The following is a 144,179-nucleotide window of genomic DNA, read 5'->3' on the forward strand; positions in this document are numbered from 1 at the left end:
CCTTTTTCAGCTTTGATGTACAAGTTGTTGTTGTAAAAGGTCAAACAACAAAAAGAGGACTACTAATACCTTTCAGACAAATCCTTGGTATGATGAGTGAGTGTAAGGAAGTAAAGAGATCTATGAAAGGGAAAGAAACTAACAAAGAGATCAAGAAATGGTATAGCAAACTTATTCATATCAAAAGAGTAGAGAATGTTACTACAAGAAGGCAACTGCTAATATCCTTGGGAAGGCATGACCTCGAGAAGTTTTGGAAAGAATTACATTCAGAGAGAAAATAAATAAATAACAATATTACGGATGCACAATGACTCAAGTATGAAAAGTCGCTATACGAGTATCCAAAAGAGGAAAAAAATCCCCCTAAGGTGAATACTTTGAAGGAAATCTTTGTGGTTGATGATATCAAAATAGGGATAAAGAAATTGGCAAGTGGTAAAGCGAGGGACATTGATTGGATGCAAGTTGAATTTATAAAATGGGGAGTGGAAATCCTTGTGCCTCATACAAAGGATATTTTCAATCACTTTGCTTATGAGGGTTTCCCATTAGACTAGGCTACTAGTGTGGTTATCCCACTCTTCAAGAGAGGGGATATCAATAATCCATCAAACTACCACACTATAATTGTTAACTTACTTCTCATAAATTTTTTTGGGAGTATGATAGAATGTAGAATCAACAAATCATGGGCAAAAAGTTGAAGTTAAAGAGCAAGACAACAGATAAGTTTTAGATCCAAACACTTTGCCATTGATCTTTGCATCACTCTTTGGCACATAGTAGAGATTGTATGGGACAATTTGGGGGTAGAAATATATTGTTGTTTTGTTGACTTCAAGAAAGCCTTTGATACAGTGCCTGAAGAGAAGTTATGGAACATAATGAAAGAATTAGGCATCATAGATGAATATAGAGCAACAGTGCACATATTATATAACAAAGTTAGAGCCAAAATTAGAACTAGTGATTGTATGTCCAAGTGTTTTGGGAGCAACATTGGTTTTAAGAAAGGATGCCCTTTTTATCATCCCCTAACTTTTTTGGCCTGTACATTGATAAACTAGAAAATTGGTTAGATAACACAATGGGGGAGGGTATTCAATTGGCAGGGTATGTGATGAAACTTCTTTTGTATGTTGATGACCTTAATAAAGACAACAAAAACAACTTAGGGATTAAGAGATCATTTAGGGTCCTTAGAGAAATTTTGACAGGAAGTTGGGATGTAGGTGAATATTTCCAAAACCAAAGTCATGTTTTTCTCTTCAAGAAGAAAAGAAAAGTGTAGTACATTCCTTTTCAAAGGCAACCCATTGGAATTCATGAAAGAGTACAAGTACCTTGGGATTGATTTTCATTATAAACTCATCTAGGAGACTTGTATACAAAAAAAGGTTTCAAGGGGGTTGGAAAGCTTCATCTTTACTTTAGAATAGATGCAGGACATTGGAACTATGAGACTAGAAAACTAAGAAGACTCTCTTTGCTTTGTTGGTCATGCCAGTGGTTCTTTATGGCTACAAAGTGTGTGTGTGTGGTGGGGGGCAACATGTCAAAATGTGGATGGAGGAAAATAGAGATAATTCAAAAATAATTAATCACAAGCAATCTCAAAGTCAAATATTTCGTTCCCTACGAAATTCTTTTGTTTCCGTTAGGGGCTTCAACGATAATTTAGTTACTTAGCTAATTAAAGAAGATGAAAAAAAAGCACGAACATAGCTGGCAAAAAATTGTGAAAGAAGAAGCTCTTAACCATAGGAAGAAAACATGGATGAAACAAAATAGTAAATGGATGGATAAATAGACTATCAAGGTGCAAGACTGTTCAAACAATAATGCGAGCATAAAAAAGTTTGTTAGAGAGAAGTTTCAAAGTGCCATGTGGAATAATAACATTGGCAGAAAAAAGGCTTATTATAATAAAGAATTCAACCCAACCAGAGATCATGGTGAGAAAACATAATTTGGGGCCGCTATTAAAGGTAAGGCAATGGTATTATTGGCACAACTGAGGATGAGATCCCATCACCTCAGGTGCGAGCTGAGTAGGTGGAAGAGGCCCAAAGAGGCTTGGGAGGAGAGGATATGCATATTTTGTAGGGCAGGAGCTATTGAAACAATATGACATTTTATCTTTGAGTGCAAAGCTTACAACAAAATCCAAACTTACTATGATGTCATCCAAAAGGCAGACAACATGCATAGCTTATTTGAAGTTGACAAGATCAAGCAAACAATTGATTTCTTGGTTAATATCCAGATCAGAAGATTGTAAATGGAAAGAAATATGGAAATTGCTTAGTGTTGAGTTCTTTTGGTCCCATAAACTTTTATGGTCTTGTGAATGTCACTAAAATTGTTCATTCATTTAATCCCAAACCTGAACATCACGAAACCTATTTTGCAAAGCATAAAGAGCATGTTTGGTTGCTAAAATATGAATTGAGAATTGGCATTCAAAATCCTTGATTTGGGATTTTGGAACTTGAAATCCAAACTATGGTTTTCATAATTTATTTTGGGATCATTTGGTTCATACCCAAAAATAATCTTGATATTCATAATTTGTTATTCCAAGATTGTTTCGTTTAAAATGTGAATATGTGATTCAGAAGAAAGTTACAGCGAGACAAGCTTGTTGCATTAAGACCAAGTTAAGTTTGTAGAGGTTGTAGCTCATGGCTATTCTTACCAAATACTTGCTATGGGTGTCCCCATTGCCTCTTCCTTGTATTTCTCCAAATATATTTTTAGCATTGTTAGATAAGTTATGTGTCATTTCGATACTTATTTCTTTAGTAGAATCATCTAATACAATAGAAAGCCTTGCATATAATTGGGGTGAATAAAGATTTGGTAATTGATGCATAGCATCTTAATAATCAACCAATTAGTGGGATAAATTTTGATCCCTTCAAAATCTATGAAATAATTTCATTATATAGAGGCATCTTGCGAGGCAAAACAAAACATGTTTTAATACAAAAACATCAACCCTTCTCCATTTAAATATCCTGATTCCATTATTCATAACTTTGGTTCTAAATGTCTTCTTGCAAAACCCTTTGGTGGAATTATTCCAAATTAGACCTATTAAAAAATATCTAAGTTTGAGTACAATATAATGTACAAATTCCAAATTATGTTGTCTGCACCAAGACCCATTATCTCTATCATAAACTAGACGTAAAACATGTAACCTTGCCTAGGGCATCAAATATCTTTCACAAAAAAAATTCAACTAACCCCAAACCAATTACAAATTATCCATTTATGAGTCTAGTTTCCAAATCTACAAGCCAATAATTTTTCCAATACATAAATCATTATATAATCACAAATCTTTTCCCGCAACACCATTGAAGGCATTTAAAACTAGTTTTCACTCAAATCTTCATAACTTTTACAATTCAACATAAAAACATCTCCAAAAAAAATGGAAGGTAATTAACATATATTTCCAATTAATACATTTAGAGTTCTTGAACCATCCACATGTGTCCTTACCAAGTGCTGCAACATGACAGTTTGCAAGAGTTCTCAAATATGAAAACAACAACTTTCAACAAAATGATCATAACTTCCTGAAAATTGAATGAAATTACTCCAAACCAAAGGGAGAAGAAAGCTAATTCACAACACTATCAAAATATGTAGATTATACAGAGTTATAGGCTATACATGATCGTACAAGGCCTAGAACCAACATGAATCCAAAATAAATCAATCAAAATAACAATAGTTGAAAACACCAAAATTCTCCAAAATGATTCTTTCTTCTCCTTATTCTCATTAATTGATTTGGAATGATCATTACAACGATTTTATAGGATTTTTGATAGTTGAAAACTTCCCAACCAACTTGTTACATTCTCTAACCCTTTTTTGCACTTTTTGCAAAGTTTTAAAGTTGCAACACTTAAACAACTTTTACATTTTAGAATTTTTGAACTCACAACTTTGTTCCAACCTCACAAATATGTCATAATAGAATATTAATCACCATTTATAATAATTTTACCCTTCCCTAGGTTTACAAACAAATTTTGACCTCTTGACCAATTCATGACCTTACTAGGACAACTAGGGCAAATTGACAACATTTACAATTTATGACAAAATGGCTTCATAGCCTTTACATCTTGACCCAAATACAACATAAATGACTCAAATGGATTTAAATATTTCATATAAGGAATCTTAACCTTCTCATATTCTTGTACTTTAGGTGCTCTTGCAACATACTCCCATCCTTTAAAAGTTTCCAAGTTTCTTGTAAACATGGAACCAATAACCTGAAAAAATAAATTAGACCAAAAATCTTCACATTTTTCTTCAATCAACTTATTTTTCTCTGTATACCTCTATCACCATCATATCTTCCTTTAAGGACATAGGATTTCCCTTAACATCACCTTCTCAAATATTTATATCAGTGGAGCATTAATGGCTGCAAATTCCATAGTGCTTTATCAGTTAGAGATCCACCTTTACCATGCTACTTCAAACTCACCAAAACCAATTCTCCATGTGCCTCACCTAGGAGTCCTCCTCTTTGTCTCTCTCCCTAGTCTCTTGGCATCCACCAGATCTTCCCATGGCCCTTGACAGAACTTCCATATCTTTCAATACAACAACACAACATCTTCCTTTTGCAGCAAGATGGATAAGCACTTGCAACCAAAAACTCATGAACAAATCAAAACCAAATCTTCAAGTTCCTAGTGTGGATTGTCTCCTTCGACGCTTTACCCACACTCAAGATCTTCAAGCTCTAATACCAATCCGATGTAGAGCATCTTAATAATCAACCAATTAGTAGGATAAATTTTGATCCCTTCAAAATCTATGAAATAATTTCATTATATAGAGGCATCTTGCAAGGCAAAACAAAACATGTTTTAATACAAAAACATCAACCCTTCTCCATTTAAATATCCCGATTTCTATATTTGATTCCATTTTTCATAACTTCTGTTCTAAATGTCTTCTTGCAAAACCGTTTGGTGGAATTGTTCCAAATTAGACCCATTAAAACATACCCAAGTCTGAGTACAATATAATGTACCCATTACAAATTATGCTGTCTGCACTAAGACTCATTGTCTCTGTCATAAACTAGAAGTAAAACATGTAATCCTACCTAGGGCATCAAATATCTTTCACAGAAAAAATTCAAAACAAATTCCAAATTATCCACTTGTGAGTCTAGTTTCCAAATCTATAAGCCATTAATTTTTGCAATACATAAATCATTATATAATCACAAATATTTGCCTGAAGCACCATTGAAGGCATTTAAAAACTAGTTTTCACTCAAATCTTCATAACTTTTACAATTCTACACAAAAAATGTCTCCAACAAAAGGAAAGTGGAAGGTAATTCACATATCTTTCCAACTAATACATTTAGACTTCTTGAACTATCCATATGTGTCCATACCAAATGCTACAACATGACTGTTTGCAAGAGTTCTCAAATGTGAAAACAACAACTTTCATGAAAATCATCATAACTTCCTCAAAACTAAATGCAATTACTCCAAACCAAAGAGAGAAGAGATCTAATTCACAACACTATCAAAATATATAAATTACACAAAGTTTTCAGGTCATACATGACCGTACAAAGCCTAAAACTAACATAAATCCAAAAAAAAAAACCAACCAAAATAGCAATAGTTGAGAACACCAAAATTCTCCAAAATGATTCTTTCTTCTTCTTATTCTCATTAATTGATTTGGAATGACCATTACAATGCTTTTATAGGATTTTTAATAGTTGAGAACTTCTCAACCAACTTTTGAACCAACTTGTTACATTCTTTAACCCTTTTTTGCACTTTTTGCAAAGTTTTAAAGTCGCAACATTTTAAGCAACTTTTACATTTTAAAAAATTTGACCTCACCACTTTGTTCCATCCTTATAAACATGTCATAATAGAATATTAATCACCATTTACCATAATTTTTCCCTTCCTTGGGTTTACGAACAAATTTTGACCTCTTGACCAATTCATGACCTTACTAGGACAAGTAGGGCAAATTGACAACATTTACAATTTATGACAAAATGGCTTCATAACCTTTACATCTTGACCCAAATACAACATAAATGACTCAATTAGATTTAAATATTTCATATAAGGAATCTTAACCTTCTCATATTCTTGTACTTTAGGTGCTCCTGTTCCAGTAATGCTACTTCGACTACAACTTTCCTCTAGGAGAAGTTCTACCTTGTTAATAGCGCTCTCATTGGCTTTCCACATATCCAAAGGCTCTTCCCCTTGCAAGCACAACCACTCAACAATTAGAGCAAATGACTTTTAATAGTACCTCCATATTGCACATTGATTTCTCCTTCACCAATACCTCACATGCTTGTGACACTATCACAAAATCTTGCCATTTACATAATGTTTGACAAAACCCATATGAATTTGTTGACTAGAACTACTAATATATGAAGTAGTTGGAGCACATGCAATAGCTCATGCAATCTGAGAAATGTTACAATTCGTTTCAAGGGCATGCCAAGATAAAAGTTTGATGTCATCCATTGATTTTGGAGATCACAAATGTAAAGTATTTTTGATAGGACATGCATTTCTTGCAAATAAGAAGCGATGAATACCATCTCTAGCATTTCTCCTTCGCCAATACCTCGCATGCTTGTGACACTATCACAAAATCTTGCCATTTAAATAATGTTTGACAAAACCCATATGAATTTGTTGACTAGAACTACTAATATACGAAGCAGTTGGAGCACATGCAATAGCTCATGCAATCTGAGAAATGTTACGATTCTTTTCGAGGGCATGCCAAGATAAAAGTTTGATGTTCATCCATTGATTTTGGAGATCACAAATGTAAACTATTTTTGATAGGGCATGCATTTCTTGTGAATAAGAAGTGATGAATACCATCTCTAGGAGATGATAACCCATTGCATTAGGTTGCTAACGATTATTGATAAAACTAGCGGGCCCTGTTTATGGACTTGGACCTATTCATGGTGGTTCGTATAAATTAATCATATGAATGTAAAACCCAATTGAATTTCACTTTATTTGGAATCCTCATTTTCAAAAATTAGGATTTAAAATGTAGATTCTAAATAACAAGTATTTTGATGAGAGATAGAATCTTTGTTTTGGAGGTCAAATAGGGATAGCAAATGTACATTTTCCCTAATTCCAATTCCTATTTTACAGACCCAAATAGTGATTTAGAAATTTTTGAAAATTCTAAATTCTGCTCAAATCTACGAGCCCAACTGATCTAAAGTGAGCTCCAACCTCCCAAAATCCTTTTCTTATAGTCTAAGGGCCCGTTTGTTTGCTAGAATTAACCTGGAATAGGGAAACGAGAATAGGAAAATTGGAATAAATCTATTCCAATTTTGGCCCAAAATGAGAATAAATCGAATTTCAAGTATTTTTTAGAATTAGATTTATTCTTGCATTGGACCAAAATTGGAATAGATTTATTCCAATTTTCCTATTCCCATTTCCCTATTCCAGGTTAATTCTAGCGATTAATTCCAGCAAACAAACAGAATGTAATTGTTAAGATTCATAGGTTGGATTTGGATGTGGAAAAGAATCATTAAAATCGTTCATCCATTCATTAACCTCCCAAACATAGAAACCCGCTAATAAAACCAAACAATTTATGAATCAAATTGCCGCCGCAAGAGTGTGGCGGAGGGAAATCTGAAATTCTTTTCATTCTGAGAGACATTTCGGTATTCGGCTGTGGGTGTAGGTATCGTTGAAACTGAGAACTCGTACGTGAATGGCTTCTTTTCCAGCGACTCCTCTTCCCACGTCGTTCAGCCCCTACTCTCACTCTCAAACCAAGTCCAAGCGTACAAAAGATGCATCGAATTCCCCTGCTAACGATAATGAGAAGCAGAGGCGAAAGCAAACCTCTCCTTCTTCGATGGAATTGCCGTCAAAGGAACAGTTCGTCCAGCTTGTAGGCGTCTTGGCAGTTGCAGCTCTAGTCGCCACTGCCACCAATCACATAATCAACTGGTATTTCAAACCATTCTGCGACTCAGATGCCGAGTTGCAGGCCTTATCAGGTTAGGGCTTTAATTTATTTCAATCTACAGATAAAGTTCGGGATCTTTAATTATTATGTTTTTTTTTTTCGATTTTCAAGTGCGTATTGAGCTATCAATCCATGCCATTTGTTCCTTTGTGGTTTGGAATTTCAATTTTTTTGTTCAATTTGTTAATTCTCTTTGGGGTTTCCTTTGGCGTAGATGCAGTTCTTTCGTAAATTCACCCGGACTTATCTGTCTTGGCTATTGTGGTAATCAGCATGTAAACTTGGACTTGGTAGTTTAGCCGATTGAAAATGTTTTCGTCTGATGTAAGTTTGTCACACTTAGGACGTGAGATGCATCACCCGAATCCGATTACACCACACCCAGATTTTGGTTGCGTTGGTATATATTCATAAAAATCTGGGTATGTTAAATTTCATTAACATATGGGTATGTGATACCAATAACTAGATGTTGAGCTAACTAAATTAAACATCTGGATACGCTACAACAGAATTCAATGTGTTATTCAACATTTTCATATTTGCACATATAATATGTCTTGTGGTTATTTGATCACAGATTTCCATTTAGAGACCCTATGATTTACCATAAGCATGCCTGTGGATGAAACATCTAGTGATACCTTAGCCATTAAACTGTGTATCATGGAGTATCAGGGATGGGGATGTATTTCGACTAGGGGTATGGTTTGGGGTCAATTTTTAGGGGATAGCTTAAAAAAAAAACAAGGGAATTTTCTTTATATAGAGAGAAATTTCAAATACGATATCATTACAATGTTAAAGAATTCATCATAGACATTTAGAATCTCAATACATAGCATTAGACTTGAATTTAGATTTGACAGGTGAATTGATAAGCAAAATTAACAAAACTCAAATGCTTTCATTGTCAATACATGACATACATATAGAAAAAATGCCAAAAGGTTCCAAATTTCAACTATGAAATGACACAAAATATTAAAATATAAATATTATAGCTAATCTACTATACAGTATATATAGAAGTCTGTAATAATATATAGCCATCCATAATTAGCAGATTGTAGGTATAAGAGTTTAAATCAAGTAGATTTGATGCCCTGATCTCCTCTTTCAACTGAGTTCACCCCATGAACAGCAGCTCCTTCTCTTGCTGCTCTTCTACTTTGTGACTGTGAAAATTAATTTCTTTTTCTTCTTTTTGGTTGTTTTATTCTTAGATTATTTTTTGGTATTGTCAAATGTGATTTGGGTGTCTTTGTGGGCCAGCTAGCCTTTTTTTCAAATTAAAAAATGTGTTATTGTTTGACACCGGCCATCCAAATATGGCATGGGCCATAGGGGATGGCCAAAAGTCCTCGGAATGAGTAGGGAACTTCTAGTTATCGTTTACATACCCAACCACTTTCAGAGCCGTTTCAAGGACCATTTCCGAATTTTGCAGAAAAGCATATCAGAAGGGGTACTGGAAAATGACATCCTCACGTCCTTGTATCATATTGGGGACGGTATTGGGTTAAAAAGCCCAAGGGTTGTGTCCCAATGGAACATAGCCATTAAAGCAACTACAAGTTCTCTTTGAAAAGAAATTTATCTATGTTAAATTTCTTCTTACATTATTTATTTGAATTACCAAGTGAGATTTGTGAGGTCTTGATCTTTTTGAATTCTAAAACGACTGAATTAATAATTTTATCAAAGAAGTAAACAAAATTTTTTGAAATTGAGTTAGTGAAACTTATATAAGTTTGTTTATAAAAAAAGTTAATTGTGTAAAAGCTAAAACTGGAAATAACTAGGAAATTAAACAACTAACATGTATTTGGAACTTTTTGACTCCAATATTACACCTAAATCATGGAACACAAGATAAACATCATCGAATTACAGGTTTGGTTCCACTATATGATTCTAATTTCTTCTACGAGATAATGTTTTTTTAGTATGACATGTTATAAAGCTACAACATCCATGGAGGTTGTTTACCAATGACGCCATACATTTTCTTTGACGGTGTACATATAGCTTTGAGGGGTTGCAAAGTGAACCGTCGTGACGATAACTAGCCACCCCTCGACCAGACTAATGACTGAGACCAATGACATAGTCAACAATCTAATAACATGTTCACGAGACAATGTAACTATTTCTAACAACATCACCCCCCTCCCCCAAAAAAAAAAACGAAAAACAAGAAAAAAAGTTCTCTCGACGACACAACAAAAACGAGATAACCAAATATAATGACAAATCATGAAGGAGGAGTGGGTAGAGGAAGCATCCCTAAAGAGAGAGAATTTGGCAACTACACCCTCAACCAATACACTTGCTCTGTCTAAAACTTTAGGTTGCTCTCTGCCATCATCGAGCGCTTGCAGGCTGACTTCACCATCATAGTGGTCTTGAAGATCTTCTTATCCTTCTTTTCTATTAATTTCGTAGTATTCACCAAGCAAGTCTCCATCATGCCTTGCTGCAACTGTTCCTCTTCCAATAGAACCATAGTCGGTGTCATCGCACTCCTCTCTTGGGCTAATTGGGCCTCTAACTTGGTCAACTTATTGTGGTGATGGGATAACTCACCCTCCTCCTGTGCCAGTCTCCCTTCTATCTCCTCGAGTTGAGTAGCCATCCACTCTTTTGCCTCAATCATTGCCAACCTCTAAGCCTCAATCTCGTTTGCCAAATACTGAGTCCTCCAGGTCTCATAATATCCATCTTTGAAGATTCACTCAATCCGCCCTAGCATAGCCTGAGTGGGGCGATCCTATGGTCTATTAAGGAGGCTCTAGTCATCAAACATCTGGAGTGTTTGGGTGATAGGCCATCCCTAGCTCGAAAACATAGAGCAAACTCTGTAGCACGCCCACTAATGACAAAAGGCAAGAACTGCTTGATCTGCTCATCCACTCCCTCACAAGCACAAGATTGTATCGATGCTGCTACTCGTCGGGCGTTAGCAATTGCATCGACCAAGTACTCCTCCAACTCTGAATCAAGAGTCTTTCTATGCATCGCCTCCTCTTGAGGCCTTGCTAGCTGCTACAAAGGTGGCTCTAGGGATGGCTGCTCTCTGCCCTTGTGTGTCTCCACCTATCCAACCATGATGATGTCCTCCTAAGGCGCCTGTGGCATCAACTGTGGCACTATCTCCCCCTTTGATGTATGCTCAGCCACTGAATCTATGATGGCCTCAATTGGCAGCATTGCCTCTGTGGTGAAAAAGCTATAGGTGTCACTAGGACAAGTTGCGCGAGCTGAAATTGGTTAAGCCAAATATCCATTGTAGTCTTTGACATGGTGCACACACTAGCTATCATCTCTACTACACTGTCTCCCATAGACTCTTCCACACTAGGTTGTCTAGTCTTGTCTACCCTAGTTGTACTGCTCTCCCTACCAAGGGTTATTCGTGTTACTATCCCCTCTATCTGGTTGGACTCCATCACTAGAACGAGTCGCACTGATGGGACAGTAGGCTCCCTCGTCTCTCCAAATCTTGGTATCCCTGTCAAGTTTGGTTGGACCTCGAACTGGCAAGAAGGGCGGCACAAAGTCATTTGGTGTGGTGGTACTTGTCGTGCAAGTTTCCACAGCAACCTCTATCTGGTTAGCAACATCCGCCATTAAGTGTTTCTCTCCCCTGCCCTCTAGGGCTTGCGATCTGTCCTTTGACTCCTGAATTCTATCGTCCCCTCTTCACCCTCTGTCTCATCCTCATTTTTGAATACTATCACCTTCTTCCGCTTCTTAGCTGATTGAACTTCCCATTGAGGACCTATCATATCTAAATGCAACCAATAGAAGATAGGTGGCTGGTTGGGATGCACTTGCCCATGTGGTACTAGGCTCTAAAAATGAGGTGACACCTGCGTGTGCACAACCTCTGCAAACAACTTGATGGCACGACGAGGAATGCAAAATGTTCTGTGCTGAAGTGTCATGAACTCCTCCATCCTATAAGCCAAAGTAGTTGCCCAGTCATATACTGTGCTATTTTGAAGTCCATTCATTAGGGCAATCTAAGCAGTAACAATATTGGAAGTGTGGCTTGCCCTTATTAGGTGACTCTTCCAAACATCAAGAAGGCATCACCACTCACCTTTTTGGAGGTATGACATCTTCACACCCCTCCCCTTTCATGAACCAATCTTTCTCGCTTTGCGGATGTGAGGTCGTCTCAACACATCAACTAGAGAAGTGTGTCTCGCATATCCGGTTCTATCTTCTGTGCCCTATTAATCTTTTCCCTTGCTTTCGCAGAATACCAAATACTTCAGTGAATTCTCCTACCCCAAATGATATAGTAATCTCATGATGTTGATAAACAAACATCAACTACCGCCAAAACTTGCCATAGGCACTAATCATAGCACACAGAACCCCCCCCCCCCCCCCCAAAGTCTTGTATGCAAAAGATGGGCATTTGATAGGCCCAACAAACTTGCATGCACCTCAGGTTCTCCTTAATGGGGTCGTTGTGGGGTGTCTCTGTCCAACATTTCATGCATTCTACTCTATTCAGCCCTTCAACTGTGATGGTATCCACGTTGATATCTTTCTTCATTGTTTGAGCTTGCATCTTTTGTCTAATTTTAACCTTCTTTCCTTTACTCCTTCCGCTGTCCATTTTTTTTGCAATTCTTACACCTGATGACGGTATAGTGACGACTTTGTTAGTGGAAGAAGAAGCACTAGATAATTGTCTTAACTGTTTTCTCCAATCTTGTTTCTTTGTCTCCATCTACTGTCATTTGTGCAAGCACAATAAATGAAGACAAAAATGGTAAGAGTCGGTCTTTGCACGTTGTGTTTCCCTTCTTTCTTCCTTTAGGTATATAGAGAGAGTCATTCTTGTATGCAAATGTGTTCGCTTCTAGCATGTCGTTGCTTGTTCATTTTGTCATCACAAAAGGGAGGCAACACAACAAAACTTTTCCAATTTTCATATTTCTCTAAGGTAACTTACTATTTGATTGGCAAAGATTGATCAATCAATCATTCCCTATCCATATATTGATTCTTTTTACTGAAGCTTTTCATCGAGTCCTTTTTGTTTTTCTTGTTTGTGAACCTTTACTTGATTTTTAAGACCTTCAAAGTCCTTTTTTGTGTTTTTAAGTGTTGTTTAGATTGTTTTAGTCTTCTTGTTTCCTTCAATCTCTTCCTTTCGATCATACCTTCGATTCGAGATATCTTGGGGCTTAAACAGAGTTGTTAGTCAAAAGATATCAAAGATTAGGTGCCCTAAAAGTGGGTTTATCAAGTTCAATTGCATATTTAAAATATTGGCCTTATTTACTAATGTTAAGTTGTGCTTTTTGAAAAATATAACTTAAAATGACTTTATGTTATGTTTTAAAGTTACTTTATCACTTAAGTGATTAAAGTTATTATAGTGCACTTTATGTTATAATTTGATGTTGAGTTGCTTTTTAATATAACACTTAAGTGACTTTATCACTTTATATTCTAATTTGATGTTGAGATTTACTTTAATGTTTTAATTTAGAACATTTAAGTGAAATATCACTTTTTGAACATATTTACACATAATATGTAAAATATATAGTGTAAATGTGTATTTGACCCTTTAAATGAGATTTTCTTAAGAAAATTAAAAAGACGTGCTAAATAGAAAACTTAAGTGATGCAAGTCCATCACATGTTATTTTTGTTTGAAATACATGTAATTGCTCCTCCAAACCAGGTTTTTGGCTTGCAAACCACTAGTTTCTCAACAATACAACTTGCTAGGTGGTTTCACTTGCATTTTAAAACATGTAAATGTATCCCCTGACCTCGACTTTCCTCTTTACATGTAAATGCATCACATGTAATGGCCGATTTGCCAAAGGATTTCATTTGCATCTAAATGCAAGTCATGAAAACATGCAATGACCCTTTCTAAGTCTGCTTTTTGCTTGGGCATCTAAATGCATTGCATATTTAAAACATTAAATCACTTCCTCTAACCCCAATTTTCCAAAGGAATGAAATTTTGGTCAAATGCAATGCAAAACATCATATGCAATGGGCTTTCCTAAACCCAACTTTGACTTACATGTGTTTTCATTACACATGTTAACTATGTGATCTCCTGTAGAAAATCCAACTTTGGTTTTCAAGTGATTTACTTGCATCTATATTGCATATATAAGACATGAGTTTGAGTCTAGAGACCCTGCTTTTGTTCTTTCAATGAAAAATGTGGCATGCAAAGGCTCTTTCTAAACCTGATTTTGACTTGGACATTGTTGTCCGGCAAAATGGGTAGTTAGACAGTTACCGGTGCGGACATGGTTGTGTTGTTTCATTGGCACCGTATCAGACATTATAAATGTCGTGAACACTTATGTATTTTGGCATCATTATCATTGTATGAAATATCGTTGTTGTGTACGGAAAGCATTTGGTAAATGAATATTATTTTGCATTGATTATATGTTTCTTTCCTATTCACCTACGGGCTGAACATTTGGCGTCATTGCCAGTTCGAATTCGGAGTAGTATGGAAGGACGAACATAAATGGAAAGAATAGTACAAGACAACTGGAAGATGAATGAGGACGGCGAAACATAAATTTTTGATGGAGAGCACAAGGCAGCGCAAAACTTTCACATTCTGTATGCATAGGCCTTGAAACGTTTGTACGGAGAGAAGCTGCGGAGAATGGGGTTATGCTAGACAATGTGTGGGATGCTATGCATGCAAGCCCAACGATGAACAAGTTTTTAGATCAACTCCCCCGTTTGATCGCACAAGCCTACGTGGCACAGAAGAGATGCAGGGAGGAAGTAAAATGCAAGGAATGCCGCCAGGAGACCCTCAAGAATTTCTATGAGGAGAGAGATGCATGACGTCGCAAAACAGAACCATGAGCTTTTGAGCCGTGGAACCAAGAACACTTGAGTCTGTAACTGTCACTTGAGTCGATGCATGATGTATACAACTTAAATAAATAAAAGAGTGTTTTGTTTTGTTTTGTTTTATAGTGTTATATGTCAAATGTCCAATCTTTTAAATAAGAATAGGAATTTGAGAGAAGAAATTGATGAATTACAAACGTGCGTGGGGAAGCCGGACGATGGCGGAGAATAAGACAGCTTGTTGGGGAACGGAGTGAGGGCAGCCAGAGGAATCACCTAGTGTGGTGGTCGTAGCGGGGTTCACAGGAACCAACGAAGGGTGCCATAGTTCGCCGGAATGGTGGGGACGGAGCAACGAAGAGTTGCTTGAGGAAACACGACATAGATTAGTAGTATTTGAGGAGACAAAGGAGCAATTTTTACATTCATCCTGTACACCACTACGAGAGGGAACTTGTGAAGAAGTAGGAGAGGAGGTGAGGCCAACAAAGACACTGGGGCATAAGGAAGTGTCGGAGGGACACTACACGGTGGTCAGAGTAACTCGCCGGGACCAACTTCTAAGAGTTTAGCAGCACGATCTAGTGGTAATCAAAGTGCAAGAAGCACAATGTCTCAAAAGAAAAAACTCCCGAAGTTCACAGGCGATGGGAAGGAAGACCCTGTACAGCATTGCCATACATGTGAAATGATATGGACCACCAACTCAATCACTGATGCGGATGAATGGTTGAACCAATTTCTAGCCAGCCTATGGGGAGTGGCGGTGGATTGGTTCTCTGACACGGAGAAGGCAAAAATCTCTACATGGATGATCTAAAGAAAGAATTCCAAGCAGAATTCCAACTACTATGGGACGACAACAAGGTTGTGGCAGAAATCTACAATTGTAAACAAGGGAAGAAAGACACTGTTCGAGCCTACAATCGAAGGCTCAAAGATCTTCTTAGCCGGATGGGTACTCAACCCACGGATGAACTAAAGAAATGTTGGTTTGTGGAAGGCCTTTGTGGGGCATTGAGAAGGAAAATGAAGATAGTTCCGCCCACATCCTACATAGATGCCTATGACTGGGCCCTAAATCTAGAAAGTGAGAGCAAAACAACAAAGAAAAAGAAGAAGAAGAGAAGCAAATCCGTATCCTCCTCTGAGAGTGATGAATCCTCTAACGAGGGAAGCAGTGTAGACAGCGAGGAGGAGCCTAGTAAGAAAGTACAAGCCCTCTAAAAGGACTTGGAGCAAATGAGGAAGGAATTCAAGTTCATGAAGGGAACTGGCTGCATGGAGGAAGGAGAAATTTGGTGTACTGAGTGCAAAGAGAAAGGTCATTCAAAGGGAGCATGCCCTAAAAGGCAATGTGTGATATTTGTCAGGTCTTGGGTCATTCTACAAAGGAGTGTTCGTTCAACATGAAGACTAGAAGCCAATAGATACTATTCACACCAGAACAAATATCCACTTTTGGCACTAACAATGAGACCTAGGGTAACAATAATGCCACATCCCGTGGCTATCGAAACAACTGTCGAGGAGGACGGGGTGGGAATGACAACATGAATCGGATACAATATAATTCTAAAGGAAGGCCCATAATCCAATGCTGGGCATGTAAACAATGGGGCCACTTTGCCAGAGAGCGTCCAAAGAATGACACTCCTCAAAAATTATGTCAATAGTGTGGTCTAGGGGACCATGAAGATGCTAACTGCCCGAAACAAGTAAACCTCCTATACATTGACAAGGAGAAAGTGCTTGTTGTCACCTAAAACTAGGCTAAGCAGGCCACTTGTCCTGACCCCATACAGAGAAGCAAAGACTGAGGGAGGCACGGGAAGATGTAGAAAGGGCAATGAAGGCTACGAAAGATATGAAAGATACTGTTCTTGGACGATTGGAGGGAGAGAACAACTTGGTCAATCAGATGCTACAAATGGAGGTGCCTGTTAGATTTCAAGACCTATTGCAAATGGTACCACAACTAAGGACGACATTATTGAATGCCCACACAAACCCGTTGGAGATGAAGGAACAACCAACAGTACAAGGAGGATCGGCCATAGATCCCATGTTGCCGACAGTAAGCAACGATCGTCATCTGGTGGTGGTCGAGATGGGAATCCTTGGAACTATCTTGACAGACACCATTGTGGATGGTGGGTCAGGGGTGAATGTTCTTCCCGAGGAGATGTGGAAGAAATTGGGCAAGCTTATCTTGTGGCCGCCCACATTCAACTTGCTTGGCGTTGACCAACAAGGGATAAAGCCCCTAGGGACCTTGGTGGTTCAACAAGTAACCATCGGGACGTAGCCATTTGTGCTAGATTTCTTAGTGATTCCCTTGAAGAAAAAGGGATATGACACCATTCTTGGAATAGGATGGCTGATGGCCGCGAAAGTAAATCACAACTAGAAGAAGAATATCTTGTTAATGGATAGCAGAGGGCAAAAGTTTGCCATTGATCTCTGAACTCAAATGGTAAGTGAAGAAATGACATCATCATTAGAGTCTGAGTCAGATGGAGAGCATCAGAGAAATGAGGGAAGATTGGATCCGAATGACGAAGGCATTTTAGAATTGGAGTGTTCAAGAGATGAGACCAGTTCGCTGAATGGGCTTTTCCATTGGCAGATGGAAGACTATGAACTCTTCCATACGTACATGCTTGGTGTCGAGAAACTCGAAGATGATGAGGTATTCCCACCACAGTTCGTGGAATACAGAGAAGGAAATGTGGAGATCAATGAGAGTCTCGCCCATTGCTTTGAGGGAAAAGAGATAAGAGACGAAGAGCTGCCAGTAGGGGCTACCAATCTTGGTGACGCGAAGAATCCCAAGAACATACTTAGTGGAGACGACTGGAACCCATACATATATAAATCATGTGGCGTGGAACAGGCAAACTGGAGGAAAAGTTGCCTTCGGCGTTGTGGGCCTACCATACCACATTTAAAGTCACAATTGGACAGACACTGTTGTAGTTGATGTTTGGCCAAGAAGCCTTAGTACCAACCGAATTTATGGTCTCAAGTCTGCGGATTGCAATTGACAATAGACTCAGAGATAGGGAGAGTTTACGTGAACGCCTATCTCAATTGAACAAATTGGATGAACACAGATTAATAGTGCAATGGGCGACAGAGGTGGCACAAACCTGTTAAAAGGCGTGCCATGACAAACATTTGAAAAGAACAAGGTTTCAGCCAGGCCAACTCGTGCTTTGGTGTAGCGGCCGCAATGAGATAAAACTAGGGAAATTCAAGGTTAAATGGCTCGGACCGTACAAAGTGAGAGAAGTCGGCAACAATGGATCCACAAAACTATGGACTCTCGACGAGTGAGAAATTCCTGACGCCATCAATGGGTCTAAGTTAAAAATTTATCATGGACACCATGAAGGGGTGGTCGAGGGTGTTAATGGCTAAAATTAAACTTTGAAAAAAAAAAACGTGGACAGCGGTCCTGTGGACAAATGGCTGTGGACATGCTATCCCGCGAACACATGGCCGTAGACATGTGTGTACTGCAAACACATGGCCGCGGACATGGTGTCCCGTTGGCCCCTTGCCGTGGACAAGCGGGTAAGTCACGAGCCCTTGCGGTGAATAAGACCAACTGCAACGAAGGAAAAACTAACACCTGCAATAGAGGAGAGCAGGGCCACGGGAAAGAAGAAAGGGGTGTCTACGGAGAGGGTGTCGTGCCCCCTTGTGGAGGAAAAGATAAAGGAGCGTTGCGAGAAATTAAGAAAGTAACCAAAAACAATAGCCTCCGTAGAAAAGAGAGAACAACGGCTTCTGCGAATAAGTGTCCACGGGGAGGGAAGAAGGGTTGCTGAAAACCAAAAATAGCACCACGGGCAAGTAGAGAAGAAAGACCCCACTGAAAGAGAAAAGAAAGAAGCCACGTTCCGTGGGAAAGGAAACAAATCTCAAAGCATAGCGTCCACGTGAAACAAAAGAATATCCACATAGAAGTAAAAGACAAAGGCATTTAGTGTGAGAACCATTGCCGCCAGAGAAACAGTGCCACAGAAGACAAAAGAGAGCAAACCCTAACCGTTTCTTGTAGTTACATTAAAAGACAAAACAAGCGATCGTTATTATGGAGTTCGTAGGGAAAAGAGAATAGTGGAAAAATTAGTTGAAGGCAAATATGGAAAAGAATGTGAGTGTTGTCTTCTGGAGTCTGAGTTGTAGGGCCAACAGCTTCCAGTAGCAAGAAACAGAAAGTGAAGGTCGACCTATCACATCTCATAGTTCAGTTTGAAGGGTTGAATGGCAGTGAGTGTCGGAGATGGTGGCAAGAGACGACGGATATAGACCTAATCAAGCAAATTCTGATCCGTGCGCAAGTACATTGCGCAATACAACTTCCAGTGTTCTCCATTCGGCTATTTGAGTCGATCCTAAGAACTATGATAGAAACATACAACAAGAACAACAGAACAAGTACATTTTTGTACAAGAAGCACCATATGACAATCTCTTTCAAATCGCGAGATTTCAGTAGGGTTTTGGGCATTCCTGGCCAAGAAGGTCGCTAAGTGGGGACCAAGAATCACAAGTTGCCGCAAGAACGCAAGGAGTATTGGGTAAAATTAGTGGGCCGCGATCTCACACCCGAGGAAATGGAGTTTGTGGTGAAAGGTGCCAAGAGCTGAGGACTACGAAGAGATTTCATTTGAAAGGGCCATTGGAGATGTATTATGGATGTAATTAAAAGTAGGTTGACCGGAGCAAGTAGGGCCTCAGATATCGCCCTGCCTCAGATTACATTCATGAACGACATCATGAGTGATATCGTGTATGATTGGGCCACAGTCCTCGTAGATAGGATGGAGGAGTTTATGACATTACAACATCGGACATTTTCCATGCCACATCATGCCATCGACTTGTTTCTAGAAGCAACCCTTCATCAAGTTCTAGTAGATGACTTTGAAGTTCCACCAAGGGGAATTTAGTGCCAGCAGAACCTCCAGTATTCTACTGGAGGCATTTAGATACGGGTGGAATTGCGGCCGGTCAAAAGAGGGTATTGCAGGGGTTGGATGCATATAGGGACACGAACAACGGAAGGGAGGAAACCACAGAGAGCAGTGGAGCTGATTCCGAGGAAGAGAGTACCTCGACAAAAGTTGGGAGCGACGTGGCGGTCGGAGAGTCCACATTTTTCACACCTCCCCAGTTGCCAACTTTGGCACGCTTGACAGCTACTACCTTGCTTATTCCTCCATTTGTCCAGAGGCATGCGCCAGTTATCATGACTCCACCGACGACCATGACAGATGTTATGACTCCACAAAATGCTTCACCAGATCAATTGCACGAGTAGAAAAGTTAGTAGAGATGCACATGCCAGAGCCTGAACTTCAGTTTTGACTAGATGTGATCAGCTTTGACGCTGTGGTCACCATATCTTCATCTCTGTTGGCTGAGGCCCAGCCAGCCCAGACAGCACAACTAGCATAGCCAGTCGAGAACGTTGAGACGTCATAGGCAACACAACCCGAGAAGGTTGAGGTGATGGACAGAGCCAATTTATTTTTGAGACAACACTTCAGACTCATTCCTGCAAAGGTCGGTCCCTTCATTCAGTCCCTGAGGCATGGAGAGGTATTCCTAGGAGTAGCTGCCATATTAGAGCCACAGGAGGTGGGAGTACCATAGTGTGAGGATGTGCCTAAAGAGTAGGCGATGGTACCGGATGTGGACGTGGCTACTGCAGGAGAGGCAGAGATGGATACCGATAGGGAGTGGGTTATCGACGATGTGAGAAAAGAGGGTTATGGGTCGGATGAGGATTGATGCAAGGCATACATTAGAGCTATAAGGTTGTGATGGAGAGAGGATGCATTGTTGCATATCGGGCTTTGACTCGTAGGAAGGAATTACATTTGATCCGAGCCTATATTTTGGGGGTTTGTCTTGAGCGTTTTCACGCTTGCTTTGAGGCTAGAGGATGACCAGTAGTGGAAACACTAGAGATGTTAGCTGATTGGGCTATAGAGCCTAAGTTGGGACCATGCAACACGGCTATGGAGAAGTTGGCATACGAGATGGTGGGGGCATATAAAGGCATCTACTATGCTCATAGGCATGCAGAGGCGGATAGGGAAGTAGAGAGGATTGCAATAGTGCGATCTACAACAGTCGAGATAGAAGCTCGAGAGAAGTTAGCTTCTGAATTGGTTAGTAGGCAACATGGACAGTTGAGTGGGCAACACTTTTGCAAGATAAGGAGAAGGCCGAACAAAGATTACAAGTAGTCGACCAAGGATTGCAGACAGCTCAGGCCCAGGCCATGGAGGCAACACTTCTCTTGAAGGAGGTAGTGGAAGTTAATACACGAACGCAAAAGGACTTATGCATCCGCACTAATCAAGTTTATGAGTTACGCCGATAATAGAACACTTCAGGGACGCAACCTCCTCCCTAGTCTAACTTGTTTCTATGTTTGTATGTCTCCTAATTTTGTTAGTTCTTGAGCTGCCAAGAGATGATTTTTCTTTCTTGAGGGGATAATGTTGTTCGGCAAAATGGGTAGTTAGAAAGTTACCGGTGCGGATATGGTTGTGTCGTTTCATTGGCACCATATCGGATATTATAAATGTCGTAAACATTTATGTATTTTGGCATCATTATCATTGTATGAAATATCATTGTTGTGTATGGAAAGCATTTGATAAATGAATACTATTTTGCATTGATTATATGTTTATTTCCTGTTCACCTATGGGCTGAACAGACATTGGAAAGAGAAAATCTTACAAATGCATTTACATAAAAAGCGCTGCATGTAATACATCTTAAAAAACCTGATTTTGACATGGGAACGAGTTATATGCATCGTCATTGCATGTTTAAAACATATGTTTGACTTTGGAGAACCCGATTTTGCTCTTCCAAGGCAAAAACGTCCATGCAATAGGGCATCCAAACCATGTTTTTCCAAGCAACTTGAGAGGAAAGGTATTTACAACAAGTTTTTTGGCATCAAATACATGCACATGTAATCACAATTTGCATTGAAGAGGAATATTTCAAACATGCAAATCACTCCAAGAAGTGTGATCTGCACTTAAGAATGCATTTACAACAACACTTAAGAATGCATTTACAACAACATTGGCAGCATCTTGCACCTGCATTTGCATCTCTAGACCACGATTTGAAGCTAAGGTTTCCAAAGGCATTTGATCATTACATGCAAACACAATTGTTGAACCTGATATTGGAGAAAACTAGTTCATTCCAACTTTTTAATTTTGCTCTTTGCTCACCAAGTAAGTGTAAGAGTCCAATTTTGTTTGCATTTCTTCAGCACTTTGTGCTATTTTGTTGCATTCTTTGGCTCTTTATCATCCATTTGTTCAAATGTAGCCCTATTTTTTTTGCTTCAAGTTATTTAACAAAGTTTGAAACTTTCATTCTTTGGAAATGTAAAAGGTCTTTCATTGCTAAAACGAAATTGCATGCAAACTGAAGTTTTGAAGTTTATCAAGTTTAAGTCAAAGCAAGAGGTATGCTTTTTCTTTTTGTTTTAAGTTTTTTCTATATATTTTGTTGCTTGTTTTGGTTTGTTTTCAGAGAAAAGTTGGAGATCTTTTCTCAAGAATGCAAGTACATTTCCATGCTTTCACCTTCCATTTTCATCCATAATCCAAATATATCCAAACTCCATATTCCTAAACATGTAATCTCAATTCCAAAACCCAATTACATATTTTCATCAAGTAAGATGATGAGTTTTTACCACACGTAATTAGATCTCCTAAACTTGATTTTGATCAAAACTCAATTTGTTAACATAAAAACTCATCCTACACGCATCCATATGCTTCCCACTTGCTATTCAAAGCAAAAGTCCCATTTTGACTACATGTAATCCACCATTCAAACCCTGATTTTGGTAATTCTTGCCCAAAATACAAGCTGTTCTATTTATTTCCAGCCTTCAAAAGCGTTCAATAAGTTTCTATCCAATCATGTTAGATGATGTTTTCATTATTTGGAATCTTCATGTTGCAGCGAATTCTTCAAGTCAAGATATGTTTGAATTTCTTCAAAGAATTGAGACTCTTGTCAAGAAGAAATGCTTTGAATCAAAAGAAGCAATATTCATTTTGTCTCCACTTTCTGAATGGCGGCCCTAGAACTTGAGTTCGTGTGGGAATATGCCAGAGCACTTATATATATATATATATATATATATAGAGAGAGAGAGAGAGAGAGAGAGAGAGAGAGAGAGAGAGAGAGAGAGAGAGAGAGATCAATTGAAGATGCTGATGGGAAAGTTGTTTCGAGTTTACATCTGGACATCATTAAGAATGTTTTCAAAGTGTTAGAAACTCCATAATGTGCGAATTTGACAAAGAAGAATTAACAACACCTATGGAATGAGAAAAACTTAATTACATTAAGCTTTCAAATGACAAGTGGCAATTCATCAGAGAGAATTAGAGGCTATCAAAATATGTGACACTACAATTATCAAGGTGAACGGAGTGATGCGAAATACAGGAACTCCCCGATCTTGTGATCATTTGCGATTGCATCATCAAGTACAAGGCCTTTGCGAACAATCTACAAGATTGATTCATCTAGAATCAACAGTTTCAACTTTTTCTTCAAGTGTATTTTCACCTTTATAGTTTCAGAAGATAGATTGCATGTAATCGATGTGCATGTAATTCAATTACATAGTCTTTCAATCATGTAACCCCATAAATCTTCTTTCCTAGTTTGACTTAGTCAAGGCGGTTGAGTTTCTCCCACCTTTTTCTCTTTTTTCTCACTTCTCTACCTATATAAAGGAGTGCCCTCCCATTGTAAAAATTATCTTTTATTATATGCAAGAGAGCTCTGCCAAACTTGTGTAAGCATAACTTTGATTGTGTAGTGCAAATTTGAAAGAAAAGTGAATAGAAAGAAGTAATTGGATTCGAGGTTTTGACTAGAAATAATTGTGATAGAACAAATTGTAAGCTGTGACTGTGATTTGTTTTTATTATCTGTCATTCATGTTAGTATTGTATGTTTGCTAGAGCATAGTGAGTACAAGAAAGAATTGGAGTCGAAGCTTTGACTGTAGCTTATACTACTGTCTCATACTCACGCAAATAGTTAGAATTAAGTTATAGCTTAGAAATCCTCTACTTCTGGAAGTCTATGCACCACAATGGTAGAGATTTTTGTTTTAAGTTAGGGAAACTAGACATAGATCTAAGCCAATACGCTCTCAATCAGCCTTTGAGTTGGTATTTGGTATTGGTATCACTATTTCCAACTATTAGATAAAAGTGTAGGTATAGAGATTAAATCTTGCCCATTACTCGCTCCACGAGTAAGTGAATTCTTTCTTGAAATAAGAAGAAAGAATATTAATAACACCCCTTTACAATATCTCTTACTTTCTTGCTTACCTTGAGAAGGGGGAGCCTTGCCTTTAAGGTAGGAGAGATTTTGTCTCACACATTGTGGCTGGTCAGCCTATTTTGGGACTAAATTTGCATAAATTGTTGGTTCCAAAATATCTACCGAACATAGCATATGGTAGAGACTTTGTTTTGTTTTCTTCCAAACTCTAGGTGTGTGGTCATGTGGTCCTATCTGTGTGCCAAGGGAAAGAGGTTTTCGTTTCCTATGCTCTTACCAAATGCAAGATGTCATTCCAATGGTAAGATTTGCGTTTCACTACAAGGCTTTGTTGGCTGCCTTTGGAGTCTTTGGTCCCTTAATTACTTTCTATACATTTTGGGATGAAGCTTATAAGGTTCTGATGTTGTATGGTTTCTAAGAGAAAAGAAGATGGTACTTCTCTGTGTGTGTTCTAGACACTACATGATGAATATACTTGGCATTGTTTTATGTAGTCTATCTATGGCACGTTGTTATTCTGACTGTGTGAGCCTTACGCATTGGCTGTTTTCGTCGGTCTTCCTTTCGTCCTGGTGGTGTTTAGTTTACTCGTATGCCATCAATGCACAAAACGATTTTATTTCTCCTATGCGATGTATATGGTTTTTGGTGTTTTCTTCTGCACACATGTATACTCTTGCTTGGCATCGTACAATTTAAATATATGTCGTTGACCTTTCATCCTAATTGCCATGCATCAATGGTCTTGAGTACCACTGTGCGATTTTGGTCATCTTGACCAACAATATTCATTGCTTGTGAACTTATGACACTTGGTGGCACCAACAACCTCAAATTCTTGCCCCACTAGTTGTTTGGCGACCACCACGATCAACTGTACGACTCACCACTGGATGGTGGTGTCCGTATGGTGACAATCCTTGTTTTTTTTCCTTTTAATTTTTTTTTAATACTTTTCTCCCTTAATATACCTAATCTAAGTTACCTCTGGGGCACCGGTTGGTTGGGGCCGTGCTTCCTTTCGTCCCTCCGTTGCCTCTCAAAGTATGGTTTCAACTTCGACCCATTGACGACGTTGGGAACTTACCTTCCACTTATTGTCCACAGTTTAATGGTCCTATTCTTTGAAACCTCTTGCACCTTGTACATTCAAGCCATCTCACCTTAAATTTCCTTGGATTTATCTCCTTTCACCTGTTGTATTTTAGTACAAGCTGCCTCGGTGTGAACCTCATCCACTTGAGGTGTTTCTTTTGCCACACCTTCGTTGTTGGGCTGTATGGGTTGCCAATTGTGCCATCATTGGTCGTTCCTCCAACTTATTGAGAGCCTACAACCTCGTTATATCCCCTAGCCTGTTTTCTATTGCCATTCGCAAACTTGGCACCGTGAATTCAATAGGTTCTAAAGCCTCTTGCTCATACAATAATTGAAGGGATTTTGACCCGTGGTTACTTTGTATGTTCGGTAGGCTCACAACACTAATAGTAGCCTTTCTTCCCAATCCTCTTCGACTTCATAAGATCTATAAATTACAGATACCAATATCCTATTAGTTGCCTTCACTTGACCCTTCGCTTTGGGGTGGTAGAGGCTCGAAAATGAGTGGAAAATTTTGAACTCGGTGGGGAGCAACGTAATGACGCGATTCACAAAGTGTCCACCTCAGTCGTTGGTTATTTGAATGGGGATACCATACCTTGTGATTATCTGCTCTTAGATGAACCTCGTCATGTTTGAGGCCAAGTTGTCAGGTAGGGTTCGTGCCTCCACCCATTTGGTTAAATATTTTGTCGCTACAACAATGTACCTACACCTTTGTGCTCTACTTGCCTTGAGTGGCTTGAGAAAGTTTAGTCCCCATCTTTTAAACAATTCTTGTGTGTAAGAGGGTTTTAATGGCATAAAGTCCCTCTTCAACGATCATTTGGCTCTCTGGCAAGTGGCATAGCCTACCACCTATCCTCGTCGATCATTGTACGACGTCAACCATCATAACCTTGCAAGTAGGACTTCTTGTGCGGTCACGTCCGACCCCATGTGCCCTCAGATGGGACCCTTGTGAGCCTCCCTCAAAACACTTGGGACCTCCTCTATCACATGTTGTCATAGCACTTGGTTTGGTCCAATTTTGTATAGTAAGCCATTGATGAGTTGGAAGGTTCTACTTCTTAGGACAAGTTTCCTTCTCTCGCCCAATGATATCCCTCTTCGAAATAGGGTTGTGGAAAGGTATTCCTTGATGCTCATTACCAAGCCCACATAACTATGATTTGGAAAAGATGGGCATCGAAGAAGTCACTGTTTACTTCTGGTGGTTCCCTAAATTTAATTCAGAAAAGGTGATCTTCACTTATGTGGCTTATCTTGAGCCGTACCATGATGGTAAATGTGAAATCTTGTAGCAAAAGTAATCATCTACTTCCTCTTCCTTGGATGATCGACTTATTCACCAAGTGCATTAGGGCCTGATGATCTGCATGAAAACTAAACAGAGTAGCCAACAAGTAGTGTTAGAATTTCTGTACAACATACACCATTCCCAAGGCTTCCATTTCTGTCGTGCTATAGTCCTTCTTTGCCTTTGACATAAGTCTGTTGGCAAAGTATATCCGGTGGTCTAACCCGTGGTCACCCACCCATGCGAATGTAGCTTTGATTGCAAAATTGGATGTGTTGACGTACACATGGAACTCTTTATCCCAATTGGGGTATGCCAAAATAGGTGCACCTACTAAGCTTGTCTTTAGTTCTATAAATGCCTCTCTTCGTTTAATTCCCCAAGTGTAGGGCTCCCCCTTCCAAGTCAATTTATCCATTAGATGGGACACATGAGAAAACTTTTTAATGAACCTTATATAATATCCAATGTGTCTAAGAAATTACTCAACTCTTGTAACATCCGTTGGTGGCTCCATCTTGATGATCACCCTTACTTTGTCAGCTTCCCCTGAGGTACCATGAACATGCACTTCTTTGGGTTGAGTGCAAGTCTTGCCAGACTGCTTCTCTCCATGTAGTTTTAATGAGCTATTAGATGTGTGTCCTTTGTGCTAAAAATTGACCAATCATCCAAGAAAGCCTTAAAATTCCCAATGGACATTTTGTCGAAGATATGCAAAATTATGCTCTGGAATGTTGCAGGAGCATTACAGAGTTTGAATGACATTTGATTGTAGGCATACACCTCATGCTCCACTACAAAAGTTGTCTTCAGTTTGTCCTTCTCGACGATGGTTATTTGGTTGTACCTAGGGAATCCATCCATGAAGGAGTAGATTTCATGTCTGGTGACGTCCTCGAAGATGTTATCTGTGAATGGTATTGGGAATGGGTCTTTTGTGGTGACTGTATTCAAGCACCTAAAGTCCATGCATATATGAATTTGGTTTGCCTCTTTCTTCAATGAGATGACAATGGGAGTCACCCATTTGCTTTTGTACTCGGAATATAATCCCCTCATCCAACATGCATTTGATTTCCTCATTAACTTGTGTGGTGTAATTCTTGTTCATCCCGTACGGTCGCTTTCATACAAATATTGTTCCTGGTACCAATTGGATCCGATGGACATATAACTCTGGTAGAACCCCTTTCAACTCTTTATATATCTAAGCAAGTACATCCTTATATTCCATGAAAATTTTGAATGTTGCCGCCTTTAGGATATGGTTCCAATTGTCTCCCACGAGGATGTTTTTGGGGTTAGCCTCGTCTCCTAAGTTTGTGATCTTTAGGGAGGACTCCTTATATCTTATTGGTTTTTCCTTGTCGAACTTGTGTGCTGGGGTTTCGCTCACCCGAGCCTCCCCATCCTTGTACTCTCTATACTCAGGTGAAAATGAATCCTTTTCTGCCTCCTCGTGCACCTGGAGTATGTTGCACTATAACAACTTATAATCTTCCATCTACCAATGGAATAGTTCGTTCATCGAATTTAAGTCATCTTCCGAGCATCCTTCCAATTCAAGAACTCCTTCCTTATTGGGCTCCATTTATCGCCTCCCTTCATCCACTTCTTCCTCCACTTTTGACTATGATGAAAATGCCAAGTCCCCACTCATCATTTGGTTCTTTAGGTCGATTGTAAATTTCTTGTTGCTCCTCTTCATGGATAGGGCATTCCTCTTCCAATCATGGTTTACTTTTTCTTGCATTAGCCAATCCCTACCGAGAATGGCGTCACACCCCTTCCTCTTCAGCTAGATTATCACAAAATCCATCATGAAGGGTTGGGTGTCGTTCATTATACTCTGTGCCATTAGCGTATTGATAGGTTTGATTCCATGGTGATCTGTGCCTACGAGATGGAAAGTTGGTGATCATAGTGTAGGTTGCCCTAGCCTCTTCCATGTCTCCTTGGGTGGGACATTGACATTCGATCCTCTATAAATGATGGTGTATGTGAAGATGGTGCCAAGGATGCCCATCTCACTGGGACATTGACATCCGATCCTTCGTAAATAATGGTGTCCATGAAGATGGTGTCAAGGATGTCCATCTTGACCATTGCCAGATGTTTACCCATGTTAATTGCCAACAACTTCATGTTCTTTGAGGGTCCGACAAGATTTATAGTATCATCCACATGGTTTGGCACCTTCGAAGATGGTACTGTGTTCAATAAAGTTGTCTCTACTTGTAGCATGGTTTCAAGGAGGTCTTTTATTTTTATTGGAATTTCTGTCTGCATCATTTGCCTCAGTATGTTTTATTTTGCTTGACTTCTCAGTGAAATACTTGTTGTGTTGTGTGTTTCCCTCCTTTTGACCGTCATCTCCATGTCGATATCTGACTACGCTTTACCTACCCTTTGCTTCTTTGTCAACCTACCCTCTGGTTCTCTGTTGCGGGATTCAAATAGGTCGTTGCCTTTTCTTGCCCTCGGGTGATTGCCAACACCCCTTGCTTTATACCATCCTTTTCAATGTTTAACCGATTCATGCCAGATATTGGACAATTCACGTCCTCGTGGTCTCTCGCACCACACCACCTACAAAGGAATTGTGGCGTTTCCTCTTTCATGCAATCTCGGGTAAAATGCCCCCATTGGTTGCATGCATGACATTGTATCGTTGACAGTCCTTTAGCATCATATTGAATGCGACTTCCTCCCCATTACTATTGTTGTTGTTATTGCTATAGTTGCTCCTTCCTCATCGGTTGTTCAAATAGCCACCGGATTATGCTATAGTGTTGGTTGGTTGTATGTTTGTTGTCATTGTTGAGCTGGATAGTTCTTGTGTTAATAAGGCTTGTCGACTCTGTGTCTTCATATTATATGGGCATTCCTTTGTGGAATGACCCATTATTTGGCAAATGTCACATAACAGTTTCTTTAGGCATGCACCCTTGGTGTGGCATTCCTCCTTGCATTTTGTACACATAGGTCGCCATCCTTGTTCTGGCCGGTGTTTTATTTCATCATGTATATCATATCCTTCAGTAAGGCTCGAATTTTCTTAGTTGGTTCTTTGTCACTGTTCTCACCCGAAGAACCTTCGTTATTGTCAAACAATTTATTTTTCATTATCTTTGTCGCTTTACTTTCACTCTTTAAATCCATTGCGTTGTATGTGTTAGCATATGATGGCAGTGGTATAATCTTCATCTTTCTCTTGAGGAAAGTTTATATCCTTCGATAAACCAATGCTTTTTCAGCCCATCCGTCGATGGGCTTTCCATTTTTTCAATGAACTCCTTTAACAGCTTGCCATATCCTCAAATGGTTTCATCCTTCACTTGTTTAGTATTGTAGATTTCAGCAACAATTTTGTTATCATCCACGAGCAATCAAAATTCAATCTGAAATTCCCTTTTTAGGTATGTCCATGTAGAGATTTTCGCTTGATCTATGTCAAAGTACTAGTCGACGGCCACTTCGCACAATGTTGTCGGAAATTGTTTTGTCCACTCATTGTGGTCTATTACTTTGTTGGGCGTCTAGACTAGTTTGCATGTTTTATAGTATCGTACAAGGTCCTCTTTCCCGTCACCTGTAAATTGAGGTAATTTCTGCTTCTATCCCATTGTAATTGTTTTGGTTAACGATAGTGTTGGTTTTTGCAAGCTTGTGTCACTGAATTGGAAGTAGTCAAGTCTAATAGACTGCTTTGATTCCCATGCCCTTGTGTCCCTTTGACACTCGTGGCGGCATCGGTATCCCTCATACCTCTACCTCAACCTCTTCTCCCTCCTTCCTTCGGGTTTCCCCTCTTCTGTTGTTCGCATGGTTTGAGTTAGGTTCCCGAATTGACTTCTCGTTTCCTTGATGAAATCTTCCTATCTATCAAACTTTTCACAATGGTCCTCCCTACCAAACTTTTCTCGGCGTTTGCTGTCGACAACCTCGCCCTTCGTCTTCTTTGTGCTTCTTGTTGTAACGATAGTGCTTTGTGGATAGCCTCTCGCTCGTGCACTTGTTCTTTACAATTTTTTATTTTTAGTTAATTGGTTTGGTATAAATTTGTTCTGTGTATGCAAAAGAAAATAACACAGGATATAATCAAGAACACTTTATCAATTCATTATTTGTGTACAATTTATATCATCACTCAACCATAATTATAACACTTTGTTTCTCCTTTATTCGTTTTTTCTCTTGGAGTTTAGTTCACGTTTCTCTTTCGACAGGTTTCATCTAGTTCTTCTTTCTTCCTTTGGCAATGATAGTCTTGCTTGATTTGTTGCCTTGGATTCTCCCAATTGACCTCCTCTTGTTGATTCTGAAAGGCAAGGAATGTTTGTGCCAACAATCAAGGGAGATGGCACATCAAGCAATCCATCGCCGCACTCACCCCAAGGGCGCTCCAAATGACACTCTTTCATACTTCCTCTTGTGTGATCCCCCTCGCCCTTACGTGAGTTTCGATGGATGCATGTAGTAACGTGACGAAGTTTGATTCCAATGCCCATTCGCCTTTATATAGTTCTGGGTTTTCTTCTTCTTGCTCCTGACAGTGACTTTCATCGTAGTCTATCGGCTGCCCTGTTGCTTTCCCTTTGTCATCCACACTCTGTCACTGCCTGAGATTGTAGAGGCAATGACACCAAATGTTTTCCGCTTACGGGTAAAGGGAATTAATGTATACTACTGATAGATGATTATAATAGATACAAGTAAGTTGCAATGTATATCAGAGAACTATCATTTCTTCTATTAATCTTAGTCAAGTTTACATCCAAATGATAAGCATAGCAATAGTGATACCAATGATGGCATACATTTCCTTTGAGAGTGTACATATAGACTCCGAGGGGGTGCAACATGAACTTTTGTGACCATAACTACGTTCCCCTCGGGCATACTAACGACCATGACCAACGATATAATTAACAATCTAAAAACATGTTTACGAGACAATACAATTGTTTCCAATAAGAAAGGTGTCTTTTTACACATGTTTACCAAAAGAATAGAGTGATATCTATTGTCGGGCATATAGTATTATTGTTGTTAAATATGTTGTCAGATGGTTGAGTACGTAGTTGGTTTTAGTATACCTGAGGGGTAGGCAATTATGAGTAATAACAATTCACCTCACACCCCCTCGGGTTTGTATGTACTCTCTCAGATGAAATGTATTGGCATTGTTATGCTTATCACTACGTATGGAGTCATAATTGGATGTAAACTTGGCATAATGAAAGAAGTGACAGTTCTGTAATATTTCATTGCTCTTATTTGTATCCTTTACATTTCTCTATCTATAGTATGCATTAGTTTTTTCTAGTAACAGTAAACATTTGGAGTCCTTGCCTACAATGGAAGTAGCTGCCAAGAGCGCAAGGAGGAAAACTCGAAACTCCTTGAAGGTGAATAGGTGTTGGCATCAAACTTTGTTGCATTATTGAAGGTGCCCATTGGAACTCATGTTAGTAGGGAAGCCTCATGGGAAGAAGTGCCAGATATAGTGATGTGGAGTGTCTTTAGAGTGAGTCTCGCAATGGACCAATTGATGTGCCCTCTACCTCGATTATTGGCGCAAACCTTTCATGCCCTTTGAAATTGTCGTGAGGAGGTCAACTATGAGAACCAAAAACACAAAATTCTCCAAGGCTACCATCGGCGAAGGAAAGAAGAGGCACATGATTCATGAAACCCATTGAAAACAGAGAAAAAATTAAACTTTTCGAAGGAAAATAGAAATAAAAGAGAACATGGGAGTGTTAGGATTGTGTCGTGTTGGTGACATGTATTTTACACAAATAATGAATTAATAAAGTGTTCTTATTTATATCATGTATTGTTTCATTTACATGCACAAGAAGAACTCTTGCCAAATTTGTTAAATAAAGGGTAAAGTAGAAAATAACATATTAACGAGGGTGAGGCTATTCAAAGGGCGTTATCATTTCAGCAAAAGGTTGAACGAAGATGATGGTTGAAGAGATTAGCGGAGGGACTGCTAGAAAAGGTGGTAGAGGGAAACCAAACTAGGGTCATGAAAGGTGAGGAGTTTGGTAGAGAGGAACATAAAAAGGAGTTCAGCAGAGAGGAACATTGTTGGATGTACGGAGGGGAGGATTTGATTGAAGAGACTAGAAGCAAGTTCAGAAACTTAACTCACCCCATGTACAAAGGTGAGGGAAGCTCGGAGGAACGAGGGAGAGGAGGCCACGGATAGAGGTGCCATGGAAACTAGTGCAACCATGAGTGTCAGAGGGACACAGGGGCACGAGAATCAAAGCAATCTATCCAGTTTAAATACTTCCAGCTCAGTGATACCAACATTGTTAGTAACTAAAACTGTTATAATGTAACAAGAGCAAAAGTTACCTAAGTTTATAGGCGATAGGAAAGGGGATTCTATATGACACTATAAAACATGTAAAACCATCTAGATTGCCAATCGGGTAACAAATAAGTATGATTATGTTGAGTGGCCGTAGACTAGTACTCCAATGTTGATCAAACAAAAATTTCTACATGGACAGATAACAAAAAGGAATTCTAGACTGAGTCTTGGCTTCTTCAAGATGATAATGAGATTGTAGCTGAAATCTACAATACGAAGTAGGTGGAGGATGAAACCATCCGAGCTAACGACTGGCGGCTTAAGGAATTGGTTGGAAAGATGGAGAGCTAGCTGGCAGATGGCTTGAAAAAGTCATGGTTTATTGAAGGATTGAAACCCTCCATTAGGATGAAGATTAAGATTGTGCTGCCATCATCCTATACCGACACATACAACAAGGTGATGGACCTAGAAAGTGAGTAAAACAACAAAGAAAAAGAAAATATTATCCGACAATGACAATTCTTGGGGGTGAGCAGTGATGAAGAATCTAATTAGAAAATACAAGCCCTACAAAAGGACATGCTACAAATGATGAGAGGGTTCAAAACAATGAAGGGTAGCACTAGTGGAACTGAGGAATGGGAATTATGGTGTACGAAATACAAGGAAGAGGGTCATGCCAAGGGCCCATGCTTGAAGAAAATGTATTGTGACATTTGCCTGATACTAGTGGAATTGAGGAATGGGAATTATGGTGTACGAAATACAAGGAAGAGGGTCATGCCAAGGGCACATGCTTGAAGAAAATGTTTTGTGACATTCCACCAACGAATGCTCTTATAATATGAAGATGTGGAGCTAACAACTCTTGTTGACACAAGAACCGTCCAACTCAATAGGGGCAATGAACACACAGTCAACCAACACTACGACATCATCCAACAGCCACCAAAACAATCAACAGGGTGAAAGGAACAACATTAACAATAACAATAAAATAACAATAACATTGGCCAGAGTTGTATTCAGTATGATGCTAAAGGATGACTGATGATAAAATGTCGTGCATGTCCAATGGTGATATTTTGCCAGAGACTACCCAAGGGAAGAAACACCACAATTTCCCTGTAGATTGTGTGGTCCAGGGGACCACAAGGATGCAAACTGCTTGAAGTGTTGTGAATCTGTTAAACATTGAAAAAGACAATATAGAGAAAGGGGTGTTGACAGTCACCTGTGGGCAAGCAAAGAAGGCCACCTATCTGCATCCCTTGACAGAGAAGCAAAGGGAGTATGTGAAGCAAAGACGGATATCGAGAAGGAAATGATGGCCGAGAGCTGGGAGACACATGAAATAATGAGTACTTCACTTAGAAGACAAGCTGAGTAAAACACACTAAGGTAAATGATGTAGACATAAATTCTAATGAAAATTAAGGATCTCCTTGAAACCAGCCACAATTACAGACGACTCTACAAGATATGGTACCAGTCTTGAAAGTGCCAAACCGTGCAGAAGACTCCCTTGGGCCTTCAGGAGACCCGATGGTGTTGGCAGTTAACATAGGTAGACATCCAACAATGGTCGAAATAGGCATCCTCAACACCATCTTGACGGACACCATCATCAACATGGGGTCAGGTGTCAATGTCTTGCCCAAGGAGACATGGAAGAAGTTTGGGCAACCTACATTGTGGATGCCAACTTCTCGTTTTGTAGGTGCATACCAACATGGCATTAAGCCTATCGGGACATTGATGGCACAAAGGGTGATGATCAGGACCCAACTGTTCATTTTAGATTTTGTGGTAATCCCACTTTAGAGGAAGGGGTATGACGCCATTCTCGAAAGGGGTTGGCTTGTGCAAGCAAAATTGAATCATGACTAGAAGAGAAACACCTTGTCGATGGCGAGGGGTGGCCATAAAATCACGATTGACTTAACACAAATGGTGAGTGAAGACTTGGCGTCTTCGTTTGAGTCAGAATCTGAAGGAGGAATGGATGAGGGGAAGCAACACATGGAGCCCAACAAGGAAGGCAACTTGGAATTGGAGGGATGCTCAGAAGACGACTTAGATTAAATGAACATACTCTTCCATTGGCAAATGGAGGATTATGAATTATTCCAGTGTAACATGACCTCCAGGTGGATGAAGGTGGAGTAAAGGATATGTTTCCACCCAAGTATATAGAGTATATAGAGTATATAGAGGGGGAGGCTTGGGTAAGTGAAACTCCAACACACTAGTTCGACAAAGAGAAGCCAATAAGATATGAGGAGCCCTCACTAAAAATTATAAACCTAGGAGATGAGACTAATCCCAGAAACATCCTCGTAGGGGATGATTGGAATCCTAATTTTGAAGGCACCGACATTCAAAATTTTCTTGGAGCCTAAGGATGTTTTTGCTTGCACATATAAGGATTTGAAAGGTGTGCCACTAGAATTACACGTCCATCGTATTTTGTTGGTGTCGGGGGTAGTGGTTGTACAAAAGCAATTGTATAGATTGAACAAATATTACGTTGCACGAGTTGATGAAGAAATATAACACATGTTGGATGTGGGCATCATCTTTCAAGTGCAAACAAGTGAATGGGTGTCCCCCATTGCTATTTCCTTGAAGAAAGAGGCAAACCAGATTTGAATATGTGTGGACTTTAGATGCTTGAACATGGTCTTCATAAAAGACCTGTTTCCGATACTTTTCATGGACAACATCTTGGAGTAGGTAGCACACCATGAATTCTACTCCTTCATGGATGGATTTTTTGGGTACAACTTGACATCCATTGCCAAGGAGGATAGACAGAAGATGACCTTTGTGGTGGAGGATGGGATGTACGCTTATAATCAGATGCCATTCAGACTTTGTAATGTCCCAACAACATTTCAAAGGATAATTTTGCACTTCTTCATGAAAATGTCTATCATGAATTTTAAAGCCTTCTTGGATGATTGGTCCATTTTTAGTATGGAGGGCATATATCTCATAGTCCTTTAGGAATGCATGGTGAGATGCAGATGGGCAAGACTTGAACTCAGTTCCAAGAAGCGTAGGTGCATGGTGCCTCAGGGTAAGCTGTGCGGGCACATTGTGTGTAAGGTTGGCCTAAAGATAGATCTGGACAATGTTAGCGTGATCATAGAAATGGAGCCCCCAATGGATGTTACGAGAGTCAACTCATTCCTCGAAGACATTGAATAAGAGAATCTAGACTTGTCGTGAGTTTGACTAGTATCCCGGGTCGACTAGTTGGGTCAGCCCTGTTGGGTTCGGGTCGGTGAGCCGGGTCAGCCTTGCCAATTTCAATATATGATAGCAAAAGGGTGAAGGCAAGAGTAAATCTTCCTAAAAATTTAAAGGGTTTTGTCGCTTTGCCGAGTCACGACTGAGTTCAAGTTGAGTCATGAGTCAAGTTACCCTTGCCAAGTCAAGGCTGGGTCCAAATCTGGGAGCTTTGCATTAGATACTATAGAAGGTTCATCAAAGTTTTTGCTTAAGTGTCCTAACCAATGGATAAGTTGACTCAAAAGGGGAATCCCTGCACTTGGGGAAAAAAGAAGGGGGAAGCGTTTGAGGAGTTGAAGACAAGGTTAGTAGGTGTGCCCATTCTGTTGTACTTGAATTGGGATAAACAGTTTTTTGTGCACGTTGATGCATCCAATTTTGTAATCAGAGTTACATTTGCGCAAGTGGGTGACAATGGGTTGGACTACTCAATATACTTCGCTAGTAGGCTACTGTTGAAGTCAGAGAAAATTTATAGTAAGACAAACGAGGAAGCCTTGGGGATGGTGTATACTGTGTTGAAATTTTGGCACTACTTGTTGGCTACCCCGTTTACGTTTTACATGGATCAACAAACATTAATGTATCTAGTGGACAAGCCAATTATTCAAGGAAGAGGGAGCAGATGGTTGCTTCTACTGCAAGAATTCACATGTATGTTTGTGGTACGGATGGGGAAAAGCCATGTGATTGCTAATCATCTATGAATGATTACTTTCTTGATGCCCACCTCTTCTAGATCACAATCTTACTGACTTGGTATACAAGCATTGGGGAATACCTCTCCACAACCTAGCTCTAGAGAGATATGCATTGGGTGAAAGACAAAAGCTTGTGCTAAGGAGCAAAACTTTACAACTAATCAACAAATTGCTCTACAACATGAGACTAGATCAAGTACTTTGATGGTGTGTAATGGAGGAAGAGGTTTTGAGTGTCTTGAGGGTGGGTTACGAGGGTCCAAACCTGGAGGACACATGGGACCAGACACGACTGCACAAAGGGACTTGCTTGTGGGCCTATGGTGGCCCATGTTGTACAATGATGCCGGAGAATTGGTTGTCAGGTGCAACACATGCCAGAGGGCTGGGAGACCATTGAAAAGAGACTTCATGGCATTAAACCCCTCTCTTGCACAAGAATTATATTAGATTTCGTCGGGCCATTGAGGGCAAGTAGACACAAAAGTCCATATATATTGTTGTGACAATTGAATACCTAACTAAGTGGGTCGAAGCACAGGCCCTACTTGACAGTTGGGCCTTGAATACTAGGTTTATTTATGAGCAAATAATCATGAGGTACAACATCTTAATTCAGATGACCGGGGACTGAGTGGGATATTTTGTGAATCACGTTATCAAGTTGCTCACAATGAATTTAAAATTTTCCACTCATTATAAAATCCCTACTATTTCAGAGCGATGGGCAAGTAGAGGCTACTAATAAACTATTGGTGTTTGTAATTTATAAGTCATCTGGAGTCAAAAGAGAGGACTGGGAAAATAGTCTACCATCAGTGTTGTGGGCCGATTGGACTACATTAGACACCATTTTAGTAAATGTATGGGCAAGAGGCCATCGTACCGGTAGAATTCATGGTGCCAAGCTTGTAGATAGCATTAGAGAACAAGTTGGGAGACACAAAGAGTTGAGGTAGAGGCTATATGCCCTTAGCAAGTTGGACGAGCGTTAGATGATGGCATGATAAACATCGAAGACAAATGTGGTTTACACCTGGACAACTGGTGTTGAAATAGTGGGTGAAGTAAGATAAAGTCGAGAAAAATTGAAGCGAGGTGGTTGGGCTTGTACAAAGTGCAGGAAGTTTCAGAGAATGGGTGATTAAACTGTGGACATTGGACATAGCGAAGATTCGTGATGGCTGTGAATGGGTCAAAGCTGAAGCTATAGTTTGAACGAAAAAGGCAAGGAGGCTGACCTGCTTGATTAAGTAGATTAGGTATACTATAAAAAAAAGAAAAAAAAGAAAAAAAAGAGAGAAGAAAACAAACAAAAGAATGCCATACCATACGGTTGGGACACCGTACAGAGTGAACATCTTACAATGGTCCTCACTGTGGGGGAGTAACATCGTACGGACCTGTGAATCAAAGGGACACACAAAACACCAGCAAAGATAATTTAAAGTTTAAACCGTATGATGACGGTGACAGAGATAGGAAAAAAACACATCGTCTGAAGCTTTGAACCTATAGTATGATGGAGGAGTTCGACTAAAATACCATTTGCCCAAGCCGTTGTCAGCCAAGGGGAAAAAAACAAAATGTCGTACAGTGATTGACCTTTATAACATGCAAAATTGACTCAAAAGCCCTACAGAGACAGACAATGTACTGTACAACACAAGCCCCGTCAGCCATAAGGAGGATAATGTTTGGCAAAGCAAGGCATATGAATCAGCACAAGATATAAATTTATATCATTTACACATGGATCTGTATCTTTCTTTCTGCCTGCTCTCTATTGAAGATGGCAAAGTTTAATTGTCGAGTGTGGGAGAGCATTCTGCCCCACATGTAGATTGCAGTTGTATCATTGCCCACATTGGCCAGCTCTAATTGGTAGCCTTATACATTGAAAATTGGGATTCCCATTTGACATTGGGAAAATAGTTATAGGAGTTCTCAGGGAAGAATAACCTGCTTCGGAAGGAGTTTGAGGCATATGAAGAAGGGCGTGGTTAAGGTGCAGAAATCATCAAAGGGCATGATTTTTAATCAGGTGCCAACGCACATATATTAAAGAAGGTTTTGCAATTCACTGAACCAAGCAATAAAGTTATACAGTGAGCACCATCAGCATTTCAGATTTCTCAACATCCCTTTGACTTCTTTATAGAGGCAGATGTTTTTCTATTGTTTGGGATCAAGAGTTACTCTTTTCTATTATTGATTTTTTCAATAGTTTTGGCATATAAATGAGCTTTTCTTTTTCTACCATCAACATAGGGGTAAGGGTGTGGGGGGAGTTAGCTAGCTTAGGAACCAGTTTCGTTTAGGAAAGCCAGTTGGTGATTTGCTATAACGATAGCATTTTAAAATAGTTTTAACATATAGTCGGCCTCTGTCAGTATATCTAGCCTAGTTGAGTGTTTTTTCTGTGATTTCTCTAGGATGTATGTACCATCATCTTCTTACTTTGGTTATATTGGAATGTCTGGGCCATCTTAAATGGCCTTGAGTGTTGGCTTAATATTTTTCTGTCATCAGCCACAAAGCTTAAAAAGACCAATGATTCCCTTGTAAATTCATATTCCTTTAGTTGAGCAGCAATCAATTCATCTTAAACGTCTCCAATATGTGATGCAAACAATGTATATCTTGTAAATGCAGATACCATTGAAGTACCCTATCACACAGTTTTTGCTGAAAGGCAGGAGGATATTATTCATCAGTCACATGAATGTGGTAGGTGTAATGCATAAAATGAATGGACCCTTGCTTTGTTTTACAACTTGTTTTTTCTTTACTCTTAACTTGATGGTAACTTGACTTGTAGTCTAGCTGTGTAAGTGATTGGTATGTTTAAATTGATCAAGAACATCACTAATTTAGGTGGAGGGCACCTACTGTTAACATTGATCTTGTTGAGAGATATCAAATTCTTTTGACAAGTCTAGCTCCTTGTTTATTTGAGGGATCCTTTCTTTCCCACTTTGTGATTGGCTAGTATTCTCAACAGGGAGCCATCTAATTAGAGTACTTTTTAGTATTCTCAACAGGGAGCCATCTTGTGAGATTAGTCCTAGATTCTTTCACATCTGGGTTTTACATATATTTAGAGTTGCATTGGTCAGAATCGGACATTTAATTGAACTTATTAATATTCATTTTTGTTATTTAGGGAAAAAAGGTAAATGGCAGGTGGATGGTCTGAAGACACCTCAAGTTTTTTCTGACCAGGCTGGAAAACTTGAACTCATCACCAGGAGTACTATTTTGAACCTTTTGACAAATTCTTGTAAGAGCATACCAATCTGGAGCGTCACAATTTTTCCTGGATGCTTGATTCAACATGATATACCAAAGCAGCAGAATTGCAGATACATTTCAATGATGACCATATCAACGAGTCTCCTACTCAACAACTGATTTTGAATCTCTTTCTCTTGCACTGCTACTCACTTCCTTTTTGATACAATCCTGTGTGGTGCACCATCATCATAAAAAATGGATAATTCATATCGCCATATCCTCTTGGAATTCATTCAGGAATTCCGTTTTGAGACTTTTGATGAATTCTTGTAAGAGTGCCAATCTGGAGGGTTACAATTTTTCCTGGATGCTTGACTCAACACGATATACTAAAGCAGCAGGTTTATCTTAATGATGACCATATCAGCAAGGCTCCTACAAAAAACTTATTTTGAAGCTCTCTCTCTTGTTTTGATGTGGACTGGTACTCACTTCCTTTCTAACAAGAGTAACTGTACAATCCTCTGTGTTTCACCATCAGTCAAAATGAATAATTTGAATCATCATAACCTCTTGGAATTATTCTTTTTCTGTTTCTGAAAGTTTACAGCATCTTCTTTAGTGGCAGATAAACTTACTCTAGCTCATCCATTCACTGCAACTAATGACTTCTTTTGTTGATGATTTGTAGACTCTGCTCCACATTTACTGTAACTAGAATTTTTGAATCATTTTGTACTAGAGCTGCAGATTGCATCCTTTTCTATGAGAATAATTGTATGACCTTCTGGACATTGTGTTCATTCTTTTAATAATTGGAAAGTTATATGTTATGATCATTCTTAATTTCTCTCCTATTCATTTCCCCCGAGCATAGAGCATCTTGTTGAGCAACAGTTTATCCATTTAGCATGACTCATCCAATCTTTTCATGTGCATACCCAAGCTCCATTTGTATACACAGTCTCCCATCTTTCAGCAGCATTCAGTTTCTTTTTTGTTATTATTTATGGCCTAACTGGATCATTGTTTTTTTCCATCTGGAAGAGTGGATCTGCTATGCATAATTTAGGTAAAATCTGTTCTGTAGAGTCTCTCTTTGGTTTGCAGCTCTTACATTTCACCTTTTCTTGCTTCTCATTTTATAGATTCTTGCATACCTTGTCCAAAGAATGGCAGATGTGGGGGAGGCAAGTTGGAATGTTTCCCTGGATTCGTAAAGCAGGGGAAAACATGTAAAGAAAATAGAGAGCTTGATAAGAAAGCTCAAAAACTTGTATGTGGAATTTATTGCTTAACATGAAATATTTAATGAAGTTTTATAATTGCATGCAAAGCTTCATATATAATAAAATAGGTTTTATATCTTGTCTCGATATGCAGGCAGACTGGGTCAAATACCATGCTTGTGGATTAAATGCTCAATCAATGTGTAATGGAGCTGGGAAAATTTGGGTTAGGTTCTGCAACTGTATTCCTTGATTTTTATGCAGTTCTAATGAGATGATTAAGTCAAGAAAGTTTTACCAAGACAACTGAGAACTAGTTGCACTTATTATGAGGGAATTTATATTGTTTCAAAGCAGGCAATTGGGGGTTTCATCCTTCCTGTTATATTTTTAACCTTTAATAACTTGATGACATCTTTGGCATTTCAGCTCCCTCGGGAGAACCTGAGACATGAACTCAATCAGCATGACCTAATCAAACAATTCAACTCGAAGGGTAATGAAATATCATTTCTTCAAAAGAAGGCAATGGACATTATCTATGGCTTGTTTGAGACGCGCACAACACTTGATGGGTGTGTAACTTAAATTGAAGTAATTTTCAAGTGCATTGGCTCATAGGAAATTGTTTGCAGTGGATTATGGGTTGTAATGACAGGCAGGTCTCTTGTTTTGTATTTAATGCAGTTTGGAGGAATTCAAGTGTCCTGATTGGTTGACAGAAAAGTACAAACCATTTGGTTGTTGTGCTCGAGAATGGATCTTGAAAAATTATTTATTTTTATTTATAGGTTTTCCGTTGGTATACTCTCAGAATTTGACGTATGCCTAGTTTTTAAATTTTGAATCATTGTAGTTCTTAGATTGCTGTTGAAAGCTTTGTATTTATTGGAAGAATAATCTGTTTGACAATCTGCAGGCCTTGGTAGTTTTAAAAATTCTATGGGGATTATATAAAAGAAAAAGAATGATGGCTAGAGCTGAGCATATATACCAGCAGGTAACGGAACTAAATTCCAATCCCATGCTTTGATTATTGTCTTTATTACCATCGGTAGCTTTTTCCCAACATATGATGCATCATAACTGAGGTGAAATGGACTATAAATACTTTTCTTTGTCTAAATGCACCTAGGTTTGTGGGATCCTAGACCTGAAAACATTGTTAGATGTCAAATTTTAGTCGGCGTTAACTAGCCAAAGTGGGGAAATAAAATTATGACGAAGAGGAAGCTCATTTGCTTTTCCATAGCCTTGTGAAATCAACTTTGTTTCTATGGAGGGAAAGGATGAGTATAAACCATCTCGCTTGAGATTTTTGCCTCCCACTTTGCCTCCATGTCTGTCCCCAAATTTCATGCCCTCGTGATAAGTTGGTATGAGATAACGATATTCTTTTTCCTTTACTAATTTCTTGAATATTTTTATTTATTTGTTAGTCATTATACTTCCCCTATTTGACTACCTAAACAAGTAACATATTTCTTCCACTTGAAGTTTTTGAAACATTGGCAGATGTTGTTTATCATCACCTTTGAAGAGCCCTCTGCCTCCTGCTATTCCAGTTGTTGTTGTCCTTGTTGAGAAACTATAATAAGCAATTGCAGTTTTAGGTTGGGAAAATAAAATTTCTGCAACTATCAATTATAATCATGTCTTGTAATCTTTGATGGTTTTGTCTTCTTAAATGCTTTGTTGAATGTGTACAAAACACATTACCCTGCCAACACTAATATGTGCACATTGGATGTTGCTTAGGTGTGTGTGCAGTGAAATGTGGGCTGATTAAAATGACTGAAATACAATGAAATAAACCAAAGAGAACACAAAATGCAACAACACTTAGGTTAGACATAAGGAACCTAAAAAATGAAGTAAAGTAAACCACAAGATGGCCTCCTTGTTATAATGATTTGTCTTTTATTGTAAATCTGGTGTGCACTCATGATTTCGGCATGGTAAGGATGCTCAAATGCTCAGTGCGGATAAATTGGCATGAAAGCGATAGAAGATGGCTTTGGCGGAGATGCGAAATGAAGGTTGAATGCAATAATGGAGTGATTGAGTGCTTGGACATGAATTTGATAGAGTGAAAATGCATGAATGGATCATTGTGAATTGGAGGGATATTTTGCTTGAAATGGGCAAAGGTGGCTAACTCTCACAAAGCTAGTCCTCCTTGGAGAAATGGCGAGTGACAAGTGTTCAGTATGGGATGATGAATGGCATGGGGAGGTTAGGATGCCAAGTGGTTTCTTGAGAAGGCGGCCATTTGAGGGACAAGTGGTTACTTAAGCCACATGTCCACTTGGGAGAGATGTCACTCAAAAGGGCAGTAATTTCCCTAATAAAATTAACTGGGAATGTGCACATATTTAGGGGAAGGGATAAGATTGGGTAGATGGGGGTTAGAGAGTAGTTATGTAGGAGGAAAGGGACACGTGGAGGTAATTTCAATTAATTTCATTAATTTAGATTCCAAAGATGGAGGAAATTATGAATTAAATTAAATAAATATTGTAATTTATTCAATTTAATATTAGAAGGGGGAAAACGAGTTAAATTAATTAAATATGGGGGCTCATTTAATTGGGGTTTAGAGGGTGGTAAATGTAGGAGGGAAGGGACACATGGAGGTAAATTATTTTAATTTCATTAATGTAGATTCCAAAGATGAAGGAAATTAGGAATTATGAATTAAACTAAATAAATGTTTTAATTTATTCAATTTAATATGAGAAGGGGGAAAATGAGTTATATTAATCAAATATGAGGGTTTATTTAATTAATTGGATACAGAGAGCCTAGGTGAATTAATTAAACCAATTTAGCTAGGAATATATGAATAAAATTAATCAATTAAATAATAAATATTTATTTAACTAATAATGTGACATTGTCAGCAGACCAGATGAGTTAATTTTGATCAAATATTTAGGATTAAATTTAGGTGTCTTGAGGGGAAGGGAGTGCTCACAGATTGTCATATCTAGCTGTACCTTAGCAATGTTTACCAAAAATTGATATGAAGAACAACTTCTATTATTTTGGGTTATTTGCAATTTTTTTGTTTATATGTTGAATGATTTCTATTAAAAGTTAATTGGCATAAGATTCCATGCCCAAGGTTGATGATATATTGGATAAACTTCACTAAGACTTTTTAGAATTCTCCATTGCTCAAAATGCTACAAAATTTTATTTCAATTAGAAAATCATGAAATGATTACTCTTAGACTCATCAAATCAATACTTTTCATGATAGTTTATTTAGTCTTTGTAACATTGATTAAGACTACTTTTGGCTTTGTTGTCTTCGTGTGGAAAAATCATGTCTATTGGTTTGTAACATTTGTTGTTGACTGATTGCATGGATACCTTCATAAATTTGTGTTAATTTATGTAATGCTTTTGTAGAAAATTTGTTGAATGTCTTAGGTCACTTTCAGTAGGATATTTATAATCACAGGTTTTGACTTTTGATGTTTTGAATTTTTCTTAGACTAAATAAAATGATATTTCTTTTTCCTTTTTTAAAGTTGAACAACACTTTGTCTTTATGTAAGTTTTAAACTTTTTGTTTCTATAGAAGTTTTGGACTTATTTACAATTGTAGAGTTAGAATGATTTCTTTCGTGAAATATACCCTTTAAATTATTTTTGGTCTAGCGGTAGAATTGTTAGAATGGTCAGGGTTGCCGTTGCTCCAAAAGATCGGCCCGCCAATTCCCGATACAACCGGTAGTCTTATAGAACCACACGAGGCGGTTAAGCCATGTTGTGAACCTTGCGAGATTCGCTGGCCCACTGCCAACAATCCCTCTCCCAGTGTCACTTGCTGTGGCCTGTAGGATTCGAGCCTATGACCGAGCTTTGATACCACTTTTTAGAATGGTTAGGGTTGCTGTTGCACCAAAAGATCGACCCGTCATTAATAGTCTTATAGAACCACGAGAGGTGGTTAAGCCATGTTGCGAACCCTGTGAGGGACATTGGGCCACTGCCAACAAGAATATCTTTGTTAGTTAGTGTGATTCCTTAATTTTGGATCAAGCTATTGCATCTCTAAATATAGAAATATTAATAGGTAGTCTTTGTGGTCGTACTGACTTGTTCACTATGTATACATCTTTTATTTTAGTGATTCTAGACTAGGAGTGCTGTTAAAATTGTCCTTAGAGTTGACATGCTTCATTTGGCCAACATAGGATGAATATAGCTTGAGTCAGGTTTTTGTCATCATTGGAGTTTATCTTTTTCTCCCTACAAAGCAAAACTATAATTGGATGTCTTTGTATCTGATGAGGCTGATGATATTCATAGGTTTGTGACACACTTGAAGAGAAAGCATTCATGGAGAAGTCAAAAGGTGGTGCAGCAGAGCCCTGGGTAATTGCTTCTCGACTTCGGGATCATCTGCTTTTACCAAGGGAGAGGAAGGACAGCTCTCTTTGGAGGCAGGTAAATTATTTGACCAATCTGTCAATTATGTGAATTGACAGGGATCTATAAAATCGTATTATATGTTGAAGATATTGTTTATGTGAAGACATAGCAAATGCTGATTCCATTGCAACTTTCCTTCAAGAAATTTCGGCATCTGTTTAATAATTTAACATGAATTGTGATGACTGGTATGTTCATAATTTGGGTGATTTTGAAGAGGATCATGCACATGTTTTGAATAATTTATCAGTCGATTCCATGGATTGTACTAGAAACAGGTTAATATCTAGTAACATTACTTAAATGGGTTGATATTTCTGTGCAAAAGCATTGATTATCTGATGGCACGTCCGTTGATTTTTCAGATGTACATCATTGTAATACATACCCACTTCAAATATTTTTCTTGTTTCTGCCAACCTTAGAGATATATTTAAAAGATAACTCATCAACTACATTGAAGATAGTCTACATTCAAGTACAAGATGTAGCAGATAAGCCATAGTGACATCATATGATATTGCAAGCTTAGGTAGAATCCCATGAAAAACAAGTTAATCTATGACTAGAAAATTAATATTTCCAATAGCTGGAACAATTTAGTGTTATGATTCAAGCATAAATGATCATTATCTTTTGACTGGGCGACAAGTTAGTAATGTCTACTCCATTATTGCATGCAATGTTTTTGAATTCTGTCTTTTTCACCTCATTGGCGGACCATTAACGTTTCTAGTCAGCAGCAAGAGGATTATCCATTGAAGAGAGAATCCACTTCCGTAACAGTGCAAGAAATTGGTAAGATGGTGGGTAATTGCAACATGCTATATAACAATTGTTACAGATGCTGTCCTTGTTTGTAAAGTAGCAATGTAACAATTTGGACTACATGCGATCCCTCTACATCTGAAGTGATTAAAACTTCCGACTTAGCAAATAAAGCATAAAAACACTAATGACATGCCGGTAAAAAGGAAAAAAGTTTGTCATAATTGTCTCACCAATCATCGGCTTTTTCTTTAAGTTTCGCAAATTGCAAAAACTATCGATGGATATTTTCAATTGATGAAGAGGAGCATGAAGTCAGAATTTCAGGAAGATGTGAAAGTTTTAAAACAGATGCAAAGAGCCGATGAGGCCACAAGAAGAGTGACATGTGCGATGCATGCGGAACAGTTAGTTATCATAACCAACCTCCTTTTCTCTCTATCCTCCCTCAGCATCGTAAATAATCTTTTGCAAACAAGGAGCTTTAGGAATGCAGAAATATCACGGGCAAAATCGACTATAGCCGAATGTCATGAAATCATTGCAATGAGAATGAATGTCAAAATACCAATGCAGCTTTGTAACATCCTTCAGCTGCGGGTAAAGATTTGAAGTGGGTTTATCAACATATGGAAGGTCACTTGAAATAAGAAAGGGTCAGTTACCACAGTCGCTGCATATGAATAAAACGATTTTATCTAAGTGGGCTTGACAAACCTCCATTCTGAAGAAAGTGACAGGAATAAATATAAATACTCATGTTTTACATGCAATCTGGTACAACAAAGACAAATGCTAAGGAGTGAAAGTCTAAACAGACTGCTTTGACTGTTTGAGCCTCATCCTGTAATCAGTGACGACAGTTGAACAAACTCTTAAGCAGAAACAGTTTTCTTCCTCTTTGCTGTGTAACTGTCGTTGAGAATCTGCAAACTGATATGAAAGAGCAGTGATAAGATAACTCAATGCACAAGAATATTTTGCATGCATGAGGCTAACTAAATGGGGAGGATTGTAGGAAGAGATCTGCTCATCAACATTTAGTTTCATCAGAAAAAGCCAGATCTCATCAAGAAAAAGTTAGAAAATTTTACAAGAAGATCCGAAAGGCATTTGAAATATAGTGATTTTAAAAGCTGTTCATCATGAAGTACAGTTATCAAGGGTGCAACTATGCCCCTATGCTGCAGACCACTCTTCCTAATCTTTGTGATACCAAACTGGGGCATGTTGACCTTAAGGAATTATGGAGATCACTGGACAGAAGAGAATATATCTAAGCTTGCTCACCGAACAGTAGAAAGTGGTATAGCTCATGCAGCTGGTTTTCCAATAGCAGTGCAATGCCCAGACTCGGTAATCGAATATGTAGAGAACTACAACCCAGAAGCAAGGGAAATCAGAACATTTGATGACTGCTTAATAACCAAAATCAATGGAATCTCGATGGTAATGGTTCTCAAGCTGCAATACAAAGACCAGTACACAAATATCAGCAAGCAAACGGGACTGGAATATTTCAGCAAAAATCGAAGTAAGTGTTTGAACAATTTAGCAAAGAAATGGTTATTGGTGTAAGGGGCAGAAAATCTCAACTTCCAAAGAAGCTTCATTGCTCCCTCTTCATCGATGAAATCTCAAATATGATATCTTGCTTCGTTGACTCATGGGTAGTCAGAAGTCTTCAGAATTCAAAATTTTGTTGTATCTCTTCATTATTGTTATCTCAGCAGGAAAGCAGTTTATTGATTGGGGAAAAATAACTGGTGATAGTCTACATGATCAGCTGGTTCACTTTGAAATCAAACGGTGTTTTCACATGTCATCATACTTGGTATATGCTATAACAAGTGCGAGATCATGGCCAGTCCTAAGCACTAGAGGGACACTTAAGTCAAAATACCCAGATATATGATTACTACCCCAAGCTTGAATTGCAAGAAAGCCATAAACATTTCAGGAGGGTCAACGATGCATTCACCATGCTGACAGTAAGAAGGCTTCAAGGTAATCTAGCACGAAGGATATGAACAAAAGCAACAACTCTGATCAAGAAGTATGGTAGCTTCTTTATTTGATTCCCAAGGTTCACCTATTTGTGGGTAGGAGGATTCGATGGATATCCCTTGAAGCTACCAAGATATGTAGATGGCAAATTAATATTGATTGAAGTTTGTCAACAAATTGACGAAGTGAACAAAAGGTGCTCAACCAAAAAGAAAACCAGCATCCCCTTTCCTATCACTCTTGGCCGCTATTCTCGCAGAATGGCTTCTGATGCATCGAACATTGAGTCAGAAATAAGAAAGATTAACCTCTATGGGTACAAGATGCGATTTCCATTTGACAGTAAAGCTTATGTGAAAAGTTACTTGTAGTTGGGCCTTGGATACTTCCATTTCCCTAACATTGAAGATTTCTGGGAAGATTGCCAGGATGATTATGAAGTTAGAAAAAGAGAATGGTCAAGGTTTACAGTGCAACAGATACATGATTTCAAAATGGATTGGATTGTAGAAGGCCTCAAGGAAGACGGATCTTATTTAGTAGATCCCCTCTTTTTTCGAAAAAGTTCAGAACCAAGGTCTCCCAATGATTGATTGGAAAGATCCAGAAGTAAGGGAAGTCAGTGAGAGAAAATCAATGGTAATCAAATGATCAGAAGCTTGGGTGAGGAAAAAGATAGTTAAAATGACACCAACGAGACCACAAAGTAAAGAATCTACCAGGAAGAAAAGCAATAATCAAAGGGGCACATCTTCCTCTACCCCATCCGAATGACCAATTACAGATACTCACTCTCATGGACAAGTGATGCAAGGAGACGATAGAGAGGAAGACCCATCCAAGAGGAGTCATTTTCAGTGTTCCTGTGGTGGTGAAGCAAAGGAAAAGAGGAGAAAATCAAAATCAAAAGAGAACGAACCAGACTCTGAACAAATGAATGAAAGCATCAGAAGTCTTATTGTGATTCAAGAAGATTATGATAATAATGTAGAAATCCTAACCATCTTTCCTTCAGTTTTGATGGATCCTTTACCATTAGAAGTTCCTAACTCATCCCAGGATGTCCCATCATTTTTTTTATTTGAGACCGTTATTCCTTCAAAAGAGGCCTTTGAGCAAACTACTCCTGCACCCCTAGCACAACAACTTCCTCAAGGAGATCAGGGATCAGAAGCTTCACGACGTTCTTTCCCTTCTTGGACAGAGACAAGTTTAGCACAAATAAGGAAAGTGGTCAAATTGGTTGTCCTTGAATTGTGCTCAGTTTCAGATCTATTTCAGAGGCCTAGAAAGCAAAAGAAGATAAAGTTAGCTTCAAGGTTGAAAGCGAATGCAGAAACAAGAAATATGTGTGTGGTCATAGCACAACCCATTGTCGAGAAAAATGTGGATGAAGCAACACCAGCAGATTTTATTATGACCAGACTTGATCTAGGGCCATCTACAAGGGAAGGAGATATATAGAACTTTCAAGTGGTCACTGACAATTTGATATAGAAGATAGAGAAAGAAGACTTTCAAAAGAAAGGTACAAACGAGAATTACAAGGCCTCACTTCTTTCGTGAAATCCTTTATAGATCCTTCTGCCATACCATGAGCATGGAACATCCCTTGGCCCCGACAAGATCCTAACCAGGAATCAAGAGCGAGTCCCTTGAGAACTTTCACATGTATCAATTTATATGGGGAAAAATACTGAAAATTGGGTGAGCAGAATTAAGAATGACGCTTCAAAGTTCTTCACAACAAAACAGGCTATTTATGATGAATCAGAAATAAGAAAACAAGTGATTGAGAAAGAACTGGGTAATGTTAGGAGGGAAGAATCTATATGGAAAGAGATTATGAAAGATCATAAAGAAATGGCAGAAACTCATGTAAACATCTAGGTAGCTGAAAAAGTCTTTCCAGATGTGAAAGAAAACTTCTCAGAGTCTTGGCTTGAGTCCGTTGAATGGAAGTTGACAATTGTTAGTCAAGCCTTAACAAAGCAAGAGAAGTTGACAATAAATTGCAATCAGATGAAATCCAAGGTTCAAAATGAGTTCTCTGCACTACACCCTACGACTTCAATATTAGAGGAGGCTCAAATGACACAAGAAAGTTTCTGTAGCATGGTCAATAGAGATTTATAATTTTATTCAAATAAGGAATCCTTGAATGAAGGGAGTTTGGACAAGTTGTGCAACATTCGCTCTCTCAAAATGTCCCATGCATGTTTTGAAAGTCTCCAATTTGACTTGGATGATTTACACAAGAGTTTGAAGTCTTGGAAAACAAGGATGACAAATGTCGTCATCCTTAAGGGCAAGTTGGTCGGACCTACCATCAAACTTTTCGGAATGTTCAAAGAAAAATCTTCTCTTCCAGTAGATAATCCATGGCATCGGGCTCGTTTCTCAAGTCTCGCCAACATTAGCAAAGGATCCATAAAAGAGGGTTTGAGTCATGTGCAGTTTTTGGCTTTCGAGAGAGCAAGTCGTATTTTTGGCTTGAGTAGGAGTAGTTTCCATTGTCGGTAAATTCTATATTGTAGTCAACGGGTAGAATTGTATCCGAAATGGTGTGTGACAGTTGAGTCACCCTTTAGGGAAAGTATATGTACACCCTCTAGAAGAGACTTTGGGACATCATCATAATCATATTGTAAGCATTGGAGTGCATATTGTATATATGAATAAAGTATCTGTTCTATGTTATCTCTTACTATACTACATGCAATAAGTATCCTTTTACCTTGTATGGTAAACATTTGGTGCCGTTGCCAGTCAAACCTTGAATGAAGGAAGTGTTATGAAGATTAATGTGGAATCTACTTAACAAGGATAGGAATAAGATAAAATATAAGAATGAGATACACACAACACAAAAAGTTTTAATTTTAGCACAATAGGCAGAGCGTAGATAGAAGCTTCAATAGCTTATCGACGAACACCGAGGGGGTGAAAGAGCACAAGCGGAGGGAGTGCATTCACCTAGCAGACCAAGGAGTGCCGAGGAATCGCTAGAAGAGACTCGACAGTGATTGAATTTGGTGGAAGAAACAAGGGAGGAGTTCCTTAACTTGTGTACACTGAGGGTAGAGAATCCAAACGTAAAGGAAGTAACTCGCACGGCTCGAAGTGCCGAAGGAGCACGAGCGTGGAGTGAACTCTTTGTTCTCGATACACCTGACAAACGGATATAGGTAGAAAATCAAACAACTTTGCTTGAAGAAGATCCCATCACATTAGATAACGTGGTTGTTGAAAGTAGGGCGGTGTTCGAAGCAGCGTGGTTGTGTAGAACAATGCGGGTGCTCAGAGTAATGCGGGCACTTAGAACAACGCGAGTACTTAGAACAACGCGGGTGCGCAGCAAGCACCACCACTTTAGAAGAAAGTAGTAATCACAGGACCAAAGGAAAAAATTGCTGAAGTTCAATGGTGACGGGACGACAAATTCGATTAGATATCGCTAAACATGCGAAACAATATGGATGGCGAATGGTGTAATAGACTAGGATGATTGAGTTCGATAGTTTCCAGCAACCTTGTGGCGTGTAGCGATTGATTGGTTTGCCAATGCCGATCCTCAGAAGCTAACTACATGGCTGAATGTTAAGAAAGAATTCATAGCAGAGTTCCAATTGCTAAGGGACGATAACGAAATTGTAACAGAAATATACAATACAAAGCAGGGAAAGAATGAAACAATCCGTATATACACAAGAAGGCTGAAAGAGTTGGTGGGGAAGATGGAGAGCCCATTGGTTGACTGATTAAAGAAACGATGGTTTGTTGAAGGGCTACGACTGGCACTAAAGAAGAAAATGAAGATTGTACTTCTAGCATCATACACAAATGCATATAATCGGGCGATGGATTTGGAGAGTAAGCAGAAGACGAGCAAAAAGAAGCACAAATCGTTGGACTTAGACAATTCATCTTTCGAAATTAGCATCAACGACGAAGAATCAAGTAAGAAAGTTAGAGCGTTGCAGAAGGATATGCTATGGATGAAGTAATTTAAAAATCTGAAAAAGAATCCTGACTCGGTGAAGGGGGAATTGTGGTGTACAGACTGTAAGGAGGGCCACACAAAGGCTCATGCCTGAAAAACAATTTTGCGATATATGCCAGATTACAGGACATTCTACAAAGAATGCCCGTTCAATATGAAGATGAAGGGACACCAACAAGTGTTACTGACCTAGGAAGTGTCCATTGCAGGAGCAGGAACGAACACAACCAATGACGTAACCTCAAGAGGTTACCGAAACAACCAACGTGCACGAGGTGGTAATGATAATAATAATAACAATAACGGTGGAGGCTGAAGTCGGATACAGTACGACTCGAGTGGACGACCGATGATATAGTGTTGTTCGTGCAACCTTTGGGGGCACTTCACCAGAGACTATACCACGAAGGAAACGCCATAGTTGTTATGCAGATGGTGCGGTTCGGGAGACCACGAGGATTCGATATGCCCGAAGCAAGGGGTGAACCTATTAAGCATCGAAACATGTGATGAGGAGATACTAGCCATCACTCGCAAATGAACAAAGAAGGTAGTATACCCAGATACAGAGGAAGAAAAGAAGAGATTGCAGCAAGCACGAACGGAGTTGGAAAAGCAAATGGAAACGGAAAAGCTACAAATAAAAGACACTGTTGGCACCTCGAAAAGGAACTTGGCAGAACAAAACATGATAAGGCAAGTAATGCAAATAGAAATTCCTATAAATTAAATGACCTTACAATGCCTTAGTGGTAGATGGTGATATTGAACATGACACCACTCTTGAAAGCAATGGAAGAGACAGGAAAGGATGGTAGTGGAGCGACTGCAATAGATCCAATACTGCTGGCACTCACTACGGGAAGACATCTGACAGTAGTAGAGATGGGTATCTTGGGAACAGTACTCACAGACACAATCGTTGACGGAGGGTCAGGAGTAAATGTAATACCGGAGGATATATGGAGTAAGTTGTGACAACCTACATTGTGGCCACCTCCATTTCAATTACTCACTGTAGATCAACACGGGATTAGGCCTTTAGGGACCTTGATAGTGCAGTATGTAACCATCAGAACACAACCATTCTTGTTAGATTTTGTGGTTATTCCATTAAAAAGAAAAGGGTAGGACGACATCCTTGGACAGGGTTGGCTGGTATAGGCGAAAGTGAAACATGATTGGAAATGAAATACCCTGTCCATGGAACGTGGAGGCCGAAGATTTGTAATCGACTTACACACACAGATGGTAGGTGAAGAGGCAACGTCGTCAGATTCCGAAGGTGAAGGCGAAGGTGACGATGAGGGAAAGAAGAGAATGGAACTTGACGAAGGAGTATTGAGATTAGGAGGCTTGAATGACAACAACTTGGACTCGGTGAACGACTTACTCCACTGGCAGATGGAGGATTATGAGCTCTTTCCAAATTGTAAGATGTTGGGAGTCGAAGAGGGAAAAGAAGGGAACGAGTTTCTAAAGGAGTATATTGAAGTAAAGGAGGGAGAAGCACATGTAGATGAAACATTGGGGCATACGTTTAGTGATGACAAACCTATAAAGTATAAAGAGCTTACTGTAAAAACGATGAACTTGGGAGATGAAGCCAATTTGAAAAATATCTTTGTGGGAGATGATTGGAATCCAGGCTTGAAGGCAGCAACGTTCAAAATATTTATGGAGTACAAGGACGTCTTTGCATGGACGTATAAGGATTTGAAAGGAGTACCACTAGAGTTATGTGTCCACCGGATACCATTGATAAAAGGTGCAATACCCATACAGAAGCAACCGTACTGGATGAACAAAAATTATGCCACACGAGTCACTAATGAGATCAACCAGATGCTGGAAGTAGGGATTATTTTTAGAGTGCAAACGAGTGAGTGGGTATCATCGATTGTGATATCTCTGAAAAAGGACACTACGTAGATAAGAATATGCATAGACTTTCGATGCCTAAATGCAGTAACGATTAAAGATCCATTTTTGATACCATTCACCGATAGCATTTTGGAAGAAAATGCGGGGCATGAAATTTATTCATTCATGGATGGGTTATTTGGATACAGCCAGGTATCCATTGCCGATGAAGATAGGTTGAAAGCAACATTCATAGTGGAAGATGGAGTATACGCCTATAATAGGATGCCGTTCAGATTTTGTAATGCTCCGGCAACATTCTAGAGAATTATCCTACACATATTTGATAAAATGTCTGTCGGAAACTTTAAGACATTCTTGGATGATTGGTCAATTTTTAGCGTAAAAGATAAACATATAACAACACTTGGAGAATGCATGGAGAGATGCAGATGGGTGAGAGTGGCACTGAATTTGAAGAAGTGCAAGTTCATAGTACCACAGGGGAAGCTATTAGGACACATAGTTTGCAAGCTGGGTTGAAGACAGATCCTGACAAAGTTCGTGTAATTTTGGATATGCCACCGTCGACGGATGTATCAGAAGTAAAATCACTCCTCAGACATATTGGATACTACTGGAGGTTCATCAAGAACTTCACGAAAATATCCTACCCGTTGGACAAACTTACCGTCAAGGGCGAACCTTATAAATGGGAAGCAGAGCAAAATGAAGCTTTCGATGGACTAAAAACGATGTTGGCCACAACACCGATTCTAGCCTATCCGAACTGGGATAAGGAGTTTCATATTCATGTTGATGCATCGAACTATGTGATTGGAGCAACATTGGCACAAACAGGTGATCTAAAGCGGAGAAAAATTACTGTACGATAGAACGAGAAGCACTCGGAATGGTGTACGTAGTATATAAATTCAGGCATTATTTATTGGTGACACTGTTTGTATTTTATGTGGATCATCAAGCATTATTATACCTTGTGAACAAGCCAATAATCCAGGGAAGGATAAGCAGGTGGTTTTTACTGTTGCAGGAATTTACATTCAAGATTGTGGTACGACCAAGAAAGAGTCATGTAAGTGCGGAGCACTTGTTGAGGATAAAATTAGGAGAGCCACCAGAGGGAGTCAACGATGATTTTCTTGACGCGTAGCTATTTCACATTGCAGTACTATCATCTTGGTACACGCATCTTGGAGAGTATCTATCGACAGGATAGTTTCCTAGCAAAATGTCGCCGAACAAGAGGAGGAAACTGGTGCTAAGGAGTCAAACATTTCAGTTGATCAACGGGTTACTATACAAAATGGGACTCGATTAGATTCTAAGGTGATGCGTTTAGGAGGAGGAAATTCAAAGGTGTTAAAAGAAGCGCATGAGGAACCAACAAGAGGACACATGGGGCCAGACACAACTATGCGGAAGATACTTTTGGCAAGGTTATGGTGGCCAACCATGCATAACGATGCCAGGGAGTGGGTTGTTGCATGCGGCACATGTCAGAGAACTGGAAAACCATTGAACTTGGACTTCATGCCTCTAAATCCTTTGCACACGTAGGAGCTTTTTGAAAGATGGGGATTGGACTTTGTCGGATCCCTTAAGGTAAGTAAAACTAGAAGTTGCAGGTACATCATGGTGGCGACGAAATACCTGACCAAGTGGGTGGAGGCACGGGCACCATCGAACAACTCTGCAATAAGCACAGCTAAATTTATCTATGAGCAAATAATCACAAGGTACATGATTCCACTACAATTAACAAGTGACCTTGGGGGACACTTTGTCAATCATTTCATTCGACTACTCACTATGGAGTTCAAAATTTATCATTTATTGTTGAGCCTGTACTACCCGAAAGCTAAGGGACAAGCAGAAGCTACGAACAAGATCTTAGTCGTGGTGATTTATAAATCTTGCGCAATTGAGGGAGAAGATTGGGAAGAAAAACTACCATTAGCATTATGGGCGTACTACACTTCATATAAAGTAACTATGGGACACTCCGTTTTAGGAGGCCGTGGTACCGATGGAATTCATGGTACCGAGTTTAAGGATCGCAATCGAGAACAAACTGGGAGATATGGAAAGTTTGAGAGAGATTGTACAATTTAAATAAATTGGATAAGTGACGACTGCAGGCACAATGGGCCACGAAAGTTGCACAAAATAGGCATAATGTATGGCATGACAAACATTTGAAATTGAATAAATTTCAATTGGGGTAGTTAGTTTTAAAGTATAATGGGCGTAACGAGATCAGACCAGGCAAATTTAAAGTTAAATGGGTCGGACCATACAAGATAGGAAAAGTTGGCGATAATGGGGCAATTAGATTATAGACGCTTGACGGGAAGGAAGCAAGACTAAACCGTACGGACATTAGCTAGAAGAGTAAGATTGGACCATATAGCCAAGAGTTGAAAGAAAGGATATCGGGTAGACAACTCCAGAAGGAAGAAGCGACTACATGGCCTTTGCACGATTAGGGAGACAGAGAGAGACCACTATATGGTTTGGGAGAATAGAGCAAGCATCACAGGCAAACACCGTACGACATATGGACTCCAGGGAAAAATATATAATTGTGCATCCACGCTGAACAAGGAGGAGCAATAAAGTCATATTGGGGTGTCCACCGGATGGTGTATGACCGTTCTGAACATAGAAGGGCATACTGTACGGTGTCTTACGGAGAGCAATTATAAAAGGGAAAAGCATTTTCTAAAAGTTGTATAGTAAGGATAGGGGAGCACCATACAGCCATACAGTCTCACAGTAGAGGATTTATAACAAGAAACGAGTAGAAGGACAGTCGTACAAACTCTAGAGAGCAATATTCCATCCGCACAACCACAATAGACAGAAGAGTGCAACCGTAGCCATACCACCATTCAGAGGAAGTTGTAACTGACCTACCCGATTTGGTTTTATTCAAACAAAATAAAAGAAAAAGGTAATAGTTATGCATTTAGTTGGCAAGAGAACCTGGAAAAAGAAATTGGATGAAGGTTCAGCGACAACTGCAGCCATGAACAAGAATGTAAAGACTTTGCCATCCGGAGTCCGTGTAGCAGGAGGAACAAGTACAGGACCAAGCAAAAAGAAAGGGAAGTAACCAGCACAGTCGACTGTGACGGATAATCCCACAACGTAGAATGTTGCATTTGAAGGATTGAATGGAGCAGAATGCAGGAAGTGGTGGCAAGAGACACCTGATAACCATCTAGTGAAGGCCGACATTCGGAAGGCACAGGTCAAATGGGTGATACAAATGCCTGTGTTCTGTATCAAAGATTATGAAGGGTTTTTACACCTCATGATAGAAACGTACGATAGGTTCTCTCGAACTAGTACGTTTGCCTACCTTGGTTGTAACTTTGTAATATCATTTAGATCGATGGACTTCACATGGGTATTTGGGATATCTGGTCATGCACATGGGGGAAGGAAAATAGATAGCAAACCAAAAAAGTTGAGTCGGGAGGTAAAGGCACAATTGGTACAGCTGGTATGTGGGGATCTGACACAGACAGAGCAAGAAGCTCCCACGAACGAGTCGAGTGGTAGGGGATTGAAGAAATCCAACGTGCAGGAAGGCCACTGGTGTTGTCTTATGGATGTAGTAAAAAGTTGCCTCACAAGATCTAACCGCGCTTCAAACATTTCATTCCCACAGGTGGTGATGATGAATGAGATTCTAAATGGAAGAGTGCATGACTGGGCTGCATTGTTGGCATAATAGATGTATGAATTTATGACACCACAACACAAGATGTTCTATATGCCACATTATGCCATTGGGCTATTCTTGGAGGCAACAACGTGGGTGATCCCCAACGATGCATTGGAGGCCAAATTGGGAGCACTCGCACTAGGTGAACCCCCGATCATGTAGTGGAGGCATCTAAATACACTTGGCACCAAGACCACGATTAGACAGAAACAACCGAGACTAGACGACGAAAATACTGACAGTGGTTGCGAGGAGACTTCTTTTGAGGAGAGTGGAATTGACGAGGACGAGGAAGAGGACAAGGAGGTAGAAGTAATTACAGCTACACCGTTGAGATTCCCACGAGCTGCACTCTCATCAACAACACACTTGGTTCCTGAAGGCATAATGGCATTCCGAGGTTTGGTCAGTTCAAGCAGCCGGTAGTGACGACTCTGGCTTCATTTGTAATTCAGCCTGCTGCGGAGACACTAGCTATTCTAGAGGCATTAGCAGAGGCACATCTGGCACCAGCACAATAGAGCCTGCTCCCGAGGTTTTGCCAAAGGCTTGGGTTGAGGTACTTGTACCTGATGAGGAGATAGGAACTCATGAAGGAGTGATAGAGATACTGACAGGTGAGGGTTTGAGGATGCCGGGTGTTCGTTTGGATGTAGTGGGTTCAAATGCAGTGGTCACAATGGATACAACATTGTTAGCATCCCTTGAGGAGCCGGACAGAGAGAGCAGTACCGAGAGGTTGAGCACGTACCTAAGTACGAGGTTTCATCGTACCCCAGTACCTCCAGTGACATACTTGCACACACCTACGTAAGAAGTAGTTTCGGAGGAAAACCCTCGACAGGCATAGGTGGAGGAGTGTCAACCGACACAAAATGATGGACTACCACATAGCGTTGTTGAGCGGATGGTAGAAGCAGTAGAGGGGGCTATGGGTGCTCAATAGAAGCCTCCAATAGGGTCAGAAACAGTGATGAGAGAGACATTCTTCGTTGATATAGCGACTAGCGACTTGGGCTCACCAAGTAGTGGCATCTGCAGAGATACAGGCTTTGGACTCGGTAGTAAAGAAGCTGGAGAGAGTGGTATCCTTCATGAAATTAGGATGCCTGGCGACCTTTACAGTTTGTTTTGAGGAACGGGGATGGCCGAGTGTGGAGATTGCAGAGATGCGCCAGGATTGGGCCACTACGAGAGATCCAAGTATGGAGAGCCGAGTAGAGGTTTTGACTCAAGAGATAGTTGAGATACACAGGGATGCATATTACACCCTTCGGAGGAGTCAGGCAGATTAGGTAGCAATAGAGAGGGCTCGGGATGGGTCAGCTACTAGGCTAGTCGTGAAGAGGGCAGCCTTGTTAGCCAGACAGAGTTAGCTATAGAAGGTGGTAGCAGAGAAGGAACAATTAGCAATGGAGATGGAGCGGGTGGCAGATGAGAAAGAGAGAGAGCTGGGAGAGATTGTTGGGATGATGTAGTCGGCTTTGGAGCTTCAAATGGAGGCTGAAGCGGAATTGAAAGTATAGAAGGAGCAAGTGTATAAGCTAGGAGCAGGGCTGAATGAGCTTAGGGTACGGATGGCTACTACACAGGTGTTTACCATACTGGTAAAGGAATCAACGCATACACAATGGAACAGAATAGCAGAATTATATTCGCATATGCCAGACATTACATTATGCTTGATAAGATGAATGATAGAAGATTCCCTTTACAATGATCCTAGACGGGATATAAATACTATCCGTTGAACCTTCCCGAAGGAGTCTGTCGGCCACAACCATTATATCCGCTACAAACTATTTACCCGTCAGCTACAAAATACAAAACATTGACGACAATCATTTCGTCAGCTACAGAAACACCGTCGGGACCATCCAGTCGGCTGACAACAGGGACGCATCCCTTTTCTTAGTGTTTAAATATTGATGTAATTAATTGTTTTTGTAATTTGAGTTTTGTTGTAAGGGCTTTCTCTATTTTTTCGTCCGGAGACAACTTTACATTTTGAGGGGGGATGTTGTTGTCGATAAATTCTATATCATAGCCGACAGGTAGAAATGTATTTGAAAGGGCGCATGACGATTGAGTCACCCCATCGGGAAAGTATATGTTCATTGTTCGGAAGGGACTTTGGGACATCATCATAATCATATTGTAAGCATTGGAGTGCGGTGTACAGGGTAAAAGGAATACTTATCGCATGTAGTATAGTAAGATATAACATAGAACAAATACTTTATTCATATACACAATATGCACTCCAATGCTTACAATTTTATTTTGATAAGAGAGGTTCAAAAATTTGGAAATCATGCCAAAAGTTTATTGGGTACGAAATAGTCATCGGTTGTTGGACAAAACAAAGCTCTAAATGAAGTAAGCATAAAAAAGAAGACTCTTATTGCAGCATAAGTTCGTCCCTTCCTTCTGACCCCTCCCTGTACAATGAGCTTCTTATGATACTCAGAAAAATAATAAGTTTGCTTAGAGATTCTCCTCCTTGTAGTAAACAAAGATTGATACATTTATCAATATATAGGGTAAAAGGAATACTTACCGCATGTAGTATAGTAAGATATAACACAAAACAAATACTTTATTCATATATGCAATATGCACTCCAATGCTTACAATATGATTATGATGATGTCCCAAAGTCCCTTCCGGATGGTGTACATATACTTTCTCGAAGGGGTGACTCAACTGTCATGCACCCTTCAGATACAATTCTACCCATCGGCTACAATATAGAATTTACCGACAACAGTTTCATATAACTTTCTCTTCTCTTCTCCTCTCTGTCTTCCTCTTCTAAGTTTTGTTTTGAAATCCACATTATTGTAAAAGTTAGGTGTAATCCTAAGTTGTGCTGAGAAGGTAATTATCCTAAGTTGAAAATCTATCTAGTAACTTTTGTCATCTTAGGGAAGTTTTGGTTTGCAAATAACTACCTCAAAGTAGTTACAAATGGGTAGTTAATTAGTTACCCCAAGTGGTTATCAAGGGTAGTTAATTAGTTATCCTAAGTAGTCAAGTGGTTAGGGAAGTGATTGAAGGAATTGCATCATCTATCTCCTATATATATGAAAGAAATCATGTGGGGAAAGGTTCCAGATTTCTCACAAAAGATCTTGTGTTCAAACTCGAATAGTAGTTTTTCAAGAAAGAAATAAAAGAATCAATTTTGGAGGTGCTTATAAATGGTGTTCTTGTATCATTGTTAATGATTTGTATAATCATTGGCAATAATATCACTTTACTCAAGTACTTTGTGTGAGTGAATTGTTTAACATATCTTATCTATTGGTATTCTAAGGAGGATGTGTTATATCTTTGCTACATCCATTTAAATTTCTGCATTCTTATTTCTCGTCTACTTTCTTTACGAGGGAGCTGCCCCTCTAAACACCGAGGAAGGTCGCATATCAAGGACCTATTTAACTGTTGAGAAATAGTTTGTCACTGTTTCCATTAGGCATAAGGATCCAGAAATTTTTTATGTGACAACAATGGGTATTTTCTTTTTCATGTTGAAAGTATTTTGGCTGCTGATTTAGTATTTTGAAATTTGGTTTATAGTATATTTGGGGATTGGAATCTAGTAGTGAAGAAACATATTCTACTGATTTTCTTCAATATGGTTATACATATTTACTTGCTTTTTATGATTTTCAAACAAAGGCAAATGCCTGGATGGAGTTGTTGAAGAGGGCCACTCTGTTTTATCTAATAATTTTTCTTGTATTTTGGGAATTTAATAGTTCTCTTCTCACCAATTCTTTCTAATATGCTTAGCTTGTTACGAGAACAGTGTTTGCATATCTGCTTTGGAGATGTAGTTATACAGGAGAAAGCTTTACATTTACATCTTGCAATGCCATAATACTTTTTGCAGGTTGAGGCATTGATACTAGAAGATTCTCGCATTGATCAATATCCTAAACTAGTGAAAGGGGAGTCGAAAACTGTGCTTGAATGGCAAGGTACTTTTGATCCTCTTGGTTATTATTTATGAATTTCTAGTTTTAGTTTCACTAAGATTGTATTTCATAACAAATTTAGATTTGCATGTCAAGTGCCGTTTGCATTAAGGGCTGGTTAATAATACATAAATGCAGCTCTCTTAATATATATCTTAATTAATTGACTTTAAGAATCAAAATTCAAACCTGAAACAGATATCTGTGTGTAAAAAATATTAGCAGCAAAGATGCACACAGCTGAGGCATGATCAGACCAACTTAAATAACACAACTTTAGAATATAAAATATTTGTGCTTAGATTGATATCAGTGCAAATAAAATCTGTAGACTCTGGTGACCGAGCTGGATGCATTAGAACCAATACATTTTATACTATAAAAACTATATCTTGATTCTTGATACAGTGTGTAAATAAAATCTGTTGACCCTGGTAACAAAGCTTGATGAGCTAGAACTGGTACTTTTTTTCATTAAATAATCAGATTTGGGAGTTGCCACATGTTTCCAATTTTTTAAAAACTGACTATTGTTGAATTAATTTATTAGCCAAGTTCCAAAATACCGTGACAAATGTCAGATCTCAAAGAACCAAACGTCCGATAAGATTAAAAGAATGATCAGTCATATATCCTTTGTATTGATTGATTGAATTTGCAAGAAGAAACTCAATCCAGAACTCCAACAGTTCTGTGATTACATTCACTGATACAAAAGAAGAGCTGAGAGCATCAAATCATTAAAAGAAGACCCTCAAGCTTTGCATTGATGTCAGCATGTTCTGAATTAGCTTTTCCCTCATTATAAGATAAGATGAGATAATAGTATTAAGGACCAAGGGTCCTTCATTGGTACAAAGAAATCAGAAAAAGAACAAGACTAGATACAAAACCAGAAAAAACCAAGGTAAGGACCAAGGGTCCTTCATTGGTTCAAAGAAATCAGTCACAGAAGGATAGGACTGTGAACAATCCAGAGTCTTAGATCCACGTCGAGAACCACTGGATGAATGTCGCTGCCTGGAAAGACTGGTGCAGTGTCGAACTGATCTGGAGTGAGTGGTACTAGATGGCCTCTTCATTCCCTGTGGTGGAGACGGGGGGGAAAAAAGGCGGTGATGAGCTGATCTGAATATGGCCCTGAGGTATGAGTGACTGTAGTGTATGTTCATGGAGCTGTGTGACTTCCCGTAGATAAAGTGCAAGACACCTTTGGTTGATATAGCTAAAGAACGCTGAAAGAGAAAAGCAATCTCTGAATAGACAGTAAAATCTCCCTCTGATCTGATAGTAGATAGGACAGCGAAATATAAAGTGAGACTCAGTCTCTACCTCCACCAAAGTACACAGTTGACAGATATGGTCCTCTCTAACAATATATATATATATATATATATATATAAGCAATTGCTAATTAAATTTTTTATCCATGCATATTTTCAGTTCTGTGTGACTAGGCAGTGGATGTCTCTGTTATTCGATGTTTATAGGAGGGATAGTAAACATGGTAGGAGAAGAGGGAGCTGGCATTATGTGAGAATGATTAGAAGCCATTTTTGTGCAGAGTAATATAGCATGATCTTATAAAGACAGAAATTTTTATTATCATCTATTTCTGCTAATAGCCCAAACAGAAAATGCTTCTGGGCAAGATTAGCTACAATTTAGATTTGAGCTTCTGAGCTGTATATAATAGACCATTTTTTGTTGTAAATATCTTGGTATATGATGTGTTCCTTTTATCAACCCTAGTTGTATGTTTACATAAACACAAGCGAAGAAGATGATTTTCTTTTAGAATTTAGGAGGATTTACACAAGGTAGCTGTAGACTTAAGTGATAATTGAACTTTAAGGTTGGTGATTTAAACTGGTGTAGGCATAGTGTTAGAGCTAAGTCACTGTTAGTCACTGTATTTTGTCACCCGGAGGATAATACAAAACAATGTAGTATATTGGGTAAACCTGTTTGTTTTGAAGCTGGAATTTGGACTTGCATAAGCTAAGGTTCGGATGTCTTCACATTCAAGTTGGGACAGAACAAAACACATATTAGTATGTGGAATTTGTTTTTGCATGGTCTGCACATGCACAGAGATTATACATCACCCTTTTAGTCTAATAAAGTATGAAGTAAACATTGTGGGAAAGTATTGGTTGCCAAAAAGAACATAATTTGAATTCAACTTAGTGGTATATATTCTTTAAAATTATGATGCACTGGTTGCAAACATCCAAAAAATCTGGTAGAAATTAAGAGAGGACATTTCAAGCAAGCATCGACTTAAGCAATATATATGAAGGCTATAGATCCTTCCTATTTTACATCCAAAAAATCTGGTATAAATTAAGAGAGAACATTTCACGCATCAACTGAAACAATATATATGAATGTTATGGATCCTTCCTATTTTATTTCTCTGATGCTCAATCCATTAAACTAGATACGAGTTACCCCTAAATCATTTTGAATGGTAGGACCACTTGATGCTTTCTTCAGTTTTCAATAGTGCTGCGTGGGGTAGATCAAAGGTGGGAGTTGAATTTAAATACATTAAAAAGTTTCTGCTGATACTAAGTTGTAGAAGATGTTGAATGTATCAATGGGGAAGAATGAAAAACTAGATCACCATAAGAAAAAGTATGCATTACAGTAGTTAATAAGGTAAGCTAAAATCACTCCAGCAACCAAAGATAACAAATGTGAAGTGAGATATATATATTTTTCTGGAAGCAAACGAAATAAGAGCTCCATAAACAGTCAAGCTAACCAAGTGAAAGCAATATAATGAGCTAATGGAAGCTTACTACACAGTGAAATGAGACGATTAGTCTTTCAAGAGGGGAACCCTAGTGAATTTGGAAACTGTCACACTATCAAAAGTTGACAATTGTACCATTAGATATTGCTTTCAATAATTGGAGAAATTTGAAAATAAAATTAATTTGAACATGGAAAAAGAAAGCTTAATAGAGATAATTATCATCATGATTATGGTCAACCTTCCAAGTATGCGTGCCCACAGGTGTGAGGGATGAGCATGTGCTAAGTATCTTGGAGGTTTTATTATGAAATTTAACTCCAAGGTTCCTTTCTGAAAGGACAAAAGTGGTGTAGAACAATGTGACACTTCCCGTATTCCTTATTATATGAATTAGAAAGTAATATGAGATCAAACATAGTAAGTAATGACCTGTGCTTGAAAAAATAATGGTTAACCTAGTAACTCTTCCCCTTAAACTTTGTTTTGGGGAAAATAGTTTATTTAATTTAATAATTAATTATATTGAAGTAGTTGCATTAAATTATACCCTAGAATTTCTGTCATTCAAAGCTTATTACAGATTGTGGTGGTTTTATCTTTACATTGTGGCATTGTGAAAAGATATGCCACTTGATCACTAGAAGAGCAAAATTTAATAAGAAGAATGTTTCTGAAAAATTCTATTTCAACTCAATGTGTTTAATCCAAGTTTTCAAGAATTCTTCTAAGCCATGCAACTTTCTTTTGCTACATGTGTAATTTCTTTTATTTTCTTGTTTGGTGGATGCTACAGATTTTTGCTTTTTATCCTTCCATCAAATGGACTTATATCCTGAAAATAAAAACCACTAATAGACCTATGTGTTAAAAGTTTTAGATCAGATTATAGATTGAGATATTTTGATTTTCAATATGATGTAAAAAAACTAACACTGTCGATATTCTTTCCAACTGCTATAATTCTTTCTTTGTAGAGATCTACAATTAGATGAGAATGCAGATCTATAAGTATGCTTTTGAATTTGATATATATATACATACTTTGAATCTTATATATATTATAATAATATATATTGATCTAGTATTACTTGTAATGGGACTCAATATGTTTTGTATGTGTTTTCCAAGAACACTCATATATATATATATGTAGAGCCATGTCTCAATGTAGAGACAATGTAGAGACATGTCTCACATTGAGACATGCCCCTTAATATATGCTGTTGTTTCATAGCAGTCGACAATCAGTAATTATCAATTGGCTAACACATTTTAAGTGCGATATATATTAGTAAAAAGAATCGCGGTGATTCACGCGATTCGGCGATTCAATTCAAGCCAAATGATTTTATGTGAATCGGTGAATTGAATCAGCGATGAAGGGTTTATGAAATAATTTACTAAATTTCAAGGGTTTTTTAAATTTGCCGATTTGTGGTCGATTTGATTTCAATTTCGATTCATGGCTGATTCGCAATTCAATTTGGCCTTGCTGATTCCGATCCAATTTCAATTCTTGTTACTTTGATATATGTATGTGTATGTGTGTGCGCGCGCGCGTCTCAAGGTTTGAGTTCGAGTTCGACAACAATAACATTCGGATGAAGTTCGAACAGGTGAAAATGTTCGGAAATTCTTTGACATTAAGTTCGCCTTATATATATTTGAATTTAAAAAATATATAAATAATAAATTCATTAGTATATTAAAGTAATTCAGTAATGCTAAATTTGTAATTATATTATATTATAAAATAAAATAGCCAAATATATTATTTACTGAAGTAAAATTAGATTAATCTAAAATTAATATAAATATAAATATTTCCACTTGTTAAATTAATTATCGAAATAAGACTATACTAGTAAATTTGAATACATAATAATAAACATAAATATATTCAAAATTTTAATTTTAATTGTTATTATATTAATAATATCATTTTTTAAATAAAAAGAGGCCGCTATTAATAAGATAAGATAATATAAATATTTCAATTTCTGTCATATGCTGAGTAGGTATGATGGAAATGATGGACTTTTCCATCGTTTTGTTGAGCGCATGATGGAGGAATTTTTTTGTTGAGGGCTCCATAAAATTTTCCTTGGAGGATTTTATTTCTGCCCAGGTTTCTCTCCTGCTGCCAGGAATCTGTTGAAGTTCATTCCGTCGTAAACTCTTCTCAAATTTATCCCTATTCTTTTCTATTGCTGTTTCTAGCTCCCAAATCTTCCAATCTTCCTTCTGTTTCTGATTGCTATATCTAATATTTCATTAAAGCAATATGTGATGTATTTTTCATGATTCCTGAACAGTAAAAAAAACTAAACCTTGTTCCGTACGAATTTGAACAATTTTAAATTTTTTTATTAGAATTCGCTGAATGTTGAACTTTATGCACAAAGTTCGGCGAACCCTGTGACTAAGTGTGTGTGTGTATGTCGGTTTTTGCAATGATGTTTTCGAATATAAGTATATATATGTGCTCAAACATCAAAATGTTCGAACAGATATGTATGTTTGAACATATATAGAACAGCAATGTAATATATGAACTATCGTTTTCTCAGCAATGTAATATATATACAGTCGATTTCACAAACAATCGATCATTATTCAGATCGACACTGAGACTTTAATCTGATTTTGTGGATCTCAGTTTTAATAATATTATTGCATAATTAATTTGGATACACATATATATGTATATATATCATTGCATGTGTGTGTGTGTCAGTCCATTAATTATTGATAATATACATGATAATATCCTAAAGATGGGTAGTCATCAAATCTATAAGTGCAATGAATCATGTAATGATTTGATTTTATCAATTGGAGTTATCCAACCAAAGCTATAAATCAATAACACTCCCTCTTAGCTAGGGAGGATAATTTTATTAACTCAACCATGTTCAAAGAACACCAATAGGGCATCCATTATAATAGATGTTACCTCACAGTATCATCATGAGTATGGTATATCCCTGAATATCAACCATATGATTTTCACCACTCATATTTTTTCCAGTTTGTGCACTGACATCGTCTCCGAAGAAGATATTTGTTCATGGCATATCCACGAATGCTATATCTCATAGCATCCACCATTACATATCTCAATCATAAAACGTATTGTAGTTTCACACTACTCAATTAGTATCAAGTACGAGTTATGAATTATCATGATATATGCATAGATATCAACCATATGATATTCTTTATGATAGTAGATTAAGCCATTGTTAAAGTCGTCACTTTACAATATTAACCACAAATAAACATTAAAGAACAATCATCACCTTTTGTAATGTTTCTGCAAGGTCATGTAATAACACACATGACAAAAGAGTTTATAAATATAAAACATCTTTTAAATATTTGTACAACAGATTTATTGAGACTCAACCTCAAAAGGAATTTATAGTTTTACCATACCAAACATACCTCTAAAGTGATCCACCCTTATCTTAGAGAGAGGCTTGGTCAGATTATCTGCTGTTTGCTCATTAGTGCTAATGTATTTTAGCTGTATAACATTTCTCTCCACCACATCTCTAATATAATGGTAGGAAATCTCAATGTGCTTGGATCTATCATGAAATACTGGGTTCAAAGCTTAATACAACTCTAGTTGTCACAATGTACAATTGCGGGATTCAAGGTTTGTCCAAACAAATGCATTAATAGTTTTCTCAACCACACGACTTCTCGAGCTCCCATGGATGCTGCAATGTACTCGGCTTCGATTGAGTTTTGAGCAATTGAAGATTATTTCATGCTAAGCCAAGAGATCATGGCTGATCCCAAGCTAAAACAACACTTAGAGGTACTTTTGCAATCAACAACATTTCTGTCCCAGTTTGAGTCTGAATATCCATATAGAGTTAGATCTGCATTATCATATTTAAATCCATATCCAACTGTCCCTCGCAGGTATCTCATAACATGTTTTACTGCAACAAGTATATTTTTCTAGGTTCACACATGAACTGGCTGGGTGCATTTGTTGCATAGAAAATGTCTAGTTTGGTGTTTACCAAATACATCAAGGATCCAATTATCTATCAGTAGAGAGTACGATCAACAAGATCTGATTCAGATATTGCTTCTTTCAACTTATGTAGATTTGTCTCCATGGCTGTAGACATAGGCTTGTAGTCCATCATTTTTAATTTGTTTAAAACATCAATGGTATATTTGCCTTGATTCAGAATAATACACTTTTCCTCCTGCCATACTTCAAAGCCAAGAAAATAGTGTAGGGTACCCAAATTCTTCATGTCGAATTCAAAAACAAGTTCTTGTTTACATTTGGCAATAAGATGATTTTCTTCCGTCATTAGTAAGTCATGAAATTTAAGAGTGAGAATTAACATATCACCATTTACCGCCTTGAAATAGAGATTAGGATCTGCATCATTTTTGGTGAATCCTAATTTGGAGAGGTAATTTTCTTTCATTTCATACCAAGCTCAAGGGGCTTGTTTGAGTCGATAAAGTGCCTTCTTTAATTTACAAACATGAGAGGCACTATTGTGAACAACAAATCCTTCTGGTTGTTCTAAGCATAGTTGGAAAACTTTCACTCGACAACAACTTGCCAAGCCCCAAAAAGTTAATTTGGGAAAACATCAGCCAGTTTTTAAAAAAAAACTCAAGAACCTAAAAAACTGCTTAAATTTAATTAAAAATAGATTTTTTTGCTAAATTCAATGAGAAGATGCATGTAATGAGTTAATTAAAGAGAACACAAAAGAAACAAGCAAAGTTTAGATATATATAAATGCAGTGTGTACAAAATCGCATACTCATGTGGAATGTTGAAAGCGGGAAGCAAAATAGTAAATAGTTTTTGTCAAACTAAATTTGTCTTCTAAAACTAGTTGGAATCCTCTTCAAATCCACTCAAATCCGCTTTCAATAGGTTGCAATCACCCAAGAATGCCTTGGAACCCTTCTCTCCACTACTCAAGCTTCCAAACGTTGAAAATGAAACTTGTAAACAAAAAACACCTTTTTTTGGCCTATAATGCCATTTTTGTCATGTAGTCGAGTCGCAAGTAAAAACTCACCGCATTCAGTGATTAATCTGCCAGGAAACAAAAAATTTGACTAGTTTTTAAGAAGTGTCTGGTTGCGATTTTTTTTGGGATTTACTCACCCTAGTGGAAAGTTCGGCGATTAGTTGCTAATCGCCGATTATGCCAACTATGGTTCTAAGTACACTTCCTCTTCCATGATGCCAATGATAAATGCAATTTTTACATCCATTTGGTGAACTTTCCACCCTTTTGATGCAGCAATAGCAATTACTGCCCTGATTGAGGTGTAACAAGCAACAAGTTTGAATGTCTCTTCATAATCAATTCCTTCTCTCTTTGAGAACCCTCTAGCAAAAAATCTTGCCTTATATGTGATGTCCCCAATTTTATTAAATAACAATTTTTGTAATGTGGTTGACAATTGATGTTTCAATCTTTCGGGACCACTAATTATTTTATTTTTTGTAGTTTGTCGGCTTGTGGTGCTTTTTGTAATTGTTTGGGAAGTTTCCCCGAAGCCCTTTATAAGGCCAGCTTGTAGGTTGTTTAAGGCATGCGACTTGGATTCTTTTATTGTATGCGAATTCTTGTTGGAGTTTTGTTTTGTTCGCCATCTCAGAAGTGAGAGATCTTCCCTACTTGGCTCTTGCAGTTTTAGTGGGAATCAACTCTCACCTTATTTTGTCCATTGTATTTCTTTGCTTCGGATCTGGCACATCTGGACTGCCATCTTTGTTTTGCAAATATAATATTTTGGGTTTCGACAATAAATTGTTACATCTCTATATTAGCATGTGCTTCTATGTTTGACTATTATGTGGTGCATTTAGTGAATTATATCATTACCTTGACATCTCCAGATCACTCCCTTCGGTGCATTCCTCAAACTGAACTGTGGCAACATAACTTTCACTTGGCCACTTAATCCTCTGGTGTTTCCCTCGAGTACTTTCCCTCAGGAATTTTCCCTTGGGTATCTTCCCTCAAGTACTCTCCCTCAGATACCTTCCCTCGGGTAGTTTCCCTTGGGCATAGTTCTCTTTCGGACCGAGTTCTCCTTTGGACGGAGTTCTCCCTCGGACAGAGCTCTCCTTTGGATAGAGTTCTCCATCGGACCAAGTTCTCCCTCGGATAGAATTCTCCTTCGAACAAAGTTCTCCATTGGACCAAGTTCCCCTTTGGACGGAGTTCTCTATCGGGTCGTGTTTCCCTTCGGATCGAGATCGTCTTCTAATGCGGAGCATCTTGAATATCAAAATTCCAACTTTCATTCTTTATCAGTTTTCATAACCGAATTCTCTTCTTTTGCAACTATATTAAAACCCGAACAACCATGGAAAAGATAATAAGAATTGATAGAATATAACTCAGTAAAACTGAGATGCCATTAAATATGAACATTTATACTTCCATTAAGATAATATCTGCAGATTACAACAGTATGTGGCTCTCTGGCTGTCGCTAGAGAGCCATTTGGACTATTACTCACACAAAATTATCTTCCTCAAAACTTCCTATTGATCTTCTCCTCTCCATCAATTACAATGGTGCCCATTTAAAGCACAAGTTTCTTGGGTAGTTATCAAACTTCCCATCCAACTGATTACATTTTAATATGTAATACAAATGACTATTACATTTAACATTTAATATAATGTTTTCTGATTTTCCCAAGAATAGATGAATAATCCGCCATTGCAATTTTAATGATTTTAATGGGATTATAAGGTGACTTAAAAATATTAAATTTGAGAGTGGAGGTGGTGCTCCTGCACCATCTTCGGACTGAGATTGACTTCAGCCTAAGATCACCTACAGCCAAGATCATCTTGGGAATATTACATTATGTTTTTCAGCACTCTTTCTGCCGCATGCTTGACTTTTAAGAGCCATTTGGATGATACAATTGATTTTTCTTTCGGTCTAGGTACGATGTCCAAGACATCATTCTTTAGAATAGATTGATATTCTTTGATCATGGCATCCTTCCAAACTTCATGTTGCAGTTGCTTCCTCAACATGAAAAGCTTCAAACTTAATAAGTTCACTCATGAGAACGATATAGTTTGAGTAGCTTCTAGGTTTCTTGCTTTCTCTAAAGGTACCCTTTGGGGTTTTGTAGTTTTTTGCATCTTCAATTATTTTCCTTGCCAAGAGAGGCCTTTTTCGAGTAATAGAAATATCACTAGGTTTTGGAGTAAGGTTTTGGGCTTCATTATCCTCTACTAGTATTTCCCTCTTGATCTTAGGGATACAATCTTTTTCTATATTTTGAGGAAGACTCATTTTCTATTTCATTTATGTCTTTGGATCTTTTGAATGCAATATCTTCCTCAAAATTGCATCTTTGCTGAGCTCAATTTGTTTCTGACTAGGAATGTATATTCTGTAGGCTTTGGACGATTCACTATATCCAACAAAGATCCATTTCTTCTCTGATGGTTCTAATTTGGATCTTTTCACAAAACCAAGTTTCAGTCCTTTGTTTGACCCCCTTTCCTTTAGAACCCTCCTACTTAGAACTTAAGATCTAATTGCTTGCATAGTTCTGTAACTTTGGGAAAATTGTGATCTTGATAACATGCCAATACCTTCAACATCCTAGGATAGATGGACAATGTTAGTTAACACCCCTTCCATACACTTAAACCTCTGGTTCAACTCTTTCACCAACTTTTTAGTGCTTTACACCTTCAACCTGGCCTGTCACATTTAGGATGCCAGGCTTAGGTCTTGGTCTCAAAATTTGTCATTTGTTTGGACCACTCTGCAACTTGCATTTTCTTAATGTACAGAGGTAGGCCTATCATTCCCTGAAGTTTCATAATTTTCCACTGGTGGATGACAGGACAAAACCCACAGTTTAGACAAAACCTTCATTCAACAAGGGTTTCAAACTACCCAAGAAAGAATTACTTGCCAAATGTACCAAAAGAAAGATAGAAACTACAAACCAATTGCACTTGCAAGGTAATTCAATCTAGTTTTTTACCATATCGATTGATCACACATACCGTTACAAAATGAACAAGTTGCAGCATGAATTGCATGGAAATTACAGAGAATGGTCTTTGTTTATATTCACCCCAACTGCGAAAATCTTCAACAACAATCAATCCTTGTGCCACAGGGCTTAAATATCCATTTTACAACCATTCCCAATGGTTCCAACCAGTTTTTTATTAGGGGACCGTTGGTTTATTAGTTTGCAAGAAATGTGCAAAAAGTTGCAAAGTTGCATTGACAACTTTTGAGCAATTTTCGCAAGTTTTTGCATTTGCACTTAATTATCAACCTATGACCTCAAACACATTACATTTGGTCTATATATAACAAAAATGATCGAAATGTGCCATTACATCATTATTTTAGCCCTTTTGGCTATTATTTCAATTCTTAAACCTATTGGCCCTAAATTTCCCCAAATGACGTGTTGGTCCCAGATTGGACCCTAACCTTTTTCAGCCTATTACATGCTATGGCAAGTCTTTCCATTAGACCTTGGACTATTCCACTTCTCCTATCTGATGGACACCTATTGGTGAATATTGCATTGACAAGATGGTGCTCTTGCACCAAAGAGGAATCATCCAAAAAGAAGAAGATGAAATGTGCTATTGCAAGAGATCAGACATCATGAGCAGAGTTGTTAAAATAAGAAGATTGGTGAGCTTCCTCAACTTCAAAGTACCACATTCTGCTGCCCTCATCAGTCCTTATTCAACTTCACAGTTGGCAACATCTTCCTCTTCATAGTTAGGTAATGTAGGATTTGTAAATGGGATGAAAGGTAAAGTACCCAGCCTCCACAGATATGGGTGGAGGATCTTTCAACAACTTTCTTTGTTTACCCTCCTTGACAACTAGTTTCCTTTCAATTTTTTAAATTACTTGTGGAGTACAAGGTAAAATAGTTGAGTTCACTCCTGATTATGTATTCATTGGAGATGTTGAGACAATAGATATAATTGCTACAGGTGTGGTGGGTTATGCATCATGATTGTATTCTTTTTCATTTTGCTCTTGATCTCTTGATGTTCACACCCTGCCTTCAAAGGGTGAATAGTCTTTGTGAGGAGAAGTTTGTTCATTTTAACCTTGATGTTCTTGAGCCCAGTGTTGATCTTTTTCCTCGGCCATTTACTTCAGTTTTGAGTTATACTCTTGAGTAGGTTTGTCATAGTTTTCCAGATCTTGCTTTGTGGGAAGACAGATATTTCAGATTTGAGAAATGTACTTGAGGGGATTTCTCTCTGTTAAGGAAATGGGATCTCAGATAGACCATAAAATTATTTATCTTTTATCACTGTGAATCTGAATTCTTCTAATTGTGATGAGATAAGTAATCAAGTCTTCAATATATATATATTGCTGATCGTCTAACAGTAATAATGATATATGTAAATACTGTAGACTTGATTGAATATGAGATAATAATTCTTTAAGTATATTGGAGCAGACTTACATATAGCATAAATGCCAATTTTTATTATTGCTGCCTTCGAACTGAGTATCGAATGCAGATATGAGTATTAACACCTTGATTGCTATCATATTGCACCCGATACTCATATTAATACATAGTCAAGTGTCATGTCACGTAAGGACATGACCCTTACGTGGCATGACCCACGAAGGGTCACGGTCTTACGTGCCAGATTAGTTAGTGTATAATATAGTATCGGTACCGGCAGTGAATTGGGGGTTTGTGATTACCAACCCCAATCACCATAATCATTATCTAAGATATATACGGTGATTGAGTTTGAACTGAGATATTACTGCGGTAAACAGCAGTGATTATAATCATAGTTAATTTGATATGTTGATAAAGCATCTCTCTCTCACACACACACACACATTTATGCTTTTACATATCAAATCAACACAATTTGTATGAGAATATCAATCTGACCGAAGCTATTTGAACACTCGCTCTTAGTGAGGGAGGATATAGCTAGCATGATTTTCATATAAAAATATGAACTCCTATCACAAATAATTGTGAGCATCAATCTTAACACGTAACAAGAATATGAGTTATCTGATTTCTGATACTTTCCGGGACAACAATCAAAAGAAGTCAATCAGATATCAACCTTGATCTTAGGATGACAATGAAGTCTCCAATATCACAGAAATATACATATGGTCCATCTTGATACATAAATCATCATGACATCCTATACATTTCGGGACAATAGTTGTAGTAGTCAGTCATGGTAATAGAGCAAGAATTTAAAATGACTTATCTCAATATCATGATATCCAGCACAGTTCGGGACACAACTTTAAAGAGTCAATCATGATATGTATGTTATCACAATCACCGACATAATTTGGAGACACACTTAGTGATAAGAACAAAACACACAATATACAATATCAAGATATCTGGCACATCCTGGGACAGCAACTTAATGCAGTCAGTCTTGATACAGTAGTTATCCTGAATTTAGGCACAGTCTAGGACAAGTTAATGTAGTCTATCATGATAACAGGTTATACTATTGTTGAGGTCATCACCTTATTGTAACAACCCCTTTTCTTGAGCCTTAAAATGTAAGAAGATTACTATAACAACAATCAAGTAACCCTATCTCATGCAAACGGATACATTTCATGTTCAATTGGAAAATCATCTGGCTTAACTGTTTTCAGAATACATTTTAAGAGGAACTGATTTTCAAGCATTGAAAAGAATAACTGATTAAACAAATTCAATCTAACTCATCTTCAGCTTGTAATTTCAAATTCATGAAAGTAAATTACCCGTTACAAGCAGATATTTGAATGCATAATTGTAGAATGGAAATACTACTAAAGTTCATAGAATAATAAAGATATGCATACTGAGCAAAATATAGAATGTACCTTAATACCACAATATCAATTGGCGAGGAAATGATTTACTTTATTCATACCAAAACATCATGAGTACATTGATAATATTTCAAGTACTTATAAAAAGGTCGGTTGGTTGGGAAAACCAATCGACACATTCCCTCACCTCCTAACTACCCAACACGCTCAAGCTCTAACAAGTGCTAAGTACAATATTACTTTATTCTCTACTACAATAATCTATCTCTCTGATGAATGCATGTCTTGGCATCTGCTAGAGAGAAGCATTGTTAAGGGGTCTTTATCATGTCCTCTTTTCAGTGACATGTCATTTTCAGTGAATTTGCCTATCATGGACTCTTGTAGGCAGATGATTTTGGTGAGAGTCATTCTGATGATTATTTGGGGATTGGATGGTCTATTTTTCTCTTGGAGAGATGGGGTTTATTGTATTTTTATTTTATGTGTTATGCAGGGCGAAAATAATATAATTTTGAGTTGAGTTGCACTTTTTATTTTATAAAGTTACTTTTTATATAAAAGTGCATTATAAAAGAATTTCATAAGAATATTTTATGGATACTTCTAGAAGTTCTTAGTAGCTTCTTAGAGTGAAAAATAGAGTGCTTGGCCTCTCATTTGGACATCCTATGACTTGAGTTTACACTACTTTTCTCTTTGAGCATTTGTGGCGCTATCTTGGTCTGCAGAGTGTCATTTGATCGTTAGGAATGGAGTCTCCTAAGGATTTGAATAACTGAGGAGGTGAAATATCCTTTGAAGGGTTGCACTTTGGAAGTGGTATACAGTTACTTCAAGTTGAGCTTATTTGGACATTTCTAGCAGGGTTCGATTTTCAGCTTGGACATACATTTTTGCTCATATCTCACTGTTGGCTGGGAGTTTGATTTTTATTCGATTATTTCCATAGCATTTTCAGCACCTTTCAGCCCAGCATTTATTTTTGCTAGGTGTCGTACCAGTCCGTACATGTACGGTTGTACTTGTAGGTCATACGGTCAGCAAGTTTGAGGGCAAGTTGGAGCTGCATTTTCATCATTTCATCTTCAGCATTCAGTCTCCAGCATTTGCTCAATCCAGGTTCGTTCATTTCAGTTTGTAGTTGCAAGAAATTCTCAGTTGCATTCAACCAGTGAGGGTTTGTTTGTAATGTGCCATGTTGTAATGCGTTGAGTTGAAAATCGCATATCATATGTAAAAACATTTGGTTATCATTGAATAAATATATTGGCACTATTTTACATCAGCTATTTGAGTATATTTGTTGCACAACAATTTCCTTTATTCAGCGTTTTACTTTCAGCAATGTATTTAGTTTGCATGTCAAGTGTTTGACGAAATTTCACAGTTCAGTATTAGTGGTTATTAGTGGCCTATTGGCGTGGGACATTACAGTTTTACTTCCCACCGTAGACCTTTGATTATCCCCACACAATCTCAATTGAGAAAGGCCCTTCCCTACCTTGGGAATTGGCTTGGGACACCACAATCCAGTCACGGAGCATTCTGGTGCTAAAATGTAGACCCACCACTCGACTTGGCAACAAGATATTTTATACAAAGGATTTCCATGAGCTATCTTTTTATCGTACTGGAATGTTATCACTGATTATATTCTTTCTTTCATTGCAGGAATTCTTCCTACTCTTGTCTCCCTTCAGCTTGACCAGAAAGGTCCTCACACTCGGGAGGTTCACATTATATTTTTTTGGATTTATGATCACTTATTCCTTCGCCATGCTTCATGCCGTTTTCAGCCCATGGCATCATAAGTTATTATGCTTTTGTTTTTGGTTTGATATCATTTATAAAGAGAGCATTCCATCTTAGAGACATATTGACTATATCCCTGTATGGTGTTTCTTTTAGATTACATGTATATGTAATACAACGTTATTACCAAACATAGCATATCGGTGAAATGATAAAGTCACTATGGAAATTTATCACATTCAGCTCTGCATTTGCAAATATGTAATAAAATCTAGAGGTCGAGTTGATAGAAATCGACATATTCAGGAAGAACAAATTATATACAATGGGAAACATAACCTGATCCCATGCGAATGATATATGGAAATCTATAGTATTATCGGCACCAAGACCTCAGAACAATCCGATGAATAATCATGAACTTAGTCCACGATCCTCAGCTCTATCAATATACCATTATTAATCACTTTGCAAGAGCTCGATTGTGCAACATATGTTGTGGTATTGACAGAAATTTGTGATGTTCGGTATAATGTGCAGAGAGATAGAAGAGAGGTGCCTCCGCGATATGATTAAGAACATTAATAAGAACAAGTCTTGGCCAAGATGGAAAATGACCTCCCCCATTGGTTCGGTTAGACCAAGATTGAGGTGGCATGAATGTTGCAACTCTTTCAGAAATTCAAAAAGAAATATTAATACAAATATAATAGCTCGATTGCACAAGGTGGCAGATACAAAATGTAGTAAGGTTGATCAAGCAATTTAAAATAAATTACCATGGACAAGGTCAAGAAATACATTAAAAATAAAAAGTGGCAACATACGGCTAACCATGCCTTAGTATATTAATGTCGTTGCTATATATATATTCATGCTTGCCTGACTAATTTACACACACACACACACACACACACACACACACACACACACACACATACATATATGTGTATACATACGTACATATTTCATACCCACACAAGTATGAGTATAGGCATGATATTACTATACTAAGACATGGTAGCTTTGCAAGATAACCGAGATCATCCACATAATGAAGGTAATATTTCTCATTTGATTTTTATAACATTTTTAATTTAACCGGTTAGCTCATGGTTATCCTTTGTTCTTCTTGCTTTTTTAGCCGTTTCATCCTTGGTCATGGTGTTTTAGGACTTACATCTATTTGCTCAATGGTAGGTGGTGGGCCCCTGTGCCCAACTCCTTTCTGGCAATGCTTCGCCCCTTCAACGAGCTCCTGTAGGGAAGAAATTTTCCATAATAATATCATATTCCTCAATATAACCATAACAATTATTATTCATAAACCATCATAACGACTAACCACCATTTTAGTTTCCATTTATTCGTGATGTATAACCAACTTTCCAAGATAACAATAGAAGATCATCATAACAGTTAATTAGCATGCCAACTTCATATGAAATTATAATGATTAACCAGCTTACCATTTCACATGATCATAGCTAATTTTACCTGTCAACTGACTTCACCTGGTACCTCAATGGCTATATGAACAATTTTAAATTGAGCCCAAAAATTGGGATTTAACACTTACAATAGTGACCTTACACATCCATTCCATGAAAGATCGTCATCTTCATGACCTAACACATAAATGCAATAGTGCAACATTAAATATTCATGAATATATTAATATCATAATACAGAGATCTCAAAAATTTCAATTACAATTTAGTCATACCAAGTTTATTTCTGAAGTACTCCACTTTCAACTTCCCAAGAGGCTTGGTAAATATGTCGGCATTTTGCTCTACAGTACTGATGTAGACCAACTCAATAACACCCCTGTCTACCATATCTCTTATGGAATGGTAAGGGATTTCTATATGCTTGGATTGACGGAAAGCTTATTGCAGCTTTGATTATCACAGTGAATCTAGGGGCTTCCCAAATAGTCCAACTAGTAACTTTCTCAACCACGCTACTTCACGAGCTCCCATAGAGGCTGCCATATATTCAGCTTCAGTGAAACTTGCAACTGCTAACTGTCCTCTACTAAACCAAGATATCATAGTTGGTCCAAGACTAAAACAAAACCCAGTAGTACTTTTACGATCAATGAAACTACTTGCCCAGTCAAAATCATAATACCATTGAAGTAGTATCTCAACATTCTCATACTTTAGGCCAAGTCTAATAGTACCACGTAAATATCTCAAAATATGCTTGGTAGCCAATAGGTGAATCTTCTTAGGTTCGCACATGAATTGACTTAACACATTAGTAGCATAACAGATATCAGGGTGATTGTTTACCAAATACGTAAGAGATCCAACAATTTGTCTATAGTAAGTAGGGTTTGTAGATTCTAAGTCTGTTGCTTCAATTTTAAGCTTATGAAGATTTGTTTCCATTATAGTAGATAGAGATTTACAATCCATTATACCAAATCTAGTCAAGATATCAGACGTGTATTTTCCTTGATTTTACTTCTAGACCTAGAAAGTAGTGTAGAAGCCCTAGATCCTTCATATCAAATTCAGCCGCAAGTTCTTGTTTGCATTTAGCAATAAGATGATCTTCATGTGTTATTAATAAGTCATCAATATAAAGAACAAGAATTAACATGTCACCATTAGATATTTTGAAGTATATGTTAGGATCAGTCTCATTTTTGGAATGATAGTTGTCTATTCTTTCATACCAAGCCCTGGGAGCTTGCGGCCGTAGAGAGCTTTCTTCAGTTTGCATACATAAAGATTTCTGTCATGTGTGACAAATCTTTCAGGTTGTTCTATATATACTTCTTCAATGACACCATTCAAAAAGGCAGTCTTGATGTCCATTTGGTGTATCTTCCACCCTTTGGATGTGGCAATGGCAATAATGGCTCTTACAAAAGTATATCAAGCAACTGGAGCAAAGTTTACTTCATAATCAATTCCATCTTCTTAAGAAAAATCCCTGGCAACAAATCTGGTTGTGTTTTTCAATACTACCATCTAATACATATTTGATTTTGAATAATGACTTTGAAGAGACAACTGATTTGTCTTTAGGTCTGGGTACAACATCCCAAAACCATCATTCTTTAGGATGGATTGGTATTCTTTGATCATTGCATCTTTCCAAGCTTGACATGTCAAAGCCTCTTCAACATTTGATGGTTCAGTTTTAGTAAGCTCGGTCATGAGTGCAACATAGCATGTTTGATTTCTTGTTCTCTTACTTTCTCAAAATACTTCATTAGGTTCCACATTATTTTCTTCAATCATCTTTTTTGCCCATAATGGTCTTTTCTTGCTGTTGGAAATTTCAGCATTTGCAAGATTAGATGATGATGAAGGTTCATAATTTTCTCTCCCTCTGATCCTCAATTGTATCTAATTCTATGATTGAATCATCTTCAATGTTTACAGAGAGTTTATAAGTTGCATCTTCTTCAAATTTAACATTTCTACTAATTTCAATTGATCTTTGTCCTGGAACATAGACTTTGTATCCTTTAGTGGTTTTTCTATAACCAACAAATATTCCTTTCTTCCTGGAGGGTTCTAGTTTAGTCCTCTTTTATTTGGGAATATGAATGTATACGGGATAACCAAAGATTCTTAGAGGGCTTAAATCTGGTTTAATCCCTGTAAAGGTTTCTTCAAGTGTTATATTCTCTAAGATTCAATAGGGGCATATGTTCTAGATGTACACAACAGTATTTGAGGCTTCAACCCAGAATGAAAAATGTTTGTTTTGATCATGCATCATGGCTTTTGCAGCTTCAGTGACGGTTTTGTTTTTTTGTTCCGTGACTCCATTTTGTTGAGGATTATAAGGTACTGTACTCTCCCTCTTAATCCCAACAAAAATGTAGAATTCTTTAAAGTTTTCAGATATATATTCACACCCATTATCTGATCTTGGACTTTTTATTTTCTTCCCTAATTGATTTTCCACTAAGGCTTTAAATTCTTTGAATTTCAACATTACTTCATTTGACTCTTTAAGTTTAAGGAAATAGATCCATATTTTCCTAGAATAATCATTGACAAAGATTACGCAATACAAAAATCCCCCTAATGATAGTGTTTACATTGGACCACATAAATCAAAGTGGACAAGTTCTAGTAGAGTCTTAGACTTATGTTCACTTGGAGGAAAATACCTTTTAGTGTTCTTCCCTAGAGCACAACCTTTACAAATTTCAATATGTTCAGATTTTAAGTGAGGTAATCCATTAGTAATCTTTCCTATAGTAGGTAGGGCATTGTAAAAAAGATGTCCTAATCTTCTATGCCAAATCTCATTATGATTTGATATTTCATGGCTTAGTGCATATTTTTGATTGTTACATAGTTTGTATAAGCTACCAGCTCTAGATCCTATAGGAATAGCATTATTAATGTTAGAATTTTTAGGCCAAAGTAACACTTTATCTTCATGGAAGGTGATGCGATAGCCTTGATTAGCTAGGACTAAATAGAAATCAAATTTCTCTTTATGCCTAGTACAAAGAGAACATCTTTTAATTGTAAGGTAACTACAGTTCTTATTTGAATTGAATAGGTCCCTATTCCCTTCACTAGATAGGTGGAATTATCTCCAATGGTGACTTCTTTAGTTGAATGTCCCTCGAAGGTTTCAAACTGATCCCTAAACCCGGTTATGTGTTTTGAAGCTTTGCTATCGATTATCCAAGCGTATCTATTTGAATTGAATTCACTTGATAAAGCTAGGTAGAATAGAGGATTCTCAATTTCTTTAACTTTGGCTATGGTAGCTTGAGCTATCTTTCTTTCTAGACAAAACTTGTGTGTATGTCTAAACTCATCACACTTGTAGCATTGGACCTTAGAGAGATCTCTATTTTTTGTGATTTTGGTAGTTATTTCCTCTCTTTTGGATAAATTTCTTTTTCTTCCCTTTGTTGTTTGAATTTCTCCCTCTTTATTTGGACCAATCCCTCTTGAGATTAGTCGAAATTCTTCTTGAGTGCACTCATTCTTGAGTTGATCGAATTTAGGTAGAGAAACTCGACTAATGCATTGGTTAAAAGATTCGCATGAGATAGGTAATCCTCTAAGGGCCATTAGAGATAGTTCTGGATCATCAGTATTATTTCTGATTGTAGAGAGTTGATCTCTTAATTCAGTTATTCCCAAGAAGGAAGATGAAATTGTCTCCCCTTTAATCATTTTGATATTTAAGAGTTGCTGCTTTAAGGTGAGTAATCTGCTTGCATTGTTGATTTCAAATGTATTTTGAATGGTCTTAAATACTTCATAAGCAGATGTCAGTTTCAATATAGATGGAAGAATATGATCTTTGACAACATCAATGATTGTTTTCTTAGCCATCTTGTTACATCTCTTCCAAGATGTCTTATCTGGTTCATTTTCGGGCATCTTAATGTCTTACTTCTATGTAGGACAAGTGCTTGAAGTATTGCTACAATTCTGATTTTCCATGAAACAAAATTTGAAGCGCCTTCGAGTCTATCCTCAACTCTAATGCTGTTCAACATGATTGCTCCTCCTTTAGTTCTGAATGTAAGTCTGATAATTTGATTCAAAATTTCACTATCTTTAGTATTCTCTATCCATTAGGCTCTGATACCATGTTAAGGAAATGGATCTCAGATAGAGAATAGAATTGTTTACCTTTTATCACCGTGAATCTGAATTCTTCTAATTGTGATGAGATAAGTAATCAAGTCTTCAATATATATATATATTGCTGATTGTCTAACAGTAATAATGATATATCTAAATACTGTAGACATGACTGAATATGAGATAATATTTCTGTAAGTATATTGGAGCAGACTTGCATATAGTATAAATTTAAATTTGTATTATCGCTGCCTTTGAACTGAGTATCAAATGCAGATATGAGTATTACCACCTTGATTGATATCATATTGCACCCAACACTCATATTAATACATAGTCAAGTGTCATGTCACGTAAGGACATGACCGTTACATGGTATGACCCACGAAGGGTCATGGTCTTTCATGCCATGACCTTTAATAACAAAGAACCGGTACCGGCAGTGAATTGGGGGTTTGGGATTACCAACCCCAATCACCATAATCATTATCTAAGATATGTACAGTGATCTCAATCTCAGTTTGAACTGAGATATTACTGCAGTAAACAGCAGTGATTATAATCATAGTTAATTTGATATGTTGATAAAGCATCTCTCGTGTCTATATATATATATATAGACTTGCTTATACATATAAACAATCACAATTTGTATGAGAATATCAATCTGATCGAAGCTATAATTCAACACTCTCCCCTTTGATGATGGTTCTAGCATAATTGTTAATACATTGTCTTTAGAGATTGACATTGATGAGTTTCCCTGTTCACTTGATTTGTCAGACTACTTTGTTGAGTTTGATTATGTCGTGGCTTGTTCAAGCATGGAGAATCCTACTTTGTTTTCAAAGGTTTCTATTTGGAGACGTCCATCCTACTTTTAGTTGGACATGGAGTGGCTTCCTTATCATTCAATGGATTTGTTTCTTCATAAAGGGAGATGTGTTGCCTAAAGGCATTGGATCATCTTTTTCTTTAACACATCTCATTGACAGTGGAACTCCTTCATTTTGTGGGAAACATCTTGGCTCTCTTTTTCCTTCCTTTGGAGGGACACATGATTGTATATGCATAATGTATGTAGTCCTTGAGAGGTATGATTGAGTCCTCCATGCATCATTTTGTTTGTTTTTGTCCTCTCTTTTGGACAGTAGTTTTCTCCCATTTGGTTTTCACTTTTTCTCACCTTGCCAGAGATTTTCATTTCATTTGCATTGTACATGCGTACCTAACATAGCTGTGTCGCTGGGACACATATTGCTCATATTGCATAATAATCTTGTTCTTAAATTGCAAATAAGGGGAACTTGTAGAAAATGGGTTTTTACCATTTTCTCATGCTTAAGTTTACTTAGGCATTATTAGTTAATTAGTGCATTTAATTTTTTTAAGTTTTGGTAGTGGGTTATTAGTTGTCTACTGGTGCTCTCTCTTTGCCTTTATGTGCAAGGCTTTGTATATATCTTTTGCATCTCAAAATTTATTCATCTCATTCTGATGAAATAGCCTTTGCTTCTCTCTTATTGTGAAGGTTGTTGTTTGCAAATTGTGCTCTTGGGATCTGGCTTACACCAAAATTGGCTACCAAGATATCAAAATCAAATGTGTTTACCAACACTCGTAAAATAGAAATGTTGCCAACTGACCAAGCTGGTGTCTAGATTGTGTGTCACTAAAAATAGCGAAAGGACAAATCATCGAAATCTGGTAATGGAAAGGTCTTATTCGACTGAACTCAATGCTACACTTGTCATTCTGATTCCCGAACAAACTGGACTGGATGGTCATTGAACTCTAATTAGTTCTGTAAACCCAACTCAATAGCCTATGGCAACGCACTGAATAGGTTAACTATCACCGTGCTGATAGTGCTTAGGAAGGGGACATTATAAGCAGGACTACTATTTCTGTTTAGGTACCCATTTTAACTAATTATGCCATTTATTTGTAGCAGCTGCCAATAATAATGGAACCTTGGTGGGCTTAATTGCATTTTGTTAAAACCATAGTTATACCACCCTAGGGGATGGGGGGACAACGGAATGGGGGGACAAGTTTCCGGGATGAGGGGACAGAGGGGCCTCAATTTGGGTGGGGGAGGGAACTTTAAATGCTAGTTATGAAAAGATGTATTACAATTAGTGTAACGAGACTCGGATTCGGCAAGGGTAACTTGACTCGTGACCCGGCTCGGCGGTGACTCGGCAAAGTGAAAAAATATCAAAATTTTGAGATTTTTTAGGATTTAAAGAACATTCCATGCACCCATTATTGAATAAAGCATAAAGACACAATAACATCATTAAATAGAAGATAATTTGATCATAATGCACATGCCACATACTTAAAGTTAAAAACTTAAAACTTAAAAGTCAAACATCGATTACATATGTACAATACTACAAAGTTACAAACTTACAAAGGTAAATTGCTAAAAGTAAATACTATATTACTAGTAATTAAAGTCAAACTAAGATAAATCCATGCAAACCATCAAAATGTATATGTATTATCATTTATGCATTATGAAATCCAACACATCACTATAGACTGTTATGGGAGCCCTTTTAGGGTTATATGAGTTGTTTACCGCATAGGGTAAGAAGTTAACACATGTATAACACGATTCAATTCAGAACAAGTACTTTATTCATGTATGCACTTGCAGATTACAATCCGATTCCAATGACTACAATGATCTATCAATTCTAACTGATGATTCCAAAGTCCATCTCGGACATGTACATATACCTTTCCGAAGGGGTGACTCAAGCGTCACGTGCCCGTTCGGATACTAATCTACCCGTCGGCTACACTATACATTTTACTGACAACATCACCCCCCCACAAAAGAAAGGTCGTCTTCGGACTACAATTACACAATATCTGAGACAAATTAACAACAAAATATATTAATTGACTAACTACAACAAGATAGATCTGTTTCTGTCGCATCACTTTCACATTCATCCCATGCCTGCACCAAACTGGTCTCCAAACCACGTTGCATCTGTAGCCTCTGCTAACACAATACTATCTCCTTAGCTGACCTTGATAGCCACCCGTGCTGCTTTCGCTGTTTCCAACTCCTCGGTACCCTGAGCCAAGTGTCGTTGCACTGCCTCCAACTGGATGATCAGCTCCTCCCGAGCTCTCTACGCATCCACCAAGACAGCCTCACGAACAACACCTACTCTCAGTGCCTCTGGTATACAAACACTCCATGCTTGCAGCAGCTCCAATTCTTCTCAACTGGTCAGACTCCCACGAATGATATCCGCAACGACTAGGGGTCCAGGGGGCAACGCCCTCGGTGGGGTCAAGGGGCAGCGCCCCTCGCCGCCAAGACCAAATAAGCACTCCGAAACTCATAGGAAACTGCATGGAACACACTATTTCTGTCATTTTCTTTCGATTCCACACTCTTTTTGGCAACTGCTTATGTCTACCTTTCCCTTTGGCATCATGCATTACTCATTCCGAACTGTTTCAATTTGTCGTCGTTTTTTTTTGCTCTTCCACTTCCTCTTTCTTGTAGACTTGCTTTGTGAATCGACTACAGCAATTCCTCTTCCTTACCTGATACCCTTTGTCTCTGAAATATTAAAAAAAAAACATTAAAAAAAAACATAAAAAAAAATGTAAAAAATTATATTTTAAAAGCCCGGTTTCAAGCCTGTCGTGGTCGAGTCAAGGAGGCCAGGTCACGCGAGTCACTCCTCGTGACTCGCCGCTCGTGGGTCACGAGTCATTGTGACTCGGCGAGGTTAGCACGGCTCGCTGACTCGCGTTACTCGCCGCGAGTCACGTTACCTTGATTACAATATAAGATATAAAGATGTAAAAGAGTAAATACTTGAACATTGGATGGAATTGGAACATCGAACATTGAACATAAATAGTCGAATCAGCAAATAGTCAACATCGGGATGCCCCCCATCCTCGGCAGAGGTGGCGCCATTGGGGACCACAGGACAGAGTCCCCAAGTCCCTGGTGCATCCAAGTCTCCGGGACGTAGGGCTAAAAGGGAGGGGATGCATCTCTGTGTTACTATGGTTCAAACTCAACAATGAAAGATGTTTTAGTTTGACTTTTGCATTGTATTTTTATTGACATCTTTTTCCACCAACCTGAAAGCTGATGATTCCATTCTAGTTAATTTTGTAATTTTTGGAAGTTATTTTTTGTATTGATGCATCACTAAATTTTTTGTGAATCTTCACTTAATCCCTTCTACTCACTCACAGTTTGGGTGATGCGCTTGCTGTCAAAATTATTTCAGCTACTTTTAATTTGCTTTCGATTAGTTTTAATTATTAATTTATTGATCATGTTTTTGTAAGCATTTGAGTCCTATCTTTGGAATGTTCTATTTCATATAGGCCTCCACTATTTCTTGTACTTGCTTCCTAATTCTTATACTATTCACTAAGAAGCAATAATTTTGTCCATTATTTAGTAGGTTCCTCTTATCTCATCTTCTAGTGAATAACTCTATTTGAATCTGGTCTTGTAGTTGAAGGGGCACCGTGTTCAAGAACAAAGCATAGGGATATTAAGAGAACCCCACCAATGAAAGATAACTTGTCTGGTGAATGAAAATATCTCTTCAGCACAAATGTGACTAGCAGTCTTGGTGACTTAAGTTCTTCTCAATCCTTTTTGAAGACTCGGATGATCTATGATGTTTATCGACTGTACCATGTTGGAGAGTGCAGATTTTTCTGTAAGTAGAAAATAGCTATAGTTACATGGTTAATGACATGCTTTTCTTTTCAGGATTCTTGTTGTTTGCTATTTATCTGGCTGATTGGTATGACAATGTGACAAGCATATTTTGATTTCTTCATCATAAAGATTGCAGGTGCAAGGAAAATTCGTTTTAGTAAGTCTGTTGTGTACAACCTTGGGTCTGATTCATGAAACTGTTTATAATTTGAGCTTTCCAAAGCTAATTGGTGCTTGAAAATTTATGTTGCTGGCTCACTCCCAATGCTCAGCTTGACAATGTCATAAACATATTGAACTTCCCAATCATATAAATTGCCAGCATAAAAAAATTTCTTCGCACAGTTTGATGTTAACAACCTTGGACCTGTTTCATGAAACAGATTACAAATTAAGCTATATGAAGCTTTTTGTTGCTTGAATGTGTTGCAATGTCGAATGGAAATAATCTTTGATACGAGACATACAATCTATTTGATATGTTGCACAAATTTTAGGCCTGCAACATGTCTGCATTGTGAACAACCAACAGCCCCTTTTTCACAAAACAATATGAGATTTTCCATAACTGAAATTGCTCTATTATGGAATAATTGCTTTCCATTGTGTGGTGCTGGCAATCTTGTTGCAATTATTTGAAGATGTATAGAGCATATATTTATTCAGAAAATAAGTATATTTCGGTGCCTGTTTTAAAGAAAGATAAACAAGTTAATGTAAGGTCAGAAAAGCAGCCTAATCGAAGCTTTTCTTCAGCTCTAAATTTTGAAATAAAATCAGTTAAGTTGGCATTTCTTTTATTTTACAAACCCTGCAATTAAGTCTGTGAGTTGGTCTAAGGTCCCAAAAACAGTTGCTCCCTTCCAAAAGTTACTTCATTTTTTCCTTATATGTCTTAATATTTTATCACTGCAATTGTTCGATGTGAATAACATTCTTGAAATTCTAGTGCTGTTTTCTTGAATTGCCGAATATTAGCTCAATGCCTTTGTTGGAGTCTTGAGAAGTACACTTAATTGAATGCTTCTAACATAGGACAATTATAGCACATAGCTCTAGAATATTTCATTCGTAGAGATTGTGTAGCGATGGTTTTAAATATGGACAGTAACACATTAGCTATGTTGACATTGAAATTGACCTTCTATTTTTATTGTAGACATGTTTTGCATCTCTATAATATTTGTGAAACATTTTTAAATTAGTCAATAAATTTAAGTGGTAACAACCGTTTGGCTGTGGGAATAGAGATATGAGAATTGGAATTGTTATTCTAGAATAGAAAATGGGGATACATATTTCTATTCTTGTTTGGTTCAGTTAGAATTTGATGGGGAATTTATGGATCAAAAAATTTATGTTTTTTAAAATAAATAAAAACTGGAATATGAATATGTATTCCAGTTCCACATATTTAGGTGGAATTGCAAATGCTCATTTTATGGCCAAAATTAGAATACGTATTCTTGTTAACAATTCCGATTTGGTGCACCCAAACAAAGAATTCAAAAATTTAAGAATTTATATGTGTATTCTACTCATATTCTCGCTGCCAAATGGGCCTTTAAGGAACTACATTTGTATATATGGATATGTAGTATGCGTATATGCATATTGATGCAGTTACGAAAATGGTATCCAATGAAAGATTAGTTAACCATATGAAAATAATTATATACGATGCTTGGGGTTTGAAACTAAGTTATCTTTTAGTGACTAGAGGGAAACCAAGATGTTCTACCGTAGCCTTAGTAATTTAATGCGAATCTTCCTTAGGCCTTCCTTTCCATTTCACTAAATATTCTTCTTACTTTATGTTTGTAGTCAATGTTGTCATCTAAAATCTCCTCAATTGCCTCGCTGTGGTATCTAGTTCTTCTATTCTGTCTTTAAGCCACCGTCTCTTAAATATTCACCACAATGTTGATACATATATGCAACATTGAAAGTTGATGATGTGCACAAACCTTTTGGTATCTCCATATGCATTATTTACTTGCAGTTAGTGTAAAATGTATTCATAGTTTTCTTTTTTTTAAATTTGTTGTATTAGATTATGTATTTTTCACTTCTTGGCTTGTAGGCAGTTGCTAAGAGACAATTATTAGTAGTTGCTAGCATAATATTGGTTATCTAACTAGTATTCACTTTTACATTGTTAGAGCGTTTTCACTAGGTAATTTTGTTATTTTAGGGTTGTGGTTAGTTGTGAGGAGTCAATTTTATAATTTTTTTGGAGGAAAAATAGACTAAGGAAGCTTTATTGAATTCATCATTAATGAGTTTGACATTTGCATGAATTGTTACAAGCTAGGTACTTGGGTGTGAAAGGAATTGAATCACCTCCACAATGGTAATTGAAGGGACAAATGCATGAATATTCAACAACCTGCTCGACTTATTTTATTGTATATTTCGAGCAAACTTTTGAAGTGCAAATGTAGGCATGGTAATGAAATCACATACCATAAATCTTGACCAAGCTTGCTATGTAATTTATTTCTTAATTTAAATCATCCATGCATATGACAATCCCTCTCAAAAAGGTAATGATTTCCTTTGCAATATTTAACTTAAGTTGAAGATTTGCTTCGATTTTGTGCCAAATATGAGTATTTTAGAGTTTCATTGAAATAGATTGTTTGCAGAAAGCGTGTTAGTTTTTAATCATCCTGCTTTGAGAAACACAATATTCATTTGCATAATGATAGTGAAGGATTTTTAAAGCATACTGCCATTAATTTTGGTTATGTAGTTTATTCCATGTATCTAGCTCTGTCTCTTTGCCCCTTTTGATTTACTTTTGATTGAAATATGAATGTACTCTTTTTTCCCAAATACAATTTCCTAACATTGTGTGAAAATCAATAGTATTTCACATTTTTTTCTAGATTTGTAAATCAACTTTTTTTTATCAATGCAAAAGTCATATCCTAAGATTAGTTTATTCATTTATATATATGCGATATTTAAAACATACGAACATGAACATATTTTAGTGTACTTAGTTTGGAATGAATATTTTCCATTGAATGCAAAGATAATTGCTTGTGTAAATTCAAGACATGAATGATTAATTTAATTTAGCACAAGTACTATGCATGTAAAGTAGTTCACATAGTGAACTGATATACATACATACATGCACATATGCATACAATCATCATAATCAATTATCCTTAAATCAGACCAAAGCTATTATATATGAACAAGAGATACATGTTTAGAAGGAAAACAAAATAACATTTACATAGGTACCTCTTCTCCCCTTTGAAGAAAATTGCAAAGCAAGGGCACTAAGATCACAAGGACACGACACAGAAACGAAATGCAGTGATCACAAGGGAACGACAAAAAAATCCTAGATCTCCACTGAAATCCACCAACGGTCAGAGCTCTCCACCTTCGTTTGGAGCTCTCCACTCTCTTTCACACGCAACTCTCCAAAATCAATCAAAACAAATGGGGAATGATTAATGTCGTTTTTCTCTTCTTTTTTGTTTATAATCCATAACCTACAATCCATTAGTTCTCTCTGTATATACATACATACATATATATGTATATAGATACATACATACATACTTATACATACATAAATAGATACATACATACATATATACATACATACATACATACATATATACATACATGAAAACAACAATGCACTTTCTAAGAGTTTACAATTGTTTAACAAAATTAATGTTTTACAAGACAATACACCTATGCCAAAGTTACAACACACTGTGAAGTTGATTTTTGATAAGGTAGAGGTTGATATTTAGAAGTTTGATAATCAAAATTTAAGGCATGAGAGCAAAGGAGAAGGAGTAGCTTTAGAAAGAGACTGCACAACAAAAACAATAGCTAGACAACATAGAGGATATTATGGGAGCCACTGGATAGAATCTAGGAAAGTGTTGCAGTAGGTACCATGACATTGGAAACACCAAGAAAATTGGTCTCGTTGCTAATTAGTTGGGTTGATTACTTCATTATTATATGGTCCAATGGTAATGTTAGTTACTATTTTGACATACATGAAAACATTATTATTATTCATTATTATATATACATATATACATGAAAACAACAGTGCACTTTTTAAGAGTTTACAATTGTTCAACAAAATTAATGTTTTACAAGAAAATGCACCTGAAGAACTATTATCTCAGAAGCAAGAACATGGTGTTGAAAAATACAAAAAGTGCATGACATCAGAGGTCTGCAAGTGAGGGTGTTGACCAATCTTGAAAATTTGAATGCTGAAATGAAAGCTATCGATGATCAAACACCTATGCTAGAGTTACAACATAATGTGAAGTTGATTTTAGATAAGGCAGAGGTAAATATTCAGAAGCTTGATAATCAAAATTTAAGGCACAAGAGCAAAGGAGAAGGAGCGACTTTAGAAAGAGAAGGAGAAGGAATGACTTTAGATTGAGACTACATGAGAGAAACAATAGCTAGACAACATAGAGGATATTATGGGAGCCACTGGATAGAATCCAGGAAAGTGTTGTGGTAGGTACTATGAGATTGGAATCACTTGCAAGTTTCCTTGAGAATTTTTCAGTCCAAATATCAAATTCTTATAAGAGTGTTTCAAGTATTGCCACATTCTCCCTACGATGATCCTAAGTATCAAGTGCTTATATGAGTGTTTCAAGGTTGGGAACCACTTAACATCCTATGCATGGTTTAGAGGTAATGTCATTATGGTAGAGGCTTCTACAAGGGAATAAGCCTCATGATTATGGCATTTACACAAAAACAAAACTTGCTTCTTCAACTCCTTACACTCAACTCTTCATTAAATGTATTCTTCAATTCCTTGCATATGCAATTTTATCACCTTGAAAAACTGTACTTAATCCTACTAGCTGGGAACAACTGATTGTTCATTTTATTGTACCTAATCTGATGATAGTTCTACAAGAATTTGTAATCAACCTAGCCTATCAACAACTAGACCAATTTAACTAGGTTATGGGTAGTTTCTTTCTAAAAATATTTGCTATGATATGTTTTTGTAAAATTTCTTGCAAACTCTACCCATTTTTCCTGGTTTGCATTATTTTTGTGGAGAATCTTGAGGTAAGTCATTTAGCACAGGTTGAGTGAGTTTAATTGTTTTATTATTTGGATTCTGGAATATGTATGTAGCTAGATCAATTTTTCTGTTGTGCTAAGACGTAATAAGAACCTTAAAAAAGATCTCTAAATATACATGTTTAGAAGGAAATACAAGGAGATACATGTTTAGAAGGAAAAGAAATGAACATTTACATAGCTCCCTTGAAGAAAATCACAGAGCTAGGGCATGACAACGAAATTGCAAAGCAAGGGCACAACACGATAACAAAATCACAGAGCAAGGGCACGAATATCACAAGGGCACAACATGGCAACAAAATCACAGAGCAAGAGCACAACAACAAAATTGTAGAGGAAGGGCATGACAATGAAATGCAAAGATCACAAGAGCACGACAACCAAATTGCAAAGCAAGGGCACGACAATGAAATCGTAGAGCAAGGGCATGACAACAAAATGCAGAGATCACAGCAACAAAATGCACCAATGAAAAGGGCACAAAAATGTTAAGAGCTCTCGACCCTTGTTCGGAGCTCTCCACCCTCATTCGCACGCAACTCTCCACAATAAAAAAAAGTGGGGAATGATTTATGTCAATTTTTTTTTCTTGTTTATACTCACACGAGCATCACAATTATGACGCAAATGTTAGTTTTGCAAAAACGTCGGGGACAATTGTAAAAAATACATGAAAATGACCACAAATTACACCATCATTGCAAATTGTCATAGCAATTTAATGCCAAATGTTGTAGTGCTTCTTGATTGGGAAAACATTGATATGCAGAGGAAAATGGAGGAACAAAATGCCATTGCCTTCCCAAATTAGTAAAAGGCTAAAAGGTGAAACAATTGGAACCTAGCCATTGTTAGTGCTAACAAACAAAATCTTTGCATCAATTGTCTTTGTTAGACTAACATCAAATTATGTGAGATGCACTTTCCACATGATGTCCAAGAGAATTCTATATAAATCCTAATGGTTTGACCAAAAAATATATGTACATCTACATATCTAAAAACATAGAGGAGTTCATCAGTTGCAACTTTTTAGTACTTTTGAGAAATTTTTAATGGTCATCATGTCATTATTTGGCATTCTATGGTGTAATCTACAACATATGTATAATGCAACTTGATTTCCAACCTTTGCATGTTTACTCTTAATAAATTGTGGAGATTTTCCCTGTGTCCTTGCTTTTTTTGTTAAAGAAAGTGGACTTTTCTAATTCTCTTACACCCAATCTAGTTTACTTATGTTAGTCTTTATCTTCCACTTACCTTGAGAATTGATAGATTGTGCACTTATTTTATTTTTCTCTTCCATTCGTCTCTAAAGTAGGTGTCAAAATTAATCCTTCTATAGTCTTCTCTTTCATCTGATAATCTAGCTAGGTCTAGTTAATCATTTTAAACCTTTATAGGAGGTATTTTTGTCTAGGACATGGAGATACTCCACGATATTCCTCCTTTGGGTCCTACTTAGGAATAGTTTTCTCATGTTGTGTTCATGACTTTGGTGATTTTCACACCTATGAGGCTTGTCCATGTTTACTGAGTCTCTTTCTCATGGATCATGCCTATTCTCAAAGGTGGTGCCTCTAGAGTTTCTGAATTTATATTGAGGTTTCACTATGAAGTTGTAAAGTGTTGTAAAAACTTTGTTGCATCACCCATTTAGTGCATATTTTTCTGTCAAAATGCTTCTTCTCTATTCCCCTTCTTAAAGAACACAAATTTCTCTTCTAAACTACTAAAAGTTGTTTTGTAAGGGGTACCAGGTACTACTCCTACAAAGATTCCCTTCCCTCAATCAGTTGTGAGACTCTTAGGTATCAACAATATTTTTTGATACACCTTGTGGGACCCTATTGATCACTCATTACTAAGAGTTGGTGTTATCTTTGGTGGCATAGATCATGAGAAGCTCTCTATAAGGCACCTTGTATTATTACAGAATGAAGGTTATGAGTTAATAATAGGCTATTCTCTAATCCTCTTGGAGTAGAACAATTAGCACTGCTCTCTTGCAAAGCATTTTTCTAGATATATGAAGGCCCTTCAAAACTCGCAAGGTCCTTTGATTCGCTATTTTTGAAATGGAGGAACCTTAAGAGATCTTTCTTGAGATATCTTACATGACTTTGAACAAGTGGTAGAGAATATTTTAGTAGAACACCATTGGTATGTTCATCCAAAGCTAGGTCATGGTCATGTTTAGGCTGCAAACCAGACTAGAGACATTAGTTTGTCAATTTTTTTCTTTTGAGTTGTCATCCCTTGGTTTGAAAGAAAATATCCATATTACTTAGATGGAGAATTTTCTAGCACCTTAGATCTTTCTCCCTCAAACCCTCTTGCATATTAAGGAGGCCTAGTTATCTAGTTAAAAGGGCAACCATTGGTAAATGAAGACGAGACCTCCATCCCTTTCCCTAAAAAGCTTCTAATTTAGGGCACATCACTTCAAAAAAAGTTGAGGTCTCAAATCAACAACCAAGGGAATATAATGACCTGAAGAATGACACATTTAACATAGAAAGGGATATAGATGGAGAGAATGATTCTCAATTATGGGATGAGTTATAATTTTTCTTCTTATTGTTTGAAGAAGGTTGTTTAAGAGGATAACACAATGAAAGAGGATATAACTAAGGCCCTAGCCTCAATCTTTGACAATAAAAATATTAGCACAATGTCGGAGCCTCATCAGAGAATGTTTGTTGCTGACATATGGATGTGATGAGGTCACTTTATGGTCTAATATATTGTATGTTTTCTTAGTTTATTGGTTCAGGGATTAGGCTTATATATTTTCATAAGAATCTTTTGAGCTGTAAGTCTGCATAAGGCATTATAAGGACGAAAGTATAAAGAATATGTAGTATGTATTTTACTATGTATAGATGATAGGAAGGGAAGACTTAACTAATAGTATCTATAGATAAACTATTCACCTTTTATATTATTCATACTCTTATGGATGATCGAAGTGTGAATATGTCTCCACAGCCAAACAACCCCTTTCCTACAAGAATGAATTGGTACATAGATATTTATATTAGAAGTAAGATGATGAGATAATCATATGTTATAAATGTGGCATATGCTCCTAACCATTGTCTGCAGGACTAAGTCATTCAAGCATAAAGGTAGCTGTCAACATAAAGGCAATTGGACTAGTTAAAAAATTGACAGGAGGAGTGGATTACCAACCATCATAAGTGTTTCAGGCTATCATTGAGCAATTATACAAATGATCACTACACGTAGGAGAAAATTCAATGAAGAGGAACCTAAAAGCACAAACCCGTGTGACCCTTTTATAAAGGAAAAGACCAACAAAGGTATAATTGTTCAACTTCAATGACATTAAAGTGGTATAATTATCTAGAATTTGATAATGAAGTAAAATAATGAAATGTGTAGAAACGGATGAAGTTTATGATTATTATTTTTTCTAATTATTTCGAATAATAATTGATATATTTTTCTAACTTTTAAAGATACTTTTTTGTTACTAAAAAATGTTGAAAATTAGGGATCTAGTTCCCACCATGAAACTATATGGAAATAAACATTTTTCCCTTTGATCTCAGAAATATTATAGATCACATATATAGCTAGCACAATAAAAAATAAAAAATATTTCTTGACCTATATGTTATCTCTCATAACAATTCAAATTTTAACTCACTTGAAATCGATAGTTTTCATCTCCCACCACATTTTTCATAACAAATCTATTCTAACCAAAAGAACCATTATACATTCTAGAAGAAAGCTCTCTTCTCTAGAATTTCATATGATTTACTATCTTTTTCCTTCTCAAAATTAACATCTTCTTGACTATTAAAATACATTTCTATAGTATTTTTTAGTTACAATATTGATGCAGGCAAAGGAACAAATAACTAGGGCCAAAGGCTCACCCAGCTATCCAAACCACCTTGCAAGAGTTAACACAACAGAAGCAAACACAAGGATCAACAACCAAATGAGGAAGAAGAGAGGAATACTTCTATTGATTTATCAAAACATCTTCATACATGCCCAGGTGTAAGGCCTTTTGGGTTACGGAAAATTAACAATACATTCACATTCAAAGATGTAATTGCAAATTCGCACTTTCAGTTTTGCTCCACCGTCTCCTACTCCTTCCTTACTCAATTCAAACATAGACATCTTTAAATACTAGCCAAAATGGCTTACAAAAGATTCTAGAAAAAGGAAAGCCACAAGTCAGCCCATAACAGATATTAACTACCTATACCAAAATTAAATACAAGCAAAGTCAGTCCAAACTAGAACCAAACACAAATAACTTGGTAAATGAAAACTTCCTAGAAACTGGCATTTGACATCTACACGAGCTCAGCATTCAAAGGAATCACTTGGCATCAACTACGAACTCAACACCCAAAGAATCACTCAACACCAATAGGAACTCGACAACCAAAGGATCACTTGGCACCAATAGGACCTCGACACCCAAAAGATCACTCAGCACCAACAAGAACTCGACATTAACAGGTAGAAAGAACAAAAGTGCAAGATTGCAAGGAAACCCCAGATGCTCTTGCATCAAATATACTATCTCTAATTAAAACACTATAAACTATCTATATGAGAATATTCTTGATTTTGAGCTCTATAACATGATGTTTATATGTTATCAAAAATAAACATTAAAAATAGTAAGAGTTATTAAAACATGAATTTTCTGAAATAATTTTATTTCTATAATAATTGAACACGAATTGGTATAAAATATGCATTTAATAGAGATTTCCAATTGGAAAAGTGTGAGAAGTTATATAACTTAGCTAAAATAAATTTATCTAGATCATATGTTTAAACAAAGTTGATTTTTAGATAGAAATACTCAAATTCAGTCATTCTGATAAGTCAACCTAAAAGCTAACACAACTTTGTACTTTTACTTAGAGTTAGTTGAGAAAATATCTCAAACTTGTTCATAATGAAATCGAACTAATGTAGTTTATGTGGCTCAGATAGCCGATAATTTAGGGATTACTTAAGGAAGTCCTTCGTTATAAATAAGTTTCCTATAGACTTTTCAAATTAGTTAGAGTGAAAATAAGAACAAAAGTCATTACTGTAATTTTTTAGGCAGTTATACAATTTATATTTAGCATGTATTCAGTTATTAGTTATCCAATAATTGGAGATGTTTTCATTCTGGTAGCTCGTATTCAGTTTTTTTAATTCACTCATCCAAGGGGGGCCACTTGGTGAGTGAACATCTCCACTCCTTGTCTTTTTAGGTGTTATTTAGTTCTTTATTGTTCCTGCAACTAGTATGTAGTAGAACCTATGTTTGTTCCTGCAACAAAGGGAGACATAGTAAATACCTATTTGACTACTAGATTTTTTTAAGTAGAGAAAAAATGAATAAGGCTTTTTTATTCTTTTCTAGATAAGTTTCTTTCTAGTAGTTCTTTTCGAAGATGCAATGTTTCATTTTAGTAGAATAGTTGTGGCAATTTCTATAACTTTCACCATTTCAAGTCCACATCCCTGGGTTGACAAGATAAATGTGCTTATGAGTTGAATTAGTATCTTATTTGTGGGTGTCTAATCTATAAGTAATGGGTAAAATATCCTTGTTACTATCTAGATTAATTTGGCATGCATTTTTTGCATTGTATTTCGCGATGGTGTCAATATAAGTTACTATCAAAGTCATCTTCTAAGTTTTTTCTAGGATAACATTTAGAATTGTGTTTTAGCATTTCCTCCATTTTTGAAAAAGGTCTTTTTAGCCTTTGTATTTCTCTATATGAATGCAATAAGAAGATCCATATATGCCTTTGATAGGTTTGTTCGTGAAGATAATAGTGATGACCAAGTAGAACTCACTAATGCCCCATAATTTGAAGAAGAAAACCCTTATGCTGACACTACTCAAGACTCACCTACAACATCCTCATCATCATCTTAGGAATATATAATGGACTCCATTTATTTGAAGAACTTTTGGACCTTGACCCCTATGCTAAAATGCTAGCCAATTTGTATTTAGGCAAACAACATTACAATTGGGAACATGACAATCTTGATAGAGCTTTGGTACTCTATAGAGGCCCTCCTAATAGAGATCTACCCAAGCATCAAATGGTAGACCCACCTCATAGATTTGCTTTTCCAAATTCTGATTGACATGACAATAAAAACCCTGAAAACATCCCTACTTCAGCCCTTCCAAAGTTATATAGCTTGATTATAGAGGATTCTAGTATATTCCTATTTGAGTTTGATATCCTCTCTACAAGCTATGACTATAACACAAATGCTCATAAGCTCAAGTTGTTCCCAACCAATGTTAAGGACTCAACCCATAGATTGTTCATAGGATTTAGAGGTGATGTTGTTCACAACTAGAGTGAGATAAAGGAGACCTTCTTGGGTAAATACAAGGAGTACTATAGGGAAATGATATCTTCAAGATGACACAAAAGGAAGATGAGAGCCTAGAAGATTATGTTTCTAGGTTCTTGTTTAGTTTGTGGAAAAATACACAACGTAAACTCAATGTGGAATCCCAGAAGTTGTTTCTTAGAGAAATTCATGTCGGAAGTATTAAGGCACTTGGTCTCATGGCCAGAGGAGATATTATACAAATAGATTGGGATGAAATAAAGAGGATAAGCCTGAATTATTCAAGGGTTTTTGTAAAGAAGGCAAGATAATACAAACCCAATGTTGAAGAGGCTACTAGGTTCAGAGTATCTAGGATAGAGATAATACATTTTCTCTTTGATTTCAGTCAAGATATAATCAACAACATGACAACTCTATTCGACATAATGCAAGAAAAGAAGAAGCACGAGGAGGCTGAAGTTATGTTGGTAGAATTTTACTCACTTTTGCAAGCAAAAGAAAAAGGATTGCAAGTGCAAGAAAGCGACCAACTTGGAGGCTCACCAAATGCCAATAGAGTATACTCATGTCCAAACGAATGACGACCAACTCTATTTCATTTCTCAACAACAACCATGGGAACAAAGACAAGGCATGCCTCAAGACCCATTAAATTGTTATGGTCCTTATTATTCTCGTAATCAATGGAAAACTCAGTTTAATCATAATTTCCAAAGGTATTGGTATTAAAATCCAACCTAGTGTTCTAACCGACAATATTGGAAACAACACCCTCCTAGCCAATGAAAACACCCTCAATAGAACTAGTAAGAACCTCAAAATCAATGTCAACAACCCCTAAATCAGTGACAACCTCCACAAGGTAGATGACAACAATCACCTAAATGGAGGGGAGGTCAATAGTGCAACAACCCAAACATCAAGCTTTGATGTACCCAACTCAGCCTACTACAACAAATGTGAATCATCCTAAGCAGACCCAACTACCTACTCAACCTACGCCTAATCCTAATAAAAAACAACCTTGGTAGCAAGTCTATTCCTTTAACATGAACCAACAACCCACTTATACCACCAATGTTATGATATACGTCTAAGGTCAAGAACTACTTTACCTAGTCCAATAGGCCCTTTCATAATAGAGGTCGACAGTGAAGAAGCCCCAAATAAGGAAGCACAAGTTGAGGTTCCTCAAATACTTGCTTCGCAAAATCCTAGAGAAAAAAACACCACCATTTCCTCAAAGGCTTAATCAAGATATTGCTCCACCCTAAAGTGAATCTGCTACTAAACCATTAAACTAGTTAAAGAAAATGAGTGTCAAGATTCCTTTATTGGATGTTATTTAAAGGAAGTGCCTATATATATTAAAACCATTAGGGACAGATGCATTAAAATTCCTGATGAGAAGAGAAAAGACCCTTAGACTGTGTGTGTGTTAGGATAGCTTTCTAACCCATGCTAGAAACATTCTAGTAGAATGAGAAGTAAAGACAACTATGCAAGACCCCTCATCTAGTAACCAGGGAACTTCACTTCACCATCGAGTCAGGAATAGTCACCAAATCATCTACAAGAAGCCATTGAATGCCATATAAGATAAAACCTTTGAGCATGCATATGGGAATGAACATATCAAGAAGATGGCCAACACTATCAAAGAAACCATTGGAAAGCACACCAACAAAATCTGGGCCCCCTCCTAGCAAGTTGATCACTCTCCTTTTCCAAAGAAATTTAAGTAGACTTCCAACCACTTTTAAAAGGTCTCAAAAGAAACCTAATAGATTTCCACACCATAGAAATAACAATCCCATACAAGCTTGAGAATCCAACCAACCCCTCAACAAACTCATAATGACTAAAGGGAACCCATGTTTCCTCCCAACAATCATATCATTTTCTCTTATATCTCTAAACACAAAAGAGGCTACCCTAATATCCCTTCAAAAGCATGGAACAGTCCTTGTTGCCAGCTTAACCATGCCAAAATTGACCAAGTGAAGAGGACAAAGTGGCATGAACATTATAGCTATAACTAGCCTATAGACTATTATAAATTGAAGATTGATGGGTACCGTGATGTGAGATATTAGAAAGTCATTGGGAAAGTTTGACGTAACATCGTCACCATCTCAAACAAATTCATTAACAACCTTGCCATCCTACCATGTTATTAACGTACTACTGTAGTGCAATCCTAGGTTTTCAAACTAGCAATTTCTAGATATTTTTAGCTAGCAACTAACTATTAAATTATGTTTTATATATATTTATATTTTATTCTTTTAAATAATCATGCGATGATATGTGTCAACGTGGATTGATGTACACTTTTTTACCCTTTTCAATAGTTCAATGACAACACTTTTAACATGGTTGTATATAAATTTATTTTGCCATAACTCTATTTTTGGGTGTAATTTATTTTCCCCTAAGTTTTATTTTCACAAAATAAAAAAAATAGTATCTTATATATTTATATAATGATAGAAAGGAAGTGGTTATTTAACAAAGATATAAAAAAAAAGGTCCCTCTTAGTAAGAAATGCATTTTAATTTATTGTTTAGAAATTATGATGATAAAGATATTATATAGAAATATTTTAAAACTTTAAATGAATAAAATGATTGTAAAATATTATAATATATTATATATCTATAGTTAATATATTTTTTAATTATTAAATAATTAAATTACACTGTAAAAATTTATTAAATAAAGTATATCCATTTTTTTATCAATAATATTGTTAGGTCATTTTTGATTAGTTTATAATATACAAGTAATAATTTATAAGAGTTAAAACTGTAAGAATTTTCCTTAGGGAAAAATCACCCAAGACCAAGAAGCTCAACAACTAGCACAAAATAGATCAATAGAGTATGATTAGAATAACAATATTAAATTCAATTGATGTATAAGTACACTAGGACTGCTTGAATATAAAGGCCTCTAGAATGTCTAGGAGTCAACACACTGATAAGTCTCACAACCAAGCATATGTCCGCCAAGAGTGGATTATCCTCCATTATGCGCAGGAGTTAGTGTGATGATGAGAGGATAAGCCTACAAAGGTGTGTCACATAAAATTATGTTGTAGACACCATGTGCTTAATTAAGAGTGTGAATAACTGTGTTGTCAACATGACAACTCAATTAATTATGCAAACTCCAATGTTGTAGACACCATGTGCAAATTAGAGTTTCTTACTCTTGTTTTGTCAACATGACAACTCATATGAGTATGCAAACTCCTAGGTGTCTAACCTAATAAATAATAAAATAATGCATTTATCCTAAGTAAACTTAAGTAAAGTGTAACAAATAATTAGTTACACTAACACCCCCTCAAGTGCAACTTAGGGGAATGCACTTATACTCAAAAAAGCTACGATGAAATGCATAATGGGTCCCGACTACTAAGCCATGTTAGGTACCCAAGTACAAATGCAATTGTTGTCTCTAAAAATGGAGAAAGAGGGAAAACCTCATGGGAAAAACCCTCCCCCAAAAAGAGAGATATGTATAATAAAGAAGAGAAGATTCATGTGACCGCCCTACTGAAAAATCCCTCACCCCCTAAGAGATCACACAAATGAAGATACTTGACCTCTGTGAAGGGTTTGGTGAAGATGTCGGCTATCTGCTACTCTATAGGACAATACTTCAAAGCAATGACCTGCTCATGAATCAGCTCTCTGATGTAGTGCATATGAACCTCAATATGTTTTGTCTCCTGATGTTGGATTGAATGTTTTGAGATTTCAATGGCACTTTGATTATCACAATGGATGACTGTGGGTCTAAGAATGTCAAAACCAAACTCCTTCAGAAGCTACTGCAACCAAATAGCTTCTGTTGCCACATTCACTGCTCCTCGATACTAAGACTCAGTCGATGAAAGAGCAATAGTGTTTTTCTTTTTACTCTACCATCAAATGGGGCTGGAACCAATATGAAACATATATCCTAAAGTAGACTTGCAAGAATCAAGGTCTCCTACATAATCTGAGTCTGTATAACCTACTAACTAGAGTCTAGTACCAATTGCATTGCATATTTTATGTGTATGTGTACCCTATATATAGTGCAAGATTTGCTTGGCTATCTTCTAGTGAAGTTCATGTGGTTCTTGCATGAAGCAAGAAACCATGCCAACTGCAAATGAGATGCCAGGGCGTGTATGTGTCAAATAGATGAGGCTTCCAACCAACTGTCTATACAAAGTCACATCAACAAGTGGAGTCGAACACTTTGTTTCTAACTTAACCCCTGAAAGAAAGGGATTAGGTACAACCTTGCAGTCACTCATGTGAAACTGAGCATGTAGATCAAGAACATACTTGGGTTGTGATAATGTTATCCCTAATGAAGACTGATGTATCTCGATACTAAGGAAATAGTGTACTAGATCAAAGTCTGTCATCGAAAACTTGTCTTGCAAAGTATCCTTGACACTTTCAATGATGGATGCAATACTCCTTGTAATGATTAAATCATCAACATAGAGCACAAGTAGAAAATGTGAATCATCCCTATGAAGAATGTAGACATTCAGATTGGAATGACATCTAGTGAACCCTACTGAGAGAAGGAAAGAATCCATCTTGGCATACCAAGCTCTGGGAGCTTGTTTAAGTCCATAGATAGACTTTTTCAATTTGCAAACCAAGGAAGAATCCTGTATGAATCCCTATGGTTTTTCCATATAAATCTCCTCATAAAGATCACCATTCAAGAATGCGCATTTCGCATCCATCAAATGAACAACCCATCTCTGAGCTGATACTATAGCGAGTGTCAAATGAATGGAATTCATTTTTGTAACTAGTGCAAAGGTCTCACTATAATCAATGCTAGGTACCTAAGAGAAACCTTTTGCAACAAGTCTAGCTTTATGTTTATCAACACTTCCATCCGCTGCAAACTTGGTCCGATAAATCCACTTACACCGAACCAATTTTATTCCCTTAGGAAGAGAGTCTAAGTCCCATGTATCATTTCTCATAAGAGAATTATATTCTTCCTCCATTGCTTTATCCCATTCTGGAATATCTAAAGCTTCTTTGAATGATTGTGGATCTGAAGCAACTGCAATATAAGCATCTGGGAGTGAGTTGTGTTGTGATCTTGTCCTCCTAGTATCGAAAGGATTCCCTGCCAATGGTCCTGCGGCATCCAATGTTTGCTTAGCCCATCTAGGTCTAGTGGAAGAAGATGTAGAAGGAATAACTTCAATCTCAACTAGCTGATGCCTCTGTTTGGGTCGGGGAAAACCATATTCCAAGTCACTCTTATCACTATCACTCTCTTTAATGAATGAGGAAGAAGGAGGAGTTGATGAAGTAAAGTTTGGACAACTTTCTTCAAAGTGTACACTCCTCTCATAGAATATGTCATGTATCTCTAGATCCATCAACTTATAGGCTTTATGTGAGTCAACATAGCCAACAACGATGCAAGGTTTTCTTTGTACTTCCAATGCCATGTGTTTCCATGGTGGTATTTGTGCCCATGCTGGACAATCAAAGACTCTGAAGTGCTTAACCAAAGGTTTCCTTCCAGTCCAAGCTTCAAAAGGAGTTATACCATCCAAATCTTTATGAGGACTCTTATTCTGAAAGTATTTAGCACTCTTATTCTGAAAATATTTAGCACAATTCATTGCTTCAGCCCAAAAGACTTGATCAAGATACTTGTTTTCTAGCATGCAAGTGGTCATCTCCTTGAAAGTTCTATTTTTCCTTTCAGCAACACCATTCTATTGTGTCATGTATGGTATTGAATGCTGAAGGTCAATTCCCTCTTGAGTACAAAAGTATATTAGTCTTGAGTTCACATACTCCCCTCCCCCATTATCTATTCAAAGTACTTTGATAGTTTTTTTCTGACTGCTTTTCCACTTGAGCCTTGAAGCTGAGAATTTTCTCAAACACTTCACTCTTATGAGCCATGAAGAAGACCCAAGTAAAGCGAGAGTAGTCATCTATGAAGGTGAGTGCATAGCAAGACTTTCCAAATGATGGCACTAGAAATGGGCCCACCACATCACTATGAACCAATTCAAGAACACATTGTGCTCTCCAAGACTTCCCTTTATCATACATTTTTTCTAGATGTTTCCCAAGTGAGCAACTTGAATGAACACCTTCTAAAAATTGGACTTGAGGTAGACCGCTAACCATTTTCTTGTTGCTAAGCTGCTAAAGATATCTGTAGTTGAGATGTCCAAATCTCTCATGCCATAGTTTGCTTTCTACATTTGAATGTTATAACAAAGCGTGTGCATTTGATTTAGGCACAAAGGAAGAGAAAGTGTAAAGCCTTGAATCATTATTGGCTTCTCCTATTGCAATCATAGAGTCATAATTAATGTTTTTCACTACCACTGAGTCTGGAAGAAATTCAACCTTATTTCCATCTCCATAGTGAGTCATTTGGTTGACTGAAAGAAGGTTGGAGGTAAGATTAGGAACATATAGAACATCCTTGAACCCTCCATTGTCCATCTCAACTTCACCTTTACCTTCAACTTCTACTTTAGTATCATCCCCTATAAAGATGTGTGGTACCTCTGAATGTGTCATGGAAGAAAAATTTCTCTTTGACACACCCATATGATGTGTGGCACCCGAGTCAATAATCCAGTCTCCCTGACTAACAATATTTGTGAGTAAAACATGCCCTTTGTTATTAGAATCTGAGGATGAAGACCCTTTCTTCTCATAAGCATTAGACACTGGAACATTGTGTTTCTTCATGATGTTCTTCAACTCATCAATCTACTTGTGATAACACTGATGTTCATCATAACCAACTTCTTACAATAGACACATTTCTTCTTGTCCTGATTGTTGTCTCCCTTTTTATTGGTATTTGGGGAAGACTTGCCTTGTTGTTGATTTGATTATGGTGTTGACTTTTGTGTATCCTCTTGTTTGTCATTCTTCCACTTCTTCTTTTTTCCATTTCCTTTGTTTGAACTTTGACCAGCTGAATTTTGAGAACCCTCATTATTAGCCACCAATGCCTTAGACTTTGAAGGCTTCAAAATCCCTAGTTAGTTTGTTCATCATCTAACAGCTGAGCATAGTCATCAAAAGTGATTTTCCTATAGAAGGCACCTAAGGTAGTCTTTGTGGTGTTGAAAGAAGAGAAAAATGTGGAGTAATCATATGGTAGCTTATTATGAATGAAATAAATCAACCTGTCATCTTTAATAGGACTACCACAATCATCAAGTTTTGTTCTTAATTCATTCACCTTAATGATAAAATCCTGTATAGATTCAAAGCTCTTAGGATCTAGGGAGACAAGCTCATCTTCAATCTTGTAGACATCTTCCTCAATCACTTTACCATATAGGTTTTTAAGAACATCCCAAGCTTCCTTGGATGTATCATACTTCATGATTTGATAGAGGATCTTATCTTCAACCCCAAACCTAAGAATACTTAGGGATTTTCGATCTACCTAATTCCAAGAATTAATATCACTTTGAGATAATTGAGCACCTATTGGTTTAGGAAAGGAACCATCTACATATTGAGAAACTTCTTTATTCATCAATTCGCACCATATTTTAATAGACCATGTGGCATAGTATGTGGTGTTAATTTTGGAATCTTAAGATTTCCCATGATGTAAGAAATGAAAGATAACAATAGGAAAAGAGGAACACAACACCAAGAGACACCCCCCCTTTTCACTCAATCAAGCAACCCCCCACCAGATGAAAGATTTTGGCACTTTATACTTAGTGCATTTACAATAGCCACTTGTCAATTTTGGCCTTAGTGGACTTCTAATTTACTATTTACAACCTCCTCTTGGAGTTCAAATTTGGTACAAAGCATTGTAGCTCAAATGTACAACAATTTTGAAGCAATACAATGCAAAGAAAGGACCTATTTCTGAAAGTGGCATTTTTGTCCACACAAGCCTATAATCTAATTTCAAATTTGAAAAGTAGACAAAAAATTATTCTCTTTCAAAAAAAATGGAACCTAATTTGGAGTCCAGATGAGCTTGTACGAAGTAATTGAAGTTGCAAAATGCAAGATTGGATAGGTACAGTCACCAAAAACTGCAATTTCTAACAAATTTGTGCACCAAAACTAGAAAATAATAGCACCACTAAAAAATTCAAGAAATTCCAGCCAAAATAAAAAACAATTGCACCTAATTTCGAGCTCGGATGACTAAGATATGGCCTCCCAAAGTTGGACTGTCAAATCAAAATTGAATCTAGAGAGAGGTCTGATCAACGAACTATGAGGTTAAATTTGACATCCAAATGGTTGTCATGGCAGTGCATATAGGTCTACAAATGAGGGTCAAACTACCATCAAATTTAATGTCGTGACTAGTTGACATCAGCGAAAAAAGGCCTCCCTAGGTGACGTGGTAGTATGGATGCTGATGTCAGCAAGTGATGTCAGGAGTGTGGATGGGCCATGTGGCCTCTTCTTGGGCATACAAAATGTACATGTGGATGGGTGACATGTCTTCACTGGTGTGGAGGTCTGTGGATGTGGCAGTGCGTAGTTGGAGTGTTGTCGTGTCACAATGGTAACGTGGCCCAACAACTTGGATGCTAACAAAGTGCCATGTGGTACTAACTGGATAGTCTCCGCGTGGCGGTCATGCTGTTGCCACATGGTGTGATTGGGTTGTCACATCGATTATTGTTGGCAGAGGGTGTTTTGAGTAGCCCCAGTGAGAGCTTTTAATGGGATAGTACCAGAGTGTGAAGACTGACGGTTTGTTTTAAACGGTGCCAGTGCGAGAGTGTGAAGATTGCAAGAGAACATTTTAAAGGTTGCAGAGGGGGTGTTTCCAGGCGGTGGGATTTTTTAATCCCACATCCACAAGCCAAAAGGTAAGTGGGTTGTCTAAAGGAGCAAACCCGTTGGGTATTCAACAAAGAGGTCATCGGATTATGCATTGTCGTCATTGTTTGGTCGTGGAGTTTAATGTGACTGAAGAAATATATGTCATCACCGCAATTGGTGAATGTTGTTGTGTGGGCTTGTCTGCCAGTGCTGATATAAAATGGAATATGCTAGAATAATAAGGAATATTCCAATACGCAAAAAAAATCTCTGCAGACCTGCGAGGCCGAATACGCAAATTAGGCCTTTGGGTGCCGGTTTGCAAAAAAAATGGCCTCAATTTTGACTATTTCCCAATATAGGTAAATTTATAGTCAAAATTCACCGAATCAATGTTCCAGACACAATGGTGAGGTCCACTTTGGCTCTAGACACTCCCAATAGTTGTAGAATGTCAGATCTGAATCGGTGACCCTTTGAGAGGTGAAGCAAGAATGGTCTCCAATGGCTATGAAATGATGCTCCTATGGCTCTGATACCATGTAAAAATTACCTTAGGTAAAAATCACCCAAGACCAAGAAGCTCAACAACTAGCACAAAATAGACCAACAAAGTATGATCAAAATAACAATATGAAATTCAATTGATGTACAAGTACACTAGGAGTGCATGAATATAAAGGCCTCTAGAATGAATAGGAGTTAGCACACTTATAAGTCTCACAACCAAGCATATGTCCACCAAGAGTGGATTATCCTCCATTAAGCACAGGAGTTAGTGCGATGACGAGAGGATAAGCCTACAAAGGTGTGTCACATAAAATTATGTTGTAGACACCATGTGCTTAATTAAGAGTGTGAATAATTGTGTTATCAACATGACAACTCGATTAATTATGCAAACCTCAGTGTTGCAGACACCATGTGCTAAATTAGAGTTTCTTACTCCTGTGTTGTCAACATGACAACTCATATGAGTATGCAAACTCCTAGGTGTCTAACCTAATAAATAATGAAATAATGCATTTATCCTAAGTAAACTTAAGTCAAGTGTAATAAATAATTATTTACACTAACAAAAACTTATCTCTGATTGCCTTGGCGGTAGACTTTATAATGAATTTTCTTATGAAACAACGAATTCGCCTACGAATCTCGACTTCAACTTTTAGGGAGTGAATGTTCCACCAAATTTGGCAGCGCATAAGAGGGCAATGATAGCCAAACTTACATTACTAAAAACATGCAAGAATCCTTGGTACAACCTTACTAGGTCCGTCGATTATAGGGATAAAATAAATTCTTGGTCCAATTCAATTGAAAGGTCTAACAATCGTGCATTAAAGGCCATTCTCAGTCTGCCCACCTGAAAATATTCAAATCAAATTATAAAACAAATTTCCAATGCATGGCTTGTATTTTAAAATTTAAAACAACTAGTAATTAATATTCTTCTTACCATGAATAAGCCTCTCGATCAGCTTCTTTGCACATGCGTACAATTGGACCAAAAATAGAGGATGATTCATCTTCTTTATAGACATAAAAAGAGAGGTCTTGGTCCACATGGAAAAGACTTCAGAGAAATAGAATTACATGCAAGGAATAGACCAATTTAGTTATAAAAATGGTGAAAAATGACTCTTTAGTATACATGTTACAAAGGATGTTCTTTGTGAAGAAATCTCCCAATTGTCTTTCCATAAACTTTACATGCAGAGAAGTGAATTGAGCATTTTTTCCTCTCTAAATAGTACTTAACCTAAATACACAACCAACAAGATGTTTATTATCTTTTGTTACTTTCTATATTTTAATAGACTTGTCTTATTAGTAAACTGTTTAGCAAACAAAATTGAGAATCCACTTCAGATTTAAAAAAGAGGTAATTCAAATATATTATAAATTTTGCCAAATCCTCCCTCACCAATATTCATACCTGTATCAAATTGTTTTAGCTGCAGATCAAAGTGAACCATAACTGAAGAAACGATCCCACTAACATTCTTCGTCAATGAAGTATACCTTCGCTAAAACCAATTGCACACATTATACTATCAAACAACTAGTTTAATTGTAGTTTCATTAAATTATTAAATTGCAATATGATTCATAGTTGAAAGCTTCTTCAATTTTATCAATTTAGGAGAAATGGCATTCAAAGTCATTTTATATATGAATTTTACTATAATATTTCATGTGTCTCATCAAATTTTGAGAAAACAACTTTCTTTAGATTATTATACATACAAATTTTATGGTACGTCATCTTGAATTTCATCCTTCTAAAAAAAAAAATTAAAAAAAATCTTTGAGTCATTTCAAAATATGAACCCTAATGAAAAGCTTCTTTAATTATATCAATTAGTGAGAAACTACTATTCCTAAAATCATTCTTAACTACGAATCCTACTCCAAAACTTCTTGACATTTCCAAATATGAGTTCTAGTGTAAAACTTCTTGAAATTCATCAATTCATAAAAATAAAAATTGTTATAATAATTTTAGGATAGAATCCTATTAATAAGATTCTTCATTTTATGAGAAAATAGAACTCTTTGAATCAATTTACTATATGATTCCTATTATAAAACTTCATAAACAAGAATTATTGAAAATGTCTTACAATACGAATCTTACTGCAAAACTTCTTTAATTACATTAATATGTGAAAGAGCAATATCATGTTATCTTCTGCTTCATGCTGCTAGCTACCGAATGAGACTTTTGTGCATAACTTTGGGAGATTCTATCTGAATATAAACAACCACAATAGAGAAATGCAAGATACACCTCCCAAGGTTCCAATCAAGATGATCTCATTCTTTGAAGGGCTATCTGTAGAAATAATCAAAGCCAAATGTTACCAAACATGTAACAAAATTAGCAATAAATTTCAATGATTTTGGATTTCCACACCTTGATTTTTTGTCTTGTTTGTGAATTTGTAATTTTAGATTAATTTTCCATAAAAATTCAATAGCTTACATCAATTTAACAAACTTTGAATAAAATTTGATTCATAAAAATTAAGAAGATTACAATGACTTACATGATGAAGTAGTAGAGAAGAAAGGAACAATAGAGTACTGCAAATAACAGCAGGCTTCGACAGCCCTTGAATCTTGAAAAATATTCTTGGGTGTTTTTGATAGCAGTCTATAGACATAGGTCACAAATATTAGAATTAAGCACCGACATGTACTTGGAAAAAGAATAACACTTGTCCATCATGCATATTGACATTGCATTTCTACAATAGACACGTTGCAAGCATAACTTTCTTTAAAAAATGACAATTATCATGCGAGAATATTTGATATAATATTTGTACAGAAAAAAGAAAAGATTCCCTGGAAAAATACCAAGAACTAATAGAATAAAACTTGTTTACATATATGATGCTAAATAAATTCAATTTTCATTGCTAACTATAATGTAGAATGTTATTATATGAGAGAGCACAATTTTCAATGAACAAAGTAATACATTACAAGCAATCGAAAACTATGGTCTCTGCTTTTACGACAAGGACTAATAATCCTAATCCAACAAAGTTTACTTTGACATAATGGATAAAGGCAAGATACTAAGAACATGTAAGTGTTCTATCTATTTATAATTCTTTAGTATACGTACAATGCAATATAAGCAAATCGAAGACTTTTTACTTAATGATTTTCAATATTTTCTTAAAGGATATAGTGTAACCTTTTGTAATTGGTCCCCTAACTTTGATGAAATGTGCATTAATAAAATAAATAAACCAACCTTGATTATAATAATAAAAGCTGTCGATGGAGCTAAATGATATTCAAATACTTAAAAGGATCGGTAACTCTATAGGTGAGTTTATAGGACTGGAATCTTGTTTTTCAGAGTTTAGACTCAATTAAAATTATAACTAATAGATCAATTTATAATTTATGACGTAGGTTATACCGGAAAAATAATTCAAGAAACTATGTTGTTTGATTCAAAATCAAGACAAAATGATTATGGTTTCTACTCATTTTTGTAGTCTACAATTGATTTATGGTGTTCATTTCATAATAATAATAAACAAATAAAGTTTGTTAGTAAAGAAATTAGGGGAAAAGGTAGTCAAATTGTAGAAGATTTGAAGAGGATAGGTAATCATACAGTAAGTATGATTCAACCTATAGATTTAGATATTGAAGAAGGAGAGATAGTGGAGGAGAACTTAAGTCTAAGTTCGTAGATTAATCCAGAGCAAAATAATTTAGATACTAGTAAACTAGGAGAGGATTGTTTAATAAATGAAAATGAAAATGGTATTTCTAATGTTGACAAGATCAATGACTTTATAGAGAACGAAATGGATTCATCTAAAAATGATAGAAGGTTTTTAGATAACACTGATCTTATTCATAAGGTCAAAAAGATGGAATTGTGTGAAATCTATAAAAATCAAAATTTATTTATTGAAGATATAAAAGAAATTATTAGAATGCATAGTAAATTGATGGAGGATATAATGTCGATACATAATGAAATTTGTGATCAACTTATTTTATGGGATAAGGCTCATAATTTTCATATAGATGGGAAGGAACAATCCTTGGGCAATGTCACTACGTTAAATCTAGAAACATCTTTACTGGTGGGTAATTGTAAGGATAGCCAAAAGATAGAAGATGTCCAAATAGAATTCAATCCAAAAATTGAGATATATAATCACTTATCCTTTTTAAATAATCAAATGAATAGTGAGATTCTATCTGAACCTTTGAAGAAAAATTTGATTAATAATTTTGAATTGTAACACCTCGCTCGAGAACCCAAAAGAAAAAAATCTAATACGTTACAAAGTTTGCTGAACTTTTTTTTAAAGTTTAATCAACATCAAAGTAACAATGTAGAAGAAATAAATGTTAACTTCATATCCTAAAAACTTTTTTTTTTTTACAACAATAGGTGAGGGATGGGCACGGTGAGAGAGAGGGATGGAGCGGGCAGGAACTGCAATTCGAATCACGTTGTTTCGAATCTGGAGAAAGGTGGGAGACAGGAGAGCACGTCTGCAGGAGGGCATGCATCAAGGCATGCAGCAAGCGCAGGGCAGGAAACGGAGGGGAAAGATGAGGATGCCTCAAAGGATGGGGACCCACGGGTTATGATGCCCCATCCAGGTGAGAAGATTCCCCCTCCCCCCCATGTGGGCAGTGGGCCGTCTGGGGCATGGGGACGCTGGTCGAATCTATTCGGGATAAAACCATCAGGTAAATCGTCTTTCCCAAAAGTCATTGACAAATCTGATAAGGAGAAAGGTATTTTTGCTCTGGAAATCCCTAGGGAAATCATTGACCACAATATCCTAAGCATGGCGAACACTCTGGTAGGAAAATTTGTAGGGCCAAGACCTAATATTGATGTAGTGAGGACATTTACCAGGAGAAAATGGGACCTTAAAGGGCATGTAGAAGTGACTGCTATGGCCAAAGGCTTCATGTCTTTCGAGTTCTCTTGCTCGGAAGATTTTTCCCGTATACTATGTGCTGGGAACTGGTCTTTGGGCAGATCCAACCTAATATTGCAAAAATGGACATCCAACTTGGATTTGAACAATGATTTCCAATCTCAGGTTCCAGTTTGGTTAAGACTTCCGGAACTTCCTTTGGAATATTGGCATGAGGATGTCTTTGATGGCATAGCCAGGACCTTTGGAGAGCTCCTCTCCATTGACCCTGTCACAGCAGCTAAGAAAAGATTGAACTACGCAAGAATCTGTGTAGGAGTCATCGAAGGCCAGGACATGCCTCAAGTTTTAGAACTACAATCTCGTCTGGGAAATAGATCTCAAAAGATTGACTATGAAAGTGTGCCTTTTGCTTGTTTCCATTGTAAGAAGGCTGGCCACAAGGCTGGATCATGCCCACTTTTCAAAGGGAAGAGTACGGTGGGAAAGGCTCGTCCACAAGGGGGGATAAAAGATTCTCTAGATCCCAAAAAAGAATGGAGGAAAAAAGCATCGCAAGTCAAGGCAAATGGAGAGGCAGAAGGAAAAACAAATACTGCTCCTAATGCGCCCCAAGAGGAATCAGGGCCTCCTCGGGCGACTAGAAACGTAGGAGGGGGAGAAGAGAAAGGAGTGAAAGACGATTCAACACCTCTCCCCAATGCGAAGGAATCTGAGAAGAAACCTGAGGAGACAGGTGAAAATATGACTCTTCCCCCTCTGGATTCTCAGGAGGATGACTTGAAACTATCCTTTGTCCCGAACTCCATGGAAGAACTAAAGGAGGGGGAACCCATGTCCCAGGACCCTAACCCGGTGTGTTGTCCCCCCCCCTTCAACAGTAAACAGAATCATAGAGAGGCTGTCTGCATCGACAATGGAAGATTTGGCGAGAATTGATGCTTGGCTGGACAAAGGACTAGAGGGAGAAGAGAATCCCTGGACAGAAGTCAGGAGTAGAAAGAAGAAGAATAGTAGGGACCCTTCTCCGGTATCTCCCCCTTCTACTAGAAGCATGGCCAAGGCTGATCTCGGCCACAAATCTAACCTAGTGGGAAGGAAAAACAAGAATGAAATCAGGAAAGAGGAAGCCAGAAGAAACATTAAGGATGGTACGCAGCGCACCATCCAGGAAGCATGTTCAGTAGTTAAATCATGAAGATCTTATCTTGGAATATTCGTGGACTCAATGGAATCCACAAGCAAGAAGTTATTAGAAATATGATAAGGGACCAAAGGCCTGATGTGTTTCTAATCTAGGAAACTAAAATGAAGAAGGAAAGGATGGAAAATATTAAGTTCAACAATAGCATGAAGGGCATAACCTCTAACTCTGAAGGAGCGTCTGGAAGACTGCTGTTACTTTTCAATGATAAGTATTTCAATATAGTAGCTGAGTATGATGAAGATAACATTCTTTTCTGCAGAGTTCAACATTTGCACACCAATGATTCCTGGTTTTTAGTGAATATTTACGCCCCCAATAATAAGAGAGATAGAAAAAACTTCTGGACCAAAGTTGGTAATATGGTGCAAGATTGTGACAATTAAGAAAGGTATAATCATGGGAGACTTTAACACACCGCTAGAAGATAAAGAGAAAAAGGGAGGTATGCCCCCGGATTGGGAAAGTAAACAGGATCTTTCTAACTTCATAAATAATTTGGCCCTTATGGACGTAGAGCTTAAGGGCAGATCCTTTACCTGGTCAAACAAGAGAAAAGGCCATGATTGCATTCAGGTTAGGCTGGATAGAGCTCTTATATCTTCGGAATGGCTTCAATCCTTCAGCTGCAGACTATCTCTGCTTCCCAGAATTAGTTCAGACCACTCTTCCATTTCTCTTTTAGTTTCCCCTCTGGTACACAGGAGATACCATCCTTTCAGGTTTGAGAAAATGTGGACCTCTCACCCTGACCTCCTGGATAATATCAAGAAATGGTGGGGGATAGAGGTGGAGGGCTCAGCCATGTTCAGAGTCACCAGAAAACTTAGCAATGTGAAGAGGATGATTAAAATTTGGAACAAGTCTGATTTTGGTCATATCTTCCATGAAAAGAAAGAGTTATTTGATAATCTAACTATTATCCAAGATTGCATTCAGAAGGAAGGTTACACTGAGACCAACAGGGTTTCGGAGCTCAAGACCCTGTCTGAAATTCATAACATTATTAATAAGGAAGAAAAATTTTGGAGGCAAAGATCGAGGATCACCTGGCTAAAGGAAGGAGATCGGAACACTAATTTTTTTCACCTAACCACCCTCAAGCACCATGCTAGTAACAGGATCTATGGTATCAGAAAGGGGCAGGAGCTGTTAACTAAAGAATCTGCCATCTCGGAAGAAGTTGTTTCCTTTTTCTCTAGCCTTCTCTCTGAGGACCCAATGCTTTCCAATTTGGACCAGGAGGATTTGTTACACTGTATCCCTCAGCTCATTCAACCTATCCATAATACACAACTCTGTGCTATTCCTAATGCTTCGGAAGTTAGAGAGGCTCTCTTTTCTCTGCCTGCTGACAAGGCTCTAGGCCCGGACGGTTTTCCCACTTTTTTCTTCCAAAGGTTCTGGCCGGTGATCATGGGAGAGGTTGTTCAGGCTGTCCAGGAATTCTTTGGAGCCAAATCTATTCTCAAGGAGCTAAACTCGACTTTTGTGGTTCTCATTCCTAAATCCCCTAGGGCGGACTCGTTGGACAACTTTAGACCTATTAGTATGTGCAACTCACTCTACAAGATCATCTCTAAAGTTCTCACTTTAAGAATGCTCAAGATCTTGCCCATGTTAATCTCACAGCATCAATCGGGTTTTGTTCCAGGGAGACAAATTTTGGATTCTGTCCAGATGGTGCACGAAGTCATCCACTCTCTTGAGGCATCCAAACGGGAAGGTATGTCTCTCAAACTGGATCTTTCTAAAGCTTATGACAGGGTGGACTGGTCTCTCCTTGGGAAGGTCCTCTCGACTTTTGGCTTTGACAGTAAAGTTTGCAAAATTATCTCTCAATTGGTGTCCACCTCCTCCTTGGCTGTTCTGGTTGATGGAGTCCCTTCTAATTTTTTCAAACCTTCCAGAGGCCTCAGACAAGGAGACCCCCTTTTGCCCATTTTGTTCATCATTTTAGCTGAATGCTTAGGAAGGATTATAGACTGTAGAAAGCGTGAGGCTTGTATCAAAGGGATCCTTCCCTCCTCTAATTGCGTTCCCTTCACTCATCAGCAATTTGTTGACGATAATATCTTGGGGGGGGAAGCTTCTGTCAAAGAGGCCAGAGCCCTGAAGAAGATTCTTGATACTTACTCCAGTGGGACGGGTCAGCTGATTAATTGGAACAAAAGCTCGCTCTTTTTCATCAACACCTCTAAGTTTAGACAAAGAAAAATCGCCAGGATTCTGGGTTGTGGGGTAGACTCTTTCCCCTCTACCTATCTTGGTCTCCCTTTGGGATCCTCACCCCTGGAGTCTTTTTGGAATGGTATTTTGGACAGATTCAACAGGAAGATGGCTGGTTGGAAAGGGGTCTCTCTTAGTCAAGCGGGGAAATGCCTCTTAGTCAAATCTTCTCTTCAAAATCTGCCAATCTACGCCCTGAGCCTCTTTGGAATTCCGGGGAAAATAGCTGAAAGAATGGAAAAAATCCAGAGAGACTTCCTTTGGAATGGTAATGAAGGGAAGAAAAGATACCCTCTTGTTGCTTGGGAGAAGGTTTGCCTCCCTAAGAGGTACGGAGGTCTGGGCATTAGAAAGATCACCCACCTCAATAAGGCTCTCCTAGCTAAACAAATATGGCGGATCTTCAGTAGCACCGGTGAATGGAGGGACACCCTGGTAAACAAGTACCTTAGAAGACCCACTCTTCTTTTCACCCTTTTTAATGAAGATATCCCAAAAGGATCGAACATTTGGAATGGGATCATGAAAGCCAAGGACCTGGCTAAGGCCAGGATATCATGGAAATTGGGAAATGGGAAGGACATCCAGTTCTGGTCGGATAGATGGCTTTCCCAAGATCCACTTATCAATAACCCTATTTTTGAGAGATGGATGCAAGCTTGTACTGATCAAATTGGGTCCAAAGTTTGTGATTATTGGAATGGCCAGGAATGGAGTGACCTATCCCTCATCTCTGAGGACTTGACTCCTATAATGCTTATGCTCAATTCCATGATTCCTATCAATTTGGGGGATGAGCTGGTCTGGAGGGATAATCCCAATGGAAGATACTCAGTTGCCTCAGGCTATAATTCCCTTTGGAGCTTAAAAGAGAAGGCCCCTTGGGCGGAGGCTTGGATTCCGGGTTTCACTCCAAAGATCAACATTTTTTACTGGCTGGCTCTTCAGAACAAAATCCTTACTCATGACAATCTCATGAAGCGAGGACATGTTATGCCCAGTAGATGTCCCTTGTGTAAGAATCAGGCTGAGACCGAAAATCACATTTTCATCTTATGTGACTATGCCAGGGAGGTGTGGAATGTCATCACACATGATAATGAAACCCTCTGGTGCAAACCAGATACTCTCATGGATTTTTTCCATCAGTGGAAAGGTCTTTGTAAGATTGTTGGTCGGCAGGATCACTCGGACTGGATTTTACCCCATTTTTGCTGGGGAATTTGGAAGGAAAGGAATAATAGAATATTTAGAGACAGAGAGGAACCGGCTATAATCCTTGGCAGGAAGGTCTCGAAGAATATAAAGGAAAATCTCCAAGTGTTGAAGGAGGAAGAAGAAGAAGAAGGGGACAGAAAGATAGCTAAAGAAAAAGACAGGAACCTCAAAAGGCAAGATGCTAGCTGGCTTCTCCCCCCAGATGGTTGGTCAAAAGCCAACTTTGATGGGGCTTCTAAGGGTAACCCAGGCCCTTCAGGTTGCAGTGGAATCATAAGAAATAGCTATGGGGAGGGAATAGCTGCCTTTGCTTCCCCGCTGGGAATCCAGACTATTCATCTGGCTGAAGCAAGAGCTACGAGTAAGGTGGTCAAGTTGGCTTTTGAAGCCGGGATTACTAAACTCTGGCTTGAGGGGGACTCCAAAAACATTATTAATACCATTAATGGTATTTCCCCTCCCTCATGGACGATTGCGAACATAATTGCTGAGACTTGCGCCACTCTCACAAAGTTCGATAAGGTCCACGTCACTCATGTTTACAGAGAGGCAAACCCAGTCGCTGATTGGTTTGCTAATAAAGGGGTTAACGCCACCAATAATCTGACCTGGCATGCTGGAAAAGATTTTTCGACGGAGGCAAAGTTCTTATCGACCAAGATAAAATCTTGGGAAGGACGGCTCAAATCCAATGCAATTATGGATAATAAAGATTGCTTAATAAATGGTAAGTGCCATTATTGGCATCGTGATTTTCACTAGCAAAAGGGGTTTCCTCTGACATTTCGACATGTTCGAAAGGACGATACCATTATTTTCAGAAAGGGGTATATTCACGGGTATCATAAAAGAAACATCACCATTTTTTCGAATGCTAATAACTTGCACAGTTCAGAGTTCATGAGAATTGTGGAAGTTGATCAAGTAAACATGACGGGTGAGAGGAGCAGAAAGGAGCCGGTGGGGGAAGTTCAGAAGTGGAAGAACAAGGCCAAAGTTTGGAGAGAGCTGGAAAAGGGTGGGGTTACTAATTTCTTCGAGAAACTTCATGGCTCGGATCTTGAGATCACTAACAGCATGGTGAATTCGTGGAATAATGGTAAGGTTAAGGTGAACGGGGTCTACTTTCAAATTACTGAGGATGTGGTTGCTGAAGTCACGGGGATTCCGATGGAGGGGCATAAATTCTTCAGAGACAAGAAGATGTCTTCTAATGCAATCAAGGATTTTGTGAAAAACACTGAAGAGCTGAACAAGCTGGGCAAGAAAGAGACGTTTTTTGTAACGGATACTATAAAGAAGCTCTGGAGGTATGTTCTCTACGCTGTCATTGAATATATAACCCTAGACCCCAGGTTTGATAGGGTTAGGACTCACCATTTTGTGATTCTGAATCATTTTCGCCATGGTAGTAAGATCTCCTTCCCGTATTATCTTTTTAACTCGATGAACAAGGCCATTTCTAGTTTTAAAAAGAAAGCTACCGTCAACCCGGCCCTACATGAGGGTCTTCTGCTTCTGATTCATGAGCATTTCCACGCTCAAACCATTAGCAAAAACCCTATCCAGGGGGCGGATGTTGACAAGAGCAGCTCCAGTTTTTCCTCAGATTTCGACGATGTCGAGAGCATCAGCTCTGATGAGGTTTTTGAGCATTCAGGTAAGAAGACTAAAAGCCATAAGAAGGATTACCCCTCTATCAAATTACCCAGCAGAAAGAGCCCTAGAGGTCATACCCCAGCTAAAACTGGCTCTGTTGAGGTGGAGGAGGAAATGGATACTGATGATTCTGACAAGGTTTCGAAGGAGGAGCTGGATTAGGAGAAACTGAGAAAAAGGCAGAAGAGGGAGGGAGAGAGCATGGAGCGCTCCAGTAGTCAGGGAAAGGATTCTCTGCCCATTCCCCTCTCCCCTATACATCCTCAGCCTCCTTTGGAGGAAAATGACAACTCTGGACAGATTGAGGGGGAAGTGCAAGTTAATAACAGAAGGAAGGCTTGGAAGAACTTCAATGTGAGAACGACCACTATGGGAATCTACAGAGAGGCGATGAACCCCCAACTCCTGGTGGACGACCTCGAGAAGCCTAGACTCAATGAGCTAATTAACCCGGCTATGGTGGCTATTTCTGATAATGCAAGAGAAATGGGCATGAATCTGTTGAACAATGCCCGCAATAGCATGATCGAAAACTTCAGATCAATTAAATGGCTTTTCCATGAGCTTGAGGATGTCAGAGATAGGGTTTCCCAAATGGAAAAAATCAAGAGCAAGACAGGTGCAGAAAGCCAAGGCGACCGGAACAGCTGGGAGACTCTGATGGAGAGGAGAGTAAAAAATATTGAGAACTACAATCACAACCTGGCAAGTCAAATGATCTCCCTCCTTGCTTCGATCAACGACAACATCCTCTCTCTCTTGGAAAATCTCAAAGACAGGAACCAGATGGAGGAAGATGATAAACAGAACAGAGACAAAGATAGGCTGGATGTGGATAAAGCCAAGGACAGCACTATGGAGCAGGATTTGACGAACGCCCAGGATCATAAGGCAGAAGAGCAACAAGAGTGCGCCGAAGCTGCCCAGACCATGCTCGAGATGGAGAAGTAGTCTGCTAGGCTGGGTCTCTGTCCTTTGGTTTTTGTTTCTCCTGGCTTTGGCTTTTTGTCTGGTCTCTGTTTTTCTGGTTGGTTCTCTGGCCTTTTTAGTGGGCAGTTGTTTCGGGCTGGGCCTTTGGGCTTATTTTCAGCCGTAAGGCTTATGTTTTGGCTGGGCATTTTTTTGCTTATTTTCAGCCTTTCTTGTTGTTAAACTTATGGGTTTCAGGACCCCTTAAAACCTGTTTACCTTATCAAAAATAATGTAGAAGAAATATACATAAGCACAAACATTTACACAAATGCAATTACAATATAGATTTCATTCTGAAGGGTTCCATCGCGTTGAGTCACATATAAGACAATTTTATTAATGAGTTTAACTCTTAATTACAATACCCACAATCATAATATGAATAAACAAATACATAATCTCATATACACATACATAAAACAACTAATATGATAAAATACACTTAGATAACATCATCCACTGCTCATATCATAGGGTATGCAATAATAATTACAACTTCATCAATATACAATATAATATCCCGTAGGATCTCAAAATACATGATACATAAATACATAAAATGAATAGAAGTTGCCAAGAAAATAATAAGAATGATAATGGTATAAATTTATCAACAAGCATCCAACATTTGTCAGTCTGGGGGGAACCTAATGGTAAGAAGTCACTACCTCTTGATCGCTTGGTCACTTAATCACGCTCCCACTTCCACCGTACATCAGAGATAATGTATGATCCACACATAGATAATGAAATCATAAAAGACTCCTCGGCAAGGGATCCTGATAGCCAAATCTACCTCAAGGGTAACTCAAACTACTGATAAAGAAATATAATCAAAATTGAAAAGACAATCAACCAATCCAATACTAAAATCAAGAACAGATACTGAGTACAAATCAAATATCAAACCAAAAAGATACAACCATCCCCCAAATCAATGTCAAGTGCCATAAGTACAATAACTAATAGATAACAACTATCATCAATAAAATTAAACCATCGACCAATAACTCCAACAATAAAAACACCACCAATGAATAACTGACACTCATCAATAAAAATCAACTTTCAATAATAATTGACATTAAATCATTAAATAATTACTCACAATAAATACACCATGAAAAGTAACATCCAAAAAGTACACCACTAAAGGCGAATATAAACAAAATCAGGAAGAGATGCAGGCTACATACTATGGAGTGTCATCACATGAGCCAACTCTACAGTTACCTTAGTAGTCTCGCAAGACCACCACCCCCTAGTGATTCAATGTGTAATCATAATAGCTTTTCGTGAAGATGATGAAACTAGTCATACCTCTCAAGATATTATCCCAATTCCAGCATTTTCCCATAGAAGCACTCAAGGCATGGGTGAGACAAAATCTCTAACCTATATTTTCAATTTATCTCAAGACATGGGGGAGGAAAGTATTTTAATTACTATGCTATTACTTGTCACACAACTTATAATGAGTTACCCTAACAATAATTTTGGGCCTTGGCTCCCATCGCAAGCCAATCCCATAAAAATGTACCTAGACTACCTTCTCAAAATTCACAAACCATAATTGTGTCCCATATCACAAAAGTAATACCTATCAAATTTGATTCCTTAAGAGATAACTTAATAATTACATTGGTTCTTAAAACCCAAGTTCTTATAAATGCTCATCAAAAGAAATCTCAATTTAAATCATAAAATATATCCTGACATCCAATCAAATAATTATAAAAGAAATATCAAATAACACCTTTGGTGCACATCCTAACTTGATCAACTAAACAACCCACAAAGAAAACCAAAGTAAGAAAATACATGTTAATATAAATTGTTATGCTAATATACTTATAAAAATCAATAAGTATATAAATGCCAAATCTCTTTGTGGATATAAAATATCATGCAATATTACCATGTTATTAATTTAGATAGTATTAAATCATGAATGATTTAATTAATAACATAAATGTAAATTATTAAATTAAATATTAATATCAATCTAAAATTAATAATTAATCATTAAAAAAACTTTTTAAAAAATTAGAAAATTTAAACTATATTTTTATAAAATAAGAATAGACATACAATTATAATAATAAACAATTGAAAAATGGCGACAAAAGTAGAATATGCGAAAAAAGTAGAATATTCAAAACAAAAAATATTCAAAAACAACACAGTCAAACTCGATAATTAGACATTAGCAAAGAGTTTTTGCCCTAGCAGGGCAAAAACATTAACTCAAAATCCTCTGTATCTCTTAGAGGGAAACCAAAATTATCAGCAGATGCATCTCTGTCTTCCTATTAGCAACAAATTTGCCATATTGTCGAACAAAAAAGAGAGAGATAATGCTAAAAAAGGAGATGCCTTCAATACCATAATCAAATTACATGAAGCTAGACATAGGGAGATTATCAAAACACAAGGAAACAGAACGCACTCTCCAAGGAAGAAGAGGGCTAGCAACAAGTAAAATCTAGAAGGAATAGGAGAAGAACGATGCATAAAAAAACAATAATAACTAGCACCAACAACCTAGAGGCAAAAGATTTCATCAATAGACAAGAGTATTTCTTCGGCAAAACTCGATATGCAAAGAAACAAGCTAGGGCCACTGATCGGATCCCACCCATAGTAAAGTATGATGTAGACAACACTCCAAAGATACGTAAGCCTTTCAAAATCTTAGAAGCAAATTGTATCCCATTAGGTCAAAACCAACAATAATCAATGCTTGGAGCTAAAATCAAGGTATCCACTATTAAGTCTCAAAACCTAAAAGTATACATTCCTCCACCTAAAAGAATAGATGTAAAGAAAGGCATCATTGATAAAGGATCATCTTCTCCTATGGAGATGTCATCTAATCACAAATCATTTTCTGAAATACTAATCATAAGTGATAGGTATGTAGAAGAAAAATGGAAGGAATGCTCAGATCTAGGCACTTACGCATACTGGAGTGGCCCAAGTAAGTATCTATCAAATCTGTTAAAAAGATTAGAAAAAATCTGCAAGCAGCAGGTAAGTATTAGTACTTTTCAAAATCTTCATTTTACATTCACTACAAAAAGAAGGAAATCAAGAATAGATTAATTTCAATTTTAAATTATTTTTATAAAGGATTCTTAGTTAAGTTTTTTAGCTTGGGAACCAAACTAGAATGATGAAAAGGTTAAACAAGTACCCGCCTAGATAGAATGTAAAAATTTCCCACTTGAAATTAAACATCTTCAAACCCTAGTGAAAATTGGTAAATCCCTAGGGAACTTATTAGGCATCAAAGCTGAATATAACCAATCTAGAAATATCAAATTTTTAATAGAAACATAGTATGGTTAGGAAGAATTAAAGACTGAAAAATTAATAACAAACAGATCTGTCTACAAGCTAGATTTTACAAAGTATGAGGGAGAAATAATAGGAATCATTAAACCCAATTTGTATATAGATTATAATACATCTAACAGAAAAGAAGCACTCAGCATAATAAGAATGTATAAGAAGGAAAGAACAAAGGAATCAAAAATTCAAAAGGAAAAGATAACAGGGGACAGTAAGGGTAAGTAGGAAGGATATGTAACAGAAAGGGAAGTCATTGGTCAAAATAGTCATTCAGTAGAGAGAGTTGCAGAAGAGCAAGGTATAGAACAAAGAGACATGGGAAGTAATGGAGAAATAGAAAAGAGAATAGAAGATCTTCAAAAGACTCATATCTGATTTACCACTCTAAAGGAATGTAAGGTATACCAAATAGAGAATAAAGCTCTAGAGGATACAAAGAGGAGTATTGGGGAATTAAATAGAATGACTCATGATATCCTATTACTACAAAATGATATTGAAGACCAAACTATGATAGGTGAACAATATCACTTTGAGCATGGGTATAGACTACAATACGATGAGATAGAAAGTAAAGAGAAAGACCTAACTGATTCAAATCTAAAGGGGAAGAAATTAAGAGGCAAGATTAGAGGAGAATCTCCAAAAGTAATCAGAATCCAAGAAATTCATAATTAGGAAGTAGTAATCAGGAGAATATAAACGAAGAAAAAGAAATATTAATTAGACAAGGAGCCAACCAGGATCAGACTATTGATCAAAATATAGTATCAGAACCTTGCAGTCAAGATTGCAGTGGAATAAAAGAGAGAGAGAAAAATCAAGAAGGTGGAAGTTCAATACCATCAGCTGACATAGCTCATTGGAGCAACATAACAATTTAAAAGAAAGCAAAAAAAAGGAGTTATAAATTCTGGTAGACAGCGACAGATGGGAAAGACATCTTTGGAGAAGAAATAAACATAAACCTAAGTGGAACAAAGGGCCACTTGATTCCCTTAGAAGTAGCATCCTTTATAGAAGTTCAAGAGTAGGAGAACAAATCTACACATGTAGAGGAAAACATAGAGACAAAGCACATTGGTAATGATTAGAACTGGGAAGAATTTGGGATATTGAATGAGACATTTAACTCATAGGAAAGAGAGAAGGCCAGCAAAGAAAAAGAACAAAAGAATAATGGAGAGGATAATGAATTAGTTGAATGAAAAAATAAAAAATTAATAGATGAGGATGAAGATCAAGACAAATATATTAACATAAATATCAATCAGAACTTAATGGATAACTTGGGAATTTCTATGAACCAGGAAGATTTCAGTACTCAAAAATGTGGCAAATAGAAAATGAAGAGAGGAAGGAAATCACTAAAGGAACTAAGAGAAGTAGATGGACAAGCTAAGTAGCAGAAAAAGATATTTGAAGTTCTCAATATAGGGAAGAGGAAGAGCTTTCCCAGTGATCAATGAGGATCATAACGTGGAACACTAGGGGTATGAATGCCCCTAGTAAGAAATGGTTGTTAAAATGTAGTCTAAGCTTATTTGACTCATATAGAATATTGATACAAGAAACTACGTTAAATAAAGAACAAGGAGACAAATTAAAGAAAAGACTAGGCCGATGGAAAATAGAAATGAAAGAATCAAATAGGGCTTTAGGAGAAATGAGAATCATAAGGAACACATGGTTAGTAGACATAAAAATTATAGAATCCAATAACAATTGAATGGGGAGCAAAGTAATCAACTACAAACACAACCTCCAGTTAGTAGTTATTAATATATATGGACCCACACAAACAACAAATAAGAAGAAAGTATGGGATGAATTCAGTACATACATGAGGCTATACCCTAATGAAAACATGATTATTGGTGGAGATTTTAATGCTATCTTGGATCATAATGAGAACAGTGGAGGAACTCAAATTACTACCAGGGCAACTATAGACTTCAGAGACTGGGTCGGGGACAATAAGCTTTTAGAAATTCCAACTAGCAATGGAATTTTTACTGGGAATAATAGAAGAAAAACGTCAATTATATAGCAAAGAAACTGGATAGATTTTTCTTTAAAGGAGAATTAGCAAAGTTGGATCTAACAGTCATAGCTAATATTCATCCTATAGCAGACTCAAATCATTTTCTGGTTAAAATTGAATTTATAGAACCTAAAAAAACTAAATAGGAATCCTTTTAAGTGCGAAAAAATGTGGTTCCTAGATAAAAACTTTATGGAAAACATCAAACAGTGGTGGAAAGAAGGTAATTTTAAAAGTTTAGAGATGTATTGTTTTGTATCAAAATTAAAAATGTTTAAAGAAAAAACATTAAAATAGAACAAAACATATTTTCACAATATTTTCAAAGAAAAATTGGATACATTAGAAGTATACAAAAATTTAAATGAAGAAGTTATTAAAAATGACATGGATAATGAGAAATTCAATAAAGAAAAAGAACTGTTAGCTAAGCATGAAGAAATTTTAGCAAAAGAAGAAATTTTTTGGAGGCCAAAATGAAGGGGAAAATGGCTTGCAAAAGGAGATAAAAACACTAATTTTTTTTCTAATAGTACTATCCATAACAAAACTATTAATACTATAACTCAAATCAAAGATAAAGATGGAAATTCAGTAGACAATCCATCAAAAATGGCTAAAACCTTTGTTACATATTATGAAAACTTAATTAACAATTATGAGGGGCTCAGGATTCATGTGTAGGGGAACTAAGGCCCCTTTATAATAGTAGGGGCAGCTCCAAATGCACCCACCCCATAGAATTGTAGGGCAAGCCATAGGGCACCCTGGGCCCTTGAGAATAGTAGGGCTAGAATAATAGGGTGGTCGCTTATTAGTGGCTTCTCTAACCACACCGCACAAGAAAAAGTGCTAAGGGTTATTCCCAAAGTGGTAACAGAAGAGCAAGCTCTATATTATCAGCTCTAATAATATAGCACTTAATAAACCTTTTACCAAAGAAGAAATTAAACTAGCCCTCTTTACTCTTAGCCCAAATAAATCTCCAGGGCCAAATGGATTTTAGGATTTTTTCTTTCAAAAATGATGGGATATCTTAGGATAAAAACTATGGAGGGAAATTGAGGCAGCTAGAAATGGAGGATCAATTCTAACTGAAATCAATCATACATTTTTGGACCTAATTCCCAAAAACTCAGTAGTAGACTCACTTTTTGACTTTCAACCCATTGCGTTATGTAACACCATCTATAAAATCTACTCAAAAGCATTAGAAAATAGAACAAAATCTATTTTCCGAAAGCTAATTTATGAAGAACAAACTAGATTTGTGCTAGGAAGATCTATTATAGATGGGATATCTATAATTCAGGAAACTATCCATTCAACAGTCAATAATAAGGAAGCATGCATGTTCATGAAACTGGATATTCAAAAAGTATGTGATGTAGTGGACTAGAGATTTTAATGGAAATCTCTAGAAGCTTTCAGTTTCTCTCGTCAATGGATTAATATAATCTTCAATTGCACATCAATACCTAAGATATCTCTTTTAATCAATGGTACCCTAGAAGGATACTTTAATATCTCAAGGGGTATCTGAGAAGATGACTCCATTTCGCCTTTCCTATTCATTATCATGGTAGAAGCATTTGGAAGATCAATAAAAAATGGCTCAAGAAGAGGGTAAAATGAGAGGAATCATGGTGGAAAATAATATTTACAACATTACTCATCAAAAATTTGTTGATGATACTATTCTTCCTAGTATTAGCACTAGGGAAGAAACTCAAGCCTTCAAACAAATCATTTTAGATTATACTGCAACCTCTAGTTAGAAAGTGAACGTGGAGAAGTTGGATATTTTATTTTTTGAATACAACAAGAGATATGGAAGAATATATATGTAATTAGATAGGATATAAGAAAGGTACCTTCCCCTATGAATATGTAGGGATTCATCTAGAAAAAGATGTAAGGAAGAATAAAGGATGGGACAACATCCTAAATAGAATTGATAAACAAATAGAGACATGGAAAGGAAAATGGTTAACTAAAGCATGAAGAACAATTAAAATTAAATTCATTCTTTCAGCTATCCTCACTTACCAACTTTCTTGTCTTCATTTACTTGAGAAGGTGAACAAAAAACTGGAAGGAAAACTCAAAAATTTCTTTTGGAGTGGAGTAGAAGAAAAAAAGAAGTAAGCATTAATCAAGTGGGAAAAGATTTATCATCCAAGCAACCAAGGGGAATTGGGTATTAAGAACTTCAACTAGAAAAATGAGGCATTAGGGGAAAAACTACGATGGAGACACAACCAAAGACCAGAATGAACACATAGGAAAAGGGAAATATTATTATCAATTAAAAATGCCCTATGGGCTTACAATAGTATGATTCTGGAGAAAGAAATCCTCCACACAATACCTTCTCCCTAACTCCACTAAGAATTGCCTTTACAATGCCAAAAATGTTCTTAAATAGACCCCAATTCATTTAGGGTTAGGAATAAATTCTAGAATACGCCGGTTGGCATCCACCACCAAAACAGAAGGTTCCAGAAGTCATGTTAGAAGTTAGTGTAAAATTAGAAGAATCTAAAAATGGTAGTCCAACTTTTAGGAGGCATAACTTTTGAACCGGGACTCCGATTGACGAACCATTTACATTTCTGGAAATCTCTTGAAGTGCTCTACAACCCTATGGATGAGCTTTTCTTGTCCCCCATTTTTTGGCCCCATAAAAAGCCGTTTAGTGCCCCAAATCTAACTCTGAAGCACTCTTAGGAAGTCTCCGGAAAACTTAAAACTGTAATAACTTTCTAACCGTAAAGTCTTTTGACCTGATTCTTTTTCTAGAGCACTTTAAATTACAATTATAATCATCCATCCAAATTACACCCTCTAAATCATAATAAATTTGGATCTATTACAAAATAACCTATTTTCTACATTTACACGTTTCCCAAGGTGCTTAAAAAATCTAACCCAAAAAACTAATAGTGGAACTATGAGAGTTGGAACCTTTATTTGACCAAATGGGTATCTAGAAATAAAAACACATTAAACAAAAACTATCTCTAAGCATATTTTTGGGTGATAAAGGATTGCCCTTACACCACTAGATGCTCCTGCATCAGACACCCAGGGTAGATTGAAAAGTGACCGTGTCACTTTATGGTAGAGGAAAACCCAAATGGGAAACCTTCATTTTTGATATCCAAGTTGAGTTCTCTATTGGTCGTCCTTTCCACTTCACCAAGTACTCTTCATACTGCCTATTTCTGGTACTCCTGCCCACATGACTATCCAAAATGTCTTCTATCTCTTCCTTCTTAAAAGTAGGAATTAGACATGGCTCTAGCATCAACCCCTCATATGCACCATCATCATGATATTTTTTTAAGTCTGCAATGTCGAAGATAGGAGAAATGTGAATCCCATCTAGCAACTCTACCTAATATGCATTTCCTGAGTCATGCTTTTTCAAAACTTTACAGGAGCCAAATTTCTTCATCTTCAGCTTGTTGTAAGTACCCACTGGAAAGCGTTCCTTTCATAAGTGTACCATAACCAAATCCCCTACTTGGAACTCCTTATGTCTCCTTCTTTGATCTGCCCTGGCTTTATACTGTTGATTCATCTTGGTGATGTGTGCATGGACCTCATCATGTAGGATCTTGATATGTTCAGCAAATTCTTCTGCCTTGGCACTTGTCCTCTCGCCTGGCTCCATTTTCCTTAATTTTGGTGCAGTCCATGGGCTACTTCCATACACAATTTGGAATGGTGATCTACCAGTACTCCTATTTATAGAATTATTTTAAGCAAATTCTACTTGTGGTAGAATCAAATCCCATCCCTTGGGCTTATCTCCCACTAAACACATTAGCAAATTGCCTAGACTTCTGTTTACCACTTTGGTCTATCTATCAGACTGTGGATGATGTGTAGAATTGAACCTCAATTTTTTCCTCAACTTCTTCCATAAAGTCCTCCAAAAATACCCTGCAAATTTAGTATCTCTGTCGAAAACAATACTCTTTGGGAGACCATGTAGTCTCACCACCTCTCTGAAAAACAAATCTGCAATATGTACACCATCACGAGTCTTGTGGCATGGGATGAAATGTGTCATCTTGGAGAACCTATCAACCACCACAAATATTGAGTCATTACCCCTTTGTGTCCTCGACAATCCAAGAACATAATCCATACTTATGTCCTTCCATGGCTTTGATGGAACGGGCAATGGTTGATAGAGTCTAGTATTGTGACTAAATCCTTTGGCTACTTGACATACTTGACAACTCTAGATAAATTTCTTCACATCTTGTAACATTTGAGGCCAAAAATAATGTTCTCTAAGAATGGCAATGGTCTTATCTCAACCAAAGTGTCCTGCCATTCCCCCATTGTGTTTCTCTTTGATCAAGTTTTCCCTTATGGAACTCCTTGGAATGTATAATTGACTACCCTTGAACAGCATACCATCATGAACCAAATAATCTAGTCACTTGGTTCTGTCTAGTAACGGGTTCTTTACAAGCTTTCCATGCCTCAGCAAAATTAGGATCCTGTGGGTACAAATTCTTGATTTCATCAAACCCAACCACTTCAACCTGCATTACTGTAAACAACAATTGTCTCCTACTCAATGCATCTGCAACCCTATTAGACCTTCCACTTCTATGTTTCAACACAAATGTATAATTCTACATGAACTCTACCCACTTCATATGTCTCTGGTTCAATATACCTTGGTTATTTAGGTACTGTAGTGCCTGTGAATATACAAGACAAATTATTTTGGCAATAAATAATTCCTCCATTTCTTTAAGGCCTGAACGATTGCATAGAACTCCTAATCATAAACATAATACTTCTTTGAATCATTCAATTTTTCACTAAAACATGCAATAGGCTATGTTGCATAAAAATGTAACAAAGGAATAAACAATAAGCAACTAAAGTTTATTCCTACATATTCATGCAAACCTCAAAGATGAAAGACAACATGTAAATAATGATGACATGAAATCAAAAGAGCTTAAACCATTCAAAATAACACTAATGCAAACCTCATAAAATCACCAAGTGGTTGATTATTTCATTGTTGTGGGATGTGGTTGCTCACAAATCCTACAACATAACAATGAGCTAGATAGTGCTTTCTGAAATGAGGAGAGGGCTCTCCTTTTATAGGAAATGAGATGAAATGAACACTTGAGATTCAATGCAAGATGAAGGTCTAGGATCTCTTAGGATCAATGAGGTTTCTATGAGGTGGAGGCCAAGTGGACTCCATGTGGATTAGGGTTTTTCACCATTCAAAGGGGGAAAGATGCTCACACATGTGTGAGCAACCTTTGATGTGATAGGTCAATGATAGGTGTAAGAGGTGTGAGAAGCATGGTTTCTCACACGTGTGAGACACCTTGATTCTCATGTGAAGGGGGGAGAAACGTGTAAGAGGTTTGGAAGGCATGAGGGGTGTGGGAAGTGTGAGCATTCCTCACACATGTGTGAGCACACACTTAGGATTGGCAGGGAATTAGCAAGGTGATTAGGAAAAAGTAAGCATGATTAGGTCGTGGGTAGGTTTAGAAGGATGGGTTAGGTTAGGAAAGTGAGGTTAGGTGAGGGTTAAAGTTAGGAGCCATGTGCTCAAAATAGGATTGAATTGATATTTAATTCCAAGTGGGCTAAAAAAGAATTAATTAAGTAAACAAAGTAATTTACTTAAATTAAAGTGAATGGGTTAAGATGCAAGTGGGATGAAGGGAAAGGATAGAATTTAAATAAACCTTACTTTATTTAAATCAAGAAAAGGAAAATATAATTAAACAAATGCAAATTTATTTAATTAAAGGTAAGGTAATTAAATAAATAATAAATATTTATTTAATTTGGTCATGAAATGGGTATTTGGACAATTTTATGTGTCTACATTTAGCCCCTCTTTGGTATAGCATCAGTAATGTTATATCAAAGAAAAATAAAATATAGTAGATGGAAGGATAAGACTAGTAGCATGATGCTCCAGTCATGGAAGGATGAGGAAGGATGATGAGGGTGGAAGGGTATGCCCCCTTGAGAGGACATGCGGGTTAGGAGAACACAGATGTTCTCTTGAAATGGATGGGAGTACGGAAGGGAGTGGAAAATGATAAGAGTGATAAAGTTATGCTACAATGGTGTGAACAACCTAAGTTTGATATTGTATTCAACACTATGCACCAAGGTATGAGGAACCAAGATGACAATGTGTCAAGTACGTGATAAAAAAGGGGTCTAATACAACCAAATGCCTTATGAAACAATGATATGGAAGACCATGATTCTCGGGACAATAGGATGCAAAGACCATGATAAATGCAGAAAATACTAATGCATACAAGTAACAAGCAATCATGAACAAAAAAGCAAAAGCAAACCAACACTTTGCCCCTAGTCAAGCTGAAAACCAATTAATGGATTGATTGATGATGATTGATTAAGGATGAAAAAGCTAACGATAAGCATAATGCACTTCTGAGGATTGGGAAGGATACATCCCATGATAATGTTTGAATATGGCCAATGGTTTAACAACTGATTGGGTCAAATTGATGAATTGATTAAGGATTTATGTACAGGATTGCAAGATTAGATTGATTGGATTAGTATTGATTGCACAATTATTGAGATTTTTTTGATGTTTTGATTTTATGGAGAGTTGGATGAATGGATTGAATTGAAATGCAATTGGAAGAATGAACTTGGATAAGATGGGAAGAATGATGGTGATAGGATGAAGAATGATGAGAGTAGAAATGATTTGATGTGAAAGAATTAGAAGAAGGGAAAATTGATTGAATTAGAGGATAAATGAATTTGATTGAATTAAGTGGAAGAAGTAGACTGAATGTGATATGAACTAATGTGGGATAGAATGGATTGGGACCAATAACAAGGGAGAGCCAAGGCATGGTAAATTTAGGAAAAGCAACGGGATTTGGTGGATTAAAGGAAGGGTGAAAGGATATGAGGGGCCAAATGATATGGTATCGAAAAATGCAGAGCCAAGGAACATGTTTCAAAGGAGGCCAAATGCCCCATACCAAGGATAGGAAAATGGAAGAAAACATGGTGGGCAAGGACACATGAAAATGGAAAGATGGTGCAAAGGCTAGTGTATGGAGGAAGAAAAGGCATGGGCTCTTCCAAAGTATGTATGAACATTTTGGTATTGTGCCTCTAATAGTGATCACGAGCATGGGTATGAAAGTGGAATGAATAAGGGATATGGGAGGGAGGGTATGGAAAAGGGGTAATGATATGAAGGGTATGGATGAAATGTGGGATATGAAGTGGATGAGATGGATGGGATAATCAAGATCAAGGACATATGAAAGAAGGATGGAAGTATGTAGGTGTATGGATGGAAAAATAGATGAAAATGACAAGGACTATGGGAGGCAAGATATGGATAGAATGTCAAGATCAAATATATGAAAGGATTATGGTGGTGTATAGGATAATGTATGGATAATGTGCAAGGGATATGTCAAGTGAGCATATGGATGGATGGAAAGAAAGTGAAAGTCAAGATCAAAGATGGAAAAGGATGATGAACGGTAGGTGGAAGTATGGAAGATATGTATGGAAATTTGGTATGGTTGGAGCTTGCCGCTAGTGTAGAGTACAAGTGGAAGAGGAAAAGTGAATGGATGGATAAGTATAATTGGAAGACGTTAGATAGAAAGGGAGGACTCAAGCATCTAGATACATGGATGGGATCCCTTGATATCTTTTCCTTTTTTCTTTGTTATTTTCGAGGAATATTTTCTCATATATGTTGTTAGGAGAGTGAATGGAGGACAATGACTTATGAAAAGGTTTGTAGTAAGAGGATGGAGTGTTTGGGAGGAAGACATGGTTGATGGATGCTAGGTTGGAAGATTTGTGAATGAGTGGATGAAGGAGGCGGAAAGATCATCATTGGCACACATCTTAAAGGGTAATGGAAAGGTGGAAATTGTGGAGGATATGTAGGAGAAGGTTTGGATTTTGAGATATAGGGACCCAAAATGGATGAAGGAGATGATGGATTTAAGATGGTGGATTTGGGTATATAAGGACCCAAAACGGATTTGGAAAATGGAAGCTAGGATGATTTATGAATAAGGGAAGCCTTTGCATTAGCAAAATTGGATGTCATTTTGAATCTTTCTTTGAGATTCATTGCTACATTAAGTAGCTTTGGAATCCACATTATTTTTGCATTTGTGATTTTCAGCTTTTGTGGCCTTTTGATTTTGCTTTGGATCATATTTTTCTTTTCTTGAACATGTCATTTAGAAGGGACATGTTGATCCTTGGGCTTTTGTGGATGTTTGGCTTTATTCAATTTTTCTTTGGCATCCAATTTACTTCCATTGCCCATGGTATGGGTGCATGAAGATAAATGAGGTGGAGAGCTTATGGATGGTGAACATTGGAAGGATTTCAAGGATATTTGCCTTTGTTGATCTTTACTAGGACCATGAGGGGATGAAATGGAAAACATGGATATGGTGGATGGATGTATGTAAGGACCCAAAATGGATGGAAGGGATGATGGGTTTGGCTATGGAACATAGGGACCTAAAATGGATGGAAGGGATGAAGGAAGAAAATGGTGGATATAAGGTCCCAAAATGGATTTGGAAGATGAATGATGGGAAGCTTTAGGTTTGGAAGGAGTAACTGTGGATTTCGAAGGAGTGGAAGGCATACCAACATCTTGAGCCATGTTTTCTTCAATAGGATGCTTATTATTTTCAACACAAGATGCGAGTCCATGTATATGGGATTCATGAGTGGATTGGATAGGTGGGATAGGATCATGTGGAGGATTAGGATCACAAGCGGGATTATGAGGGATAATAGGATCTTGAGATGGAGTGGGATCATGAAAGGCAAATAAAGTGGTACTTTGATCTTGACTTAAAAGAGGATCATGTGGTGGAAGGAGTGGATCATGAGATGGAATATGATCATGAGATGGAGTGATTTGATCTTGACATGGAGGAGTATTAGTGGATGGAGTGGAAGGAACTTCTTCGTGAAGTGAAGGGTCTACAAATGCTAACTCTTGAGATGGAGCGAAATCGGTAAGGTGTGTGGTACATGAAATGCCTTGATCTTGATTAGGAAGGGAATCATGAGATGGACTAAGAGGGATAAATGGATCTTGAGGGATAAGGGAATGATGGGATGGAGAAATGCTCGGATCTAGAGGAGAAGAGGAATCTATAATGTCATGCTTTGGAGGAAGGTCTTGAGATGGAATTGAAGTTATGACTCTGGGTGATTGGATCACTTTATTTTGAATTTTACACTTAACCAAGAAATTATGTGAGAAAAACCCATTACAAGGTGGGGATGATGTTTTTGGAGGATTAGGATTGTGTGAAGCTGAAACTATAGGTAGGGGATTGGGATGATGGTTTTGTAAATTAAGCTGGAAGTATGGGGAAGTACATGGAAGATTTGGATTCGATGGGACATGAGGATTATGGTCTTCGAAACATGGGGGAAGAGGACATATGTCATGGAAGGTGGACTTTTACTTTTGATTTGCTAGGCTCAAGATATAATTCTTTAGTTCCTCAATTTCTTTGGCCATGGCATTTTTGTTTGAGGAATTGTGCGGGCTATGAATGGAATCATATGTGGATGAAAGATAATGAGGTGGATTTCCCTTGTCAAATGTAGAAGAACAATGAACATGAGATGGATTAGAATTGGATATGAAGTTATGAGGATTGATTTGATACGTAGGTTGAAAGGGAGGTATAACCCCAAATTGCTTTTGAAAATCTTCAACCATTTGATTAAGCCAATTGTTATCCATAGATTTTAGACGAAGAGTGACGAAAGATTTGATGATGGATGAAATATGACCTTAGGAATAGGAGCAAATTTGGACTTTGTGTTGACTTGATTTGAATTAGATTTGACTTGATATTGGTTGGATTTGATTTGATTTGATTTGATTTGATAGTGATTGGATTTGATGAAGGTTTGATTTGATATTGATATTGATTGGATGAAGGTTTGATTTGAGTTGATAAAAAACCTTATGATATTGCAAACAAGTGAATGTTGGATTTGAATTAAAGTCCAATGTTCATGACAATGCTCCTATGTCCAAAGTAGAAGATGCGATGGAAACTTGAATTAGAAGAAGACGTGAATGAAATTAGAAAGATTGATTATGGATGAAGATGTAAATGGATTGCATTAAGAATTGATTAGCAATGATTGAATTTGACAAGGAATTGGAGTAGAAGGATGATGATTTGAAAGATTGAATTAAGGATGCATTATGAGATTGGTGGAGGAAATTGAATCTAGATGATGATGAATCATGACTAGGATGAAGATTATGGTTTAGATTGAATGGTTAGGAAGACAAGGAAATGATTTGGACGAATAGAGATGATTAAGACTTCAAGGAATGGTTTGAATGGTGAAGACAAGAGATGTATGAGAGTGATGAATTTGATGGAAAGGAGAAGTGATGTGGACAACTTGACTAAGAGGACTTGAACAAAGACTTGTTTTTTTTGTTTTTGAGATTTTTTAAATTTTTAAACTTTTATGAATTTTTTTGGATTTTTATGTTTTATGATGTTTTTGGGGTTTTTCAAATTTGAGATGCAAAATCAAACAAGGAAATATATACAAGACAAGGGTAGCCGGTGTGTCCCCTTCAACGGGGGAGGGTTTCAAACACTCAAGAATGTCAAACACACCAACAATCCTATGAGGTTGCAATTAGGATGTACAAGGATCAACTAGAGGGCATCCTCGATATACGCAAGGCACGTCAGGCCTAAATCTGTAGATGAAAGAAAATAATGCTACATAGCTAGGGGGAGACGGTAACCCAAATCTTCTCCTTCACTTCCCAAAGGTATAAAATTCTTTAGGGCTTAGCTAAGGGTGACAAGATTTTTCTTCTAAGAGAGGTGTCTTTCAATTCACCTCTCGATTTTTATACTCTGCCAAAACACTGGAGTTGAGGTCATCCCGAGGGGTGATGAAATCCTCAGGTAAGCCTCTTAAAAAGAAGAAAAATAAGACCACTTATTTCTTGTGCACCCAAGATCACCCGAAGACGCAAGGGGAGAGAATACGTAAGTGGCCTTGAAGTTTTAAAAGACACATGTTCTTTCCCAATGAATCTATAGGTTTTGTAATCTACTTTGAAAATACACATGTTTATAGCATACAATGTTCTTTCCAACTTGACATCATCATCAACATAAATGAAAAGCACAGATTTTTCAACAAGAAGTAAATCGAGCATGTGCATAAGCAAATTGCTGAAAATGAAATCAATTTCCCTTAAGGCATTCAAGATTGTGTGAGTTCATTTTAAGCATCAATTCTAAATGTTTTCTAGCCTAAGCATTCATGTCAATTTCCTTAAGGCATTCAAGAGTGTGTGAATTCGTTTTAAGCACCAATTCCAAATGTTTGCTATCCTAAACATTCATGTCAATTTCCTTAAGGCATTCAATATTGAATTCAATTGTTTTAGCTTTGACCATGCATTCAAAGAGAAGTGTTTAAGCATACAAGTTCATTCCCAAAACAAATTTAAATCAAAACCTACAAACAATATGGTTAGTGATTTCTAGAATTCTCCAACCTTCAATGCATAAGTGAGAAAATATCCTTGCAAAACCATAAGTTAGGGCATCGAAAATGTATGACAAACGTAAAACAACCCTACAATGAAAATGTTAACAAAAAGTTTGATTTTTGACAGAAAAAATAGGAATCTAAATAGCATCAAAATCTAATGAAACCAACACCATCAGGACGGGCTCAGAATCAGCTTTCTGGTGATATTTTGTTTTTAAAAAACGGAGTCCGTATGCTCAACTTATGAGCAAAAAATTAAAGGTTACTCCTTATGGTCTAGAGGGGCATGTGGAATGCTGGTGTAGTGATGATGTCAGTGACCTACAAGTTTAAATTTGATGGTTAGATGCATGTAAGGGAATTTTTGTTTTTTTTTTGGTGTTTTAAAAAAAATGAAATCTTAGATAGTTTATTAAAAAAAAAGATAAATGTGATTTTTAAAAATAAAGTTGAAAAGAAAAACAATACCAAAATAATGTTAATCTAAATACCAAAAATTTTTAAAAGATGGGCAAACAAAGTAGCGAGCAGAGGTTGCAGGTACAGGGTTTCAACAATGGCAGGGTTTGAGTGGGGTGCAGGTAATGGAAGGGCTGTGAGCAAAGAGGCGAGGCGGAGCGGAGGAGGAGGGTTTAAGCGGCGGGGGGTTTTGGCGAGTGGTGGTCACGAGAGTGCGGGGTTTGCGAGCAATTGCAGGAGGTGGCGCGGTGGGTAGGGAGGTGGCTGAGTGGAGGGGGCCTACGGCTGAGTGCAAGGATGCACGAGAGGTCGAGGCAATGGCACGAGGAGGAGAAGTGGTAAGGCCGAACGGAGGCAGGAGGGTTGTAGGCAGCAGAAAGTAGGGTGTGGTGGTGGGGTTTGAGCAGGAGCAGCTGACAAGGTTTGAGCAAATATGAGGAGGCGACAAGCAATGGAAGTGTAGTGTAGGACATGATGGTGGTTTGCAAGAAGTGGCAGCGAGTGGCAGAGAGGAGGTGGCTTGCAGCGGATGAAGGGTAGTGGAGGAGAGGTGAGGCAAAGGTACAACACAGGGTGAGCTACGATCCGGGAGGAGGAAGCAAGGGGTGGTGTGGATGCTGAGCCGTGGACTGGGAGCAAGGTGGAGCCGCCGAGGGCGACGCTCGCGGGCACCGCCAGTGGTGGCGCATGCAGTGCCAAACCTGCACCACAAAAACCGATTTAAAAAAAATTTTAAAATTATATATATATATATATATATAAATTAATTAATTAATTTTCTTTTCTTTTTTTCTTTTTTTTTCATCTTATGTAGACTTTTCACCATCCCCTTGTTTTTATAACTTATATACATATATTTATATTATTAAAATATATAAAAGTGATAAAAAAAAATGAAGAATATAAAAACAAACACCCTTTTTTTTTACCTATTTAATTGTCAACAAAGATGGAGATTTATTTATTTTATTTTTCTATTTTCTTATTAATGAAGATGTATATTCAACGTATATGCAATCCTACAACTTGGAAATAGAGAAACATGAAATATAGAGTGTTATATGTCAAAAGACTTCTCTCGTGTGCTTGAAGCACGATGATGGGCTTTTTAGCTTGATTAGAGGCTCCTCATGAAACTTGATCTCCAAGTGCAAGCCTTCAACCTACAAGCTTGAAAACTCACACATAAACTCAAAAACACGTTAGACGATTAGTTTGAACTCGTGAAATGGGTCTCACCAGGCGTGCCAAAAATGTGTTGCATAAAAATGTAACAAAGGAATAAACAATAAGCGACTAAAGCCTATTCCTACATATTCATGCAAACCTTAAATATGAAAGACAACATGTAAATAATGATGACATGAAATCAAAAGAGCTTAAACCATTCAAAATAACCCTAATGCAAACCTCATAAAATCACCAAGTGGTTGATGATTTCATTATTATGGGATGTGGTTGCTCACAAATCTTACAACATAACAATGGGCTAGATAGTGCTTTCTAAAATGAGGAGAGGGCTCTCCTTTTATAGCAAATGAGATGAAACGAATAGCTGAGATTCAATGCAAGATGAAGGGCTAGGATCGGTTAGGATCAATGAGGTGTCTATGAGGTGGAGGCCAAGTGGACTCCATGTGGATTAGGGTTTTTGACCATTCAAAAAGGGAAAGATGCTTGCACATGTGTGAGCAACCTTTGATGTGATAGGTCAATGACAAGTGTAAGAGGTGTGAGAAGCATGGTTTCTCACACATGTGTGAGACACCTTGATTCTCATGTGAAGGGGGGACAAACATGTAAGAGGTGTGGAAGGCATGATGGGTGTGGGAAGTGTGAGCATTCCTCACACATGTGAGCACACACTTAGGATTAAAAGGGAATTAGCAAGGTGATTAGGAAAAAGTAAGCAGGATTAGGTAGTGGGTAGGTTTAGAAGGATGGGTTAGGTTAGGAAAGTGAGGTTAGGTGAGGGTTAAAGTTAGGAGCCATGTGCTCAAAATAGAATTAAATTAATATTTAATTCCAAGTGGGCTAAAAAGGGATTAATTAAGTAAATGAAGTAATTTACTTAATTAAAGTGAATTGATTAAGATGCAAGTGGGATGAGGTGAAAGGCTAGGATTTAAATAAACCTTGGTTTATTTAAATCAAGGAAAGGCGAATATAATTAAACAAATGCAAATTTATTTAATCAAAGGTAAGGTAATTAAATAAATAATAAATATTTATTTAATTTGGTCATGAAACAGTTATTTAGACAATTTTAGGTGTCTACATAGGCTTACCTTCTTAGCTCAATATAGCCCCAATAGCACGACCACTAGCATTACAATCTACTTGGAACACTTTACTGAAATTAGGAAGTGCCAACACAGGTTGTTCTATCACCTTCTTCTTCAACAATTCAAAACTCCTTGCATCTGTTGTAGTCCACTTGAACTCTTTCCTATCCCCCCTTATTGTTTTAGTCAGGGGTGCACATATGCCACTAAAATTCTTAATGAACTTCTTGTAAAAACTAACCAGACCATGAAATGATCTCAGCTCAGTAGCAAACCTTGGAGTAGGCCATTCCAAGATGGCATTTACCTTCTCTAGATCCATTTTGAGACCTTCAGAAGATACAACAAACCCCAAGTAGACTAACTCTTTTTTTACAAAGCTACATTTCTTCAAATTAATCAACATTTTCTCTTCCCTCAACCTTTCAGGGACACTATGAATGTGCAATAAATTTTCATCCAAAGTCTTACTGAAAATTAAAATATCATCCAAATAGAGAGTACAAATTTTCCAAAGAATTTCTTTAGTACCTCATTCATAAGTTGCATGAAGGTGCTTGGCTGATGCAGGGGCATCTTGCATGAAAAAAAAAATTGAAAAAAAAAAAAATTGGAAAAAAAAAAAAAAATCTGGAGGAGAGAGAAAGTGATGAAAATTAGAGGAGAAATAATAAATAATTTTAAAAATAAAAAAAGGAGAAAAGAAAGGAAAAGAGAAATTTCTATTTTCGAGGTGCATAGGTGGCATAAAATAGAAAAACAAGAAAAATAGTTGTCATTCCATTAATCGAGGTGTATAGGTGGAAATTCTAGAAGGTTTTGGATAAATCATGTATTTAATATTTGTTGGGTGCTTAGTTGTATTTGGGTGGGAATTTAATATTTATTTAAAGATAGTTGTATTTACCTTTTATCCCACATTGGTTGTGTTTGTAATGTCTTGGGTTAGAAGTGCCTATTTAAGCAAGGCTTATTATCATTTGTAATAAAGTTCAAGAAATAGAAGCTTGAGGAGTAGAAACTTGAGAAGTAGAAGTTGTGGAAGGAGAAGCTCAAGGAGAAGCTTGATATCATCTTGTGGGTGTTGTAAGGATCTTCAAGTATAATAAAATTTCTTGTGAAGCATTTTTTTTGGTCTCCATATTGTTGCTTTCTTGATTGTGAGTGAGTAAGGGTGGTGTGGCCCTTTATCATTGGCGCATTAGTCAGTCCAAAGGGCACGACTAACCACTCATATAGACCCTCCTTGGTCTTGAATGTAGTCTTCCACCCATCTCCCTCTTGTATCCATATCTGGTGATAGCCACTCTTGAGATCTATCTTTGTGAAGTATTGAGCTCCACTCAAGCGGTCCATAAGATCATCCTTATTGGAAAAGAAAATTTGTACTTGATGGTTATCCTATTTATAGCTCGAGAGTCTGTGCACATTTTTCCACTCTCCATTTTTCTTTGGTGCTAGTACTACAGGTGTTGGAATTTCTTAATGGGAAGAATGCTTCTGAGAGGTGGGGGGGGGAGGGGGGGTGAATCAAAAGTACTGGCCTTTTAACCACTTTTAAACCCTTAATAACATATAACTGAAATTATCATGCATGCATATAAACATTAAACGATCATGAGAAACAAACATGCATCACCACATAACACTTGAGATTTTGGTGACCCAGAAACCCTCCAAGAATAAGAAGGTAAAACTGGGGTGGGGATGATACCCACAAAATTACTACAACAATTGATTTCAACCACTTCTGATGGTTTGCCCTGTCAAAGGCTACAACACACTATTAATGTGACCCTGTTAAAGGATTTCTACACCCTGTTAGGAGTGTGCCTTGCTAGAGGACTGAAGAACATTCAACTTAGAATGCCACCCTGTTAAAGGATTCACATAAGGTTGTTAAACCTACCCAAGTCCATGGGATTTCCAAGTTCCTAATACAATTGTGAGAGAGTATTAGAATAATACATCTAATCTAATGCAATCTCTGATGCTGATCTCAGGTACTTGTTCTGCTCTATTATTAACTAATCTTTGCTAGATCTGATCTGTTGATTGTGTTCCTTGTTTTGTTCTGATCAACTGGATGTGTAAATGTTGTCCTTTCCTCTAAATCTTTGACACCAATGTTCAGCTACGACCTTAATAGGCTCTGCTTTTCCTTCTTCTCACGATTCCTTTTTCCTCTCTATGTTCAATGGTGTTAAGACTCTCTTATAAAGATTAGTGGTCTGTCATGCATTCTTGATTAAAATGTTCCTGCTCAAACCCTTGAAATTCACCTATTGGTTGCATGCAGTTTCCAATTTTTTGATTGGTTGCATGAGGATCGCATAGGTGATTGTGAAGATTTGATCTTATCCTTTTATCTTGTCAATGAGTCATGCATAATCGTTTTTCATTTTGGCTTGCGATTGCACAAACTTTTATGCTAATCCTGCATTTCTCGACACATGAAGTAATACTAATGCTCGGCACCATCTATTTTGGATTGCTCGGCATCTACTATAGTTTCTACGTTACTCAACACCTGTTAGTTTTCTGTATTGCTTGGCTCATATAGGATTACTGTGTCACTTGACATGTATTGAATTCCTGCTTTGCTCGGCATATACTGTATTGTATTGTGCTCGGCAACAACTTTAGTTTGCTCGGCACTATCTGTGACTTGACACATAAAGAAATTCTAGCTCAGCTTCCATTGTGTACTCAGCATGTATAGTGAAGATGGTTAAGTGTGTTGACACTCATTTGTCAATCTTACTTATCGATCAACAACAGGTAATGCACATGGACTCAGGCTCTCTTGAATCAAACCTTTCCTCAATAGCTTCTAAACTTGTTTGTTTAGCTTGTCAATTTCAATAGGAGTCATCCTATGAGCAGCCTTGTTAGGCAAACTAGCTCCAGGGATTAAATCTATCTGATGACTAATCTACCTTACTGGTGGAAACCCTTTTGGAACATTATCACTTAATAGGCCTGAAACTTTAGGTGGAATTTCATTACTACCTTCCTTATCTCTTCTAGGAATCAAAGCATAACACATACGTTGATGTTTCATACCATCCAAAAACTTTCTTCCATCAACAAGACATATCCTAGCACTACTGCATACCTTTTCACCTTCCTTTATCAAGGGCTTCAATTTGTGGCGAACTCCACCCTTTGTCAAAAAGTATGTATTTGCATGACCATCATGTACAACATGTCTATCAAATTTCCACGGTCTTCCCGACAATAAATCACATACATCTATTGGAATAATGTCACAAAGAAC

The 144,179-nt window shown here is 37.3% G+C and overlaps 1 protein-coding gene across 10 annotated transcripts; it reads left to right on the forward strand.

Annotated features, from left to right (window-relative positions):
- The first annotated feature begins 7,701 nt into the window (after window positions 1–7,701).
- Window positions 7,702–90,703, forward strand: LOC149537889 (Man1-Src1p-carboxy-terminal domain protein). Of its 10 annotated transcripts, none has more exons than XM_089799294.1 (12): window positions 7,702–8,104; window positions 39,725–39,799; window positions 40,236–40,352; window positions 41,455–41,582; window positions 41,690–41,761; window positions 41,965–42,110; window positions 42,223–42,337; window positions 42,455–42,535; window positions 45,859–45,996; window positions 62,278–62,365; window positions 87,858–88,067; window positions 90,384–90,703. In XM_089799294.1, exons 1-11 carry the CDS (start codon window positions 7,813–7,815, stop codon window positions 87,938–87,940), a joined length of 1,335 nt encoding a protein of 444 aa, XP_089655420.1. In that variant the 5' UTR covers window positions 7,702–7,812; the 3' UTR covers window positions 87,941–88,067; window positions 90,384–90,703. The 10 variants fall into 10 exon arrangements, with proteins under 10 accessions (XP_089655420.1, XP_089655419.1, XP_089655418.1 ...); XM_089799293.1 differs by lacking the exon at window positions 90,384–90,703 and adding an exon at window positions 88,199–88,637; XM_089799292.1 differs by lacking the exon at window positions 90,384–90,703 and adding an exon at window positions 88,206–88,637.
- Window positions 90,704–144,179: the final 53,476 nt, after the last annotated feature.

This window comes from Cupressus sempervirens, chromosome 9, assembly GCF_028749045.1.
Source record: "Cupressus sempervirens isolate cs-2001-9-10 chromosome 9, ASM2874904v1, whole genome shotgun sequence".
NCBI lineage: Eukaryota > Viridiplantae > Streptophyta > Pinopsida > Cupressales > Cupressaceae > Cupressus > Cupressus sempervirens.

What these genes read in the sequence shown, in the direction of transcription:
- LOC149537889 (XM_089799294.1), top strand. Translation starts at nt 7,813, where the DNA reads ATGGCTTCTTTTCCAGCGACTCCTCTTCCCACGTCGTTCAGCCCCTAC. An exon ending in TATTTATAGGTTTTCCGTTG is followed by an intron (nt 42,338 to 42,454) that starts GTATACTCTCAG and finishes GACAATCTGCAG; the next exon opens with GCCTTGGTAGTTTTAAAAAT. An exon ending in ACAGCTCTCTTTGGAGGCAG is followed by an intron (nt 45,997 to 62,277) that starts GTAAATTATTTG and finishes TACTTTTTGCAG; the next exon opens with GTTGAGGCATTGATACTAGA.